General features: G+C 42.9%; 1 protein-coding gene and 2 pseudogenes across 2 annotated transcripts; all 3 read left to right on the forward strand.

Annotated features, from left to right (window-relative positions):
* Nucleotides 1-8,431: 8,431 nt before the first annotated feature.
* Galnt1 (polypeptide N-acetylgalactosaminyltransferase 1) lies at nucleotides 8,432-86,425 on the forward strand. 2 transcript variants are annotated; one of them, XM_052741670.1, is made up of 13 exons: nucleotides 8,432-8,549; nucleotides 36,967-37,021; nucleotides 42,590-42,831; nucleotides 45,184-45,358; nucleotides 56,796-56,962; nucleotides 62,085-62,292; nucleotides 65,345-65,515; nucleotides 67,383-67,500; nucleotides 69,563-69,743; nucleotides 71,190-71,329; nucleotides 79,759-79,857; nucleotides 80,547-80,681; nucleotides 84,446-86,425. In XM_052741670.1, exons 3-13 carry the CDS (start codon nucleotides 42,693-42,695, stop codon nucleotides 84,590-84,592), a joined length of 1,680 nt encoding a protein of 559 aa, XP_052597630.1. In that variant the 5' UTR covers nucleotides 8,432-8,549; nucleotides 36,967-37,021; nucleotides 42,590-42,692; the 3' UTR covers nucleotides 84,593-86,425. The 2 variants fall into 2 exon arrangements, with proteins under 2 accessions (XP_052597630.1, XP_052597628.1); XM_052741668.1 differs by lacking the exon at nucleotides 8,432-8,549 and adding an exon at nucleotides 9,070-9,143.
* LOC128112593 (heterogeneous nuclear ribonucleoprotein A3-like) lies at nucleotides 22,917-29,294 on the forward strand (annotated as a pseudogene).
* Nucleotides 86,426-105,772: 19,347 nt separating the features above from the next.
* Nucleotides 105,773-118,452, forward strand: LOC128113074 (60S ribosomal protein L11-like; annotated as a pseudogene).
* The last annotated feature ends 25,727 nt before the right edge of the window (nucleotides 118,453-144,179 follow it).

Genomic DNA, 144,179 nt, shown 5'->3' on the forward strand with positions numbered 1-144,179 from the left:
TGGCAGGCTCCTATAGGTGAATCACAGAAAAGACCTTTGGGATTTTAGAGCAAGCCTCTGCCATTGTCTTCAGACAACTATTCTCCTTTTGTGAGACAGCTCTTGGCCTGGTATGGGGCCTTTTCATGATGTAGGACTTAGGAGAAGGAAAGGAAAGAACACAACTCGGTGTGGACTTCTGGTCCTCCATCTTTATAGACTCAAGACACGACTGCTCTGTGGTATGGGAAGGCTTTACTGCCGAGATGAGAGGGAGAATAGTCAGAGGCATTTGGAAGAGTCCAGAGCAGAGCGAGAAAGAAGTAGACTGAGCATGGCCAGCAGACTGGACGTGACCAGGCCTATCTGCAAGAGAGGGGAGAATTGCAGGGACCAGAGAAGAGCAGAGCATCGTGAGCATAGCAAGAGCAGGAGCACAGTGAGAACAGCAGGGTTAACAGAAGGGTGAGAAGCTGTGGGGAGGAAAGGGCCAAGAGACTGGTGTGGGGCTTTGACATTGTGAGGAAGGTCATGAAATTTGCAGGCAAATGGATGGAACTAGAAAATACCATCCCGAGTGAGGTAACCCAGACCCAGAAAGAAAAACATGTTATGTACTCACTTGTAAGTGGATACTAGATGTAAAGCAAAGGATAACCAGACTACAACCCACAGCTCCAGAGAAGCTAGGTAACGAGCAGGACCCTAAGAGGGACGCACGGATCACTCTGGGAAGGAGAAATAGATGAGATCTCTACGAGTAAACTGGGGATGAGGGGTGAGCAATTGAGGGTAGGGGATGGGGATGAGAACATAAGGGAACGGGATGATTGAGCTGGAACAGGGACGGAGTGGGAGAGCAATGAAAGAGATACCATGATAGAGGGAGACATCATGGGGATAGAGAAACTTGGTGCTAGGGAAGTTCCCAGGAATCCCCAAGGATGACCCCAGCTTAGACTACTAGCCATAGTGGAGAGGATGCCTGAACTGGCTTATCCCAGTGTTCAGATTTGGTGAATACCCTAACTGTCATCATAGAGCCTTTCTCTAGTACCTGATGGAAGCAGATGCAGAGATCCACAGCCAAGCACCAGGCTGAACTCCAGGAGTCCAGTCGAAGAGAGAGAAGAGGGATTCTACGAGCAAGGGGGCATCAAGATCACGATGGGGAAACCTACAGAGACAACCAAACCAAGCAAGTGGGAACTCATGAAATTTAGACCAACAGTTGTGGAGCCTCCATGGGACTGGACTAGGCCCTCTGCATAAGTAAGACAGTTGTATAGCTTGGTCTGTTTAAGGGGCCCCCTGGCAGTAAGATCAGGTTCCATCCATCCCTGGTGCATGAGCTGGCTTTTTGGCGTCCATTACCTATATGGTGGGACACCTCACACAGCCTTGATGCAGGGGGAGGGGCTTGGACCTGCCTCAACTGAATGTGCCCAGCTTTGCTGACTCCCCATGGGAGGTCTTACCTTTTCAGAGGAGAGAATGGGGGTTGGGGTCGGGGAGGGAAGGATGGTGGCCTGGTGGTAGGGAAGAGAGGGGAATCTCTGGTTGGCATGCAAAATGAATAACAAATTTCTTTAGAAAAAAAGGAATTGTGAGTAGGGGCTGAGGGAGCCTGGAGGCTGCTAGCATGGACCTTAATATGCTGCTAGATACATGGTTATATGCTAATCAGAGAGCCTTATGTCCCTTTTGCAGGAGGTAAGGGAAACAAATCCTTTTGGTAGCTAGAACCAGCTTCACAAGTTTCTGAGGAATGTTGGCTTTCAGCTAACTGCCAGAAATCTTCCTGTAGACCAGTTTGAGCTCATTTCTGGATATTTTGGATTGCCTTTTAGAGTTTGGGGAATTGGAGTTTCCTTTGGACCTCACATAGTCTCTACCTCCTCAGGACTGAGACTGCAAGTGTGATCCAGTAATATCCAGGTGTGATCACTACACATGTTTTTGTGCAATATTGGGGATCAAAGTCAGGGTCTCTACACATGCAGCCACTCTACCAACTGAGGTACACCACCAGCCCCTAAAGCATCATTTTTTTTTTTTTTTTTTTGAGATAAGGTCTTTCTATGCAGCCCTGGATGGCCTGGACCTCATTATGTAGAATAGACTGCCTTCACATTCATAAAGACCCACCTGCCTATGCCCCCCAAGTGCTGAGATTAAAGGTATATGTCATCATGACCAGCATATTCTTTTTTTTTTCCCCCCAAGACAGGGGTTCTCTGTGTAGCTCTGGCTGTCCTGGAACTAGCTCTGTAGACCAGGCTGGTCTCAAACTCACAGAGACCCACCTGCCTCTGGCTCCCCAGTGCTGGGATTAAAGGCATGCACTGCCACCACCTGGGTCGATCCTCACTTTTAATAATGACAACCTGAAATACTATTGAAACACTAAATGATTTCAAGTTGTCAAGTAAGCCCGCATAAGAAATATGAACCATACAACGCCAACAGTTTGAGGCAGCATGTGGAGGGTGGTACAAGTGAGATCAATTCCTTACCTTTGATAAGTGGGCTTTGAGAGACGTCGGTGTACTGTAAAGTGGGTCATTGTTCCTGTGGTTCATAGTTCACTGCTCCCTTTCTGAAATATATATCACATCTAAGGGTTTGGTTGTGTGGTTTTTGCCCCCTGGCATGGCATGCACAGTGTCATCTCTACCTTCTGACTTTAGATTTGACCATGTGTATTACGTTGAACAATAGAATATGGAGGGGAAGGGACAGTGGCCAGACCTGAACAGAGGCTCATGAAAATATCCCACGTTCACTTCCCAGGGACCGTGGCTTTCTGTCATGGGAACACTGCTCTGAGCAATGGCCGTTCCTTTAGCCTAAGTCCCAAAGTGAGAAGGCACACAGCTAAGCCCATCCAAGTCTAGAATTTTAAAATTCTGTTTCCCACATGTCAACATTCTTATTAGTACAGCTTAATCTGAAAATGTCTGACCACAGGCATGCTCATTATTTCCCTTTGGAATTGTTGAAGTCAGAGGGAAAAAATTAAATTTATTTTGAATACAGACCATTGAAAGGATTCACTTAATGTGGTCTTGGGTGTTTATATCCAAAGCCCTTCTTCTCTTTGAATGAAGTTCTGAGATCCATTCAAGATTCCTTTTAACAAGGAAAAGGCTAAACCCTACAGAGCCAGCAATATATCTTCTGTAACAATGAGCTTATAAAACATACCAGAGGGCCAGGCACACCAGGTCTGACATGGAAATGTATTCACTGAAAAGAGAAAGGGAAACACAACCACAAACCTGCATGAAAATTCTAACAAGTCCTTGACTCCATCAATGCTCAACTATTCATAAACACCACAAGAGAACTGCAGAGTTTGGGATGAAACTTAGAACCCTGTCTTTTCCCCAAGAGCCAATGTGCCAACCTTTTTGTCTCCTTCTCCTTCTTCAGTGTGGTAAAGAGGCACTGTTGTTCTTTTGGTTAGGTGGGTACTACAAGCTGACTGGACTCTCCAGGTAAATGGTTCCTGTGCAAGGCCCTCAGTTAAATCCCAATATAGGACGGAGAGAGAGAAAAATCTTCCTGCTGGACTCACTTCAAGGTTCTTGACATTTTTTTGTGTGACTTTCCTTCTTCCTTGATGATGACTTTCTTTAAATCATATTGATGACTTGTCTGACTTGACACCACTTTTATTTTGTGTGTACGTGTGTGCATGTTGTGCATGTGGAGGTCAGAGGACAACTTGCAGGAGCTGATTCTTTCTACCTCATGGATCCCCAGGACTGAACTCACATGTCAGGTTGGTGGTGGTGAGAACTCAGTCCCCTGAGCAATGTCACCTGAAGTTTCAGTGTCTAGCATTCATTTTTGCCAGTGACCTTTTTCACCTTCATTGACCATGTGTCCAGATAAGATGTGCTAGCCTTATCAATACAAGCCCGGATTCCCCCGTGGAGTCTCTGGCTTTTTATTCTCACTCGCTGTGCCAATTTTCCCATTGCTTCAGGCCTGTGATCCCTAGTCAAATACCTTCCCTTCCTACTAGAATGATGGATGGGGCATGTTTCCTATAACAATAACGTGTGTGTGTGTGTGTGTGTGTGTGTGTGTGTGTGTGTATAAGAATATTGTACAAAATGAGCAGTGTATAGTTTATATTACCCAAATAAATTTAATTATTTTCTACATATAAAAGAATAGCCCAAAGCCCTGGATTTTACATATAAAATAAACAGAAGACTCAGAAAGGGAGAGAAGAAGGCAATTGACTGGGGATCTTGGGACTTAGGAACAACCAATTGCCTGAAAGTTTCTTCTTGCCTCATATATCCTGAATCAGTACAGGTGAAGCAGGCAGATTGCTTTTTAAAATCTAAGAAATGCCTGCTTTCTCCAGCCAGAGGGCCAGGAAAAGGGCAAGGTAGCTACACAGAAAATTTCTTTTGGACAGTAACTGCCTATTCCAGCCAAACACTGCAAGAAAAACAAAAGAAAACGTGGCCTCACGTCTACCCTAGTCAGCAAAGGCTGAACTGAGAGACCAGTCTCCTACACCTTTACTAGGCACCCTCCTGCTGGGGTGGTGTCAGAAGAGACTAACTGGGGAGCCAGGATTTTACATCCAAGGTCAGGACAGAGTAGACGGCACACAAACATGCCCCAACCATTTACAAGGGCATCGTTTCAATACGAAAGATCCTCTCCAAAGGTTACATGTTGTCTGCTTCCATTTACGTACACTCTTGGAATGACGGAATTATAGAGCTGGAGAACAGAGTAGGGGTTGACAGGGCTTGGAGATAATGGCGTGGGTGACAATAAAGGGCTAGCTCAAGGGAGACTTTTGTGGTGATTGAATAATTCTGTGTCTTATTCTGGGAGTAGTCACAGGAATCCATATTGGGTTGTGTGTGCATACACACACACACACACACACACACACACACACACACACACACACACACCCTGATCAGTCTGCTGGTTCTGCTATTATACAATAGCTATACCAGATGTAATGGAGCTAGGCAAGGCCAGAGCACAACCCCAGTTCTCAGCTTACAGGAGTTAGGGTTACCAGGCCTTTGACTGGTCAAGGCAAAAACAGTGAATTAAAACAACATCATCAAATGATAGTGCATGAATGTTTTGTACAATTTGATATACTTAGGGCATTTGGCATTTCCACTGAGTCTGATCATTTCCCCTTAGCTATACCTTTAGCCCTTCTGTTTTTCAGACTGGGTCTTGATAATTCACTAGGCTGGCCTTGAACTTGCCACCCTCCTACTTTAGCCTGGAGTAGCTGGGTTTGAAGGCCTGCAGCAACACGGCCAGCTTGCTGGTCCCTTCACTCACTACCTCTGGCATTCCTCCCCACCGATGGGTGCTTGACACTCACTTTTGTGTAACCGACACCTCCCTTTTCTTCTCCTCGCTCTGGTTAACTGCTCTTGGGCAGTTTACTATGCAACAGGGAACATCCTTCTAAGTTTTCTAGTTTATCTGCTAAAACGCTGGTAAAGGTACCTTAAGGGAAGGTGGTTTGCTGAGGGAGGGTGGATTTATTTTGGTCTACAGTTTGATAGCACATCTGTCCTGGTGGAGAAGGCATGATTGATTGCAGGAGGGTGAGGCAGCTGGTCACACTGCATCCATAAACAGAAAGCAGAGAGATGAAGGCTGATGCTCCACTCCTCTTTATTCAGCCCGGGACCTCAGCACATGGAATGCGGCTGCCCGCAGTCAAGGTAGAGTGTCTCATCTTAGACAGTCCTCCCTGGAAACACTCCCACAGACACACCCAGAGGGGTATCTGTCTTCTAGGTGGTTCTGAACCTGTCAAGATTAATCACCCCACTCCCACATTTCTCCCTTAAACAGGCACATTACAGGAACCATTTTCTAGTTTGTTTTGTTTTGTTTTTAAGCTAATTGCAAACAAATGACTAGGGCTTATTTACAATGGAGGAAATAAAAAAAATTCATTTAAAAATTCATCAAATTGAAAAACAAAAAACCTGACCTGTACTATCCAGACCCAAAATTGCTCCCGAGGCTCACACTGGTGTGACTGGGAGAGATCTGAGTTCTGGGCACAGTGTGAACGGGAAGTAACATCAAAGAAAAACATCAGAAAATAGATGTGGATTATTCCTCACTTTGGGTTCCCTCATCTGTTATTTCAAATAACCCTTACACCTACTCATTCTTGACAAATCTTGACCCTAGTTCCTTCCTGCCCTGAAACATACCCCTTGTCTACCCTGTTAGGATAAAGTCAAGACACATTTCTGAATGACTAGTGGTAGGCAGACACTGAGGTGCCGAGGGGGTAAATGTACTTGGTTAGACAAGATATGGAGGAGAGTGCATTTTATTACATCATACAATGCAAACAGTACTCAGTTTTCTATTTGATTTTAGGTACTTTCTTAATTGCAAATTATTTTCAAACGAGATACAAAAGGCATTGTTATTTTAGGCTTCTTAGAGGAACAGAAGTCTTTTTTTTTTTTTTTTTTGGTTTTTCGAGACAGGGTTTCTCTGTAGTTTTGCGCCTTTCCTGGAACTCACTTTGTAGACCAGGCTGGCCTCGAACTCACAGAGATCCTCCTGCCTCTGCCTCCCGAGTGCTGGGATTAAAGGCGTGCGCCACGACCGCTCGGCTAAGAAGAAGTCTTTAAAGCTTGTTTTATTGAAGCAATTTGACATACCAACATTTTTCCAAATGCACATTCAATTACTTTTGGTTCACCTACAGAGATTATCTTCCTCTGTTTTAGAAAATTTCTAATACTACAAAAAGATCTCCTGCACTGTTTGTTGTCAGTCCCCACATTCCTACCTCCAGCCTTAAGCAACTGCCAATCATTATGTGTGATTTTTATAGATATTTAAGTGGAATCATGGATGTGCTCTTTTGCATTAGTCTCTTCCACTTAGCTTATTACTATCATTCTGACACAGGGGCTCCTTTGGTCCACGTTGATCTCAAACTAGCCATGTAATCTGCCTGGTCTAAACGCTTGACCCTCCTGCTCTGTACACCCTAGTGCTGATGTTACAGAAATGAACCATTATGCCCAGTTTTGGCTTACTGTTTTTGAAGTAAGATTTTTTTTTTATGAGTACTTTGCTCCTTTGCATATATATTTTGTTGATCCCTTCAGAAATTCTTGGGACATCTGGATTGTTCTCTCTTTTGGCCATTATAAATAATGACATGAATATTTATGAACAAGTGAGAAGGACCTCTTTAATTTTCTGAGGGTAATACCTATTAGTGGGATTGTACGGTCCCGTGTTAACTTCCCAAGAACCCAGCACACAGTGAGTACAGTTTTACAGTTCCATAATACACGAAGGTTGTAATTTGCCCTCCTTCTCACCAACCATTCTTGTCTGGGTTAGTACTTTTTTAATTGCAGCTACTGTAGTGGGTGTGAAGAGCTTTCCTATTGTGGTTTTAATTTGCATTTCCCTAAGTGACTAATGATGCTGAACATTACTTGTAATCATCTAAATATTTTCTTTGATAAAATGTGTAGTCTTTCATCCACTTGTAAATGGATTATTAGCCTTCTTTATTGAGTTCGAGTTCTTTAACATAATCTGAATACAAATCCTCTATCAGATATATGGTTTGCAAATACTTTCTTCCAAGCTAAGTATATCTTTCTCTTTTTTTGGACATATTTTTCTTTTAAAGACCACATTTTATTCATAATATAGTTCCCTTGTGGACCATTAACAGGCTAATGATTGACTTGGTTTCAAACTATTACATTTGTACTTTTTAAAATGGCACCTCTTAGGCCATGCAGGCACTGTTGCCCAGCTGTAATCTCAGCACTTGAGAGGTGGACTTGCTTTCAAGTACAGTACTTGGAATATGTAGATTAAGTAAAAACAAGATAGTAAAACTGTAGATAATTTTAATGTCATTTCTGAGACTCCACACCAGGTTCCACTCCCAATCTATTGACAATATAGATTTAAAGGAGTAAAACGGGGCCATTAACATCTATGAGAGATCTTATCGCGTGGTTCCTGCTCGTGGTTGGCAAGCAGTAAGATGCAAGCCTCTCAATGAGCTATTGAGAAAAAGGCAAAGGCGGGTGGTTGGCTGCCTGCACCTGGATGATGACTGAGGCCCAGGGCTCTGTCTTGCACGGGGCAGGGAGGCCAAGCTCGGTTCTGAGAATGAGTAGTGAGGTCTGCTTCGCCAGGGAAAGGGGTGAAAGGCATCAGCAAGCAGCCCCTATTCTGCAGCGGCGGGGGCGGGGGTGGCGGCGGCAGTATTTTTTTTTTCTGGTCCCCCGAGGTCCGGCGGCCTCTTCCGGCGGCGGTGCAGGCCGGTGGCCTCCCCTCACCGCCCACCCTCGGTCGTGCATCCAGTCGCCGGCGCCGGGCTCGACCGAACCACTCATCCCGCCACAGGTGGCTCCGCATCAGGCGTGGCCTTGTGCGGCGCCCGGGGCCTGAACGCAGCGACGGCGCCTTCGATGTCTGCCGCCCGCGACCGGCTCCCCCAGGCTCTACTTGCCGCCGCCGCCGCCGCCGCCGTCTTTGTCCGGACACAGGTGGGCAAACCTCTCCTGCCCGAGGCCCCAAGCCTCGATACCCCCCCGATTCCGCGCCTCGGGGCGGGCGGGACAGGAAGCGACCGCCGCGGCGGCACGCCGGAACCAACCGCGGCCGGGGCCAGGGGCGCAGCCGGCGGCGGCCGAGGGGCGCCCGCCGCGGGGGAGGGGTCGGGCATCCGGTGAGCGCGGCCTCCCCCCTCCCCCCCCCCGCCGCCTCCCCCGCGCAGCCGCACCGGCCTGGGAGGACTGCGCCCGGGCGGCCTGGCGCGCGCGCCCCGCGCTGACGGAGACGCCGGGCGAGCGCCGGCCGCGGCTGCATGAGGCTCGTCGGGAACTAGCGCGCCGAGCCCGCGAGGCCCGGCGCCGAGGCTGGGGGTGGGGGGGGTGGGGTGGGGGGCGGGCGCGGCGGAGGCGGAGCTCGTGCCGGGCCCGCCCGCCCGCCCGCCCGCCCGCGGGGGAGCCGCCGGCAGAGGCCGAGGAGGCGGCGCGGCGGACGGCGGCCCGAGAGGAGCGCCCGCGCTGCGGCCCGCGGGAGCGCGCCGCCACCGCCCGCGCCGGCCTGAGGAGCGCCTGCCCGCCGCGCGGGCCGAGGTGAGTGCGCGGCGGGCCGGCCGGCTGGCGCGGGAGCGGGCCGAGGCGGAGGCCCCGGCGCGCCCGCCTCCTCGGCCCTTTTGTGGTCGCGCGGCCGGCCGGGGCGCCGGGGGGTCCGGCGGCGGGGGACTCCCGGGGCCGCCCGGCGCGCGGCGTCTCCCTCTGCCGGGCGGCCGCGCACCGCTGCGAGTTGGCGTCCTAGTTTGACATTGAGTTAGAAACCGTTTTTCTTCCGAAGACGGAAGTTTTGTTTTATTGACAGAGAGGTAGGGCTAAACATGGCTCCTGGCTTCGGCCGTGCGGGACTCGCTGCCGCGGTACCGGGCTGACCCAGGCCGGTCCGGGGCGACGGGGGAGGGCGCACAGGCCGGGGCCGAGGACTGTGCCTGGGAAGTAGCGGGCTTCGGGGCAGTGGGAATGAATGAACGCGAGGCCACTCACCCGCAGCACAATGCCGTGAGAGAGTGACCAGGAATCGGGATGACTTGCATCGTCACTGCCTCTTACTAGTCAGCCTTGCAGCGGGGACCCCCTCCGACCCCCACCACCACATTTATGACCTTGGCCTTATTTCAAAGCCACCGAAACCAAACTCGCTTGGCATTTCTGGTACGCTCGGGCAAGAGGCAGAGTAGTCTTTGTGATCTTGAATTGTTTCTGGAGGACAGATAATGTCACCTAAACCACACTTTGTGTTTAATAGTAAGTAGTACGTTTCTTTATGATCGTACCAAGAGCTCCAGAAAGCAGAAGGTCTTGCCCTAATTTTCATAGATGAAGATGAGGCCCCCAAAAGTTAGAAGTTAACTCAGTTAAAAGCTGCAGAGTTCAGAGTCAGACCTAGACTTTGTGCTAAGTGCTTTTTCCTTCGGATCTGTGTCTTCTTCGTGGTAGCCATTGACCACATGTGGTTACTTAAAAAGTTCAGCTCCTCTCTCAGTAGCCACATTTCAAGGATCCAAGAGCCAAGTGTGCAGCAATTGATAGTGCTAGTCTTGAGCATACGTCCATTTATTTTATCTGGTAGATATTTATTGAGCGCCGTCTGTTAAGTGTTGAGAATGCTGTAGTGAATAAAAGAGACAAAGTGTACTTGCCTTTATGGAACTTGCGTTTTGCAAGATAGTTTGAAGGTCTTTCCATGGTACCTCAGAGCCATGATAATTTCTTTCAAATGTGCTCCATGAACTAGAAATATCTTCGTTACCCGGGAATTCCCAAAGAATTATTTCAGACTCCCATCCACATCGACTGAATTAGTATGTTTTAACAGGACTCCAGGTTGTGTGTGGTTTGAAACCTGAGAAGCCTTTATTCAAAAGCCAATGATAACTGGGTTTAGAGAATGTTTCTTGGTTTGTTTGGTACCTGTTTTATTTTATTATTATTATTTTTTAAATGTATATGAGTATTTTGCCTGCACTTATGTCTATGCACCACGTAGGTGTCTGAAGAGGGGTTCAGATCCCTTGGAATTGGAGTTACAGATAATTGTGAGCTGCCGTGTGGGTGCTGGAAATCAAACCTGTGTTGTCTGGAAGAGCAGTCAGTGCTCTTCACCACCAAGTCCTCTCTCCAGCTCCATTTGTTTTTAGCAGCAGACTGTATAACTTCTGGGAGTGTTAATCATTTGTGCAAACATTTAAGTGACTTGCTCAGTGGAGTTTATAAACTTAATGAAAGCCGACATTGTCATAGCTTTCTCCCCTAGCCATGTGTTCCTCCTATAGACTTTATAGTCCATGATAAGTAGTAGAACTCAGTAGCTGTGCATTGAGTGAGTGAATGAGCCTCTTGAGTAGGTGAGACTGGTTGTCAATCAAGCACTGAGTGGCATCTGGTGAGATCATGAGGCAGAGTTATAATGAAAGTATTTATAGTGGTTTTTTTTTTTGTTTGTTTGTTTTCTGGGAATCCTGCTACCTGGATGGAGTTTTGCTCCTGGCATGACTTACTGACATTCCCGCCCTTCTCTGTTTTTGTTTTTGTGTTGAGACAGGGTCTCTCGCTCTGGCCTAGGCTGACCTCAGCTCACAGAAGTCTTCCAGCCTTACCCCTCCAAAGGAAGGGATTATAAACATGAGCCAACAACAAACCTGGTGAAGGAGTGTCTGTGTGGGTACACGCATTGCTACAAGTTCTCACTATGTAGCCCCCTTGTTGATACAATGTATCTCATTGACCTCCAACTTGGTGATACTCTTGCTTAGCCCACCAAGTGCAGGTTTTATAGAGGCATTAGGTCTATTTCTGTTTGGTAACATGAAGTTATATTAATAGATTCAAATTTTAATCATATGTTAGTGCCCATTGTGTGTGTGCGCTTTAAAGATTTATTTGTATTTATGTGTATGGGTGTTTTGCTAGTATGTATGTCTGCACCTAGTGCATGCAGTACCAGTAGAGAAGAAGGCATTGGATCCCGTGGGACTGGAGTTACTGTTTGGTGCTGGAAATTGAACCCACGTCCTCTGAAAGAGAAGCCAGTACTTCTAACTGCTTAGCCATCTCTCTAACCCCTCATAAGGAGTTTTGTTTTTTTTTTTAAACCTAAATTTGGATTTAGCTTTAATTTTCCATTAATATCCTCCTTTGCTCCAGAATCTAATCCAAGATACTGCATTGTATTTAAGCAGCATATCTCTTAGTCTTTGGTATGTGACATTTTCTGAAACCTGCCTTGTTTTTCATAAGTTTGGCCTGGAGGAATGCTGGCTTTTTCTTTTTTGCTGTGTTTTATTTTCTTGAAACAGGTTTGTTGCTTGGGCAGTTCCTATCTCTTGGACTCAAGTAATCCTCTTGCCTCAGTCCAGGAGTGCTGGGACTAGAGGCATGGAGTGCTGTGCCTGGACTTTTGTTGTTGTTTATGGATAACTTCACAGACTAGAGCGAATCATCCAGTCTTGGGAGTAGGCTCTCATTTTATGGAAAATAACACCACAGCAGAGGTAGTAACATTGTTTCTACACTTTGTGCTACACACACACTCCACATAGTTGGGTAAAATGGAGGAAAGGAAGGCAGTAGCTGTATGAAATAAGACTGAGAGTGGATTCTTACTGCATGCTTATTTATTCAGTTGACATTTATTGAGTGATTAATGGATGACAAACCCCAAAGTAGACTCAAGGTAACTAGAGAACAGGGCAGCATTAAACCATACAGATGAGTCTAGACTTAATGACCATAGCTTGCTTGCAGCTACTGCTGTAGAGGATGGTGGAGAGACTGGGTGGTATAAGGGATGAGTAGCAGGAGGGACTCACTGCTTTTGGTTTTCTAGGTTGGTAGGGAAGGCTTCTCTGAGTGGCGGTTGAATTGTCTTTGGCTTCTGGGGATCCTACTCAATTCCTCCCAGACTGACTTATCCATCTTTATTATTATCTGACAACATCCACATGTGCCTTTCTGCAAAGGCATCATGCTTATTTCTGACTTTGTACCTTTATTTATGATTTCCTTTCTTCCAAGATTACCGTCTTTCCATCCCTGCTTGTGAAAGTACTGCTGCTTGCTCAGAGATTGGCTCACATTACTTGCCCTTTAGGAAGTCATTCATTGTTCATTTATGTGTGAGTTCTACTTAAGTGTGTTTGAGGATAGGCAAAACATTTAATATTTGTGTCTGTGTATATTCTATGTCCAGGATGAAGGCTTGATAAAGGGCTAACTGAGCTCTGAAGTGTTCACATTAGAACAATGAGTGACTTTTTAATCGAACTTTTAAAGTTTAGTTTATTACTTTATGTGTATGGGTGTTTTGCCTGCATGTAAGTCTTTCCTCTGCTTGGGCACCTGGTGCTCACAGAGGCCAGAAGGCATGGATTCCCTGGGCCTGGAGTTACAAATGGTTGTGAGATACCATGTGAGATACTAGTGTTCTTAATTGAAAAGCCATCTCTCCAGCCCCCTAAATTAAACTTTTTTTTCCCATTTCTTTGTAAGACAGATTTTTCTCTTTGAAGCCTGGTTGTCCTGGAACCCAATCTGTAGACCAGGTTGACCTTGCACTCACAGAACTCTTCGTGCCTCTTCCTCCTGAGTACAAGGATTAAAGGCGTGTGCCACTACTCCCGTTAAATTGAACTTTTATTGTGTGAATCCTGTAGCTCCACATGTAGTTCTAAGGAACAGTTCAGGAAGATCCCTTGTATCCTTTATCCAATTATTCCCACTGGTGACATCTTGTAAACTATAGCCCAGGTAGTCCAGGCTGGTCTCTAGTAGTGAAGGATAGCCTTGAATTCCTGATCCTTCTGCCTCCACCTGTTTGGATTACAGGCATATATTATCATACCCAACTTGTCTTACTGTTTTTAATATGCTTGTCTTAGTCACTTTGAATATTTGAAGTGAGTTTTTTATAAACAGTATATAGTTAGATCATGTTTTAAAATCTGTTCAGCCAAGCTCCCTTTTCATTGATGTATTTAGACCATTTATATGTAATATAATTATTGCTATATTAGGGCATATACCTGCCACTTGACTTTTGCTTCCTGGTTTTTCTTTTACAGACTTGTGGATTACTTGAACATTTAAACTTTTTCTCACCTTGATCTCTACTGTTTTGGGGTATACTTCTTTACTTTTCTTTCTTTTGATTTTAAGAACTATTCAGGGGGAGAGTGGGATAGGATAGGAGCAAGGAGACTGAGTCTCACTCTAGCTCAGGCTGGCCTAGAAGTTGTTGTAAAGACCAAGCTGACCTTGACTATCCTCTTGCCTCTGTGTCCAGGGTGCTGGGATTATTGGTGAGCACCACCCTCCTTGGCTCAGAGCTTTTGTCATTGTTTTAAGGTAGGTCTGTGAACAATTCCTTTCCTTTTCTTTTGTATGAGAATATCGATTCCTTTTCAGCTTCTCTGGGTAGAGGTTTTTTATACTAATAACTTTTTCTTCTAGCTCTTGAAAAACACTTGCTTTCCTTCTGGGCCTTGATGGTTTCAGGTAAGAAATTTGCTCTCATTCAAGGCACTTTTCCTCTGTAGTTATGGCTTCCTTTCTTATTCTTAGAACTCTTTCTTTTGTTTTTATATTTTCTCATGCTTGTACCTTTTGGTATGGGTTTCTTTGGGTTTATCCTGTTTGGGGTTCACTTTGAATCCTGAATCTTTATGTTTTATCCAAAAGTTTTATGTCTATTGCCAACTTGAGGAACTTTTCACCATTTGAGTACATTTTTAGCCTAATTTTTCTGTTGCTCTCCCTTGTAAGGCTGCACCTTCAGCAGTAGCTCTTGGTTACAGTTCAAGAGTGTCTGCCATTTGCCAGTTGTTCTTCAGTCTTTGTGCTGTTCTGCTTGGATACTTTGTGCTACTTGGGCTTCCTGTGTATTTCCTCTGTCCCTGAAGGCGGCCACCTAGATTTTTGATATTTTTCAGCTTTTTAAATTTCCGTTTGGGTCTTCATCTGCTACTGATTTGCTTAGGGTTTGTTTGTTTGTTTTTAACTTGTTTAGAGAGTTCTTGTAATTGCTGAAGCATTTCTGTCAATGCTATTGTAAAATTGATAATTTTAGCACAATTGGTGTTCTTTCAGTTTGAACTCTACATCTCTTGGACTTGTGTGTGTGTGTGTGTGTGTGTGTGTGTGTGTGTGTGTGTGTGATGAAAACCTGGATATTTTCATGTTCTCTGATATTCTAGTTCTTTTTTAAGCTTTCTGTTTTCCCTGGAGTTTGGAGGGGTATCGCTTCAGCAGAGGAAATGAGATGAGGGGGCACATTGGTTGCTTGCTACCTTGTTATCACTAAGAGGAATCAGAAGGCCTGGCATGGTGGCACAGGCCTTTAATCCCAGCACTCAGAAGGGAATCAGGAGGACAGGCTCACCATTGGACCTCCCTTGAGTTGATCCTGTAGTTGGGTAGGTGAGGTGGTGTAGAAGGAATGGTACAGCTGATGTGGATGAAAGCTTTGCTCTATGGTTTGAGTGTGAAATGTCCCCCGTAGGTTCATATGCTTGAACTTTTGGTCCCTAGCTAGCGACACTTTGGGAAAGTTGTGGAACTTTTAGGAAGTGGAGTCTCAGTGGAGAGAGTGGATCACTGGGGGTGGGCCTTGAGGATTTATAGCCTAGTTCTACTTCCTGTTCATACTCTGCATCTTGAGTGTAGGGGCATTGTGACCAGCCAGCCTGCTGCTTCTCGACACCATCCCTGCCCTACCTATTGCCATGTGTTTTCCCCACACTAGACTGTATCCCTTTGGGACGATAAGACAAAGTAGACCCCTTCCCTCTTAAGTTGTTTTGTTAGGATATTTTATCACAGCTGCTTACCCTGAATTCTGGAGTGTTGCCCTGGTGACGAGGGCTTAGGGTCTGGTTACAGCATGTGAGAGTGTAGCTTTCTCACCTCAGTTCTTCTAGGTGTTTGGTGTAATTTCTTCTTAAAAACACTGTGTTGCTGAGATGTCTCCTTCCTAGTCCTCTAGATGACCCAGGCAGGCTTGATTCGGGCTTTGCTTATGACTGTTTGCATTTCCAGGTTGTTGGCATCATCTGCTTCAGATCTGGAGTATATGAGACCAAAACAAATCACTTCTTTGTGTTCCTGCTCATCTTGTACTGAAGCTCACAGCCTGCCTGCCACCTCTTTCTAATTCTTTAAAAGTGGTCTTCCCCAGCTTTCCTAGATGAACAAATAACAACATGTTTATGTGTAATATCCCCAATTTATCTATTTTACTGTCAGAAAAATATATCCCTGAAGAGTTAGTATTAAACATTCCCACTTCACATGGAGTAATTTTTTTAGTGTATATAAAATACGAATTGCAAGAACAAGAAAGCTGCCATATATAATTCCTATCTTAAACGTTGTTTAACTTGTTTATCTGTTTCTGAATGCTTACTTCAAGTCTTCTGATGAACTAGACACCAGGTTGTTGTCTAGGGACTGTATATTTTGACTACAATTGCCTGGTATTAGCTGCTTCTTTTCAAAACAAAATTTAATTGCTTTTAAAATTCTCTTTTGTGCATGTGTGTTTGCATACATGCCACAGTGCACATGTGGAGGTCTGAGGACACCTTTCAGGAGTTGGTTTCCTTCTATCATGTGGGTCCTTAGGATAATTGCATTGAACTTGGGCCATCAGGTTTGGAGGTAGATACCTTTACCTACTGTGCTCTCTTACTGGCCCACTTCTTTTTAAAACATTAAGCTGGTGATTAGGCATCCAGTTTAACTTTTCTACTGATTTTGTAGGAACATATGTAATATTTTTAAGGTATATAGAATAACAGTAATGAGAGTTGAGAAGACAGCTCTGACTTAAGGTGATCTGTTTTTTCTTTGATTTTTTTTTTAATTCTTTTCTTAGAAATTCCAAAATAATTAGCTTGGGGAGATGGGTCACAGTGTTAAGGAACTTGCCTACAATCTTGGTGTCCTGAGTTTGATCCCTAAGACTCCCATGGTGGAAAGAGAGACCTGACTACCACAGTTTGTCATCAGACCTTCACACATATACCATGGCAATACCCCTCCTTAAAGAAATACGTCAATAGAGTAACTTTTTAAAAATTACACAATAATTATGTTTTTATAAGAATCATTTGTAATCATTGTCATTTTTGACTTCTTGAGTACACAACTATTTTGGGGTCTGTAAAGTGCTGTAGGCATAGTGTATGGGTCGAGTCTGAAGTGTCCTACACACGCTCATGCTTGGACTGCTGGGCTCTCAGCATGTGCTATTTTGAAGGCTCTAGAGTGTCTCTTAAAGATCAGTAGAAGAGGGCCCTGGAACTCAGATCTGCTTCTGGAGCTGGTTGATCTCTCTGCTGCGTGTGCTCTCTGCTGACCCCGGTGTGCTTTATTGCCACCTTCCGAAACTATATCTGAAACAAACCTTTTCCCTTAAGTCGTTTCTGTCCTTGGGTCCAAACACTATCAGACACTGGATAAGACCTTTCTGGAGATCCGAGAAATGATTTGAAGACTATTCTTTAGGTTAGATGGCCCAGTTGCTAGATTTTTGTGTCTTTAGCAGTTACCATTTCTTTTCTGCTTTTGTTTTGTTTTTGTATTTCCCACTTTCATTTATAGAAAGGAATGGTTTGCACTGATTGGTAGAGCCATGTGCACACTTAAGTTACTAATTGTTTTTGGAATAATATAGTACACTTGATAATTTATTGTCCAAGTTGAGGAGTGGGCAAGCATTTCTGGGAATTGTTTGACTTTTGTTTTTTGTGTTTTTGAGACACTATGTAGCTTTAGCTGTCTTGGAACTTGCTATGTAGACCAGGCTAGCCTTGAACTCACAGAGATTTGCCTGCCTCTGGCTCACAGGTACCGGATTAAAGATGTTCGCCACTACACCTGGCAATTTTTGGGAATATTGAAGCTCTCACTTTGCAGTTCCTAGGAAATCATGAGTCGTCAGTAAATACTTCACTAGTGTTACCTATTCCTTTGTATAGCAGATGCCCTAAGAGGGTAGAAAGGCACCGCTCATAATAGTGAGGCCTGACTATTTTATAGATTAAAGTCCATATTCTGTTTGTATTTGAGGGGAAGAACTTTTAATTATTTTAAATGTTTTCATGCAAAGAGAATACAATTTGAAATTAGACTGTTATAGGGAGAGTAGTCATTTCTATTTAGATAGAAGCATAAGAAAACAAAAACAGAAAGGTGGTGGTGGCACACGACTTTAATCCCAGCACTAGGGAGGAAGAGACAGGTTGATCTCTGTGTGTTCAAGGCCAGCCTGGTCTACAGAGTGAGTTCCAGGACAGCCAGGGCTACACAGACCCTGTTTCAAGAATCCAAAACCAAAACTAACCAACCAAACAAAAAAAACCCAAAACACGCCTGAAACAGCATTGCCACTGGCAGTGAAGATGGTGGCAAGATGTTCTCTGATCTGGAACTTGGGAATGAGAAAGTGGAGGAAAGAGCAGACCAGTTGTAGACAGAGAATCTTTGAGCGGGGCTGGGAATTCTTTGAGGAATAAACTTGGGGACATCTCAGGGCATGAGATGTATAAACGCTGTTGGAAAGAAAAGAAAGAAGCTTTTGACTGAAAGTGCTTTCGAGTGAGAGCAGGGTTGCAGAACTGCAGCTTATCAGCTGCTCCTTACCTGTGCTGAACTGTGACTTCAGAAGGGAAAGGTTGAAGGGAATTGGTGCAACAGTCAGTCACAGATGGAGTGCAGGTTATTAATAATTGAAAATGTGGCTGTAAAACACTGCAGATAGTATTGGTTGTGTGCCAAGCGTTGTTTTAAGCGATCTACTTACATTAACTTGTCTGGTCTTTATAAGATGAAAAGATGTGGATAGGTTAAGCGGTGGGACTGATTTTCCTACTTTTCCTTCTCACTTTTTTTATTTAATGTGTTTGGATGTTTTGTCTGGATGTATGCCTGTGTACCATTTGCATGCCTGTTACCTGCTAAGGTCTGAAGACAGTATCACTCCCTGGAACTGGAGTTACAGGTTCTTTTTTTTTTTTTTTTTTTTTTTCTCGGTTTTTTGAGACAGGGTTTCTCTGTGTAGCTTTGCGCCTTTCCTGGAACTCACTTGGTAGCCCAGGCTGGCCTCGAACTCACAGAGATCCGCCTGGCTCTGCCTCCCGAGTGCTGGGATTAAAGGCGTGCGCCACCACCGCCCAGCCTGAGTTACAGGTTCTTATAAACCACCATGCTAGTGCTGGGAATTAAACCCGGGTCCTATAGAAGAACAGTCAGTGCTCTTAACTGCTAAACCAGATCTCTAGCCCCCTTGTCATCTTTTAACATGTCAGTCGTGCTCTGAGTTTATGGGTTTGACCATCAACCTAGATTGCCTTGCTAAGGTAGTCTGGGCAAGATAAAGAGGGACTTTGAAGGGAAGGCCAGGGAGAGGTTTCAGACAGGGACTTAAATGGTCCAGGCTGGCCATGTTCTTGCTATATACACATCTAACTTTGAACTCCTGGTCTTTCTGTTTCTACCTCCCAAGTGCTGGGATGATAGTTATATGCTGCTACACTGGGTTTGAGAAGGCCTTTGAAATACAAAGTAGAAGTGTACGGTTGTTGGAAAGCATGAAGGAATGCTCAAGAGATTGATGAGGACATTTAATGATATAGTTGGAATTCATCTTGAGTATACATGGAGATAAATATGTAATCATTATTTCAAAAGACCATAGAGAAGTGGTGAGGCCCCACATGACTTCAGGAACATTCAGGTGCACTTTTAGAGAAGGAATCCGGCGTTATCTATGCATGAAAGAATGTTTTGACGTTTGACCTCTGAAGGGATACCATCATTAACAACATGGGAAAAAATAAGAGCGTTATAACTGGAGCAATGAATGTGTTCGAGTTTTCTTTTTTTCCTTCAGTGCTGAGAATTGAACCCAGAGTGCTTTCTAGGCAAGCACTGTGTCATTGAATTATTACCCCATCCCTCAGGGAGTATCTTGAGACATGTCCAGTTGTGAGTGCTAGAGAGGGACTCCAGGCGTATCTAACTGCAGGTGCCATAGTTGAAGGACTGGACCTTGTTGGGAGAGGAGTTTTAAGTCTGGAGTTTCAAGTTAGAATCTTTAGCCTAGAGATGAAAATAGGGAGAGATTGAGAGGGCTAAGGCATAAATCTAAGGAAATACACATAGTTGGGGCCCACAAGAATGAAAAGATTGAACACATTTTTACTTTCTCCTGTGGGCCAAGTACTATGAATACAGAGTGAACAAAACATGTTTTCTCTCTTTGTGGGTCATATAATCCAATGAAGCACACAGAATTAGAAGCAAGTAATAGATAAATGGCATCTCAGTGGAGACCCAAAAGTCAAAAGATTTTAATGTAAAGAGTAGTAGTAAGTGGATTCTCAATAAGGGGAATAGTGTGTGCAGAGGCCATGTAGCAGGAGAGGGCGTGGTCTGTGTATGGAATGGGAAGATGAGTGTAGCTGAAGGGCCCTGGGCAAGAGAATGGGGTAAATGGGAAATGGTTATGGCCAGCTCTGCAGTGCCTTATGCTCAGAGTTGTTGACCGTCTGAATATAAAGAATGAGCTTGACTGTGCTTACTCAGAGTAGTAGAGGATTTGTTTTGCTAGAGAAGCCATAAGGAAAAAAAAAAACAACTAAGTCAAAATCTTGCTTTGTAGTACAGATGGGCCTTGAATTTGTGATCCTCCTGCCTCAACCTACAAGTTCAAGGATTACAGACTTGTACTACCATACCTGGCTCAGAAGTCATTTTTTGTTTTCCAAGTGTGATGCTCTAAGTTTTCAATATTTATAATTTAATCACAAATCTTGGGGTGAGAGGGAGGGAAGGTATAGTTCTGCACAGATTAGCAGTCTGAAAGTTGCCCCAAGAAAAGGACTTGGTGTGGTCAGTTGGTTAGTGTGAGGGAAAGTAATTTGTGGATCTAGGAAGGTAAAGGAATTTAACTGTATTCTTGAAAGTCATTATTCTGAAACTAATGGAAACCAGGTCTCTTTAGTTTTGTTGGTTTTTAAAATTGCCATTGTGTCTAGAACCATACATTTATGGAGTCACAGTATTTGAATGACAATGAAAAGGACTAGCTATATAATTTGTGAGTTTAGAATGACATGAAAAATGAGTCCCTTTATTTAAAAAAAAAACTATTAAAAACTTCAAGACAATAACAATAGATTGTTAAACCAAATGCAAAATTTATTCTAAGGTGGAGCCCTGTGTGACTGTATATTTTATGGGTCCATAAAGTCAGTCCCGAAAGGAAATTTTAGAATTCATTTAGTACCGGAACCTCCTTTTATAGAAGAGGATGTGTAGTATTATATACAATTAGATGTTGATAATTATTACTGTACAGTGGGACTTAAACATTAAAGCACACCTTTAGATGTTTGCCACCTTTAAGTCTGTAGGCATACTGAGAGTGTAATTACTTGCAGCTGTGTGTTGTGTGTGTACCTGAGTGTGAGTGTTTGCATGTATGTGAGTGCATATGTGTGCCTGAGAATATGGAGTTTTACATCTCTAGTGAGGCAGTGTCTCTCAGTTGAACCCAGAGCTCACTGTTAAGACTAGTCTAACCAGATAGTTTTCTGGGATCCCCTGTAATTACTATTACTTTCGTACGGTGAGCATAAAAATGACAAGTAGGTGAAAAAGGTAATTCTAAAGAAATTTATACTAAGATATTGTCCAGTTCTCTAAAAAATTTTTGATATTGTTTTTGTCATGGGGGTTAGGGGTATAGTTCAGTAGTAGAGAAAGACTTGGAGTCCAGTATCTAACGTCTAAATAAACAAACAATTTTCCCATAGTTACTGTCTGCCATGCTGATAAATGTGCTGGTTTGTTTCTTACTTCTTTGTAAGTTCTGAGAGGTCAGAACTTATTGGCCATGCATGTTTGGGGGCTGTCTGTTTAGTTCACTGGGATCCACAGAATGAAGAGAAGAAGAAGGTCTTTGTAACAGCGGTAGGAGTAAACAATTGTTAGCAAGTGAAAATGGGGTAAAGAAGATTGTAAGGTGAGCAGCTTCTGTCAGAGGTTCTGTACATGGAGATAGTGCACTATGTTGGAAATAAGAGCCAGCAGGAAAGGAATATGGTTCCCTTTTACCACTGTACTTACTGTGTGCAGTTGCCCGCCGGGATGCCAAATACCACTTTAAGGTTTGGGCTGTCGAATAAGAAGATTCTTCCTTTAAATACGGACCTGAGGAACTGAGACTCTTGATGGGCATACCTGTCACTTCCTGCTAACGTAGACACAGAACTGGAGTGTTCTTGGTTATACTGCTGTTTACTAGGTGGCTTTGAAAAAGTACAAAGTAGTTTACAGATGAAAACTACTTCGGTAGTCTGACAACCATTTATGGAATATAGGTAATGTGTAAGCTCAGTGTTAGACTCACTGGTGGTAGACAGATGAATAGATGAATAAGACAGTCTAACCTGTCAAATATTAGAGGTAAGAAAAGTTTGATTTTTTTTTTTGCCTTAGTCATTTGGCTGATAGTGATTAAGCACTTATTGCTTTAAGCCAGGCACTGTGGTCTGTACTGCAAATTCAAAAATGCCTTCCAAGAATTCAGTCAAATGAGTAAACTTGACATATACTACTGCATGTTGGCATTAATGAAATGAGGCTGAAACTGTAGGGTGAGTCCCAGCAGCACGTCAGCCACTCTAGCTGAATGAGTTAGGATAAGCAGAGGTTGTTGTTGTCGCCTTCTTTTTCTTCTGCGTCTACACTGAGCGTTTTCCTCAACTGCTCTCCACCATTTTTGTTTTCTTTTAGAAATTTTTTATGTGTATGGGTGTTTTGTCTACATGTATGTGTACCATATGCATGCCTAGTTCCCGCAGGGGCCAGAAGAAAGCATTGAATTCCCTGGAACTAGAGTTACAGATGGTTGTGAGCTACCAGGTGGGTGCTGGGAATCAAATCGAAGTTCTTAGGAAAAGTAACCAGTGCTTTTAATTGCTGAGCTCTCTCTAAATCCTGGAGTTCCCCCTCCCCCCTTTTTAAGGTTTAATTTAATAGATTTATGCTCTATTGCTATACAGAGAGAAAAAGAAGCCTGATTTTTAAAGAGTTAATAAGCACATCCTCATAAAAGGTATAATGAGAAAATTGGGCAAGTTACCTACCAAGATGAGGGTTACCCTTCAAAGGAACTGACTAATAGTGACCTAATTAAAATCTAATTACCTTTAGAAGTATGAACCGTATTTCTGTTCATTTAACCATTATTTCAATAAATATTAAATACTTTAATCCTATTATATATTTTATTATTATTTTAAATTTTCATTTACTTTAAAATTTTGAATAGGGAGCATCTTAACTTTTTGAGCAGTATCCCCAAGTATTCATATTTAGGTGTGCCCTGGTTTCTTTGAAGTGGATGGAGTCATGCAGTATTAACATCTCTGTGGGCCACCCTCCCTCCTATCTCACACCAAGAGGAAGTTACATGTAGTTCTTTCAACTTTATGTTTAATTAGAAAAATTAGTAGTATGTTCGAGGAAAGTGTTTTAATAGTAGCTGCTGTGTTTAGGATCATAGTCTCCACAGTATCAGTTGTGTATGTGTGTGTGTGCTCCTGAGAACTGAAACCAGAGGCTTACACATAGTATTCAATCTTTCTGCCATTGAAACTACAGCCTCACCACAAGTCCTTGAGATCCTTTTCTTGTTTGACCACTTGGTTTTGCTTTCTTCCTCTTGTTCTTACCCTTCTATAGTGTAATCCAATTTCACTGTGCTTATTGATTGGTGTTCTGCTTTTATCCAGTGTCAGCACTTTGAATGTGTTAATTTTTGTTTAGTTTACTGATGTGTGCTAAGTTGCTAGAAGTGTATTTGGCACATACTTGTTAAATGAACCAGTTTCCTGTGGCTTTAAGTAGTGTTTGTTGATAATTTCTTTTGGGGATACTTAGTGATCTAACTGTTCAGAGCTTATAGATGTTTTGGTTTTGGCAGTGTGGCAAATGTGAGATTTGAAAAAGAATTGGAAGAAGACATATGTTATAAAACATTAAAAAATATTGGGCTCGAGAGATGGCTCGGGTTAATAGCCCTGGTTGCCCTCCCAGAGGACCTGGGCTTTATTCCCAGCACCTACATGGCAGCTTACAACTTTGTGTAACTCTAATCTCAGGGGATCTGAAAGCCTTTGTTAGCCTTCTTGGACACACATGGTATGCTGCCATACATACATGCAGGCAAAATACTCATACACATAAAAATAAATAAATCCAAATTTATAACGATATTGGGGTGAGCATTTGAAATATTTTTTTAAAGGTCGTTGTTGAGCTGACAGGCAGAGACTTTTCTGAGTGTTTGGGAGGAAACCATGCCTCTGGACAAGTAAGCCTGGCAATCTACCTTGCTCCTCTGCTGATGTGCTGTAGGGCTAGAGAAACCTTTACAGAGAAACCCACGGAGGGCTGGACAGTCCAAGGATTGAGCAAGGTGAGAAGATGCAGGGACCTCGGTATAAAACTGGAATTCCTTTAAGGATCAGTGAATAAACTAGGGAGAGATAGCAAGCCTGTTCTAAGGTTCAGGGGTTAGCAGAGAAGGGTGGAGAAAGGAGTGTTCGTTCCTTTCTTGTTCCTGTGACAACATGACTGAAGGAACTTGAGGGAAGATTACTTGACTCACAGTTTCATCTGTTATAGTGGGGAAGGCATGGCAGTTATGGGAGAGGGATCATGTGACTTAGTTTTTTAATGATGGTTGACCAGAAAGCAGAGTACTTGGACAGGCACTAGAAGGATTCGATACAACTTTCAAGACCTGCCCTAGCATCTCACTTCTGCCAGCTAGGCCACAGACCCCAGGTTCCACACTCCTCTAAAGCTGGAGAGCAAGTGTTCAAACACAGGAGCTAGTGGAGGAGACTTAAACCATAACAGCTTGTTTGTCTTACCTAGTGTTCACTGGGAGCGTGAAATAGTTTTCCTCGAGAAATTATTGTTATAGGTCCACTCCAACTGGATTTGGAGTTAGAGGTCATAGAACTATGTATGTGAATGGTACAAAAAAATCCAAACCAAGAATTTAGTGAAAAGTGGTCTCAGGTTTTTAGAACTAATCAAGCCAAACTCCTTGATCATTCCCTTTTGCCTTTTATTTCCCCTCTTTCATTTCTTCTTTCCTAAGACTTCCCTTTTCCTCCTTTCCTGTTTCTTCAACAGTATCACATGTGCCTCAGTCTGGCCTTTAGCTCCTTTGTAGCCAAAGCTGACGTTGAACACTTGATCCTGTTGTGTTTACCTACGCTACTAGGATTACAGGCCTGTTCAAGCCAGACCCTTTCTTCAAGAATGTAGAAATATAGACTTAGGTATAGACTTAGAAAGTACAAACATTATCTCACAGTCTAAAAGTAAGAAAAAACTTGAAGTCAGTGATTTAGTCAGCAGAGCAATGAAAACTATAATCAAGTACTCCAAAGCTGTAGATATGCTGTGTCAGATATAGCACATAAAGTGCATTTTTAAAAATATGTTTGTTTATTTTTGTCTGAGACAGGGTTCTCTGTGTAGACCAGGCTGACTTCACATTCACAAAGACCCACCTGCCTCTGCCTCTGGGGTCCTGGGATTAAAGGTGTATGCTGCCATGACCCATAAATACATATTTTTAAAAAGACTTATTTATGTATATGTGTGGTGGTTTGAATAAGAATGGCCCCCATAGGTTCATATGTTTGAATGTTTGATTTCTAGTTAGTAGAACTGTTTTGGAAGGATTAGGAGGTGTGGTCTTGTTGGAGGAGGTGTGTCACTGGTGGAGCTTTCTCTGCTCTTCCTTCTTTCTCCTACTTGCAGATACAAATGTGAGCAGCTCTCAGCTAATGCACCAGCATCATGCCTGCTTGACTGCTGCTGTCTTCCCTGCCATGATTGTAGACTAGCCCTCTGAAACTGTGAATGAGCCCCTAGTTAAATGCTTCCTTTTATAAGTTGTCTTGGTCATTGTGCTGGCTAGTTTTATGTCAACTTAACACAAAGTATAGTCATTAGAGATGAGGGAACCTCAATCGAGAAAATGCCTCCATAACATCAGGCTGTTAAAATTAGTTAGATAAACTGCATTCAGTAAGTTGTAGGGAAATACTTATATTGGAAAAGATTTTAGGGTCCCATATTGAACTCAAATTGGTAGAGGCAAGTCCAGTCTCAAAATGGAGGGCCATGATCCAAGGGAACCAGAACAGTTGAAGAAGCTGTTTATTGTGGTCTGAGCTTTGGTTTATTGGTTCTCTTAAGCTATCACAGATGATAGCTTAAGAGGACATTTGGAGAAATGGGGCACACTTATAGACTGTGTGGTAATGAAAGATCCCCAAACAAAATGTTACAGGGGCTTTGGTTTTGTGATCTACTCTTGTGTTGAAAAGGTGGATGCTACAATGTATACTCAGTCACACAAGGTTGATGGGCGTGTGGTAGAACCAAAGAGAGCTGTTTCTAGAGAGGATTCTGTAAAGTCTGGTACCCATTTAACAGTATAGAAAATTTTTGTTGGTGGTATTTAAGAAGGTACAGAAGAATATAATCTGAGAGATTACTTTGAAAAGTATGACAAGATTGAAACCGTAGAAGTTATGGAAGTGGAAAAAAGAGAGGATTTGCCTTTGTAACTTTTGATGATCATGACACAGTTGATAAAATTGTTGTTCAGAAATACCACACTATTCATGGGCATAATTGTGAAGTGAAAAAGGCCCTTTCTAAACAAGAGATGCAGTCTGCTGGATCACAGAGAGGTCGTGGAGGTGGAGCTGGCAACTTTATGGGTTGTGGAGGAAACTTAGGAGGTGGTGGAGGTAATTTTGGTGGAAGAGGAGTCTATGGTGGTGGAGGTGGTTGCAGCGGAGGTAGTTGTGGAGGTGGTGATGGTGGATATAATGGGTTTGGAGGTGATGATGGCAGCTATGGTGGGGTTATAGTAGTAGGTGGACCAGAATATGGAAACCAAGGTGATTGAGGAGGATATGATGGTTACAATGAAGGAGGAAATTTTGGTGGAGCTAACTGTGGTGGTGGTGGGAACTATAATGACTTTGAAAATTATAGTGGACAACAGTAATCAAATTATGGGCCCATGAAAGGGGGGCAGTTTTGGTGGAAGAAGCTCAGGCGGTCCCTATGGTGTTGGCTATGGATCTGGTAGAAATGGTAGATATAGCAGCAGAAGGTTTTAAAAAAACAGCAAAAAGGGGGCTACGGTTCTTAGCAGGAGAGGGTGAGGAGTTGTCAGAAAGCTGTGGGTTTCTTTCAGACAGTTGTCCTAAATGCACTGGAGGAACTGTAAAAATCTGTCACAGAAGGAACGATGGTCCACGGTCAGGAAAGTTACTGCAGCTTAAACAGGAAATCCTTCTTGTTCAGGACCATCATAACCACAGTTTGCAAAAAGTGCAGCTATTGATTAATGCTATGTAGTGTCAATTAGATGTACATTCCTGAGGTCTTTTATCTGTTATAGCTTTTTCTTTTTTCTTTTCATTACATCAGATATATTGCCCTGTAAATTATGGTAGTGGTAATCAGGAATAAAAGATTAAGGAATTTTTAACTTAAAAAAAAGATTTTAGTAGGCAAGTTTGGTTTTACATTTTAAAAGTCTACTACTAATGTAATTATCCATACAAGCAGTTTAAATGTTTCCCTTGCTTTTGGTACCTAGATTGAGCTCAGTATACTATATTATACTAGGCAGTACTCTGCCACTCAGCTATGTCCCCCAGTACATGAGCAGTTTGCCTTTAAGATACAGAAAATTAATTTATTAAATCTTTTATGGTTGAAAAAAAAACTTATAAACTTAGGGTAGAAAGGAAATTTTTGGATCTGATGAAAGGTAATTTTCTTAGTTACTTTTCTACTGTTGTAACAAAGCACCAAGACCAAGGCAGCTTATAGAAGAAGGAGTTTATTGGGAGCTTACAGTTACGGAGGGTGAATCCATGACCATCATGGAGGGAGCATGGCAGAGGCAGAGAAAGCTAACTGGGAATGGCATGGGCTTTTGAAGTCTCAAAGCCTGCCCCCATGACACATCATCTTCAACAAGGCCACACCACCTCATCCTTGCCAAACAGTCCCACCAAGTTGGGACCAATTTTCAAATATATAAGTTCATGGGAGCCATTTTCATTCAAACCGCCATAGACATCTATAAAAAGGCCTACAGCAAGTATCATACTTGATAGCAAGCCATTCATAGTATTCTCTTAGATGTCAACAGCAGCTCACAGTCATCATTGTCCTTCATCTCTAGCATTGCATGACATCTCTTCTGAAGACCCTGCGCAATAGAAGCCACCAGGCTACAAGAATTAACCAAGTAATCATCCTTTAGCGTCAATATGGATACTTTCATGGAAAATTCACGAGTCTACAGAGAAGTTCTTTAGATTTATAATAGTTTACTAACTTGTTTTATATACGATTACTACAGAAACATCAGTTTTGTTACTCTAAATAGCAACTTATAATAAAAATGTTAATATCTCAGAATAGTTAAAAATCTTTCTAATTAAGTATTTAAAAGGGAATATTTATTTTTAGGATTGTGTTAAGTCAACTTTCCATGCTGTAATAAATACCTAAGATAAGTTGACTTTAAGAGAGCAAAGATTTAAGTTGGGTCTTGATTTCGGAGGTCTTAGTCCAGAGTTTGTTGTCCCTATGGATTGGGACATGTGGAAGCATAGGTGAGAACATGTGATACCCAAAGCCTCTTTACCTCATAACAGCTGGGAAGTACAAAGAGAAGTAGGAAGGGGCCTTCATCCTAATACCTTTTCAAAGGCATCCATCCCTCTCTGACCTACTGCCTCTAACTAGTCCCCTTCTTAAAAGGTTCCACCACTTCCTAAGAGCAAAACTGGCTTGGGATCAAGATTTGAAGTGTGGACCATTATGGGAATATTTAAGATCCAAATGATAGCAGGCAGGGTAAAATCTTTAGAAGAGTTATATAAGTGAACCAAAAGCCATCACAGCAGACCTAAAGACATTTTGGGGATAGAATCATGGGGGGCGGGAGGAGACTAATTTCTTGTGAAAATGCCAGTTAAACTGTCATTAATGTATAAATTTATTGTTATTTTTAAAAAATGATGTAGATTTTAGAAAATGATTTGTTAATCTTTGTAGAACTAACAGGTTAATTCAAAATCTAGTAGGAAACAAAAGGTCAAGAATTGTCAGGCTGTTTCAGAAGTAAGTGCTTATTTGTATGAGATTTTAAGACTTAGTGTAAGGCCTGGATATGTAGCTCAGTGACAATACTATTTTGATATATGTGAAGCTCTGGGTTTGGTTCTGGTCCCTAGTATTGCTAGAAAAACCAAAGGGGCGGTTTAAAACCTTTATAATCGGGTACTGCAGTATTGGCACAGGTAGATAGAAAGCTGAAGGAAATTAAAGTATAAGACAGAATGGACTATACATAGCATCTGGCATACGAAAGATTTAGTCTTATAGGTTATATATGGAAATGGAATGCTCTTTAAATAGTATTTATACTGTTTAGCTACATGAAAAAAGAATGGTTTCCTTTTTTTCTTTTTTGTTGAGGCAGGGTCTTCCTGTATAGTCCAGGTCGACCTTGGACTGATGATACAGGCATGTACTACCATGTCCTGTGTGTGTGTGTGTGTGTGTGTGTGCACATATATATGTGTGTGTGTATATATGTATTAAAATTCTATGTGCATAAAAGATTCAGTTGTCAAAGACAAAACTGAAGATTTCAGATTAAAATACTAGAATTTTTACCTTATTTTTCTTAATAATTTCTTATTTTAATTTAAATTTACATAATTTCCTTCTGTCTTAGTTGGGGTTTTTATTGCTGTGATAAGACACTATAACTAAAAGCAACTTGGGAGCAAAAGGCTTATTTCAACTTAACTTGTTTCAGTTTAACAACTCGTAGGTCATGTTCCATTACTGAGGGAAGTCTGGGCAGGAACCTGGGCAGGAACTGAAGCAAAGCCATGGAAGAAGGCTGCTTACTGGCTTGCTCCTCCTGACTTGCTCAGCCTGTTTTCTTACATAGTCAGGACCCCCTGCCTAAGGGTGATACATCAGGCCCACCCACTTCAATCATTAATCAAAAACATGTCCTACAGACTTGCCTACAGGCTATCTGGATCCTGGAGGTATTTTTTTCAATTGAAGCTCCTCTTTTCAGATGATCCTTACTTGTATCAGATTGGATCCCCCCCAAAATTCAACTAGGACACCCCTCTTCCCTTCACTCCAGCTCCTTCTATGTTCCCCTCTTATTTCTTCTCAAGTCAGTGGCTGCTCCTCTCTCTCTCTCTCTCTCTCTCTCTCTCTCTCTCACACACACACACACACACACACACACACACACGTGCTCGCTCTCTGTCGGTCTCTCTTCTCTCTCTCTATACACACACATATATTTACACAACATATATATATATATATATATAATATACACACATAACATGTTTATTATATACATGCACATACACAAATATATAAATATAACCTGCAGAGTCTCTCTTTAGTGTTGCTTGTATGTATGTGATTTCAGGGCTGACCACTTGATATTGTATAACCAATTGGTCCCTCATCGCTGTGGATGACTAATTCTGCCCTCCTCCCCACTTAGCAGTCAGTGTTGTCTTAGGAGTGGGGTCTCAAGAGAGTTTCTCCTTCCGTGTTAGCTGTCTGTTGGTGCTGTCATTGTTCAGATCCTATTTAGATAGCCATATTGTTGAAATATTGTTAGTGTAGCTTCCCTTTCATTCTAGGAGACACAGTCTTACACAGTGGCTCTCTGACTCTAAGAATATTTCTGCCCCTCTCTTCTGCCATACCCCCAAGTCATAGGTGCAGGAATTATATTGTAAATGTATTAACCCAGGGCTGGGCACCCATGATCAGTTATATTTCTCTGTTTTGGCAGGTTGTAGTTTCTGAAGTGGTCTCTGTCTGCTGCAATAAGGAGCTTTTGTTGATGAGGAGTGAGAGCTATACACTTAACCTGTGGGCATAGGATGAGTATTTAGAATGCAGTTAGGAATTATGCTAGTCTTGTAAAGTAACAGTATAAGGTTCTCTTCTAAGACCTATGACCTCACTAGCTACAGGCATGTTTCCAGGCATGGTTTCTCTCCCATTGAGCAGGCCTTAAGTCCAATTGGACAGCTGTTGGTTACAGCCTAGACATGAGAGCCACTCTGAGGTATCATTCAGGGCTGGTTATTGTGGTTCATAGGTGTCATAGGGTAGGACAGTTGATTGCTACCCCCTTTGGCATCTTACATAGCACCTTCTGATACCATGAGAGTGTAGGGAGCAAGCTTCAGTCGACTCCATTCTTTTTTATTTAGGGACCAGAAGTACAGTTGTGAAAAGAAAAGTTTTGTTTTTGTCTTTTGAGACAAGGTCCCTCTATGTAACTCTGGCTGTCCTGAAACTATATATGTCTGTTACCTCTAAATTTAGCTTGATCTGTGGAAAATCTGAGAATCTCTGTTTAAAATTTGAGACATAAATGTGTTTACTTTTAGTAAATATCCAAAACCTATAGAGAAGTCCAGTTAGCAAAAGATGAATTCACCTATCTCCCCAGATGTTAACAATTTTTTGTGGCAGTTGGCACTAGGTTTGACTGCATTTAGAGTTCGGCTTTCCTTTTCTCCAGAAAAGGTGCTTTAGACCGTGTAGAACATTGTTTCTTCTTTCTTCTTCTCCAGATAGGGTAGTGTGTTGCCAAGAACCTGCTCCTTTTCTCTTTCTTCAGCATGTATCTCTCTTCTCAAGAAAGTTCTTGTTGCTCTGTTCCATCCATTGTGTTCATGTCCCAGGCAACAGGGTCACTACAGGGGTCAGGGTCCCAGGACCTGCCCTCCAGTGCAGTCAGGCTCTTCTAAACACTCCCATAGTCCCAGTTAATGACTGCTGATTTTTGTCCTACCAGCCACCTTATCCTGCAAGGCAGGACAGGGGATAAAAGTGCCACTTTTAGTTACGTAGCAGTTTGATTCCAATGAAAGAATAGGCAAGTATTCACATAATGGACAGCTGCTAGTTTTTCAAAATTTAGATCAGTTATATAAACAAGTTCCAATATTTTGAAGCCTTCTTTCCCTCCCTGGAAATAGCCACTAATATGCATTTGGTATATCGTTCTATATTTATAATATACTTTTCGGCCCATAAGCAATGTGTGGCTCTAACTTGTTACTTATTTTATCTGCTGTATAGTATTTTGTTACACATGTCATTTAGTCATTTTCCTTTTTAAAGAAAATAGTTTTTTTTTTAAGTGTGTGTGTGTGTGTGTGTGTGTGTGTGTGTGTGTGTGTGTGTGTGTGTGTGTGTGTCTACCTTTGGAGACCAAAAGGAGGTCCAGATCCTCTGGAGCTGGAGTTGCAGGTGGTTGTGAGTTGGAACCAAACTCAAGTCTTCTGGAGGAGCAGCACGCACTCTTAACTGCTGAGCCATCTCCAGCCCCTCCGTTTTCCTCTTGGTGTACCTTCATTAAAGACAATACTGCAGCCCTGTCCTTAGACTCACGTGGACATTTCTTCAGATCGTGAACCCGGAGGCTGGATTATGAAGAGATGTGGCAGGGCTTTCTTTAGCTTCAGTAGGTAGTGCCAATCCCTTTTTTCATTGTTGTCGTTATTTCCTCCTCAGCTTTCTTCCTCATTCTTCTTCTTCCTCTGTTGGTGCTGGGGATTGAGCCCAGGGCCTTGGCCATCCTAGAAGAGTGCTTACCAGAGATGAGTTTTCCACTCCGGTTGCTTGCTTTGATTTGGAGAAGCTTTTAATGCGTTCTAATACTAAAGTCCATGTTTTGTAAAAATTTCTCCCAGTCTTTGACTAATCATTTAACTGCATATAATGTCTTTGGTTGAATTAAAAAGTAGTTTTTAAGTAGAAGGAAATATTCACCTTTTTGTGCCTCATAGTTCACATAGTACAGTTCCTTCTTTCAAAGATTGGCATTTCTGCAGTTTCTTCCTATTGGCTGCAGATAATTGTTCTTGTTTCATCGGGAGATCGTGACTGGTCGTGGGCAGATTAGCCTAGCATAACTTGCTCTTGAGTGTGTACACATCTACTGTACTTCTACTGACAGGACCTTGTGGAGTCTTTATGCTTTTGATTTATGTCTCATGAAGGTCTCATGCCACCTCATTAAATGTCACGCCTTACCTTTTAATGGCCACGTTTTGTCTTTTTATTATCTTAATCTTGATAACATTTGGTTTAATTTCTGCCATTTCATTTTATGCTTTCTATATTGGCAGGTTTTGTGTGATTTTTAAATCCCGTTTCTAATTTTTTTTTTTTTAATTCATGATCTTTTTCTTTCCTTTTCAACTTTGGGTTTTGTTTTATTTTGTTTCTTCTTTTCTTTTTAAGTTTGTAAAGCTATTTGTTGAACACTCTGGACCACTAACTGGACCACACTCCTCTTCTAAACCCACAGCATTGAGCCACATGGCAGAGCTGAGAGCAGTAAATGTTAACATAGGAACGAACCACTAAGAAAGTGTATAGAAATTGCTGCCTTTGTCCATGCATATGCTCCCTACCTCCAAACTTTGATGTTTAGCACTCTCTTTTTACTTGTTTTCAGCGTGATATTTGAATAAAAGCCCAACATTAATTAAATATCTTCCCTACATACAAACAGGGAGAAATTAAAATTTTATTTTCTTTATTTTCAGTTACTCTTCTTCCTTCTAGTAGTGTGTTTTCTCATATTTTCATTCTTGTAATAATTACTGAGCTTCTTCTTCTTTCTTGTTCCAAGAACTGCCAGATGCTGTAGTAATGGTATTCGAATACAGACCTTGCATTTATGCAGCTCGTATGAAAATAAGTTGAGTAAATATGTTGAATGATAGAAATAGGTAGTTGGTGCTACAGTGGAAAGGAGAGCATTAGAAAAGATATGCAGCTGGCCGGCTGTGGCACACGCCTTTAATCCCAGCACTTAGGAGGCAGAGCCAGGCCGATCTCTGTGAGTTGGAGGCCAGCCTGTTCTACAGAGCGAGATCCAGGACAGGCACTAAAACTACACAGAGAAACCCTGTCTCAAAAAAAAAAAAAAAAAAAAAGAAAGAAAGAAAGAAAGAAAAGAAAAGATATGCAGTAACCCTTGGGAGGAAACGCTGTTTGACAAGTGTTTCCTCTCTTGACACATTGAATGGCGTGTTAGACATTTTCAGGGTACAGGTGTGAAAAACACAGTTCCCATGCTTGAAAAGCTTGTATTCTAACCAGGACCCTGGGAAGATAAAGATATGGGAATAGTTAGCATATGGTGGCTAAAGTTGTACTACTGATGAGTTTTCCAAGGAGGTATGGTATATGATGTCAAATGCCCTGAGAATGTCTCCTCAGCAGAGACAGGGGAGTCGGGGGTGTGCAGTGAAGAAGACTAAAGACTGGAAACCATGAGAAGTCATTTTAAAATTTTACCCTGACTATTGTAAACATAATTAAAGATGGCTGAAACATCAACTACAGTGTGGCTGAAAAAAAGATTGGTGATGTTGGTAGGACATTACAGTAGTGATTTCATCAAGAAGCCATTTCACTGATCCGAAGCCACACCCGAGCATAAAGACCACTTGCACAGAAGAGAGTAGAGAAGTGAAAATGATAATTTGAGGGAAATATAAGGCATAATTGTGGAGTTTTGCTAAGATTGGTAGTTTGGCAAAAACAGAGGAAACCCTTTAAAACTTTGGGAATTCAGTGACTAGAAAACAGTCTTGGCTCCTGGTCTGGGGCAGTTCCTGCTGGGTTCTTTACTTTCCAGAAACTGCTCCGCAGAATGATAATGTTTGATAACTATTTTCTAGGGTCTCAGGGTTTTGGTTAGGGGAAACCTGACATACACTCTTTTCTAACGTTTAGGATGTTTGTGTTGAAGTGATGAAAGAGATAGAAGTAGTTAATGACTTACTCTAGCTAGGTCTTGCTTTTCAGATGCCTTAGAATGGAGCCAAGAATTCATGTTCGCCATGGATCTTTGAACTATGAGTTTCTAATTCTGTTTGCTACTGACAGACATTTGTGCATTTTCCTGCTTCTTTTTTAGCTCTGTTTATGCCAAATATACTTTTGCCTTTTTCCTATCATAAAACTATTTGGTATTCCTCCTTACCCAGTTTTTTTTTTCTTCTTTATAATCTGTATCTTCTCATACTTTTGAAGCTTTTTGCAAAGATGTAAAATCACTTTGTAAATTATGATGTGCTCCACTATCCTACCATGTATGAAGGTGAGATTTGTTAGGGCAGAATCTGTTAATCTATTTTGTGTTCCTACTACAGAATTCTAATCATAAATAAAAGCAATGCATTGTCTTAATTTTGGAGGCTAAGAAGTCTAGTATCAAAGGAGTCAGCATATGATGAGGCCTTTCTTGCTGTGTTATAACACGGTGGAGGGGTCATCACATGGTAAAAGCCAGTATGCAAGGCAGGCAGGTGAATCTCTGAGTTTGAGGCCAGCCTGGTCTGCATAGTGAATTCCAGGCCAGCCAAAGCTACATAGTGAGACCCTATCTCAAAAAACAAAAACAAGTCCATGTGTATTTCTGCTGAGGTCTCTCTCCTTTCTTTAAAGACACTAATCCCATCATGGGAGTCCCCACTCCTGTAGCCTCATTTATCCCTGTTTCTAACATACAGTCTTTGGGAGGAATGTATTCACACTATACCAGAGACTGAACTTTCCCACGTTTTATTTTTCTTTGTTAACATAGTGTCTTGTATAATTGACAGAGTTTAGCATACTGGGAATATATGATCTTTAGTTGATTAGCTGAAGCCATGCAACTACATAATAGGGTCTCACACAAAGGTGGACCAAATGTACAATGGTATATACCATAAAACCACGATTTATAGTAGGCTTTGCTACTAGGTTTATGTAAGTAACACTTTTATGCTCATACAGTAATGAAATTACCTCATGGCATACTTCTCAGAACACACCCTTGTTAAACATGGCTATAATGTCATTTCTAAGATGGGCATGTCACACTAGGTTCTAGTTTGTAGTTGTAGCTGGAGAGTTTTCTTTCTGGGTCCCGCCAAGCCCCGGCAGTCCGACAGCCCACTTATAAAATAAACACACAGACACTTATACAATTTGAACTGTTTGGCCTAATGGCTCAGGCTGCTAGCTATCTAGTTCTTACATCTTAAATTAATCCATTTCCATAAATCTATACCTTGCCACGTGGCTCATGGCTTACCAGCATCTTCACATACTGCATGTCATGGCGGCGGCTGGCAGTGTCTCCCTCCGCCTTCCTGTTCTCTCAGTTCTCCTCTCTGTTAGTCCTGCCTATACTTCCTGCCTGGCCACTGGCCAATCAGTGTTTTATTTATTGACCAATCAGAGCAACACATTTGACATACAGACCATCCCACAGCATGTAGTCATTATATTTATGTTGAAATTCTGCTGTTAGGTCCTCTGCTGTTTACACTTTCATTTTTTTTCTTCACAGGATACATTCCTATCTGAATCAATAATTGTACCTTGAAGGGTGTTGTTAGGGGATTTTTGATGTGGGAGCACAATACCTCATTACTGAGAGCTTTATCGTCTCACAGGGAGGTTCATACGTAGGAAGGAGGTTTCGAGGTTGCTCTAGCTTCTTGGTACCATCCAGGCCCTAATGCTTTCCACAGTTCCACATTGCCATCCTCTCCACAGTATAGTCTTTCCTTGTGGCTTCAAGATGGCTACAGGACTTTTCAAAGAGTGGCTAGAGGTAGAAAGGTATCATTTCTCCTTTATCATTTTTTTTTCCCCAAAGAGAGAACTTTTCCCAAATGCTTTCCCTACAGGTCTCATTGATCATGATTTAATTTTGTGCTTTGGCGAGATAAATACAGTGGCTGTGGTTGACATGATCCAGTCAGGAATAGGTGGCTTAGTGGAGGATTATCACTGGAATTCCATGAAAATGTTGGGTGTGAAATAAGGAGTAAACAGTATCCACTGCAGATGCTATCTAGCTGTCTTTGACCTTCTCATTTGAAAAATTGATGCCATCGTCGTCGTTTTCTAAGAGGAGAAAAGAGAATTTGTTCTGTTTCCCCTGAGTTTGCTGTTAGTTTGCTGTTAGTTGGCAGTACCACACTCGGTCTTGTAATAGACATTGACTGTGCTCCAGGTGCTCTACTTAGCTTTGGAGAAGTAATGGAGTCACCACTGACCCTTGCAGTCTGGTGGACAGGATGGTGGAGGGAAGGGAGAAGGAAAGAGTTACTCGAAATATACTGATTTTAGGAAATTTATTTTTCAACAGATGATGTGAGACATGTGGATTTGTGATATGAATTCATTTGAAAAGCCACTTTGGGGTAAGTTGACAAAATTGGGAATCAGTGACTTCGAGATTGTACTTCTCCATGGATTTAAAAACTTATCTATCCGTTGGATTTTATGCCTTATACACGTGTATTACAAGGTTTTGTTTTGTTGTGTTGTTTAGACAGAATTTTGCTCTGTAGCCCTGGCTAGCCTCAGACTCACAGAGAACTACTTGCTTCTGCTCCTGCCTCACCCTCAGGCTGGGGTGAGTGGTGTGTGTCACCATGCTCAGCTCTAGAAGGCTTTATACTGAGTTTGTATGTCAATAAAATCTGAGAGACAGAGCAGTAAGCTGTAGTCCCCGCACTACTTTATTAGTATGTTTATATTTATTTCTCATTAGCAAGTCAGTTTGAAGACTAAATGAAGACCAGGTTCAGAAAAGAAGTCTTTAGCTAGCACTAAACTTACCCATAATCTTCTCATGTGACTGGGAACTCATTTACAGTACCAGTGTTGTAGATGCTGGAGTAAAGTTTGTCTTGGAACTTCTCTTTGTAGTATTTCAGATGGTCATTTTCATTACATCCGTGTATATGTAAAAGAATACTGATGGTTTTATCTAAGAAAGCATTCTCTTTTTTTTGTCTTGTAAAAATAAAACCTATCATTTACACTCAGGAATAAAAACAAGATGCTGTGGGCACCTCCCCTGTTTACATTGTACTAGACATCTTAGCAAGGTCACTGAACTAAAAGTCAACAAATAAGAATCAAGTACATTTCTCAGTTGGGCATGGTGGTGTGTGCCTTTAACACCAGCATTTTGGAGGCAGAGAGGCAGGTACAGCTCTAAGTTCGAGGCCACCCTGATCCCCAGAACAGCCAAGACTACACAGAGAAAGCCTGTCTCAAAAAACAAAAAAAAGCCGGGCGGTGGTGGCGCACGCCTTTAATCCCAGCACTCGGGAGGCAGAGCCAGGTGGATCTCTGTGAGTTCGAGGCCAGCCTGGGCTACCAAGCGAGTTCCAGGAAAGGCGCAAAGCTGCACAGAGAAACCCTGTCTCGAAAAACGAAAAAAAAAAAAAAGAAGGAAAAGAAAAAAAGGAGAATCAAGCGCATTTCTATAAACTAATAACAAAATTACATCATTCAGGTAGAAGAAAATACTTCAAAATATCGAAAGGTGACTTGCAACAAAATTATGAGATTTATTGGACTCTGTTAATACAGAGGCCTAAAAACATTGAGAAATGGGACTTTTGTGGATTCAGAGTCATAAAGATAACAGTTCTCTGGTTACTCACAGAATTATTGTAATTTAAGTTAAATTGCAGTAGCTTTTGGAATAGAGTTTTAAAAGTCAATCTGAAAGTTTTAAGGAAAACCAATGAGAAACAGTAGCCAAAGCACTCCTGAAAAAATAAAGGGATGGGTATGGATGCATGCCTTTAATCTCTTTCTTCAGGAGACAGAGGCAGGTGAATCTCATTGAGTTTGAGGCCAGCCTAGTCTACTGTGGTGACCCACAGAGGCTTCCTATAGAATCTGAGCTTGCTTTACCCAGCAAGGCTGCATAATGGGATAATTTGGCCACAGGCGTGGGCACCAGGTATTTGGAAGTGTTTACACTTGGCTGTACGCTGTGCTTTGATCTTGCAAGGGGGAGGTCTTTTGCCTCTCCTCTTGTCATATTATAAAAAGCCCTTTTGAATAAAGCTCTAGGTGACTGGGTATTGACCCAGGGCTCCTCCGAAGCTATCCTGTGTCTCTGTCTTTCTTATCTTTCTATCTTTCTATCTAATATTTTCTCATTCGGGGAGAAATCACAAACAAGATGGGTGGTGGTAGAGCATGCCTTTAATCCCGGCACTCAAGAGACAGAGGCAGGTGGATCTCTGAGTTTGAGGCCAGCCTGGTCTACAAAGCAAGTTCCAGGACAGTTGGGGTTGTAATACAGAGAGAAGCCCCATCTTGAAAACCAAACCAAACCAAAAACACACAGTGAAAGGTGACCATCAAGATGGTTTAGTGGTTTAAAGCACTAGCTCCTAAGCCTGACAACGTGAGTTCAAGTCCCATCTCTTGTCCAGCTCCTCAAAGATAAACTTCACTTTATTTTCTGAACTTAGAACCCTTCCACATGGTAGGAAAGTCAAAATCTTTTAAGTTTGACATAAAGGCATTATTAATAATGATTTCCAGGTAGAGTGTTTCTGAAGACTTGGGAAATTTGAACCGTAAAAGATATTTACTAAAGGTAAGCAGTGAACTAGAAACAAAAATACATGTAGAGCTTATAACCGACACAACATTATATAAAGAATTTCACAGCAAGAAAAAGACGAAACAAACTACCTAATAGAGTATTGGGTCAGATTGCAGTAGGTCTGTGAGAAAAGAAACAGGATGACCACCAGTAATGGCAGAGATGGCAGAATGCCAAATACAAAGCTGAGGTCCTAGAAGTTGGGAGATGAGGCAGGAGGATCTGGAGTTGGAGGCTAGCCTGGATTAAATGGTGATACTCTATCTCAACAAAGAAACCAGATGTGCATCAGCAAAAGATAGTGACTACTCACCAAGACTGCCAAAAAGAAAAACTTCTGACAACAGTGTTGCTAATGGTAAATACACCAGATTGATGATGTCTAATCATAATGAAAGTATGTATCTCTTCTGACTGGGCACCCAGACTATATATTGGAGAGCTGGAATTCTCTGGAGTACTCAGCGAAGAAGAGTTTTCACATTTTTAAGTGGCTAAAAAAAAAAATGGTTTGTAATATAAAATTAAGTTTCAATGTCTGTAAATAAGTGGTTGAAATGTTGCTGCATTCATTTATGGCAGCTTTCTTCCCACAACACAGCTCAACCGAAATTTGCCATCTAGCCCTTTGCCAAAACTGTTTGCTAATCACTGCCCTACATAAATTCTCTCGTACCTGTGTTGGGATATAGTGCTCAAAATAACAGAAACCTTTGTTAAATTATGGCGTGTCTGTCCTGAATGACTAAAATGATATTTAGCCATTAATAGTGGAATATAATTGGGACAGTAGTTTATGGCAGTCTTAGAATTTTACTTTTCTGTGTTTGAAGAATTCTTTATATTTAGCATGTATCATTTTATAAATTTTAAAGAACTGTTAGAAGCCAAATCAGTCTATCACCTTTAGAAACTGATATACTAGTCACTTATACTCAACATTTCATGCCCCAAATAGACATATGAGCCAGTAAGCTCTGTTAAGAGTTTCAGCCAGTATTCCAAGTTATGTTTGTTCTCCTGACCTCTAAACTTGGGACAGTAACTCAGAGAAATACTTCAGTGATCACAACAGTGATTTTTAAATACTGAGTGGTGTTTCACTATATATACTATATATATATGTATGTATAGCTTGTATGCACATTCTTAGTTAGAAATCTAAAATGTTCTCAAATCTGGGACATTGAATGCAGATAAAACACTTAAAATGTTTTAGATTTTGGAACATTTCAGAATTTTGGATTGTGGAGCTCAACAAATTAAGTCTATGCAAATATTACAAAATCTGAAAAACTCCAAAATCTGGAGCAGGTCTTATCCCAGATATTTTGTATAAAGGATGCTCAAAGATACTAAAAAGAAATTTGCACACAGGTTGTTTTGTAGACATGTTCTCCTTTCTTCTTAGATGTCTGAGTGTGAAAAGCCTTGTTTTTAGATCTGAATGAAGTGACAGTAATGTATGTTTGGGAAGTGGTCATTAGACTTTAAAGAACGGGTCTGGGGACAGAGCTCACTGATAAAAGGCTTGTCTAGGGTACACTAGAATACATGAGATCCTGTGTTTGATTCCTAGCTCCACATAAACCTGTTATTGTGGTGCACACCTATAATCCTAGCACTGGTAGAGATAGGAGGAGCAGAAGTTTAAGGTCATCCTTGACTGCCTGGGAGTTTTAGGTCTTTTTGATCTAATGAGATCCTGTTTTTTGTTTGTTTTTAAATCCCCTCCATTAGCAGTCAGACTTTTTGCCAAGCAGTCTTCCGTGTGAAATGGCTCAAATATAATGCATGTGCCTAGCTTTTGTGGTGAGAGCCATTGTGTTCTGTAATCTTTTCATGTTTTCCCATAGTTATTAGTAACTACTTGCTGCATGTAACACACTCACCTGTCTCATTGAATAGGCATAATTTCGAGGCAGAAAAGGTCAGTAGTGCCCTTGTTTACTTTTACCTTTGCAGTCAGAGAATGCTGTTCCGATGAAAGAACATATGTTGGAGATCAAAGTCCCTGGTGATGTGAGCAGAAATAGTAATTCCTTATGCCTACCAGTATCATTTAGTACCTTTTCAGGTGATTTTTCTGGCTCTTGTCCAACAACCTTGTAAAGAACTACTCTAAGTAGTTCATAGATGATCTCACCTGTCCTGAATTGTTCAGATAATCCATCTTTGCTGACCACCCTATGTGAAGCTGGTACATTGCCTGTCAGCCTGCTTCTTCAGGGTATCTGCTTACATGACTTTCAGCATGGGGCACTTATACAAGGTGTTTCCTCTGTTTGCTTGATGGAATACATTTGGTCTGTTTCTCTCTTGATCAGCAGTGACACAGGCCTTTGAGCCTTTATGTTAGCTACTCAGTGACATGATTCTCAGGCTGCTCCAGAGCTCTTCAAGATAAACATTTTACTTGTTAGAAACAATTTTAATTAGAGTATCCCAAATGATTAATTGGAGTTGTGGATGAGTTCTTCCCATCACTTTCTAATGATGATTTAAGAGTGTTATGGAATGTAGAAGAGTGGGAAATAGAAACTAAAAAATTAGCAACATCAGAGCTAAGACTAGGCCTTAGATCTTAGAATTCCTTCTCTCCCCTGCGGGGTGTGCTGCCAATGTTTTCTGGGTGAGTATGGACTCGTTTCTACATAGGATCTGGTGGGGAAAGGACAGGGATTAGCGTGAAAAACTGCAGTACAGACTGTAGCGAGAACTGGCTAGTCAGACTGAGGTCACTGGTGGCTGAAGATCTTGTGCTAATTAATAGTTTGGCTTTTGCCTTAGAAGTCAGTAGAGCGGTTGAACAGAAAGGGAGTTAAGATCCAGGTTTTGATGAGACTGAAATAGTAGCTGTTTTATAGTAGCTGTTTTAAATTACATATCTAGTTACAGGAAAATAAACACAAATTTATACAATTATTGGCTATTTAGATTTCTCTCTCTCTCTTTTTTGGTTTATTTGTTTTTGTTTTTGTTTTTTTCAAGACAGAGTTTCTCTGTGTAGCTTTGGAGCCTGTCCTGGAACTCTGTAGACCAGGCTGGCCTCAAACTCAGAGATCTACCTGCCTCTGCCTCCCAAGTACTGGGATTAAAGGTGTGCGCCACCATCACCCCTCCCCACCCCCGCTAGATTTCTCTTTTATAAAGGCCTGTTTATATCCTTTGCTCATTTTTCTATTGGATATTGCTTTATAAGAGTTACTTATATAATAATGTAATTTCTTATTAATGAAATAAGTCCATATCTCTTAGTATTTATAATGTTAAATTAATCATATAGTCTGTTTCCTAGGTATTGAATTTAAGACAGTCTTTTTTTTTTCTTTTCTTTTTCTCTTTATAGGGTATGACCATGATTTCTGATGAAACCAGATTGAAATAATTTTCATGATATTTGTATATTTATATATATATATTTTAAAATTTTACATTTGACTTAAAGTGCCATGAGAAAATTTGCATATTGCAAGGTGGTTCTAGCCACCTCCTTGGTTTGGGTACTCTTGGACATGTTCCTGCTGCTTTACTTCAGCGAGTGCAACAAGTGTGATGAGAAGAAGGAGAGAGGACTTCCTGCTGGGGATGGTGAGTGGCCTTCTACACAGCTGTTTCCTTACGTCCATTGTCGTGTCTGTTGATGGGGTAGTCAAATTCTAGTCTGTGTTGTATGTTTACATTTAAGATTTATAGCTATATATTTAGATCTGTATACATTTAAATTTTATATTCTATAAAAATTTAAATTTTATATAGATTTAAATTTTAAGGTGAATCGTTAATTCCTAAGTTCCTGTGTTTTAATTATATTTCTAGCAATGTTGTGGTTAGTTCTTCTGACAGTTGAATGTTAAAGTGTCATGGAGTTGTTCAGTTTAGTTTTATTTAATACTAAATATTATTAATTTTCTACAAATTACATTACCAAATGACATAGGGAATCTCATAATAAAAATTGTACTAAAGATTGGTCTAATGCCATTATGCACAGTGGAACATTAAAGCTTTGTTATCAGGTATCTAGTCTCCTGCTTGGCTGTCTCATTTTCTAGGGCAGTGGTTCTCAACCTTCTTTAATAGAGTTTTCTTGTTGTGGTGACCCCCAGCCATAAAATTACTTTTGTTGCTGCTTCCTAACTGTGATTTTGCTACTGTTACGAATCATAGTATCTGTGTTTTCCGATGAGCTTAAATGACCCCTGTGAAAGGGTCATCTCCCCCCCTCCCCCACACACCCGCCTGTGTGCCCAAAAAAGGGTTGTGGCCCACAGGTTGAGAACCGCTGCTCTAGGAGAAGAAGTCTTTAAAGGTGCTTGAGACTGGGGAGTTCTTCTTGCTCAAATTATAGATATAGCTCCAATTAGCACTTTCAAGGATAAACTGTAGAATAGCCTACAGTGAAATCATTGCAGTATTATGGGAAGCAAAGAAAACATAAAGGACCTGGATAGGTAATGCTGATATTTTGGCAGGGAACATGGAAAATTCAGGTTTGGGATTTTTTTTGTTTGTTGGTTTTGGTTTTGGTTTTTTGAGACAGCTTTTTCTCTGCATAGTCCCGGCTGTCCTGGAACTCTATCTGTAGACCAGGCTGGCCTTAGACTCAGGTCCACCTGCTTCTGCCTCCCAAGTGCTGGGATTAAAGGTGTGCACCAACATGCATGGCTTGGCAGTTTTACTCTTTGTGGAAATGACATGTGGTTGTTCTTGCAGTACAAAATTTTTTTGACTATTTAATTTTTAATAAGGGGGAAGACCACCCCCCCAAAATTTGTGATCTAAAGTTATTTGTGTTAGTAACTGTGCCTGCTTAACCATAATTTTTGTAGGTGGATTTTCATAACCAGTTCTGCTTAGTTGCTAGAACAGGATGTTAGTAATAACTAGGTTAGCCCCATCAATCTACTTATAGATTCATGAAATACTTACGATTCTGCTGTTTTATAACATTGCTGAGTGACAAAACCCTGCCTTCCTAAATTGATAGAGCTGGACATCCTGCTCACTTTAATCAAAGGGCAAGTGTTAAATTCTTACTGGTAAGAAACCTGGTGTTCTTTTCCCAAACAGAGGCTGGCCTTTCCTTCACCCTGCTTTAGTGTATTGTCAGTTAGAGTGGGAGCTTATGGTGTTCTGTATGGAATGCAGAGGCTTAAAAGAAAAGAGAATAGAGAGTCTGGAGCGCATGAAAATTCACTTGGAGAATGTGTTTAGAGCTCTGATAGGTGCTCGACAAGAACAGAAAAAGAAAAGCTGGAGAGGTTGCTTAATGGTTAAGGGCACACTGGCTGCTCTTGCAGAGGACCTGGATTCAGTTCCTTGTACCCACATAGTGGCTCACAACTATCTGTAACTCCAGTTCCAGGGGATTGGATACATAATGTTCATGCAAATCACTCATGCACATAAAATAAAGTAATACATCTAAAAAGAATTTCTCCCTTTAAGAAACTTGTCACAGCTGAGCATGGTGTCTGAAGTCTTGGTATTTGTTAGGCTGAAAGAGGATCCTGTGCATGATGAGGATTTTGTCTCATCTGCAGGCAGTGCCATGCCTTCAAAGGATTTCAGACAAGGTGTTAAGTCATCTAACCAGATTGGGACTTTTGATGAGTAAGTGGTTGTGTGGCTAGAAGAGAGACAGGGATAGCAAGAACTTTTTGGAGTTTCTCTTGAAAGTTTGAAAGAGAGAAAAGTTGAAGCCGAACCTCTGAAAAGCCGTTGAACATTCTAATGAGTGGAATAAGGTTGAGTGGTCTGTGTCACGGTCTGTGTCACGTCCTCACAGTGGAAAACTGCACAGCCCCTTGGAGGTATGAATAGACTGGGAGGGCCCAGAAGAGGCTCTGATGTTGAGGGCACAGTTTCACTTAAATGTTGTTATACAAAAGCATGAGGTAATTGTTATGAAATTGGTATCAATTAAGGCTTTCTTCTTAGTTCTAGAGCTAGTGCAGAAGCCTCATGAAGGTCCTGGAGAAATGGGGAAACCAGTCGTCATTCCTAAAGAGGATCAAGAAAAGATGAAAGAGATGTTTAAAATCAATCAGTTCAATTTAATGGCAAGTGAGATGATTGCACTCAACAGATCTTTACCAGATGTGAGGTTAGAGGGGTAAGTACATAGTGTGGTCCTGATCACACTTGAATGGAAGATTTGTCTACATCCCCAAGAAATGCTTTGCCTTAGTGCTTGCTTTCTGTCAGTTACTGTTTAACTGTACTTGAAGTCTAAGTTAAATGCTGATAAAGTAACATTTCAAGATGTTACTGCTCTACTGACTCAGGAACTAGGAAAATGATTATTTCTCTCAACAGATTAGTAAGGGATTCTAAACATTTACAAAAATAGTCCTATGTTCAACCTTTTACAAAAAGATTTTAGGTGTATGTAACTTGAAGCAGTGAAGTGCATAGTCATACATGTATATCTTACTGAATTTTTATGTGTTAAGTACACAGCTGTGTAGCATCATCCAAACCAAGATATAACCCCTGAAAATTCCCTTTATTTTCCTTTCCAGTTACTTCTTCCACCTCCAGGGACAACTATTGTTTTGCCCCTTGTAAACATAGAAGATATACCTTCCCCATTATGGAAGGCAAGAGATTATCGACCTATGCTGCACAGCACTGTGCCTGTAGACAACAGCACCAAATTGCATGCATAAAAATTCTTTAAAAAGGAGCTGGAGAGATGTGGCTCAGGAGTTAAGAGCGTGTACTGTTCTTCAGAGGACCCAAATTTGACTCCAAGCAGCTCACAACCACTTACAATTTCAGAGCTTCAGGGGGATCTAACTCCCTCTTCTGGCCTCTTAGGGCACCTGCACTCACATGCACATTACACACACACACACACACACACACACACACATACCTTACAATTACAAAAATAAATCTTTTTTTTTTTTTTTTTTTTTTTTTTGGTTTTTCGAGACAGGGTTTCTCTGTAGTTTTGCGCCTTTCCTGGAACTCACTTTGTAGACCAGGCTGGCCTCGAACTCACAGAGATCCTCCTGCCTCTGCCTCCCGAGTGCTGGGATTAAAGGCGTGCGCCACCACCGCCCGGCCACAAAAATAAATCTTAAAGTAAAAATCTTTAAGAATGTTGATGTCATGTGCCTTTACAAATAGATATTATAAGCATGTTTAAAAATTTAGATCAAGGCCTTTAACACCTTTAATCCCAGCACTTGGGAGGTAGAGGCAGGCATATTTCTGGGTTCAAGGCCAGTCTGGTCTACACAGGGAGTTATGGGGATATATAGAAAGACTCCAAAATGGAAAATTTAAATCATTATCAGTTCCTACAAAAAATATAACTGATGCCAGAGAAAAGCAGAAACTGTAAAGTTGTATAATTATTAAATCAATAAATTATTTAAGACCTTTATACACAGACATACATAAACAAATAACAAACTTCCATTTACACACAGCCTTGCCACTTTATGTACATCTAAGGAAGAAACAAAGGCAGTCCTTTACTAGGAAAAGAAAGACCATACCAGTGTGCATCACAGAATCAGTGTGATCTCGGTGTGGAAATTAGATAAGGGTGTAATAAACAAGGAATGTTAGCCTAATCTCACTGATAGCATATATATGGATTTACAAATGAAAAGTTAATTGAATCTAGCAATATATAAATTTTATATGTTCAATTTTATACTGTTACCACAGTAACAGAAAAGATATATTGATACTGTTATTTCATTAAACACAGAGAAAATATTTGATAAAATTTGTTGCTGTCAAGATATGCCTTAGGAGCTTCAAAAGGAACTTCCTTAATCTGATCTGTAGGGTATCTAAACAGAGCAACAGGAAAACCCCTTAAAGCAAAGACCATGATGAATAATGTTTCTGAAAGCTCAGGACATGCATGGTGCCCATTGTCACTACTCTGTTTAGTGTTATACTGGAGGTCTTGGCCAGGCAAGACAATACAGAAGAATTTTAAGGATTTGAAAGATACTAAAAGATTTTATTTAAGCCAGGTGTGGTATATCCTCGGGAGACTGGGACAGGAGGATTGTGAGTTTGAGGAAAGCCTAGGGATATATAAGTCCTGTCAAAACCTTACTCTCAACCTCCCACCTCCAATGGATTATAGGTGGAACATTATAATCTATGTTTAGTAAGGTTGATGGTTTGTGGGTCAGTATTTCTTTTTGTTTTGTTTTAGTTTTTGGGGGCAGGGTTTCTCTGTGTAGCCCTGGCTGTCTTGGAACTTACTTTGTAGACCAGGCTGACCTTGAACTCAAATAGATCCACCTGTCTCTGCCTCCCAAGTGCTGGGACTAAAAGCATGTGCTACTATTCCTGGCCCAATATTTCTAAGGAAAAGATTTTAGTATATGTTAGTTATTTTTAGGCAAAAACTAGAAGATATTTTTAGAATATCCTTTTAGAATTATTAGAACATATCAAATGTGGGGGGGGGAACCAACTCTTTGAAGAAAATTCTAAAGTCCTATTGAGAGAAAATAAATGCCTAAATAAATGAAAGTACCCTGTGTTCATGATCAGTATTATAAAGATTTTGATTCTCTCATTTGTTAATTTAGTGTAGTTCTAGTTACAATCATAATCTTGTGTGTGTGTCCAGGTGGTGGTGGCACACGCCTTTAATCCCAGCACTGGGACGCAGAGCCAGGCGGCAACGAATGCCATTATGTGAGTTTCATGTAATTAGGACAAAAGAGAAACCTTTGTTTCCAGCATACAGAATAGTCGGGAATCTATGTCTTACAAATATAAATACAAAGACAGAGCCATGAATTATTAGATAGAATTCTCTTTAAACTGGGGAAAGATTTCTTAGACAGATCATAAGATGCACACACTAAAAAGGGGAAGGGGAGTTGATAGATAAGATAGGGATCAAACCCAGGACTTGTTCATGCTAAGCCAAGTGCTCTGCTATTGATCTGCACAGTCAACCGTCTTAAAGACTTTTCTGTTCATTAAATAAGAGAGTGGAAGAAAAATAAATTAAATCAAGTTATTGCTAAGGTTATTTGTGACATTCGTAACTCGTAAAGTGCTCAAATCCAGAACTATAGTTCCTATATATCAATAAGAAAAATAACCCAGTAGAAAAATGAGAGATTTGAGCCAGGCAGTGTAGTTGAAAGTTTTCCTGTGTCCCGCCTGACCCATGGTCAGGACAAATCTCTCTCACCTGCCAGTCCCACAGCCGCTCAGACCCGAATAAACACACACAGGCTAATATTATTTTTAAACTATAGCCATGGCAGGCTTCTTGCTAGCTAGCTCTTATATCGTAAATTAACCCATTTCTATAAATCTGTGCTTTCTCACGTGGCTTGTGGCTTACCAGTATCTTTACATCTTGCTTCTCCTGGCAGCGGCTAGCAGTGTCTCCTCTGCCTCTCCTTTCTCTTCCTGTCTTTGGATTTCCCACCTGCCTCTAAGCTGCCTTACCATAGGCCAAATGGCTTTATTTATCAACCAATCAGAGCAACATATATTCACAGCATACAGAAAGACCTTCCCCCATTACTTCCCCATTTCTGTCTAAACAAATGGAAGGTTTTAACTAAAACCTAGTAAAATTATATTTATCAGGCAAGAATTACAGTTACAATATCTTGTCTATTTGTATTTTGTAAAATTAAAGAAAAATATTCTATATTTGTGAGTTTAAAGTTTCATATCTAATTTATCTTTTATCATAACCAAGGAAAATTATAATTGTAACTATCTAGTCTTCAACTACATCAAAGACCTGAGAAGGATACAATATTACCCAAGTAAACAGGAAGAGCATTATAAGCAACTTCCAAAAACCTAGAATGACAGAGACAGCTGTCAGCCTGGACAGTCATCCAAAGTTCCTCTGGAACGTTGGGGCATCCATCTTCAGCCATACAGGCCTAGAGTCTCTCAGTCACTTTTCTCTGTGTCCTTTAGAATGTCTGGCAGTTTCTTCTGTGAAGCAGGAACCTGAAGGACCATTTTGCCTTGCAAGTTCAGTGGTCACTTTTCTATGGGTCCTGCATGTCCAGTTGATACAACATTTTGTCAAGCAGTCCAGGCAAGAACAGTTTCTTGCCCAAATGGCTATTTTTGCCAAGAAGAAGATAAACAAATGTACCATTTTTTATCATAACTTGTATTACCATCCTAAAAATATCCTTTTAGACCTTAAAACATTTTCTTAGATAAACAAGTTTTTATGTCTCTCAACCTTTATAACCTTTACATCTCTTATGTGAGTTTCTTTACTGAATTTGGTAACAAGGAAAACTGTAACTATCTTGTCTTCAACACCATTAGCGACCTGAGAAGGATATAAAATTACCTGAGTAAACAGGAAGTGCAGAGCAAGCATCTTCCAAAACTATAGAAATGACAGAAACAGCTGGCTGCCTGGACAGTCACCCAAGGTTCCTGTGCAATATTGGAGTATCCATCTTTGGCCTACAGGCCTAGAATATCTAACAGACTTCTGTGAAGCAGGAATTTTGAAGGACCATCCTACCTTGTCTTGGCAAAGTTAAGAGTTCACTTTTTTGTGTGTTGTACTTGTCCAGTTTAGACAGCATATTGTCAGTAGTGGAGGCAAAGGCAATTCCTTTCCCAGTGGCTAACTTGCCACAATAAAAGCAAACTCCATATGGAGGTTCTTTTATGCCTGTCACCATTTTTTGAAGTAGATTGGTGTTGCCAGGAGCAGATGTGTCTTACTGTCATGAAAAGCCATATGTTATTAAAACATTTTAAATGCCATATTCTGTAAGTCTCTGAAGTATTTGAGGACCACCTGTATATCTAAAATATATCTGTTTAACCTTGAAAACATAAATAACATGACCACAAGTTTGATTATTATAGGTGACTACTAACCTGTATTACTTAATTATCTTAAATAGTTTGTAATAATAGCTATCAAGGACTAGTACTTTTCATTACATTTTTTAATGAGTTGCATAGGTACAATGCCTGAAACAAGAGTAGAAACGTATATACAGTATGTATAACAAAAATGACCTCAATTTTGTATCAATATACAAAAATCCATACCAATGTAAAATATTTGAGACTAGTAGTTGCTTTTCTAGTATGTAAGTAGAGTCAGTAGTCTATTCTTTTATCCTGTCATTTCTATATCCTCCCTTTTTCTTTTCAGAATGAGATCCCTGAATCTAATCTTCTTTGTTTAGTTTTTTTCCTGACGATTACCAATAACAACTTGTAACTAACCCCCCAAATGATGAAGAACATTCATAACTCACTGAATGACCAAAAACCACCTACTCCATCTCTTGGGAATGTGGACATCATGTTCTCTAGAGTGCTTCCTGCTGTCTGTGGCCAACAGCATCTTAGGGGACCCTGAGAAAATTGAGATAATGGTCAGGTCCTGGGAAAACTAGCCATAGCATTTGTTGTCCAGTCTCTGCACAATGGGAAAGTGCAAAGCCTATCTGAAGCCCTGGCTGGAGTAGTCTGTGAGGCTGGACCATCTCAGCCAGAAGCCATGCAGCTGTTCTGGATACAGAACTCTGAGCAAACTGCAACAGAGGCACTCTGAGAGGCTGGATCACCTGGGCCACCCATTTTCATTGGTGTCTGGTCCCTTTGCTCTGAAACACACAAACTTTCAAAGGTACCATACATATCTGTATTAATACAAGTATGGAATATGTAGTCTGTACAAGTCAGCTAAAGATGATTTTTTATTGTTTTATGCTTGAGCAGGTAAAATATATGTTACTTCTCTTGTGTTTTTTGTTGTTATTGTTCTTGTTATCTTGTTTTATTTCTTTATTTTTGTAGCCTGTATTTTCAGGGGGTCTCCCCGATCAAATCTGATCTCTGTCAACAACCTTGAATGAATCCACAACCTTTAATTTTTTATAGAAACAAAAGCATAGCCTCTTCCTCAAAGCAATACATTTTCTGACTTCCATTTTAAAGTTAAGGCATTCCTAAAGTATCCAGTCCTTTAATTCAGTAGTCCCTTCCACAATCTAATGTCTCCATTCTCTGTTCATTAGTATTAAAAAAAATTCAAAATTCAAAATTAACACAATACTTTATAGGAGCTAGACTTCTGCATATTTTCCATCTTGACGTGGCTTATCCCTTTTATTTTATTCTCTCTTTAAAGACTAACCTATTATACTTTTTTCTCTGACTGTCTATACCCATCCCCCCCCCCCCCCTTTCTTTTGTTTTTTTGAGACAAGGTTTCTCTGTGTAGCTTTAGAGCCTCCCCTGGAACTCGCTCTGTAAACCAAGCTGGCCTCGAACTCACAGAGATGAGCTTGCCTCTGCCTTCTGAGGGCTAGGATTAAAGGCATGCACCACCACCTCTTGGCCCATTTTCTTCTCTTAAGCCTACACATGTATTTTAAATACACTGTAACCTGGTTAGGTTTGGTTTTTGTGTTTTGTCTTTTCTTCTGAATCTGTCTTTACTGAGCATCTGCAGCATTCTCTGATCATGTGAGACAAGTCTTAAGCTGTTATGTCAGCTGCCTGCAGCTCAGCTTAGTGCATGGTACTGTTGAGAGGAATGCTCCAGCTGGCAGGCAGGAGCCGGCAGCCATGCCTCTGTATGCCACCTAGCACCAGCCTGCTTGAGAGATTGCAGGACTAGGAAGGTATAGCCGGCTCCTCGTCCAGAACTCTTTTTTGCTTCCTCAGGCCCTGTGTTTGGATATTTTGAGCCCCCATGTTGGGCCATTTGTAGATGGACTTTTCTTTTGGGCTCCCAGCTCCCCAAAAATGACCTGAAGACTTATCATTAATTATGAAAGCTTAGGCCTTAGCTTAGGCTTGTTTCTAACTATCTCTTATAACTTAAATTAACCCATATTTTTAATCTATGTTCTTCCATGTGCTCATTACCTCATCTCCATTATGTCCATCCTGGTTATTCCACGTCTGGCTGACGACTCTGCCTTTCTTTTTCCCAGAGTTCTCTCTGTCCAGAAGTCCCACCTATACCTTCTGCCTGGCTATTGACCATTTAGCTTTTTATTAAACCAATCACAGTCACACATCTTTACAGAATGTAAAGGAACATCCACAACAGGTACATGCTAAAATCAACATTTATATCCTTCATGGCCCAGCAGTTTCAAACCTGGCTATGTTAGAAATGTGTGTATGTATGCAACAGGAGACAAAGACAAAATGTTTATAGCATTAAGTCTGTATTGGTTCCAAAATTTAAAATGTCTGCACTTCTATTAGTAGAGTAGAAGGTCTGGCATGGTGGTGCTTTCCTTTCTTCACAGCACTTGAGAAGCAGAGGCAGAAGGATTTTTGTTCATTCAAGGCCAGTCTGTTCTACATACTGAGTTCCAGGCCAGTCAGGCTACACAGTGAGAATAGAATAGTATACTTTGTAGTAGTAGAAATGAGCAAAAGCTACATGTCATTCCAAGGATGAATCTTGCCAACGTAATAAATATCAAAATAATCTCATATGTATAGAATATTGTTTGTGAGGAAGTCAAAACTGACCAAGTAAAACTCTCAGAACCACCGCAGTTTTTCCTTTAAGGACAAATGAGGTGGTAATAGCAATAGGGTAGTTTGTAAGGATGTGGCAGTGTTTTCTTCTCACTTAGTGATAGTTACATGGACGTTTGCTCTATACTAGCTCGTTCAGCTCACATTTTGGGGGTTGTTTTGTTTTGTTTTTCAGTTCTGGGAATTGAGCCCAACACATTGGTTTTGTGTGCTCTGTATTTGCTGTATTTTGTGATACAATCACTTTGGGAGTGAGTGGGAGGTGAAGCATTCTATAGCAGCAGTGCATCTGTGGTCCGGCAGCTCTAGTGAGGTGAGGGAATGGAGGGCAGGATAGGATGGAGTGATATGTGTGTGTTGATGGAAATGGCCCAGTTAAGAGGGAGATTTTTAACAAGGGGTGTTAAAAGCAAAGGCTTTGGGCATCAATAGGTGAGAAGATTTATAGACAAGAACAGATCATTCAGGCCCTCTAGAGGAAAAGCATAATTTTGTAGTCTTGATACTTACAGGACGGTGTATATTTGTGTTGGTGGCATTATGAAAGTTCACTTCTGGTAGCTTTTATTTCTTTTGTGAAATTGGAAACAAAGTTATAAATGAGGAGGGCAAGAGTGGTTTTAGAAATCTGAGATGTGAGAGAGTTTGAAGTTGTCAGGAAAGTGTAATGCTGCTAGAGTGTGGGAGAGCCCACATGAGGATTATAGTCAATTTAAAATGAGACCATCCAGCCTGGTTGGGTTTTTGTGAGCCACATAGAACAGCCCAAGCACAGATGCATGACGAAGACAAAGTTGGATTGAGCTAAGTTTTCATTAAATTTGACTTACTCTAGCTGTTTAATATTTTTTTTCATTTTGGTCCTTCCTTTCCTGTTTTGCTAATGGGCACAGTTTGAACAGATACAAATTTCAGCTTGCAGTTACTGCGTTGGAGCAGTACATTTTGTTTTTATTCATTCGGTGTAGCTTCTGGCATGCTATAATGGTCAAGGTGTGGATTTACTTTTACTTATTTACATGCTTCTTCATACCCATGTAATATAGTTTTGATCTGAGCATTCATATTTTACTTGAGTGTTGGGCATTTCTCAGATAGAGCTGCTTCAGCATTAACTCCAGTTTGATCTCCTGGACCAACTTGTGTATAATACCTTGATAGTGACATAGTCTCAGTCTGGCTCTGCTATTTACTAGCTTGTGATTCTCAGACTCTCTGTAGCCCAGAATCCTTATCTGTAAAACAAGGAAGTTAACAAGGGTGATTGTGAGGATTTATCCAGTGCTGTGATATTTCCCAGCACCTAGGATCCAGAGGGCCCTTCTGATCCAAGAGTGAGCTCTATCTCCACTGGGGATTCTTGAGAGAAACTGACTTCTAAGAAGATTTACAGTGAAATGAATGCCAAGTCAGAAATACAGACTAGCATTAATTCATCTTACGCTGGAGCTGAGCAGCATCTGCTTTTGTGAGCAGCTCCCTAAATGGGAAGATAGTGTCCCTAGCCTGTGACTTGCTCACCACACTTTTAAATCCTAACCCCCCTTGTTTCTAGAGTATAACTTAACTGGTCTGGATCATCCTGTGTCTGCCTGCAAATTTTACTGTCTTATGAACTGCCAAGATCATTTTTTCCTGAAAGACACTGAAAGAAAGAATGGCCTTGGCCCAATGTTAAGAATGGTTAAATAGAAGTAGAATCAGTGAATAATTTTTATAATGTGTGATCTTAAGAAAGGAGCCCTAAAACAAACCCCAAGTTAGTCAGAGGCCAAATTCATGCTATGTAGTTCACTCTTGATGTTTAAGAAGTAATAATGCTACCGTTTATTGAGTGCTAGTGTAGCAGTCTGTGTAAACATATACTTAAATAGTTGTCAGAATCAGACCTTGACTAAATGGCCTGTCTGTCTCAAGTGTATTTAGGAAGTGACCCAATGAAGTTGGATTCCTGGTCTCCAGGGCTGTGCTGTTGCTGCTTGTAAGGCTAATCTCAGTTGATCCTACCCTGAGTCCATACAGAAGAGACTTGTAACAGTACCAAGTTACAGGTACTTGTAACTAGATAGCCAGGCTTCTTATGAAGTGTTCATTATTATTGGTAAAAGCTAGTAATCGACCAAATTTAGTAGGTTATAAACAATGCATGAAAAGCACGGTTCATTTAAAGAGACATGGAGAAGAGTGTTGGAGTATATGTGATATAATACTACACTGTTTGGAGAAGAGGGTTGGAGTGTGTGTGATGATATAACACTACACTGTTTGGAGAAGAGTGTTGGAGTGTCTGTGATAATATAACACTACACTGGAGAAGAGGGTTGGAGTGTGTGTGATGATATAACACTGCATTGTTTGGAGAAGAGGGTTGGAGTGTGTGTGATGTAACACTACACTGTTTGGCACATGGATAACGAGGGGCAGATTTTGTTGTAAATGTAGGGTTTGATATGCGGTTATACCACTTACTAGCTGTCCGTTTGACAAGCTTCTTCTTTTCTCTAATCGTAGTTTCTTCATCTGAAAAACTTTCTAATTTCAGGATCCTAATTAAAAGTTAATTAGCAAGACCTTTGCAGACCAGTGACCTGAGAGTTAGGCTAGCATTGAACTTCAGCCATCAAAAAGAAAAGAACCCTTGAGAAACTTGGTCTCTTGCTTGTCTAAGGGACAACGCAGGACTGGAAGGGAGCTATTTTCCTCTTTCTTTCACTGTTCCTCCTCTTTACTGCCACAGCTTTCAGGCAGTTTACATAAGCAGCACAGAAGTGGCCACAGCAAATAGACAAGAGAAAGCCCATCTCTGTCTGACCAGAGGCCCTCTGGTCCCCAGAGCATGGGTAAACTCACCACTGCTTTCCTTCTCTGCTCCCCACCACTGCACATAGTGATGTGGATTCCGAAGTGGATGGGAAAATACATTACTATATGTGTTCATAGGATAGGTAGTATGCAGCAATAAAAATAATCTTGGAAGCTGGCTCAGCAGCTGAGAGACCTGGCTGCTCTTCTACAGGACCTGGCTTGGATTCCCAGCACCCACATGGCTGTTCACAAACCATCAGTAACATCAGTTCCAGGGGATCCAATGCCCTCTTTGGGCCTGTGTGAGTACTAGGGGCACACATGGCACACAGGTACAAACACAGGCAAAACACCCATATACATAAAATAAAACTAAAGCCAATTGGTTCTTGAAGTACAGTTTGAGATTACTAATATAGCCTGTGGGAGCCCACAAAGGTTTCTAGTTAGATCTGAGCTTGCTTTACACAGCAGGGCTGCATTAGGGGACGGCTGGACCATGTGCATGGTCGCCAGGTGTCTGGAATGGTCTGCACTTGGCTGTGCTGGGGAGTGCTCCACCCCTTGGCATTCCTTTAAAAAGCCCTTTAGTAGTGAAAGAAGTGGGTTTGGACCCAGGCCCTCCCGAGGCTATCCTGTATTTTCTAACTGTCTCTTTCTCTCTATATATACCTCTATCTACAAACTCTTCATTTCTCCGTGCTCAAGAGTACGCTGGGGGAATAAGAGGGAGCTGGTCTCCCTCAGTAGCCTCCATTAAACTGAATTAACCCAGCCAGGTTTGGTGCACGCCTTTAAATCTCAGTACTTGGGAGGCAAAGGCAGGTGGAGCTCTTTGAGTTTCAGAGAAGCTTGGTCTGCATATCAGGTTCCAGGCCAGCCAGGGCTATATCATGAGTCCCAGTCTCAAAAAAAATAATAAAATAAAACCAAAAACATAACTAATAGATAAATAAATTAATTAAATGAATCAACCTCCAAGCCTGATCAGGGGAGCTTATTTTAAGAATATAGGCAATATCTTTAAAACAATTTTTATTTTTAAATCTATTACTTTATATCAGTGTTACGTATTATACATGCAATATCAGTCAAAACTTAAATTGAAAACCACTAAGAGTCTCACCATTAGCACAAACATCTTATTGTTCTGTCAACTTTTCTAGTACAGATTCATTTACTGTAGTGTCTGTCAGTCACCTTTATAAAGGCATTTGCTTTGTCTCTAGGTGTAAAACAAAAGTGTATCCAGATAACCTTCCTACAACAAGCGTGGTGATTGTTTTCCACAATGAGGCGTGGAGCACACTTCTTCGAACAGTCCATAGTGTCATTAATCGCTCACCAAGACACATGATAGAAGAGATTGTTCTTGTAGATGATGCCAGTGAAAGAGGTAAATCTTACATCTTGATGCCAGTGGTATCGACCTTTGATCACTAACAGTTTGCAAACTGTAATTTTAACTAATAATTGTACGTAAACTTCCAATTTATCTAACAATTCTTGGCATGTAAACTCATTCACATAGTGAAAGGTATACCATTGTAAAACTTATAAGTATTACTTTAGTGTTTAATTGTGCTGCATCTTAATCTTATCAGAAAAAGAAATAATGCTTTAAAAGGTGAAGTTGATGTAGAATAGGAAGAAACCACACAATTTTATTAGAATTTTCTCTGTGAAAAGCTGCAGTTCTGATCATGAATGGAGAAGTTTAGTTCTGAATGGCAGGAAGAACTTTTGCAGCAAAATGAGGTCCAGACTGGAGTTCTCTGAATTCTTCCATCTGTAGTTAGGTGCATAAAGTGATTAGGCACAATTAAAGTGTGGTATGTAATCTGACTATTTTCACAAGTCTCTGCCATGCCTCTTGCTCAGATACCCTTCTGAGGTTATCAGGATTTTTCACAGATTTAGAATATCCTAATCTGTTTCATGAAACACTCAGGAAAAGGTACACTATATAAAGGTAATTTGGACCACCACTGTTTATTCTGAACCCTTCTTGGAGATTTCACACTCAGAATGCTATAGAAAAGACAGCACTTGCTAAAATCAGAAATCCAGTATTTCCCAAGTGCTTTATTTTTTCCCACAGCCATCTATGCCACAGTACTCACTAGTGTCATGTGCTGCACCAGTGTTTCTCTGTTCACACGGGGAAAATTTGGAGAGAACTACAGGAAATAGATTCTTATTTTTCTTCATTCCTTTCTTTTTTTAAAATATTTTTAATTATATGTCTGTGTATTGACTTGTGCACATGAGTACAGGTGTCCATGTAGCATCAGAGCTGGAGTTACAGGTAGTTCTCAGTCTCCCAGTGCGTATTTTAGAAACTGAACTGGGATCCTTTGGAAGAGCAGCAATTGCTCTTAAGCCCTGAACCATCTCTCGAGCCCCTCATCCCTTTCTTAATGAACTTTAAGCTTCATAGCCCATCATTTTCACCTCTTTGAATGCAATCAGCTTTTTTGCATGTTCTTTTATTGCATTTGCTGAGATGATTACAGTCAAATATTACACCCTCTCCTAGCTGTGCCCATACTATGTATATTTAGAAGTATTTTTTTTTTTTTTGGTTTTTTCGAGACAGGGTTTCTCTGTGTAGCTTTGCGCCTTTCCTGGAACTCGCTTTGGAGACCAGGCTGGCCTCGAACTCACAGAGATTCGCCTGGCTCTGCCTCCTGAGTGCTGGGATTAAAGGCGTGCGCCACCACTGCCCAGCTGTTATTTTTAATCCTATCATGTACTAGGTATTGGGAATAGTTTGTGTTAATAATTTAGCTTACTAATTTGCCAGCTTATACAAGTGGAAGTGACAGATAAGGTAGTTTTCAGATGCCCTTATTTACCTCTCTAATCTGTCAGATAAACAATTTGTATGTCCCTAAACACACCTGAGAACACAGCACTCACCAGAGTTTCAAGATGTAGCAAGTGTGACCTCTTCATTAAATAGATAAACCCCTTCATTAGGGCTGCTGCTCACCATGATCTGACTCAAAGCTTACTTGGCCTGGCCATACTGGTATTTTTTTGTTGTTTGTTTTTTATAGTGTTCTAACTACTATTTCTCAGATATTGCTAGGAACAGCATAATTTTTCCGTTTTGGGGTTGTTTTTGTTTGTTTTAACATGTAGATTTGTTTTAAGTCTGCTTGGTATATGATGCATATTGATTTTGCAAGTTTTAGTGAACTGGGATAGAAATGTCCATGTATTCATTCTGCCTATATAATACACCTATAAGGTAAAGTGAGGTATTTGATAGACTGTATCTGTATGAACAAGTCAGATGGAAACGAAAACTTTCTGTATACTTCTGGAGTGAAAAACCACACTCCTTAGTGGCTCAGTAGGACTGTGTTGCTAAATGAAGAGGGGAAGGAGCCAGCAAAGTGCTGTGTAGGAGGTTATCTGTAGACTAACAATGTAACTAACATCCTATTTGTTTAGCTCAGAGCCCAAAAGCACACAAGTTACATTTCCCCAAAGTTGCCTGTGTACGAGCAAGGAATTCATATCCAGTAAAGTGACAATGTGACATTGTGGCTATTTTTTTCAATTTATTGTGTGTATGGTTGTGTGTGTGTGTGTGTGTGTGTGTGTGTGTGTGTGTGTGTGTGTGAGAGAGAGAGAGAGAGAGAGAGAGAGAGACAGACAGACAGACAGACAGACAGACAGACATTGCCTACAGGCTAAGGTATACAGGTAGATGTCAGAGGACAACCTTTTGGAGTCTGTTCTCTCCTTCCATCGCATGGGTCCCAGGAATCAAACTCAGGTTATCAGACAAGTAATTTTACCCAACTGAGCCACCTCATCAGCCTTATTGTAACTTAATTTTTGCCTCGTTGTAAGGAATGGAAATGTTGTGTTTCCAGTTGAATCTTAGAGCATTCACTAAACAGTAAGAGCTACAGCACTCTAAATTTTGTGAGTGCTTAGAATATTGCCAGTGGGAACACAAAATGTAAAGTAAATCTGTCCTTCCTCAAAAACCTTTGAAGTCAGAAATCAACAAAGTACTGTAAGATATCAGTGCATGTACAAATGTACAAGACAAATTTCAGCAGTACCAGCAAGTGACAGAATCTCTGACAGCCTCATGCTGTGTTTCAGAATGATGCTTAGGGATCTATATAGGATAGCAGTCAGCAGGATATTTAAGAAGGGGTTTCTAATCATCACTTACCTTCCCAGGACTTGATTCTTAGAAAGTTATGTATGAACTGAAAACACAAATTTCCTAGTGTCCATTGTATAAAAGTCACAAAGATGTCAGAAATGCCAAAGAAATTTGTTACAGTACTACAGAATCATACATTAATAACTTTTTGTTACCAATAAAAAGGGAGGTGGGTATTGATCCCAGCACTCAGGAGGCAGAGACAGGCAGATCTCTGTGAGTTCGAGGCCAGTCTGGTCTACAGAGCGAGTTCCAGGACAGCCAGGGCTACACAGAGAAACCCTGTCTTGGGGAAAACCCCAAAACACAAACTTTTGTTGTTGTTGCTGATAGACAAGACAGTATTAATAGTTTTCAGGAATGTAGGACTTGGGGATTAGATGACTTTGGTTTTTAAATATTTTAAATTATTTTGGAAAAACCTGTTGGGAGATATTGTTTATCATGCAATCCACTTTGATCAATTTTAAGATATTAGAGCATATGTCATACTTCACCACAGATGATTCTGTTCAGTCCTAGACATGTAGACTAAATGCTAATCTATATTTGTGTAGAATAAGTGCTCCACGCTCCTGTGTTCACTCTAGAGGCCCTTCTGTTATGTTCTGTTTGCTTGTTGGGTTGGTGTTTTTGAGACAGGGTCTTGCTGCAAAGCCTAGGCCAGTCTGACCTCAAACTTGAGATCCTTGTTCCTCTGCTCCATCTCCCTAGTACTGGGATTACAGGTATCCCCACTATGCCTGGCCAATATTCTTAAAGTGCTCTGTCCAGCGTAAAATGATGGACTTGAAGTTAGGCAAATCTGGGCCAAAACAAAATGTCACATTGATAAATTCACGTAATATTCTGAGAGCTTAGATATTCATTTCTAAAGTATGTGTAACAACACAACCTTACAGGTCATTGTGAGGATAAACACATTTAACATTATTCGGAATTGTCACAAACCCACTCACTGCTAGTATGAAAATGTTTCTCAGATTGCATTGTTCAAACCTTTATACTTAGAATCTGCTTATATTCTTCTCACCTTATGACTTAATTCATGAACTCATAGTGCTATTTTGAAATACAGTTTTTAGCACAAATATTTGGAAATAAGTTAACAGAAAAAGAGATTGGTAATCTGATATAGCTCTGTCTTTTTGGAGGGTTTGGGATTTCCGAGGACTTTCCTAGTGTCTCTTTCTGATCTAACAAGCAGAATCACTGTGCTCCCATTTGTCCTCCCAATCCATCTTATGGAAGCATGTGGGTTCTTTCTTTCAGTATTTAAGTAACCTCTTAACCTTTCACCATGATTTCTGAGAATTGCTGAAGTTTTAGAGGAAAGAGATAGTCATAGCAATTCTGTAACTCAGTATTCCCTTCCCTAGATAGATTATACACATCTTTACCTAGAAAGACATGATCCTATCCCTGTCAAATAGTGTGTACTTCACACTTGTCTGGCAAGGATCCTTCTTTACCTTTCACTTCCTGTCTAGCATTTCACTTATGAGTTTTTCACTTTCTGCTTCCTACTGAGTGTATAGTCAGAGACTATGTGATCAGTAAGACACTTTGTTTCTGCCTTGGAAGAAATCTCACAATCTTTAAAACTATAATAGCTGTAACATACTGTTTCTTCTCTCTGTTATGATCTACATTTAATATTCTTTTGTTATTTGTTTGTTTTGATTTTTGAGACAAGGTTTCTCTGTGTAGCTCTGGCTGTCCTAGAATTCTTTCGGTAGGCCAGGATGGCCTTGAACTTAGATCTGCCTACCTCTGTCGCTCTAGTGCTGGGATTAAAGGCATGCACCATCACTACCTGGCCCAAATTTAATATTCTTAAGTTGCTTTTTCTGTTTTGTGTGTGTTGTTGTTTTGTTTTTTGAGACAGGATCTCAAAACTCCCTGTGTAGCCAACACTGGCCTCAGACTCAAAATGCTTCTGCCATCCAGAGTTAAGATTACAGGTGTGTGCTGTCACACCTGGCTGGGCTACTTTGCTTCTATTGCAGATTCTTCAGCGAGATTAGAAAGAAAATTGTGACGCCTGATAAATGCATGATGACATGCCTGTCCTGGGCAATACTTGAGCCATAGATACTGTCTTTGTGTTCTTGTGGCAAGACAGAGGCAGCTAGTTCATACTGCCATGAAATTAGAAGGCTTCCTTCAGGGAATGGCATGAATGGGGCAAGGAGCCTTACTCGGAGTGCTCTGTCAGTATGTATATGTTGAAGGAATGCTGCAAAATCAAAATTGCTTTAAATTTGGGTAATGCTAGTGCATGCCCTTTTCATTTCATTCTTTTGTTTTGTTATATTTTCAGACTTTTTGAAAAGACCTCTAGAGAGTTATGTGAAAAAACTCAAGGTGCCAGTTCATGTGATCCGAATGGAACAACGCTCTGGGCTTATCAGAGCTAGATTAAAAGGAGCTGCTGTGTCCAAAGGCCAAGTGATCACCTTCTTAGATGCACACTGTGAGTGTACGGCAGGGTGGCTGGAGCCTCTCCTAGCCAGGATCAAACATGACAGGTAACTTGCTGCAATTTGTGAATTTGTTCTTAGTATTTTTATCTTAAACTGTGGGGAACATTGCAAAATTCTGTTTTTAAATAAATACAAAAGTACCATTCTCTCAAGTTGGCTTTAAGATGCCTTCAAGAGTGCTCCAAACAAAATACAAACAAGACCACATTCTTAAAGCCTGGTGGTTAACAAATTTGCAGACTATCCTAATGGGGATGAATTAAACAGCATGTTGTAGAATAATTACTCTGTACTCTAGGTTGACCAAATAGGTCCAGAACAGGTAGACAGTGAACTCATGGAAAGTTTGCTTGTTCCTGCTTTCAAAGACTGCCATCAGGGCAGGATCTCATCTTTGCTAACATCTTCATAGGGACTGTAGCCCTCCTCCTATAGTACAAGGCTGAAGAGAGGCACATTGTATCCTGAGGAACTTAGTTGTGTATGGAATAGTCTTGTGATCCTATTGATACAGAACAAGCATTGCTGCAGTGCGTCTGTGTTTTCTTCTTTCATGTCACACACTGTTCAAAGAATTGGCTGACTTTCTCTTGGTTCTAAAGTATCAGGAAAGAAGTAACTGTAGTCTGCTTGACCTGTACTAGTTTAGTTCTGCTTGCCCTGGCAATTTGACCTTCAAGCTGTCCACATCAACTTTAAGGCTTAGATTGTATAGAGTAGACGTTGACTAGCCCAGTGGAGAATGGAAGAGTAAGGTCACGTCGCTTATTCTCTTTGTTAGCAAATGGTGGCACTACAGCCTGTCTGTTCTCAGACACATAAAACAAACCGGCATTGGACCAAAGGACACCTTAGTTTAAGAAAGATCATTGCCCTGGAGAATCAAAAGAATAGAATATCTCTCTAAATACTTTTCTATAAGTAAAAGGGGACTAATTTAGGAGATATTTGCATAAAGATAACCCATAAACTTTAGAAACGTGATCCTGAACCCATACAGAGAAGGTAGTGTGTGGTGTCTAGGAGAGAATTGACTAAAACAGCAACCAAAATAACTTAGAGTTTGGACTGTGTTTATATATATATAATTATATATCCTGAATAATGTCCAACTGATTAACGTTAATGTGTTGGACAAAACCAAATTTTTTAACATTCACTGTTGAGTTGACACAAAAAGTAAAAAAAGAAAGAGTAAATCACAAAGTGAGCAAAAATGCTGTCCATTCACTGAAGCCAGCTGGTGTTTGTGGTGTCTGTGCTGAATTCTGGGGCACCATTTATCCGCTGATAAATGTACAAGTTGAGAGTGACAGGAGCAAAGCCTGGCCTACTCATGGTGAGCCTTGCTGTTAAGGTAGAGCTGGGATGCTGAAACCTAGACCCGGTGAGAATGAACTGGATCATGCATAGCAGTGGAATCCTTAGTGTGTAAGAGGGGGAGAGTGCTCCCACCAAGATGTTTAAGGAGAATATAGAAAAGTAGGAAAGTGAACTGTTTTATGAGGCTAGAATAATTTTAATAAAAAAAAAAAAACAGTGAAGACCTATGATTTAAATTTTTTAAAATTGTGTGTGTGTGTGTGTGTGTGTGTGTGTGTGTGTGTGTGAGTGTGTGTGTGTGTGTGTGTGTGTGTGTGTGTGTGTGTGTGTGTGTAAGATCAGAGGACAACTTTGCCAGGGTTAGTTTTCTCCTTCTACAGTGTGAGTCCCTGTAATCAAACTCAGGTTGTTAGACTTAGAGGTGGGCACCTTTAGCTACTGAGCCAACTTGCTGGACCCAGAAGGAAAAAAAAAAGTATGAGAAAAAAGCCATGATGCTCATGTAGAGGTCCAGGGACAACTTTTAGAAGTTGGTTTTCTCCTTCTGCAATGTAGAGCATAGGTAGGAATTGAACTCAGGTGATTAAGTTCCTTTACCCTCTGAACCATCTCACCAGCCCATGGGAAAGATTTCTTTCTTTTTCTTTTCTTTTTGTTTTTTGAGACAGGGTTTCTTTGTGTAGCCTTGGCTGCCCTGGAACTTCCTCTATTACACCGGACTGGCCTTGAACTCACAGAGATCCTTCTGCCTATGTCTCCTAAGTGCTGGTATTAAGGCATGCGCCACCATTGCCTGGTTGGGAAAGACTTCTTAAGACACCAATAGAATTGATATGATATCACATCCTATAAACTATATCTACCAAAGGCTGTATTTGGGATATTTGTCATTTGGGTGTTTTTAGGTTTTGTGTGTGTGTGTGTGTGTGTGTGTGTGTGTGTGTGTGTGTGTGTGTATCTGTGTTTTTGTTTTAAGTCAACTGGAAAGTTCCTAAATATATGATCACACAGTCTATATGAAAAAAATACAAGCCTGAAAAAAAAAAATTCTCTTCTAGTAACTAAAAAGTTAAAATTTCATCTGGTTGTGGTGATACACATCGTTAGTCCCAGCACTGGGGAGGCAGAGGCAGAAGGATCTCTGAGTTCGAGGCCAGCCTAGTCTACATAGTGAGTTCCTGGACAGCCAGGACTACACAGAGAGACCTTGTCTCAAAAAACAAAACCCAAACAAACAAACAAACAAAATTGTGTGTGTGTGTGTAAATTCAGAAAGTCCTGAGCTGTTATTTATTTAATATGATTGAGTTAATAAAAATAAAAGAAATCAGCTTCAGCGTTGATAGCATTATGGTGAAACTACAGGGAGGAATCTGTCCATAGCTATATAACACGACTAGAAGACAGTGGTGAAGCTGGCTGTAAGTCAGTCGTGAGTGCTGGACGTTTGCCTGAAAGCAGGAGGGTATGTACGTGAATACTCGCAGTTTCTCACTAGCAAAAACTGGAAGAAGAGAAATGTCCGAGTTGTGTATAAAGAAAAATTTAGACTAAAAATGATGAAATGTGTGACCACTAATATAATATTTTCCATGTGGCGAGTAGGAAAAAGTATGTGTAAAAGAAGAAATGCAGGACAAGGTTCTCCGCCACCAAATGACTATGACACTGGTTTGGTACAGGTTGTAGCAGGAAAACTTTACAATTGTTTTGTTGTGTAGTCGTTATAGTCAGGAACATTTGAAAGGTTTTAAATCTACTTTTATGATATCAGGAGAACAGTGGTGTGTCCTATCATTGATGTGATCAGCGATGATACTTTCGAGTACATGGCGGGCTCTGACATGACCTATGGTGGATTCAACTGGAAGCTCAATTTTCGTTGGTATCCTGTTCCCCAGAGAGAAATGGACAGAAGAAAAGGTGACCGGACTCTCCCTGTCAGGTAATTAGGCAGACGTTCCTTCGTAGTGTGTTGCAGAGAGTTGTGACATTTCATCAGTTGGGTTAAAGGAGTACTTTGAGAGACACATAGCAGTTGTATACCTTGTATGAAGTTAGGAACCATATTTCACATATATCTATTTTTTAAAAGAGGGCTTATTTTCCCCTCCAATTAATCAAGTTGGATTTTTTTCATTCTGTAAATTCTAGTATACAAGAGAAATGATGTCATACCTATGTTCTTTGTTTCCTATATGAAAACATGATAGATTTCTAAGTTCAGTCTGTGCTTAAATCAAACTACTCCTCAGTTGATTGTGTCATTATGTTACAGTACTATCTCAAAATGGTGTCTTGCACTGTAATGTTTTTACTAATATGTACCATCTGGATGATAGTTACTGAATGTGAGGTTAGAAAAGCTTGTTTCACACATTTTTAAAATAACTAGAATTAACAGGATATAAAGGGATTTACATTAATGTGTCTTTGTTTTTCTTTTTTACTATACTTGATCACGTGTGACTTTTTTCAGGAAGGCATAAAAATCACGTTGGTAAGAACATGAAACTGAGACTTTGAGCTACCTAGATCATTTATTTATTCCTATTATTTATCCTAGTATTTGTCCCAGTTGTATCCACCTGCAGCTTCTGTAGCAGTTGAACTCCATATTCTCCTATTTTAAGTTCTCTGGTCTGTTCTCCCGTGAATTCAAATCCAGTTCTGGAGAAGTTGAAGAGATTTTTATTTTTTCACCCAAACCGGCCTGAGATACTACCAGTTCAAAGAAGCTCTTAGTTCAGTTCAAAGAGGCTCTTAGTTCAGTTCAGTGTTAAATCAAGGACTCTTAGACGTTTGAAAACTTTGGAAATTACTAGAGAAGCCTGCCTGGAAGACCACGTGTCAGTGCCTTCTGAACTTAGGAACCTCTGGCATCCTTGGGTCCAAGGTCTTAATTATCTTCTCCCAGTAGAATCAGGTTTTTCCTCTTTATACTCACCCTTCTTGGAAACCAGGGGTTAACTGAAACCACTGGTACCCATTCATTTAAATCCATCTTCATTATCATTTCTCTGTTTAATTCTGCCTCCACCCCACCCTGTGCTCACCTGGACTTGTCTTTTGCAGAAAATATACCACAGGTGGTGAGAATGGTGGTCCCTTTAGAAGTACTATGTTGGTGTTACTCTGTACTGCATCACCTCCATTAAGATTTCTGTAGACCCAAGAAAGGCTCTCTGTTTTCATCCTTTCTTAATCTGCCATTTTTGCAGTATTTACCACCCTTCAGAACTTGGCTTTTTAACCCTAACCTGAGTCTAGTTGAATAAAATCATCAACTACTAATTTTTTTTTTGATTTTTCGAGACAGGGTTTCTCTGTGTAGTTTTGCGCCTTTCCTGGAACTCACTTTGTAGACTAGGCTGGCCTCGAACTCACAGAGATCCTCCTGCCTCTGCCTCCCAAGTGCTGGGATTAAAGGTGTGCGCCACCACCGCCTGGCCATCAACTACTTTTATAGTTGGTAGGACTTTGGAATCAAGTACCTGGTCAGGTAGAGAAGGTTATGAGAAATGCATTCAATTTAAGGAGTCTGAGATAGAAAGTTGGTCAGTACCAAGGATTAGGAAAAGGTGCTAAGGACAGGAAGTATGCTTAGGATTTTTTAAACAGAGCATGAGCAGGGCACAGATTATGTCTGCCACAGCAAACCCTGAGGGTATAAACATTCTGGAGAGGGTAAGAATAAGTGTTTTTCTGTAGTTATAAACAGCTCTAGAACTATAGTACTTTTAAAAAACGAACACTGATTATAAATTTTTAATTATTAAAATTAATAGCATAGTATTGTGATTGAATTTCAGAACACCTACAATGGCTGGAGGCCTTTTTTCAATAGACAGAGATTACTTTCAGGAAATTGGAACATATGATGCTGGAATGGATATTTGGGGAGGAGAAAACCTAGAAATTTCCTTTAGGGTAAGTTCCCTTTGACAAAAAAATAAAATCTTTTACTTAATCACAAATATGTGTTCATTATTTTTGTTGTCTGTATAAGAAATAAAATTTAGTGAGTTTAATTGGACTCCAGAACCTTCAGTCTATAAAAAGTTTGATGACACTACAGAAGATTTGTTAAAAATATTTCAGCAAGTAATCTAGTTATCTTTAATAGTCTAGCTGTTAAACCTATGTGTAATTCTTCAGTTCTCAATTTCTGTTGTTTTAAGGAAGTATTTCAAGCTTCAACAGCTAAATAGAAACAATTTGTAATTTAAACAGGCTGCTTTGGTACCTAACTGTAAAACACAGTTTCACATTATGTTACTTACTTCTTCTCTAATTGAAACTGTTCTCTTACTAAACCTGGTTACCTGATCAGTTTTATGGTTTTCAGCAAAAGGTGACAACAGTTAGGGAGATGTCTCCATCGGTAAAGTGATTGCCACATACGCACAGAGATCTGAGTTTGATTCCTAGCTCCCCCCTAGAGAAAGCTGGGCATGGATCTACTGAGATGGCCCAGTGCGTAGAGACCCTGCCTGCAGTCTGAGCCAGTCCCCATGGCCAACATGGGAGAAGTAGAGAACTGATGCACACAAATTGTCCTCTGACGTACATATACCAAGTCAATGGAATGCTTTTTTTTTAAAAATTTTTTTAAGGCTGGGCATGACAGTGCATACTGCAGTCCTGGTGCTGGGGACGCCAAGACAGTAGAATCCGTAGCTGTATCAGTGAGCTCTGGTTTCAGTGAAAGACGCTGTCTCAAAAAAATAAGATGAAGAGTGATTTAGATAGATACCTGATGTTAACCGCTGACCACTACACACAGTGCATGAATACACACCACAAAAAGGAAGAAAAAGACAAGACAGTTCTGAAATTACTCTTCAGTTAATTCAATCTAGTTGACCTTTTGTTGTGTATTTACTCAATCAGCTTGTTAGGTCGTATGCTGCTAAACAGCTTCCAACACATAGCATATTAGTAGAGACAAATAGTATGCCCCAAGTGGAGGCAGGAAGCTCCTTTGCTCCCAGAGACAACGCTCTTTGCTGACTTGTAGACCTGGGAAATCCTATCTGGCTCCGACTCTGACACGGTATAACCCTGGGAAAACCTCAAGGTGGACACTCTAACTATTTAACAAAGCCACAGTGTGAGTTCCAGTTGCAAATATGAGATTTTCCCTTACGGTACAAAACTATATTTTGAAACAATTGCATTGAATTAAGAATATAAACCTATATTTGATTTTCCTTTTGTTCCATGTGTTTTATTGCTTGAACAAATCAGTCAGAACATGCTGACTCTGTCTTATTGAAAAATTATGGTAGATGTCTGTTCTGTGTGATGTATTAGTACTGGAGAGACAGAAATAAAAACGAATTTGGCTGAATCATAGGTGTGTGTGGTGAGTGTTAAATCATAAGCCACATCAAACATGTTAAATATACAAAACAAAATAATACTGAGCATTTCCTGAAATAGTGTGTCTTGTTGACGAGGGCTGATTGTCGTTCAGCAGTTTGAATTTATGAGAATTGCTGCTGTCTGTCTCTTTTCTATGTATAGCTTACAACCTGTCTATTTTGTATTTTCATCAAAAATTTTAAAAACTCTTGATCCTGGGGAAGTATTGGCTGTACATTAGAGCAGGATCTCTGAGTCCTGAACTTTGTTGTTTGTTTTTGAGACAGGAACTCACTATGTAGTAGATCAGGCTAGCCTTAACTCATGGAGGTCCATTGCCTCTACCTCCTGAATGCTGGGATTAAAGGCATAGGTCACCATAGCCAGGCTTGTGTTCTGAATTTTAAGCTATATGTCCAATGCAGTCTACTTTGCTCTTTCGTTCAGATTTGGTAGTTTTTAGACATTTTGGAAAAAATTTACCAGTTAGTACAGATTTTCCACTCAAGGTTATAAATAAAAGCCAAACTCTGCCTGTTCAATTGAAAAGAAAAATACCACACAATTACTACAGCAACCTTTGGTAGGTAGTTACAGTTACTAAGCTTCATCCTGCTGTTTTTAGATTTGGCAATGTGGAGGAACTTTGGAAATTGTGACTTGTTCCCATGTTGGTCACGTGTTTCGGAAAGCTACACCGTACACATTTCCAGGAGGGACAGGGCAGATCATCAACAAAAATAACAGACGGCTTGCAGAAGTATGGATGGATGAATTCAAGAACTTCTTCTATATAATTTCTCCAGGTTAGTGTACCTTTCTTTTTGTATATATATAATTTTTTTTTTTTTTTAAATTTGAGGCAGATGGTGCTTGTGCCATAGCCCATGTGTGAAGGCCAAATACAGCTTGTAGGTGTTGATTCTTTTCCCACCATAGGGTCCCAGGGATTGAACTCAGGTCTTCAGGGTGTGGCAACAAGAATCTTTATTCACTGAGCCATCTCACTGGCCCAAGATTGCATCTTTCTTATCCCTGGTTCTAAGAAGAAGTAAAGAGGGTTGGAAGTAAAGATTTGATAAGGTTATTGTGAGGAGTGGTAAAAATCATAGTATAGAAAATGTTTGGTAGTATGCCTGAGATATTATTAGCAGTAATACTAAATATCTTGGTCAATTTTGCTGACTCAGAGTTGTACAGGGGTGTGTGTGTGGTGGTGGTAGCGGGGGCAACTCGGTTTTCTTTTTTCCTAACTGCAGCATTTGACATTTATTCCTGTGAGATTTCATCTTGTTAAATTTCAGCCATTTTCCTAGCTAACAAAGCACTCTCTCTGGACATTTGGCTTTTTTTATCCATAAAAATGCTAGTATTTATTTATGGATTTATACATGTATATAGGAACAGGGTCTCATGTATCCCAGGCTAGTCTCAATCTCACTATGTAGCTGAGAATGTCCTTGAACTTCTGATCACTCTGCCTCCATCTCCCAAGTTCTGTGATTAGGGGCCTACATAACCATATATGTTTTATATGATGCTGGGGGACGAAACCCAGAGTTTCATGTATGCTACATAAGCACTCATAACTGAGCCACATACCCTGTCCCATAAAACAGTAGCACCTCAGAAGCAGACTATGAGCATTCTATATAAGCAGGCCTTTGGTCCTGCTGGAGAGGGTGTTTGTGAAACCCTCTTGTGTCACAAAGCCAATGCAGAGGCTATAGCATTCCTCAAGAGACTTCTCTCCAAGAATTTTGCTCTGCTAATTGGGCTTTCGTGTGTCTGTTTCTCCCCAGCTATAAGCCTGTCTGAAATTATAACTAATCTGATTGTTCAGTTACAGTACTTCAAAACTCAAGTGGGTATGAACACAGTTCAGTGAATTATGTGAGAGAAAGCTGATTGGAAATAGTTGTACTATTTAATATTTGCACCAAATAGATATTAATTTTTTAACCTTAATATACATTAAAGTTTTCTGATCTCTATGTAACTTACTGTTGTTTAACATTGTATGTATTACATTTTCACATGAATTTGTTTCCTTTGAAAAAAATCAAAACACACATTAATGCCTTGTCCTTGTTTGCTACTTTGGGAGGTGGGTCCATATCATATCACCTCTAGTGTGTCATGCATGACCTAATAATCCCTAATAATCAGCTGCTTTGTGAGAATGAGCATATAAGTAGATGTGTGTTACTAAATAGAACTCTAATAAATCAGTCAATTATTTCTTTCCACAGGTGTTACAAAGGTAGATTATGGAGATATATCATCAAGACTTGGTCTGAGACATAAACTACAATGCAAACCTTTCTCTTGGTACCTAGAAAATATTTACCCTGATTCTCAAATTCCACGTCACTATTTCTCATTGGGAGAGGTAAAAACAATGTGTGTGTGTGTGTGTGTGTAAAATATATATTCTTATAGTTATTATGTCTTTAAGAAGTTAAAACTTCTAACCTCTAAGGTTCTTAGAGTATAAAGATGCTTGGGGCTGGAGAGATTGCTTAGCTCACTTGTTGCTCTTGCAGAAGACTGGGGTTTGGGTCACAGTACCCACGTGACAACTCAGAACCATCTGTATGTAACTTCAGTTAGACGGGATCCAATGCCCTCTTCTAGTCCCTGAGAGTACCAGCCATAGATATGGTACACATACATACATGCAGGTAAAACACAACACATACACATAATTTAAAATAAATAGATCTTTAAAAAAATGATTTTACCAAGAAGACACTTGTTACAACGTAGCAGTGTCTTCAGTGAACTTATTTTAATGAGCTAAGCCATTACTTGAAACCTGTACTTCTAAAGCTAATATCCTTGTATTAGTCCAAATCAAAGCCTAAGAAATTTCAGAGTGAAGATACCTTGCTTGACAAGGAGTGTTGAAACACTGTTCTGTACATAAGTTGGGGGTACATGTTTATTTTCCTTTGGGAATTTTATGTTTTCACACTTTAGACAGGGAAGTCCAGGAAAACGCTGAAAAGCATATTTGTTTCTGGTGATTCTATTAAGTTGTTTCTCTTAGAATTCAGCATTATTTTTCTTGAAATAATTGGCTTTTTAATGCTTATAAATAAGACAAATTTGCAAATTAGTTGTACTTTTTTTCTCAGTGCTTGCCTATACTAAGGATCTAGTATGAAGAAGATCTTGCCTTCTGCTGTAATGACTGACAGTAGACCATTTCTTGTACCCTAGTTATGGAATGCCAATTAGCTATCAGTTCTGACTCCTAGCCAGACTTCCGTTCTGTGAATTCAGATCAGAGCTGGGCATGTGACACACGCCTTTAATCTGAGCACTGGGAGGCAGAGGCAGGGGGATCTCTGTGAGTTTGAGCTACATAATAGAAACACCCTGTCTCCTCTCACCTTTATTCCACCCTAAAAAACCCAGATTGGTCTTTTTTAGATTAGACAGCTGGTCTTTTTACATCATTGTTGTTTAAAAGTTCAGCCTCTCAGTGAGAGTTCTGGAGCCTGAGGTACTCCCTCTCTAGGAAGAGAACCAGCCATCTTCATGTAGCTTTAGTAACTCCTTTTCCTCAAAGCAGCCATTTCTTTTTATTCAAATGTACTCTCATCTAGGGACTTCTTCTTAGTGGTCGTCCTGTCTTTGTTTCCATGGTCACCCTAGAGATTCTTGTGTGCGACACTGAATTAGTACTTGTAATTTGACTACCCCCTGCCCCGAATTGTAAAGCAAAAGCATTGGACTGCTCCTTCATTAGAGTAGAAGGCCCTCTCCTATTAAACCAGAAACATTTGAAGTATCTTTTCCTAGTAATCTTCTAACTCCCCATGGTCCTATTTGTTAGCTCAAGGCAGTAATTTTCAGCAGCCTAGTATAGATTTAGCATCAGTTTAGCTGCTCGTAATAATAATCTAGGAATAAATGTATGAAAGTATGTAAAAGGAATTTGTTTTTACTGGACTGTGACGTAAAAGATGTTTTTTATTGTCAATTATGAGTTTGAAATTGCTGTCTTCACGATTCTGCTTTGATAGCATTATGCTTATAGGACTTACCATCAGATGTTTTCTGGTTATTGCCCTTCTTCATTGCCTACCTTTCTGTCTTTCCCAGGGGACACCGGCCTTCTACCTTGTCACAGTGCAGTCAGTCATTCCTTCCCTTCTTCCTCCTTCTAAAACTTCTTTGATGGAATTTGGCTCAGTTTTCTTAGGCATTCTTGGAAGTTACAATACCTTACATGGCATAGGCCCGCTTGCTAACCTTGTTGGGAATCTCTAGTCATTGGGTTTACAGAAAGGTTTCAGAGAACAAGGGGAAGGTTATTTAAGGAGCGTAGGCAGATTGACTGTCTCTGCCAGGGACAGGACACTTCTGCCTCTAGGGTAGATCTAACCTGGTTCCTTGCCTGTGTTTCCTTGCTACCTTGGGTCTCTTTTATACTGTGGTGCTTGGGCTGAGCAGTTGTCCCACAGACCAGGTGGCTCACAACTGGGCATAATTATTCTCTGGCCCCTGGGGTGTGCACTTAGGAGCAGTCTGGGTATTCTTTATCCTCACCTGTTGTTCCAGCTAGTCTTTGATTGTTTGAGCTTTACTGAAGCATTTTCCTCAGTTGGTAAAATTTAACTTGTTTTTCTTCCTTCCTCCTTTTTACTTGTTAGTGTAGATACTTTACCTTTCCCCTCTTTCCTCTGTCTTAGTTAGGGTTTCTGTTGCTGTGAAGAGACACCATGACCATGGCAGCTCTTTTAAAGGAAAAACACTTAATTGTGGTGGCAGCTTACAGTTCAGAGGTTTAGTCCATTATTGTTATAGTGGGAAGCGAGACAGCGTGCAAGCAGACATGGTACTGGAGACGGAGCTGAGAGTTCTTAGCATCTTGACTCAGGCAACAGGAAGTGGTCTGAGACACGGGGCGGTATCTTGACCATATATGAGACCTCAAAGCCCATCCCTGAAGTGGCACACTTCTCCAACAAGGCCACACCTCCTAACAGTGCCACTCCCTTGGGGGCCATTTTCTTTTTTCTTTTTTCTTTTCTTTTTTTTTTTTTAGATTTATTTGTTTATTACATATACAGTGTTCTGCCTGCATGTGTCCCTTCAGGCCAGAAGAGGGCACCAGATCTCATTACAGATGGTTGTAAGCCACCATGTGGTTGCTGGGAATTGAACTCAGGACCTCTAGAAGAACAGCCAGTGCTCTTAACCACTGAGCCATCTCTCCAGCCCCGCCATTTTCTTTCAAACCATCACATCCTCCCAAAAAGTTCAGTTTCCATAGGGTTGATATACCCAGAGATAAGTCTATGCTGCCTGTCTTGCCTTTCTCCCCCTGTTCCCCCACGGCAGCAGTGGGTCTTCTAGTCCCTAATCACAAATGTAACTGACAGCCAAGGAGAGGGGGAGCCCAGCTGCTCCGTGAGCACATTGTCAGGAAGCCACAGCCACAGGCTCCTGACACCTAGGAACACAACCCCAGCTCTGTGGGAGACTGGGATTTCTTCTCTGGTTTTTTATTTATTCAACAACTATTTGAGTGCCTGCTAATGGAACATGGCATAAAACAAAGTGAAAATTCTACTCGTGTTGATCTTATAGTCTATTTGGGAAAAAATAATGGAAAATATGCAGTGTGTCAGATAACAGTGCAAGAGCAGCTGAGCTGAGGACGACGGTGAGCGTGGAGATCATCGTGTTTGACTAGGTGGTGAAGAAGGCACCTAAGTGAACTAACTGAGCCGTGCACATCGCACACATCGCTGATCAACGGTTCAGAGCAAGGGGAGGAGGAGTCCAGCGGTTCCTAAGAAATAGCAGGGAGGTCACTTGTCTAGAAAAAACAAGTAGATGGCTAATAAAAGATAAGGACAAAACCATAATGAGGGTGAGCTGGGGAGATGACTTAATGGGGAAAGCGTTTGCCACACAAACATGAACTGAGTTCGAATCCCCAGAACCCGTGTAAAACTGAAGAACAAGTGTGTTTCTGTGGTGAGATGGGAGGCCGAGACAGGAGAATCCCTGAAAATTCCTGGGTCAGTTAGCCTGGTTCACGCAGTGACAAATAGCAAAGAGAAAAGAAAGACTATTTCAAAGTGAATACTGACACCCCAGGTTGTCACCATGGTAGGTGTGAACCCTCACTCCTGCATACACACATGTATATACATCATTGTACACACACACACAAACGATAGAGAGGATCAAATGACAGAGGACCCAGCCATAGGCAGCTGGCACAGTATGGAAATCATAGACATTATTAATCCTTAGTACTTACGAGGGCAGAGCAGGACTGCATGTTTGAGGCTAGCCTGATCTCCATAGTGAGTTCCAGCGCTACATAATGAGACCTTATTTCAAAAATCAAAACAAAACAGTAAAGTAGAAGGAGAACCAGGAGAATGATGTTTCAGACTCAAGTCAAAGTTTTGTCTCAAAAAGGAAGTATTTATGTTGAGGACTGTGGAGAGAACACGTAACGTGAGTATGGACGATTAGGGAGATTTTGTTAGTACCTTCTGCCTCAGTATTCGAGAGTGTCCATGCAGAGTATTAGGGACTCCGGTGGCTTCAGGAGAATAGAAGTGCAGATCCTGAACGTGTGCCAGTCTTGCAAGGGAAGGCATTGGGCTGTACAGTCATGCAGAGAAGTAGATGGTGGCTAGAGGAGAATATGGGGAAGGGGAGGGTGTTTCTTTTTATGAAAATAAAATGGTGTGCTGAGTTTTTCACAATCAATTTTCGGGGTCTGAGGCCTTGATCATGCCAGGATTCCTCAAAGCTTTATTAAGAATGTTTGAGTTCCCTTGAAACCATACTATACTCAGTTACAAGGAAATTTGTGTAAGAGTGGGGTTGATGATGTTCATGATTTATAAAATCAAGAATGATGCTAACAGAAGAAAAGTTTTGGACAGAGTTTGGTTCAGTGATTACAAATCCTTGCAGGGAGACTGGGCTTGATTCCTAGCACCCACATGGTGGCTTATAACCATCTGTGACTCCAGTCCCAAGGGATATGGTGCCCTCTTCTGACTTGCATGGGTAGCTCACAGACATACATGTGAGCAACCACTCATACACTTAAGACAAACCTTTAAAAATGAAAGGACAGCTTGGAGAGGCTCTGGTCTTGTACTGCTCAGGGCCCTCCTTAACTGGCTTCCTAAGTCCAGTCAGAAGGAATTGTCTACCAACCTATAAACTTCAGCAAGACAGGTAGAAATGTGGAGTCTTGCTATACACTTGTCTAAGTACTGTTTATAATGTGGTATCAGTAACTGTATTTATGACATGCACCACTACCTGTGGGCACTACTCTCTGTGTCCCCTGAAGAGGTCCTTTGTAGTACACCAGGCTTCTTCAGAACCTCACTGAAGTGCCCTTCTTAGGAAGCCAGAAGAACGAGCAGCACAGTCTTCATTGCCTAAGGGTTGGTGGTCATGACTAGATTCAGACTTAGATTCCAGTAATCAGTAGCTATTTATTAAATGTGTTTGCTACTTTAAAAAGAAAGAAGCCTGTGCTAATGAGAATGACCTAAAAGAGAAAATTTGACCAAGCCATCTTCCCTGACTTAGGATAATTTCTGCCCCCCCAAAAAAACAGCAAGTAGACAGGCAAGGATGTAGGAGAGTCAGGACCTGTGTGCACTGTTGGTAGGACTATAAAATGATACATGTTCTCTGGAAAATAATTGGGAGTTCCTCAGAAAGTTAACATTACATTACTGGGGTCTGACTCATGCTCGTGACCAGCACTGCAAAAAGTAAACTACAGCTATTGTGTGATGCAGCACCTGACCTTCGGGTGTAGAGGATCTTAGAGAGATTCATGCTCACGGCAGCACTGTTGACCCAACCTAAGGGACAAAGGTAACTCAGATGTCTCAGACAGATGAATGGTAAGCAGAAAGTTGCATGTCCATACAGTGGGAAATTATTCAGCCTTCAAAAGGGTAGACATCCTGACATATATACATTACCTCAAATGAACTTTGAAGACATTTTACTTACGTGACGTAGACTGGTGGCAAAAATAATGTATAATTTCACTTCTGTGAAGTACCTATAAACAGAAAGTAGTGGCTACCACAGACTGATGGAGGTAGAAAAGGTTGTTCAGTGGCTGAAGGGGTTCAGGTTTGTAAACTGGAAAGGTTCTGGAGATGAAACATAGCAGTGTAAATGGACTTAACACTTCTGAACTGTCTATTTGAAACTGGCTATGGTAAATTTTATGATATATGAAAGAGAGAAAGACCCAGTGTAGGCGTCGTGCATTTAAATGGATAGGAGATGGGATCCAGCACAGACGGAGGGTTTTAATGTAAAGGATGGGACAAAGGCAGTTCATCCCTTGGGACAGAATAGAAAGGAGAGGTGGGGTCAAGTACCGCTCAGATGAGAGTGGTAGTCTGTGTGGATGCTTGAGAAGTCCTCTTACATAATGACTTCAGGTGGATACAGATTATCCTAGAGTAAGGCGGCGGCTGCTGGTGATAGAGACTTGGGGAAAGAGGACAAACAGAAACCCAGGCACTGGGTGAGTTCAGAGGTCACAGAAGGGAGCTGATGCTGGTGAGTGAGTAAAACGATGATTCCCCCTCCCCTTTCCTGCACATTCTCCTCTTTCAGTGAGTAAAATCTAGGTTGAGTCACACGCCTTTGAGGGATTTACAGCAGCCACTCCTTCAGGGAATGAAAGGTTGTTTCTTTGAACTGACCCAATTTTGGACAATGCCTAAGCATTGTTAGCTGGGCTCAAGTTTGGGTAAATTAAAAGGTGATGATACTTGTCCACCCATGGTAGATAGTTGCCAAGGCAAGTTGGCCCCTTACCTTCTTATTGCCTGCTGGCTTCCCAAGTGACATAGACTTATCATTATCATCTTCTTGCCATTGCCTCAGAAACAGTTTGTGGTCCTTTTGTACCAGGTCACATCTAGGGAAAGTGTCATTTCTGGGGCAAGGTTATTATGATGTCTGTTAACTAAGTCTGCCTTCCAGAGCTTGTACTATAGGATTTGGAACAAAAATAAATGTTTCCTTATAATAGCTATTAGTTGTTAATCCATTGAGTATTGTAAGCAACCCCAGAGAGCTAGATCCCTGACCTTCTGGGGCTAGCTAGTGTTACGTCAGAGCAGACGCTGATTCAGGAAGTTCTAAAGGTTCTGACATTGACTTAGCATCTTATTTATGATAAGCAGCAGTCTGAGTGCCTTACACATAGTCAGATAGTCCTTTTCTGTTGACTCAGTTAAACAACTTTTGTGAGTGGGTTAATGGTTAATGGAAAAGTGAAATTTGCACCACCCCATGGCTGGTTCCACAGAAGCCAGCTTCCAAAGCTCTTTTGGCCAGAAAAAATGTCTATCTTCAGTCTCCTGAGAAGTCATCAGAGAGATTGACAAAAGGGACATCTTGTGTCCTTGAGAAGTTATAAGTTTTTACTTTAAGTTATTGCTGAAAATAGAATTATTTTGAACTAAATATAAATCCTAAAGGAACAATGAAAGAATGAAAGAAATGAGAACAAATAAGAAAAGTTTTCATTTAAAATTAGGAAACCCTTGATGTATAAGTACTGTGTTTGCATCATTCCCACCCCTCTCTCCCCAGGTTCTCCTGTGTCCCCCAAATTCCCTCTCAAATTATAAACCTCTTCCTCTTTAATTATTGTTACATGCATACATGCACATGTACACACACACCCTGCTTGAGTCAAGTGTTGCTCTCATGTCCATGTGTTTAGGACTGATGGTTTGGGATTGGATAACCTGTCGGGCTTGTCCCTGGAGACACTGATTCTCCCTCTCTTCACAGCCATTCATTGCCTGTAGCTCTTCCTGTAGAGGTGGGGCCTTGGGAGGTTGTCCCATCCTTATTGGCATGTCATCTGGTGGTGTTAGTGTGTGGGTCAGACTTAGGTGACCATGTTGTTGAGATTGCATTGGTGCAGCTTCCCTGTCGTTCATAGAAGACACTGTCTTGAAGCAGAAATCCTGGTCCTCTGGCTCTTACAGCCTTTCTGCTCCTTCTGTGATGTCCCCTGAGCCTTTGTTGTAGGGGTGTGTTCTCTTAACTGAGACTGAGCATCCCAGTCTGTTCTCGGTATTTTGTCCAGTTGTGGCTTTCTGTGATGGTTTCCATCTGCTTCAAAAAGAAGCTTCTTTAATGAGGGCCAAGAGATACCCAGATAAGTACTTAGAATGCAGTTAGAAATTATGCTGGTTTCGGAAAATGACAGTCACGGCTTCTCCTTTAGGGTCCGTGACTTCACTAGGTCTTTACTGTACCAAGCGTGAATTCCCTCCTGTTGAGTGGGGCCTGAGTCCACCTAGACAGCTGTTGATTATACCCAAGATATAATTGCCACTAAAGAAATAATAAAGATGTTGGGCGTGGTGGTGCACATCTCTTTTTTTCCTCTTTCTTTCTTTTTTTTTTTTTTGAGATAAGGTTTCTCTGCAGTAGCCCTAGCTGGCTGTCCTAGAACTCACTTTGTAGACTAGGCTGGCCTCTAACTCATAGAGATCTGTCTGCCTCTGTCTCCCAAGTTCTGGGTTGAAAGGCATGCCACCATTTAAAGGCATGCACAACTTTAATCCCAGCATGCAGGAGGCAGAGGCAGGCAGATCTCTGTGAGCTTGAGGCCAGCCTGCTAGGGCAGTCACACAGAGAAACCCTGTCTTGAAAAACCAACAACAAAAGGAAATAATAAAGGAATGACTTCTAGTGTATCTGTATGTACCTCTCCTTTAGTTAAGCTCCTGCATCCTAACTCCTGATGTCTTCATTGTCCCACAGATACGAAATGTGGAAACAAATCAATGTCTAGATAACATGGCTAGAAAAGAGAATGAAAAAGTTGGAATTTTCAATTGTCATGGTATGGGAGGTAATCAGGTGAGTATCTTTACTAAACTTTTAAAACAGCTTTTAATTTGGTTTACTTTGCTCTTTTAATCCTGTAACATTATTCAGGAAACATTTTTATATCTTTAAAGAAAAATAATAAAGAGTATTAGGTGAAGGGTGTTTTCAATCTAATGATTGATATTTTATTTTTTTAGATAGGTCTCACTGTGTAACCTTGGCTAGCTTAAAACATATAGACTAGAATGGCCTTGAGCTCAGAGATCTGCCTGCCTCTTCTAATGATTTTTTAATAAAAGATTTTCAAAAGGTCCCTGTCACAACTGAATTAACACTGCTGAGCACAAAATGTATTATGTCCTTTTTAGAAAAAAAAAAAAAAAAGACTGCCTTTAGTAATACACTCAGCCTACAGAGAACTGTGGTGGTTTCACTTTCCTCTGTGTAAAACGGGTGTAGGTTTTCTCAGTCTTCATTCTCCATACTTTAACAATTTGCAAGAATCGTGTGTCTTGAAATAGTTGTAGGCAATTTCAGAGGAGCCTAGGGAAAACTTACTGAGTTTTGGTATTTATATGCTCATTCTCTGTGTCTGTTGAAGCTGATTCCTGGTGTCTTCATTGTCTCGTGGTTACAAAATGTACAAACGTTGGCATCTGAAATGCTGACTAATTTCTTTTTGTTGTTAAAGCTTACATAGGTTCATGCTTGCTTTTCAGGTTTTCTCTTATACTGCCAACAAGGAAATTAGAACAGATGACCTTTGTTTGGACGTTTCTAAACTTAATGGACCAGTTACCATGCTCAAATGCCACCATCTAAAAGGCAACCAGCTCTGGGAGTACGACCCAGTGGTGAGTTACCTAGCTGCCTATAGCTAGAGAAGCTACAGCCTGTCACTGGCACAGTGACATTTTCTAGCTAATGTGGTTAACAGTAACTGAGAGACTTACTACAGCATTAGATGTGCTCCCAGCGTTCTCTTGGTTTCTGGATGTGTGTCACTGCCGCTGTGGGTGTGACTGTCCCTTGCCTCGAAGAGGGACTCTATTTCCTTACAGCAAGTGCCAGTGGCATAGCCTTTGTGACAACCCACAGATTTGTAAATGAAAAAGCTCCTTATTTTTAGTTTGTTGGAATATAACAGTATATTAATTGGGCAGTACTGAATGTACTTAAGTAGCTTCATTGAGTAGATGACAATTTTCTTACACAGGTCTCTAGGCATGTACTTTCTGGTATAGATTAGGAGTACTCTGATAGCTAAGACAACTGTAATCTCAGCTTTGAAAGAAAGGAACATGGGCTGCTTTATGATTAGGTATGTTACTCTTGGTTCAGGAAATACATTTTTCCTAGAACACTGTTGTCAAACTGTGCTTATTTCTTGTGAACCCACAGCTATAAGAAAGGCAGGGAAAGCAAAGGCTTGGTTTTCTTGTCTTTACAGTGTGCGATGATCAAGACACAGAGATTGGGAATGGTGTTGGCTAGTCCATCTACAGCCTACCTCAGTGGGTATTTGAAAATAAATGTTCAGTTAGAAATGTAGGAGACTAGAGATGGTTTCAAGTATTTAGATAGTACTGACGGTACATGTGAAGTTTTAAAACTTTGAATCACTTTGCAGTGTTGTTTCCCAGAGATTAAACTAACTATGTCCTGGGCTGGTTTCACATAGACTCCAGGATAAAGCTAACTGTTGAGGTATTTACTAGGGAGCATTTCTGAATTAATAACTGTGAAAAGGAAAGGGGAGGGCAAGCTACCTTGCTAGCCCAGTAGCCTGAGTGAACTCCAGAGGGAGCTCTGGAGGGCGAGAGCAGCCTATCTATCAAAACATAACAACTAAGAAAGAGAATAGAACATTGGTGTCAGCAACCCACAGTAGAAGCCTCCGGTCAGATCCTAGATTGCAAAGGAATCCTCGAAATAAAATCCAGGACACTGCTTCATGGGTAGAAATTCATTGCTCCTGGTCACACAAAGGGTGGATGCTATAAGTTAGATCTCAGACCCGAGATTCTTTTTTTTTTTTTGGTTTTTTGAGACAGGGTTTCTCTGTGTAGCTTTGCGCCTTTCCTGGAACTCACTTGGTAGCCCAGGCTGGCCTCGAACTCACAGAAATCCGCCTGGCTCTGCCTCCCGAGTGCTGGGATTAAAGGCGTGCGCCACCACCGCCCGGCAAGACCCGAGATTCTTAATTCTTAATCCAAGATATTTTGTTGAGTAGCCTATTTTTTATTAAATGTGCATGTTCATGCCTGTTTAAATCTTGTTTATATCATGTACTCTGTAAAGTTTATAGCACGAGAGTGGGCTCCTTCCCCTTTACTGTGTGTGCTGTCTCTTCTGAAATCCAGTGGAGATTGAGAGCCATTCCATTTAGAGATTGGAGGAAGCCCTTGCAGTGAGCAGTGAAAGCTGTCCCCCTCCCTTCACGGTTACAGTGTGTCACTTGCTTGCCCAGTGCCTGAGCCATGTTCTCTCTGGAGACCTGTCAGTATTCCCTAGGTCCTCTGCTGAGTCCTGTGATGACAAAGTGCAGCTCTGCATCTTCTGTCAGCTGCCAGAGCCTGTCTAGAGCAAGGTTCTTCACCAATGTTTAGGTCTCCTGTGGGGCTTCCCTCCTGGGATAGCAGTTCAGTCTGGAGGTTGAGCACTTGAGTACTCAGCATTGAGCATTGGAGGACTAGAAAACCGAATATGGGGGCACATGCCTACAATCACAGCACTCAGAGGTCATGGAGGTAGAGTAGGAGTTCATTTGAGGCCAGCCTGGGCTACATAGCAAGGCCTTGTCTCAAAAAAAAGAAAGGAAAAAAGAAAAAGAAATGTGTATTTTTAGAAATTGGGATGGAGCCAGGTAGTAGTGGCTCACTCCTTTAATCCCCAGCACTTGGAAGGCAGAGGCAGTCGGATCTCTGAGTTTGAGACCAGCCTGGTCTATAGAGGGAGTTCCAGAATAGCCAGGGCTACACAGAGAAAACCTGTCTTGAAAAAACCAAAAAAAGAAAAAAGAAATTAGGGTGGAAAAACCAACTGCCCAGTCACAGTTTTTGTTGTGCTTGGTTTCTTCTGCTTTTAGTAGTATTGACCATGAGCCTGAGGCAGGGTGCCACCTTTGTAGGGGATGTGGAAGGTTAGATAAGTCCTTAATTCTGCACTGGATTTGCCTCAACGGAAACTGGAGGCTGAAGTGGCATGCATGTGGAGCCTGGGCTCTGGCTGCTGGACTGTGCCACACTGCAGAGCCTGTCCTCCACCAGCAGGGCATGCAGCACCTGCATGAGGAAAGCCAGCGCCATCCCAGCCCACAGCTGCACTCACTCTCCATCTGTGTGAGTTCAAATCAGGATGATGGAGCATCCACAATATACAGTTATTTGCCAGGTCTCACTTGGACACAGCACAGAGTACTATAGAACTAGAAGTAAAAGTAGACGGATGCAATCATTTGTTTCTGTTAGATTTCAAATTACAGAACTGTTACAAGAGGTATCGTGAAAATGAGATGTTTCAGATGCTGGAGCGTTGGCTCAGTGGTTAAGAGCACTGGCTGCTCTAACGGAAGACTCAAGTTCAATTCCCAACACCCACATGGTGGTTCACACCTGTCTATAAGTCCAGTTCTAGAGGACCCAATTCCCTCTTCTGACCTCCAAAGGCATGAGGCACACACATGATATACAGACATGCACACAGGCAAAACACCCATACACATGAAGTAAAATAAAAATTAGTTTTGTTTTTTGAGACAAGGTTTCTCTGTGTAGCCCAGGTTGTTGTGCTGGAACTCATTCTGTAGACCAGGCTGGCCTCAAACTCACAGAGATCTACCTGCTTCTGCCTCCCAAGTGCTGGAATTAAAGGCGTGCATCACCACCGCCTGACAAAATACAAAATTTTTATGGGAGATCTTGCAGAGAAAAGAATCACATTAAAGTCAAGACATGAGTACAGAATCTGATAAATGTGTGTTCGTTAACATTGTAGCTACATGACCTGTACCCCACACCAGTACATTAGCAATTGTTGGTCTGGAACACATTCTCAGATTCATTGTGGACCATTGTGACTGTGAATTTACTCTTATTTGTCCCACCTTTTAGAAGTTACCCTAAAAATCAGCATGAAAGTATCTAATCTACAACATAAGCATCTAGATAGACAGCTGTATCCCTCCCTGATTATCTAGAGCCTCCTTTGCATGTGAGGAGCCACATAATTTAACTCTGCTGTTACTGCCTTACAGAACCTTCTCAAAATATGTATTGTGTTGTGATATTTATCTCCAAAGTGAAAGAAACCCAGTTGTCCAGGCTGTGAACCCAGTCCTCTTGAGGTTTCTGTGCTCTTGTATACCACAACACCTCCTTCCACCACAAGGATAACTTCTGGATTTGATATCTAGGCTTACGGTTGATTGTACTGTGTGTGGTGGCAGTGGCAGGCTGCACAACTTTAATTCCAGCACTGGGAGGCAGAGGCAGGTGGATCTCTGCGAGTTCAAAGCCAGCCTGGTTGACATAGTACAATGCTATCTTCAATGGGAGGTGGGGTGTTACATTTTCTTCCACTTTCTAGTTAAGGTGTGTGTTTCCCCTGCTACTTTCAGAAACTAACCCTGCAGCATGTGAACAGTAATCAGTGCCTGGATAAAGCCACAGAAGAGGACAGCCAGGTGCCCAGCATTAGAGACTGCACTGGAAGCCGGTCCCAGCAGTGGCTTCTTCGAAATGTCACCCTTCCAGAAATATTCTGAGACCAAATTAAAACAACAACAAAAAAAAGAAAAAAAGAAAAAAAGGAAAGAAAAAAATAAGGATTGACTGGGCTACCTCAGCATACATTTCTGCCACATTCTTAAGTAGCAAAAAAGGAAAAGTGTTTTCCTCTTCTGTGGGATGTAAGGTTTATCAGCCATTAAAACTCAGACTCCTCTAGCTTTTCACTTGCTGTGAACCAGCCTTCCTGTCCCAGGACATGAGACTGCAAAGGAGTAGGACTGCGCACACTGATGTTTACAAGACTGGAAGGGTCTTCATCGAGAACAGTGGCCAATAGCCTTCAGATCCCAGGACAGGCGCAGCACGTGCTCTCTGGATAGATGCGCCTTCCACAGCTTTCCTGCACGTCAGCCTTTCTGCTGGATGTGCCTCGTGAAGAAGAGCTCTCCTAATTAGAACCAGTAGCTGGAATATTAAATATTGATAGAAAAAGTAAGTGGAAAAGAACTGGAACCAGGTTCAGAATCATGAAAACATTTTTACAACAATAAAAATTATATCAAAACAGGGTTTAAAGGAAATTAAAACAGAATTATGAGAAGTACAATTTGTTATAGTATCAGATTTCTATATAGATTTTATACCTCAGTGGGGAAAAATTGATTCCAGTGACATTCATTTTGTTTTCATCTGTGATAATCATGGATGCTTTTATTTTCCTTGGGGTGCTGAAAATGAGATTGGGGGGAGGGTGGAGCTCTGAACATACTTTTGATTTCTTTTTACAATATTTTTATTTGGTTTGTGGGCTGTTGGAATTGTAAATTTTAATTGCCTTCTTTAAAAAAAAATGGAGATTTAACATGCCTGGTCCCAATTGAAAAGTTAGAGCTATCTCAGTTGCTCTTGGGTCAACTGGCTCTCAGACTCCCCTTCTTACCCTGTCCCCCACCTCCACACACAGTTTCTTACTACATTTTCAACTTTTTAACTTGATTCAACAGATTATGCTTAGTACCTGAGACTCCTGCTCCTGTCCTCCAGGTTGTTTTCACAGCAATAACTCCCAGTTCCCTGTGAGTCACTTGACACAAGGCTACAGAGAGAGGTGGTTTGTTTGAGTATTTGGAGATCATGTATCTGATGGGCTTTTTTGAAAACCCTTTCACTCCACACATAGCTCTGCTTCACTGTCAGGTGCACATTTAGATTAGGCTTGAGTTGTGATGTTGATTTGCTGCTTTTTAAAAAAAATAAAAATTGAGTGAAAATACTTAATTGGCATTTTTTAATGAGTTAGCCAAAGAAGTGCAGCCATGAGTCCACATTACAGTCCTGCATTTCATCTCTATCTCCATTTTGTTAACTGATTTTCTTTACTCTGGTTTTTAGTGACAGAATCACGTATTAAAAGTTGATGTTAATTAAAGTTTACTTTTTGATCTCACAGAAATCTCATTGTGACATTTTTCCATAGCAACCCACTGGCCAAAATGCATATAATCTGCTTCCTATTTGTCAGGTTATATTTAATGATAATCTTTGCTTTGATTATCAAAGACTCGATGCAGGAAGTGCTATTTCTTATGCTTAAGAATGTTCCTGGAAGTCAAATCACCAGTGACATTTGCCCAGTTTCTCATCGTTCATCTAATCAGCATCAAACATGGATGCTTTGGGTAAAGCTGTTCTCCAGGATGAAGAGACCTTCCCTCCCCCAGGAAATTTGAAATGAAGCTGGTGTTGGCTGGAATAGTTTTTCTCCTCTGTGAGCTGTGTTAATTCTATCTCCAGTGGGCCCAATGTTTGAAAAGTCAGATGTCTAATAAATTATTTTCATGCTCAGAATTACAGATTTTTGTACCCTAGCATAGCATGGTCTTTTTCTTTATTGTAAAAGTTTAACAGCATTGTGACCTAAAATTTTGTCTCACTTTCTAAGTGGGGTGTGAGTGACTTAACTCATGGGTACTTTTAGAACCTGATAGATAATCTCATTGCCTTTATTTTTCTAATTAAAAAATTCCTAAATACTTTGAAAATATAAAGCATTCCTGAGTAGTTGTGCCTTACATGGTGTTACTTGAAGGTAAAATGGACCCTTTCCTCACAGATGAGCAGATGCTCATCTCTGCTGGAATCTGACTGAGAAGAAAAGGAATGAAGAGAAATTGAAGGACGAGAGTGGGCTTATTTGGGCCAGTGAAGTATTCAGAAGTATGACAAATAAGATCTATTTTGTTTTGTTTAAACAGGGCCTCACTCTATAGCCCAGACTAGCCTCAGACTCACAGCAATCCTCCTGCTTCAACCTCCATCCAAGTATTGGAATTAAAGGCATTAACCACCAAACCTGGCCAAGATTATTTGAATCTCACATCAGTCACAGTCTGTTTCTTGGTCCTAATTGGTATCTTGACAAACACTGTTTTGTTCACTGTCCTGCCAATCCAGGATGTCATGCAGGCCATGTCTTCTCTGTCCTTGTTCTCTGGAAGGACCTGGTGCTTCCCTCTTCTTCCAAGAAGTACACCAAAGTGAGTTGAACTCCAGGGCCAACACATTCTTTAAACAAGAAAGACATTTAGAAGGCAGTGTTTCTAGAGTGCTGGCTAGAGCAGGTGTATGGAAGAAAAGTACCTTACTCATTTTGGACATTAAATCCACTTGCAAGTCTTCTATTCTCTTTTTTTTTTTGAGAATTAAAGAGCATTTTGCTCAGTATATTTATAAGAATTGTTCATTCAGAGTATGGGGCTGATATGTAAAGCTTTAACAGTATGTGTGTACATTAAGGTAGTTCTAAATTTCAGATATGCACTTACAATTAACATTAAAGAGGTCAGATGTCGGGAGAAATGGCTTAACAGTTAAGAGCACTGACTGCTCTCCCAGAGGACCCAGGTTCAATCCCTAGCACCCACATGGCAGCTCACAACTATATGTAATTCCAAGATCTGACATCCTCACACACATACATGCTGGAAAAACAGTGATGCACATAAAATAAAAATAATATATAATTATATATGTGAGGTCAGATGTCTAAGAAAGTTATGTACCTCTACCTTGAAAACTACAGAAACATGCTGAGAAAAACTAGAGAGTAGCACAGTGAATGGACCTTACTCATTTAAAGGTTTCATAATGCTAAGATGCCAGTTTCCCACAAATTCATTTGTAGATTGATAGAGTAAAAGTTAATACGGCTTTTTTGTAGGAATCAGTGTTATGCGTGCAAGTGTGTGTGTGTGTGTTTGTGGAAATGCAGTAAATACAGAATTGCAAAATATTGTTAAGGGGAAAAATAAAATTGGAGGCCTTCTAGTTTCCATCAAGATTTGCTCGAAAATTTTTGTGTACAAGTGTGGTAGTGCAGTAGGATAAACAGATAGATGATAGAAACATCACATGTAGGATGAGTTTTTAACAAAAACTGCAAGCAGTTAATTCAGGAAGTAAGACTTTTCCTGTTTGAACTGAAGTGGTGTTTTGTTTGGTTTTCATTGGTTTTGTTTTGCTTTTTTGTTTGTTTGAGACAGAGTTTCTTTGTGTAGTCCTGGCTGTCCTGGAACTAGCTCTGTAGGCCAGGCCTGCCTCGAATTCACAGAGATCCACCTGCTTCTGCCTCCCAGGTTCTGGGATTAAAGGTGTGTGCCCAGCTTATTTGTTTCGGGGCAGGATCTTACTATGTATCCCTGGCTGGCCTGGAACTCACACAGGGGTTCTTAAGGGTTTCAGTAAAAGATGTACTACTGTTCCTGGAGTGAGGATTTGTGTTGTGTTGTTCTTAAGCTGCTAGCCCGGAGGGAATGCAGGATACTGCTCTTGTCCCTTAATGAAGGCAGACTCTCACAGGCCCTGACCTCTTCCATCCCCAAACCCTTCTAGCTGACTTTCTTGTTGCCTCTAGACTCCCTGGGATCTGTAATTAGTTTCTTTGCTGTTACGAATCTTCATTTCTTCATTGTGTCTTGCTTGACACACACATCAATCTAACTTTCCACCATTCAGGACTCTCAGCAATGACTTGGCAGATTCAGCGCAGACCCTATTAACATATCTCAAGTGACTTTTTTTCAGAAGTTGACAGGTGAATCCTAAAATTGTTAGGGAAAATCATAGGATCAGTGCACTAAAAGGATAAAGATAACTGAACAGGACAGTCCAGAAAGCCTCCTGTAGTGTAATCAGTTGATTTTCAAAAGTACCAAGACAATTTAATGGAATCCTGTTTTTATGATTTCTAGTTTGTAGACAACTAAGCAAGAAGTAATTCTATATCATATCATTTAAAAAAAAAAAAAAAACGCCGGGCGGTGGTGGCGCACGCCTTTAATCCCAGCACTCGGGAGGCAGAGGCAGGTGGATCTCTGTGAGTTTGAGGCCAGCCTGGACTACCAAGTGAGTTCCAGGAAAGGCGCAAAGCTACACAGAGAAACCCTGTCTCGAAAAACCAAAAAAAAAAAAAACAATGTAAGATCTAAATCTGTGGAAATCTTTTGAGACAGGACCCGCGGAAGCTAAGGCTGGCCATGACATTGCTCTGTGGTAGCGGATGGTGGCCTTAAACATTGATCCTCCTGCCTCCACTTCTATGTGCTAGGATTGCAGATGTGCATCATCATGCCAGGCTTATGCAGTTCTGGGGGTTGAATTCAGAGCTTGATGCATGGAAGGCCAAAACTCTACCAACCGAGCCCTATAAAATTCCTAAAAGGAAACAATTAGGCAATTGTTTCTTTGATATAAAACTAAAGCACTAGCAAAAGTTGCGGGGTTTTTTTTTTGGTTTGGTTTGGTTTTGGTGAAAAGATAAATTGAACTCTATAAAAACTTTAAAGTTGTGCTTCTAAGAACACCGTCAGGAACATATATATAGCTTGGAAGTAGAGTCCTAGTGTATATGAGGCCCTGGAGTCAGTCAGTGCCCAGCATCACAGGGGGAGGGGCAAAGGACACACTTCCACAGAATGGGACGAAACATAAGTTAATGTGCATCTCAAATACAAGAAAATCTAGAACGCAAGGAGATTGACCATTGCTTTTGGATGGGTAAAAATTTTAAATAGGCTTTTCCCAAAGACAATATGGCATGTCAAGTGATTGTGTGAGAAAGTACTCCAGGCTGGTGAAATGGTGCAGGAGTGAAGAACACTAAATACTCTTCAGAGGAGCCAGGTTTGATTCCCAGCACCCACGTAGTGGCTTAAAACCACCATAACTCCAATTCCAGGGAATCCACAGACATACATGTAGGCAAAATACCCTAACATATAAAATAATTTAAAAAATATTTTTAAAGGTACTTTACATCATTAGTAGCTAGTGTTAAAAATACAGTATCATAGGTTTAGAAAGTAGGAGCTGGAGAGATGGGTCAGTGGTTAAGAGTACTTGCTGCCCTTTGAGAAGACTTCATGGCAGCACACAACTGTCAGTAACTGGTTCCAGTGCCCTCTTCTGGCCTCTCTGAGTAATGCATGCTCACCCAACTATAGACAAGACTTACTACATAATGGAAAAGATGTTAATAAATGCAGAAGTGTGCATAAACTGAAAATACAACAGTAAAGTCTAATGTGATTTCTGTAGGCCTCAAAAAGTTCCTATAGATACAGGGACTGGCTTAGCAGAGCACTTGCTATTCATCCAGAGGACCGAACTTTAGCTGCCAGCACCCATGTCAGGCAGCCCACAACTTCAATAACTCCAGTTCCAAGGCTCCAGTGCCACCTTCTGGCCTTTCTGGGCACCTACACATATGGGACATCTACACACATATAAGTAAAAATGTTTTAAAAATATTTCTTACACGATTGTTCTACAATTTATGTGGAAAGGAAAGAGAATAGCTAAGCTTTTTAAATGAGGTGGGGGCTAGAGAGTTGAGTCAACTGTTGTGAGCACTCTTCAAGAAGACCCAGGTTCAGTTCCCAACAAGGTATCTTACAACTGTCTGTAACTCCAGTTCCAAGGAATCTTGACACCCTTTGCTGGGTACTGTAGGCACCAGGCATGCATATGTTGCACAGACATACATGCAAGCAAAACATTCATAAAGATAAAATATGAGAATTCTACCTCATTGTGAGATTTATCATAGACCTAGTGGGGGAAAGGACAGTGTCTTCAAGGACCTTTATCCTACATCATAAGCATACGTTAAAGTTCTAAATGTAAGACCTAAAATTGTAAATGGCGTTCAGGAATGCATGGGGAACACACTGGGTGACTTTGGAATTGGTAATGATTGTTAAGATAGGACAGCAACAATGTGGACAGCAAGCTAGCTAGAGCCAGGAGATTTCTTCAGTTGTGGAATTGCATGGAAAGTGGTAGACGATCTGTTGGCACAGAGACCGAGATCCCTGTGAGTTCGAAACCAGTTGGTCTACACAGTGATTTCCAGGGCTACATAGTGAAACCCTGTCTTTAAAAAGTCAACATTTGCATTTTTAAGGTTTATTTTTAGTTATGTGGAGAGGGGTGTGTGTGTGTGTGTGTGTGTGTGTGTGTGTGTGTGCGCGCGCGCGCGCGCGCGCGCGCGCGTGAGCATGTGGGTATGTGCAGATGAATGCAGAAGACTAAGGCATCAGATCATGTGGAGCTGGGGTGCAGATGGCTGTGAGCTGCCTGGTGTGGATGCTGGGGACCAAACTTGGGTCTCTGGACGAAACAGCAAGTGTTCCTAACCACTGAGCCATCTCTCCAACACAAACACATTTTAACATGGTTGAACTATGAATCGTGTTTATCAGCTAGCTGCTTCCATTTATTTCCATCAGCAATCATACTAGTTTTATGCAAGTTTAAAATGTTGCTCGCGGGGGCGGGGGCGGGGGGGGGTTGGGGGGGGGGACGGGGGTACCTAAAACTAGCTTAACTAAAAAAAAAAAAAGCTTTAAACCTGTGTTAACAAGGATATGTTGGAACCTCAGTAAGCCCACAGCTAAGATGAACAATAGCCTTCTCCAGCAGGTGAAAGTTCCATTATCCATGGTGTCAAGGGGGTAGAGGGAAAGGCTGGCTGCAGAAGGTAGAACTCTTCCCCACCCCCACCCTGTTCTGATGCTGGGATCCACTCTCCTGCAGGTGACCTTCAGCCCGATCTCTTGCCTCACTGGCATCAATAACTTGCCAGTTTTGAGCTGAGAAAATAGCTTGATCGAGAAAGTGCTTCCCATGTAAGAACAAGGGCCTGAGTTTGATCCCCAGAAATCATGTTTTAAAAAATGGAAAATACCAGATGTGGTGACATGCATTTGTAACCCCAGCACTGAGGAGCCGAAGACATATCCCTTGAACTCATGGCCAATAGCAGTGAGCGCCAGGCCAACGAGAGACTGTCTCAAAAATCAAGGCGATGGTACCTAAAGGATGAGAGCTCAGGTTGCCTTGTGGCCTCCACATGAAAGACGGGTGTGGGGGGAAGAGAGAAGAGAGTGAACTTTCCCCTTCTGTCCTCAGCTGTTGAGTCCCAGCACTGTATTATGCTTCCTGGGGGAGGGGGTTGCAGGGATGGAAAGGGACACAGTCTCTTCATAACTGATATTGTTCATGTGTGAGAGAAGTCAGTTTGGCTTGCGGAGACAGGACAGGACTTGAAGTCAAGTAGCCATGGGTGCAGTGAACATTTGATAAAACAGCCCCAACGAGTCATGGGGAAAGCATGTACTTAACGTGCCTTTTCAGAACTATTCCATGTTGGTTTTCCTTGAGATCATAGCCGGCATTATATTTAAGCACAACCACTAGAGACCTCACTATTTGAATCAAGAACAAAGCAAGGATGCCTGTGATCTCCATTATGGCATGACCGTTTAGGAAGTGCAGCCTGCAGGACACGAAACAGAACGGAGAGGCAAAAATATCCAACCAACGGTTGTTCCTGCTGTTTATGGGTGGCTGTCATTTATTAGCTGAATGAATACTGTCTCCTAGAATGCTGAACTCCTTGTCCCCATAGAGCTGCTGGGGGTTGAGCGGGAAGAGACCAGGTAAGAAACAAAGGGCTCAATAGTTAAGAGCACTTGATGCTCTTCCAGAAGACGTGGGTTCAGTTCCCGGCACTCACATGAGGGCTCACAACTGTCTAACTCCAGTTCCAGGGATCCAGTGCCCTCTTCTGGCCTCTGTGGGCACAGCATGCATGTGGTATACAGACTTGCATTCAGGTATAACCCCTATACATATACATATAAGTAAAAGAAAAATTTTTTTTTAATAAATCAGCAACAGACTGAGCCATGAAGACACTAAACAAGGGGAGGGGCCATTTTGGAGCAGGGGACAGCCCACCTGAAGAGGAAGATTTGGCCAAAGGACAATCTATGGGTGAGCAGTGTTCCAAATGGGGAGCAGTTGGGGTAAAGGCCCTGGCTCCCAGATACCATGAGCATGCTAGGAACCTAGCAAGGTTGTTTGGGCAACCATGGTAAGGAGTCAGGGAGGATCTGAGGAATCCAAGAATCAGGCAGGAGCCAGACTGTGTAAAGTTAACAGCAGTGGTGAGAACTCATACTTGAATCTGAGTGCCCTGGGGAGGGAGGATGCTTGTGGAGTAAGAAGCAGATGAACTGAGGCTTCACTGCTGTCGGCCACTCTGGCCGCTGTGTGGAGGATCTCCTGTTAGGATGAGCAGTGACAGCGTGAACGTCGGAAGAGAGAGGGCTGGGGACGGGACGGGAACACGCAGTTGCAGAGTTTGAAGATAAAGCAGCACTCTCGAGACTAAGAATGTCGCTTAGTGGTAGAGCATACACATGCACCTGTACCTGGGCTCAGTTACCACTGAGCGCAGATGTGAGAAAGGCAGATGAGACCAGGACAGTGCTACAGCTCTTGACCTGGCGGATGGGTACCAATGACTTTAGCGTCCTGTAGTGATGGGTGCAGGAGAGCTGCACTTAAACCATGAAATAGCTTTCACCTGTTTCAGCCTCCAGCTCAAGGGAAACCCAAAATAGTAATCAGTACGTAAGTGATTGCCCCAGAACGTTTTAGACATGGAGCACCCACCCATATCTGATTTGAGCAGTGACATTTGGGGATTTTGAGATGATAAGATGTAGATCAGATCTGGGACTTGGGGCTTTAATGGTGTGAGACTTAGGGGGGATCTTGGACTGGGAAACTTGCATGAGAAATGCCAGTGAATCTTATGGAGAGTCAAGGGTGTACCATGGCAGGTGGAATAATGAATGACATCCCCATGGCCGTGCTCTGGTCCCTGGAACCAATGGACTGGAGTTGCAGGTTGAAGTAGGGGTCATAGTGCACGGATTGAGAAGGGAGACGTTATCTCAGATCGGGCATTCCGGTGTAATCCTGTGTCCTGAACTGTGGAAGAAGGAGGCAATACCATGTGACTCAAGTGGCCACCGTGGCTTTGAAGATGAAAGGGGGAAACCAGCCAAAGTGCACAAGGAGCCCTAAGAGCCAGGAGAAGGTGAGAGGACAAATTACCCTCCACAACCTCTAGGACGGAACACAGTCCTGTGGATCCCTTGATAGAGCTCAGTGAAACTCACTGTAGATTTATGATCTTCACAAGTGGAAGATAATCAACCTGTCTTTTCTTTAAAAAAAAATTATTTTCGTGTGTGTGTGTGTGTGTGTGTGTGTGTGTGTGTGTTCAGGTGCCCACGGGCAGGCAGAAGTTATTGGGCCCCTGGCACTTGAGTTACGGGCTGTTGTGAGCCGCCTGGCATGAGTAGCGCTGGGAACCAAACCCAAGTCCTCTGGAAGAGCAGGAAGGGCTCTTCACTGCTGAGCTGTCTCTCTCCTTTTAATGCTGCCGCTCTGCGGTATTTGTTACAGCAGCAATATGAAGCTCATACGGTGAGAGACAGCACTGATTGGCTTTTAGATATTGATGAGCATTGTCTCCCTGGAATAAACCCTGTCAAAAGCAGGTGTAGAATTCTTCTGTGGTGTGGGCTGGGATTACCAACATTTTGTTAAGTATCTCAGCACTGCCTTGGGTTTCTCTCGTTTGCTCACGTTCTGTTTTTGTCATTCAGATCGATGTTTTTATTTTAGATTGTCCTTGATGCTTTTCTGTGGCTCACACGGGATCTTGGTCTGTGGTTTATTGTTCTATGGTTTTGTGGTTAACGTTGACTTCATAAAATAAGAACTGTTTCCTCCTTTTCTATTTTCAGATTGAACAGAAATAATTTAGAACTCTTCAGACATTTTATAGAAGTCTGAACCAGGAACTCTCTATCTCTCTTCCTCTGCCCCCACAGGATCTCCCTCTGGAACTTTTTTTTTTTTAAACAGTATTTTTAAACAACAGATTCGGTTTCCCTAAGAAATTACAGGGAAATTAAAATTTTCTATTTCACGCTCAATGTGTTGGTAGTTGTACTTTCTGAAGTCCACTTCACCTAAGTTGCTGAGGTTTTGTCTCTTGGGCTGTATCATGTTCCCTTGCAGTCATTTTTATTTCTACAGAGCATGTAATGGTCTCTGCTTCACTCCTGATATTGTGGGGTTTGTTAGCTTGCTAGAAGTGTGTCCGTATTATTGATCTCTTCATTGAATCTCCTTTGGTTTCAGCGATTTTCTTCTGCTTTTCAGTTCTATGGGTTGCTGTTTTTTGTTGGTGGTATTTCATTTGTTTGATTTTTGGTGGCTTACTCTGCCCTGGTTCCCCAGGGTGGGAGCTGACATTGTTGCTCTGAGATGGCCCTTCACTCTCGCAAAACTCTTGCTGCTGCGGATCCCTTCGGGGCCTTGCTTTTCTCTCCTATTTTGTTGTGTAGTTTTCATTCCTGTTGGCTTCATTGCCATGCTGTTGCCTTTTCAGTTCCCCTGACATTTATTTCCTCTGGTCCATGCATTATTTAGAAAGGTGTCACCCGGTTTCAGGTAGTTGGGGATTTTCCCACTTTTTTTCTGTATTGATTTCTATTTTGAACACATTGTGGTTACAGAGCAAATCTATGTGATTTTAATCCTTTAAATTTGTTGAGGTTTGTTTGATCTGTATTGGCTAATGTTCCATGGCCTTTCAGAAAGAATTTGCATTGTGCTGTACTGTAGAAATGTCAGCAGAGTCTGCTGGATGATGTTGAATTCTTTTGTCCTTGTCAGTTTTCAGTCTTGTTCTTTGACTTGTCACGGGAAGGATGTCAAGTTCCTGGGTGTATATGTGGATGTCTGTTTCTATGTCCAAGTCTGTCAGTTTTGCTTCTTGCACTCTGCAGTTCTGTTGTTTGGTGCATTAATATATCAGCTGTATATGAACATGGGCTATGTGCATCACATTAGCCCCAGTGACTTTTCTCTTTCATCATGGTCCCGCTCGTCTCTGGAAATTTTCTTTGCTCTGAAGTCTTTGTATTTACACAGTTTCTCACACTGTAGCCTGCTGTGGAATGTTCTGTATGGCAAATGTGTTGCTAATTAGTCAATAAATAAAACACTGATTGGCCATTGGCTAGGCAGGAAGTGTAGGCGGGACAAGGAGGAGAATAAAGCTGGGAAGTGGAAGGCTGAGTCAGAGAGACCCTGCCTGCCACCATGATGACAAACAGCATGTGAAGATGCCGGTAAGCCACGAGCCACGTGGCAAGGTATAGATTAATGGAAATGGATTAATTTAAGCTGTAAGAACAGTTAGCAAGAAGCCTGCCACGGCCATACAGTTTGTAACCAATATAAATCTCTGTGTTTACTTGGTCGGATCTGAGCGGCTGTGGGACTGGCAGGTGAGAGAGATTTTCCCTGACTGTGGGCCAGGCATAAAACTCAAGCTACAAATGGTGTTCAACGTGGTGGCAAGAGTTTCCACCTAAAAACTGAGAAAAAAGATTCTAAAACGGAGCTAAAAACAGCTTCCTAATTGTCTCTCAAATGAGCATCAGCTGCCAGTTTGAGCTACTTGTGGGTTCGTAGCTGAGTGCTAGACCGGCCGTGTATGGCGGGAATGAGGCCTCTGCAAGTGGCACATTAAGCTGCATGGTGGATTTAGCCTTTGCTAGTACAAAACAAAAAAAAAAGAGGTTTCTGGGCTACACGCTGCTTGGATAAAAGCATAGACCCACGATAGCTCCCAAAGTGGTGGTAAATGTTGGGAAGCTGAGGTGGGCAGAGCCAGCAGCCACAGCTGCTGCAGTTTAAAGCAATAGATTCACAATAAGACAGATTCAGATGTAATAGTTTACAATGTGTGTAAAATATACGTAGGCTTGAAAGAGACAAAAAAGGTGATATATACAGTTATAGAAACAAATACATAGTTTTAAAAAATAAAGTCTTTAAAGAGACAGTAAAATTAATATAAAAAATAAGCCACATAAAGATGAATATTACACAGAGAATCTGGATTGTGCTGTCTTTGGGATTTTTAACTGCAGAAAAATATTTGATTGCAAAGGAAGCTGAGTTAAACCAAAATGTATATTTTAAAGATACCTTGACTTCAAAATTTGGATATAAGGATATGTTGCTTTGGAAAAGAGTCTCTGCTTTTGTTTCCACAGAAAGCCAGAGGCTATGGATTTGTTCAAGATTAAGATACATCAGGTTTGACCAGCCAAGACCCCCTGAAAGTTCTCCGATGACACCATGGCCCAGATGATCCAACATCCAGAACGGTTTGAAGGCAACTGGCTCAGACGATACAGCCTCATGAACTATTCCATAATCCTAAAATTTTCTTTGTTTCCCCATAAGATACAGCGCCCCCCTCCAGCAGGAAGTAGTAAGAGAAGCTACGCCCAAATTCCCAAATTATATGTAATTTTACTTTGTTAAGGTTAAAACCTTCCTTTTTGGAAAAAAAAAAAAAAGGGAAGTGCTGTGGGATGTTCTGTATGGCAAATGTGTTGCTCTGATTGGTCAATAAATAAAACACTGATTGGCCATTGGCTAGGCAGGAAGTGTAGGCGGGACAAGGAGGAGAATAAAGCTGGGAAGTGGAAAGCTGAGTCAGAGAGACACTGCCAGCCGCCACGATGACAAACAGCATGTGAAGATGCCGGTAAGCCACGAGCCACGTGGCAAGGTATAGATTAATGGAAATGGATTAATTTAAGCTGTAAGAACAGTTAGCAAGAAGCCTGCCACGGCCATACAGTTTGTAACCAATATAAATCTCTGTGTTTACTTGGTCGGATCTGAGCGGCTGTGGGACTGGCAGGTGAGAGAGATTTTCCCTGACTGTGGGCCAGGCATAAAACTCAAGCTACAGTAGCCCAGGCTGGTCTGGAAGTTACTGTGCAGTACAAACTGGGCTTGAACTTAAGAAAATCCTCCTGTCTCAGGCTCCCAAATACTGGGATTACAGTCATGTGCCAACATACTTAGCTCCCTGACCACACACAGCTGTTCCTGAAGTCTGATTATTTGTTAATACAGTCATGCCTTTGGTTCAGTTAATGTCTGCATGGTATATCATTTCTCATCCTTTTACTCTCAACCTTTATGCAGCCTATAAAGAAGCGAATTTCTTCTATCATATAGTTGGGATAATTTGGAATTCAATAGGCCAGTCTTTGTCTTTTCACTGTTGTGTTTAGGTCCTTGACAGTGAATTTGATTATCAATGCTGGTTCAGACCTGGCACTGTGGTTTTGTTTTGTGGTTTCCTCGGCTTTATTATTATTACTATTATTATTATTATTATTGTTATTATTTATACAGTGTTCTGCCTGCATGTATGCCTGCAGTCCAGAAGAGGGCACCAGATCTCATTATAGATGGTTGTGAGCCACCATGTGGTTGCTGGGAATTGAACTCAGGACCTCTGGAAGAACAGCCAATGCTCTTAACCTCTGAGCCATCTCTGTAGCCCAAAATAATTCTTTTTTGTTGTTGTTTTGTTTTGTTTTTTTTTCGAGACAGGGTTTCTCTGTGTAGTTTTGGTGCCTGTCCTGAAACCCACACTATAGAGCAGGCTGGCCTCGAACTCACAAAGATCCACCTGCCTCTGCCTCTCAAGTGCTGGGATTAAAGGCATGTGCCACCATCGCCCTTCCTTGACTTTTAATGTCTCTTTCTTATCTTCTGGTTCTAGACTTCCATTTGTGATAACATTGGACAGTCATCTTTTATTTTAAAAAGATTGATTTGTGTGTGTGTGTGTGTGTGTGTGTGTGTGTGTGTGTGTGTGTGTGTGTATGCACCTGTGCATGCATGTGCACACATACACACATGTGCGTGTGAGTGTAGGGGTACACAAATACCGGAAGAGGGCATCAGATTCCCTGAAGTGGGAGTTACCGCCCAGTGTGGTGCTGGTAACCAGATCTGGATCCTCTACAAGAGCAGCACATGTTCTGACCCACTGAGCAGTCTCTCCAACCCTGGAGTTTTTATTAACTTAACAATGTTTTTAATTTAATTCTTTGTATAGTCACATAAGTGTGTACAATGAATTGTTCTCTCAATTTTATGACATTTCATTACTGCAAAAAGAAACTCCATCCCTTTGGTTCTCACACCCTGATCTGTGTTTTCCTCTTCTGTTCTAGGAAGCCACTAAATTAACTTCTCCTTCAGTAGAGCTGCTGCTCTGGATAGTTCATTTCAGTGTGATGTTGCAGTGTGCTATTTCCTATGACGGGCTTCTTAAAAATACATACATACATTGTATTATATTCATATATATATGTATATATATATATATATAATTTTATGTGTATGGGTGTGATTCTGCACACCATTTGAATGCCCCACAGAGGCCAGAAGAGGGCATTGGAACCCCTGGGACTGTGAGTCACGGTGTAGGTGCTGGGGATCAAGCCTGGACTCTGGGAGCAGCCAGTTCTGACCAACTGCTGAGCCCTCTCTCCAGCCTTCATTTTCACTTCCTAGAAAAGTCTTAACTTTTAACAAAGTATGGGTTGTTTTGTGGTTGTGCACTTGGTGTTATAGTTCAGAAACCATTGCCAAAACCAAAGTTACTTCTGCACTTTCTTGGGAGGGTTTTATGGTTTTGGTTTTTCAATTCAGATCTTTGGCTATTTTTCAGTTTTCTTTTGTAATGGGATTTGACTATGTTGCCTTGGTTGGCTTTAAACTCCTGGGCTCAAGCAACCTCACTCATCTCTGCCTACAGCTGGGACTAGAGAGGCAGATGCCCCTGTACCTGGCTTTGAGTTACTTATATATATGAAATCAGGTGTGGGGGCAGGGGGATGTCAACGTTCGTTCTTGCATTGTTTTCTTTGTGTGCCGGTAACTTGTTATAGCCGTTCTTGTAGGGTAGTTATGTGAGCAACAAACGCCCTTAGTTTTCCTTCAGTCCGAGCAAACTTTTATCCACCCCACATTCCTAGGGCATATCTTCACGGGACACAGAATTCTGAATTGACAGTTCTTTCTTTCAGCTCTTGAAAAATGTTGGGCCATTTCCTCTGGCCTCTGACTTCATATGAGAAGTTCGTTATCCTTTGAATCATTTTCCTTTATAGACAAGATGTCATTTTTCTTTGGCCAATAAGAATTTTTTTTTTCTTTGCATGTTTTTCAAATGTTTTATTTTGGTGTGACTTGATGGGAATTTTTTTGGTTTCTGTTTTTGTTGTTTTTATTTTTGTTTGTTTGTTTTGTTTTGTTTTTATGAACTTATCTGGAGTGAGATTCACTCAGCTCCTAAACTCTATAGGATTTTCTATTTTGCCAAATTGGAGGTATTTTCAGCCATTTTTTTTCCTTTGAACAGTTTTCAACCCATAAGTCCCCTGACGGAAGTGTTGCTCTTCTGTTGCAGTTAAAGCTCCTTTGTGGTTCCTCTACCTTGTTTGGGTCTTTTCTGTTGCTCTGTGTTCCACCTCACTAGTGCTGCTGAGCCATCCAGTGAGCTTTTGATCCCCCACCCCCACCCCCACCCCCACCCCCGTCGCTTCCAGTTCAGACATCCCCTTCCTCCCACCCCAAAGCTCTCACTTCTTCCATGTGCTTTCTGTTACTTGCTAATCCCTTCATTTATTTGTTCATTTGTTAAGGATGTTCATAATTGCTTACTGAAGTGATTTTATGAGTGATGTTCTTAAATCATGTCAGATAATTTCCGGGTGTGGGCTGTGTAGGGACTGGTCTTTGCCACTCTAATGTGATGTGACCAGCCTCCTCAAGCTCCTATTGCCATGCCTTCCTCTCCATGATGGACTGTGCCCCTGGACTGTGAGGCAATAAACCCCCTCTCCCTTAAGGTGCTTTTGGCAGGGTGTCTTAGCACAGTAACAGGAGAAGTTACTAGTCCAGGGTTGTGTAGAGACTGAATCTTAGTTATGCTTGCTGTTTAACGTGAGTCCCTCACTCTGTACCAGTGGATCTCAGCCTCCACAGACACCCCAGAGGAGGACCTGTATCCCTGCTGAGTCCAAATCAAAGTGGAGATAGCTATGTGGCTTTCTCTTTCCTCCCTGGATAAGGATGGGAGTGTGGCCTCTTCTACCTGTGTGAGGGAGGGAGAAAAGCCTAGGCTCCCCATCTGACTTTACAGATGGGTAAAACAGGGTCATGCCCCCCACACACACACACTGTGATATTTCACCTGCCTTTTGTTTGTTTAAGCTGCCTGTCCCTCGGTCCCTTTACTAAACTTGTCTTGGAGATGTTGCTATACTCACTGGTGTCTCAGGCTTGCAGACTTCTTCAGCACCCAGTCCCCATGCACAGGGCAAAATCAACAGAACAGAAAAGCCCAGAGGATTCACCAGCACATCGTTCCTTGTGTTCCCAGGCCCTCCCCACCTTGTGTTTGTTTTAGTAGAAGATCTGAGGGCAGCAGGACGGGTAGGAAGGAGTGTACCTGTTCCATCTTGCTGGAGGCCTATCTCCCTGGCACTGAATGTTTGTAAATATGGTAATGTTCTCAAGGTTGGGACCCATCCGAGAGTGGCCGTGAGATGTTATACAGAGCCTCCTTTAAGAACCCAGGGCACAGCCGGGCGGTGGTGGCGCACGCCTTTAATCCCAGCACTCGGGAGGCAGAGCCAGGCGGATCTCTGTGAGTTCGAGGCCAGCCTGGGCTACCAAGTGAGTTCCAGGAAAGGCGCAAAGCTACACAGAGAAACCCTGTCTCAAAAAACCAAAAAAAAAAAAAGAACCCAGGCACATCATATGTTTGTGCTTAGGGCCTTCGCCTTTACCATCTTTTCTGTTTCTATGGCCAATGGAACAGGTTAACATGGCACAAACATACTATACCATAGTTCTGTGGGTTAGAAGTCTGACATGGACTAAAAGTACAGTGTTAGCCATCAGGTGTTTGGGGAACAGGACACCATCCCTTGGCTTTTCCTGTTTCTAGAGGTCGCCTGTGCCCTTATCTGTTCCTCTGTCTTCAGAGCTAGCAATGACCAGTAGGTCAGGGCCCACATTTTATTATCTGACCTGGTTTCCTCCTCCTCTTTGACCTACTTCGTCCACTTGGAGGTCCTGTCTGGTGATTAGAATGGACTCCTTGGATAAAGAGGTGGCAGGGATTCTCATATCTCACGTTTGCATCTGGGTCTGGCTCCTCAGCTTTCAGAACACATCTGCCTCTCATCAGCCCTAGAGAAGGAGGATGTGCCCAGCTCCAGGGCTTAACAGGCTGTATAGCTATACACCCTGGACCCGCCTCTTCAGTGGCTGGGCCAGCAGTGGCTCCACTGTCACTGCTGAGACCTCTTTCCTGTTGTTACAAGCTCAGCCTGCTCTTCTAATGGCTACCAAAACCAGGCAAGAAAACAGCATCAAGATGCCTTTAAGGCTGTGGTTCTCAACCTTCCTAATGCTGCAATCCTTTAATATAGTTCCTCATGTTGGCATGACCCCCAACCATAAAATTATTTTCATTGCTGCTTTATAACTGTAATTTCGCTACTGTTATGAATTGCAGTGTAAATATCTGTGTTTTTTGACGGTCTTAGGAGACCCTTATGAGACACCCCACCCCCCAGGTCGAGAACCACTGTTTTCATGTCTGGGGAGATGGCTTGCTGAGTTCAGACCTCTATGGTTTACATAAAAGCCGGGTGCCATAATGCAAGTGTACAACCTCAGCACAGGAGAAAGGCAGACTCCAGGATCTCAATGGTCAGCCAACTCAGGCAAAATGGCAAAGCCCAGGTTCAAAGATAGACCACATTCCAAAGAATAAGGTGAAGAGTGATGGAGGTGGACACCTGATATGGGCTTCTGGCCTCCACTCTGGCACACACAGGTGACTTCGAATGCACGCACGCACGCACGCACGCACGCACGCACGCATGCACTCACTTACTCACTCAGCAGCCGCAGCAGCACAGACAGTGTCTCCCCTCTGGGTCTCCCCAGCCTGCTTAGACAGCCAGGGTGTATGCGACAATGCCAGTAGACCTTCCTGCAGATGAAGGTCTGTGGTTTCACCAAGCACGGCATTGACTCTTTTGTACCTACAAGTCCCAACAGTCCTTTGGCTGGCCACCAGGTGGAGTACTCTTCATCTGGCCTGAGTGGAAAAGGCTGCCGGGAAGTCCATCACAGATGCTTAAAATAGTCACCGCTGGGAACCAGAGCAAGCACTCTGGTCATTGTGAGAGTCTCGGGGTGTCTGCGGAGTGTTCAAAATGGTCCTCGAGCTGAGCAAGGGTTCCAATGGCTATTTACCAGCAATTCTTTTGCTCAAGGCAGCGGGACAGCAGGAGAGAGTCCCAACAGCTCTCATTTAGGAGGTCAAATTGCCTTTTTGCTTATTTACAAGAAAATACACATCGAAAGGTGTCCTTAAAATAACCTACTGTTAACACTAATGGTGATTTTAACATGTTTGAGTGCTTTTAGGAATGCTTAATGCCCACCCTACACCCCAGGACAAGGGGGCCAGTAGGGCTCACTCAGATCTCAGCAGAAATAAAAGCAAACAGGATTCAGGAAGCCCACTGTCTCAGCTGCAGAGGAGGAGGACCCTGAAGACACTTGAGCCCAAGCACAATTCACCAGGCAAAGCTTTGGGACATCCTGTCCTCTGAGTCTCAGGCTGGGGTGGGCTGATCTGAGGGTCCTGCCGTGATACATCATGTCTCTCCTGAGTCCCAGGTCCTGGAAAGTCTTGATGGCTAGTCTCTGGCATGATGTGTCCCTTCACAGGAGGGCGTCCAGGGGAGGTAGCAAAGGCACTTCCTCAATTTACCCTCCTGAATCTTTGTGTCTGCCTTAGGAGCCCCAGTGCTTTTATTTATTTATTTATTTATTTATTTATTTTAATTTTTGAGATTTTAATAGAATGACATCATTTCCCCTTCTCTTTCCTCCAAGCCCTTATATGTAATCTCTTTGTTCTCTTTTAAATTTATGACCTCTTCCTCTTTGATTATTGTTACATGCGTGTCTTAGTTGGGGTTCTGTTGCTGTGAAGAGACACCATGACCATGGCAACTCTTATAAAGGAAAACATTTAATTGGGGTGGCTGGCTTACAGTTTCAGAGGTTTTGTCCATTATCATCATGGTGAGACATGGTGGCATGTAGGCAGACATGGTGCTGGAGAAGGAGCTGAGAGTTCTACATCTCGATCCGCAGGCAACAGGAAGTGAACTGTGTCACTGGGTGTATCCTGAGCACAGGAGACCTCAAAGCCCATCCCCACAGTGACACACTTCCTCCAACAAGGCCACACCAATTCCAACAAAGCCACACCTCCTAATAGTGCCACTCCCTATGGGGGCCATTTTCTTTCAAACCACCACAGTGTGTGTGTGTGTGTGTGTATGTGTGTGTATTCCTAAATGTAACCTGCTCAGTCTTTATAATGTTACTTGTGTGTGTGTGTGTGTTTCAGGGCTGACGTTTGGTATTGGACAACCAGTTGGTGTGCTCTACCCTGGAGAAGGCCGTTCCTCCTGCTCTTGGCGTTCCTCAGTTGCCTGTAGCTCTTTGTGTGGGGCTGAGGCCTCGTGAGCGTTCCTCCATCCATGTTAGCGTGTCTGCTGGTGTCAGCCTTGTTTAGGTCATGTTTAGGCAGCCACATTGGTGAGACTTCATGGATGTAGCTGCTGACATTTCTAGGAGACCCAATCTCACGGCCCCTGATCCTCTGGCTCTTAAATCTTTCTGTCCCCATCCCCCACACACACACAATGATCGCTGAGCCTTAGGTGCAGTGGTTGTGTTAGGGATGTATTCACTGGAACTGGGCTCCAAAAGTGCATTTTGATCATTTGTGGTTTTCTGTAATGGCCTCTGTCTGTTGCAGAGAGATGTTTCCTCTCTCTCTCTCTCTCTCTCTCTCTCTCTCTCTCTCTCTCTCTCTCTCTCTGTACTACATTTATCTGTGGGTATAAGGACAAATATTTACCATGCTATGCTGGTTTAGTGGTGATGGTAGGTTCTCCTCCAAGATCCATGACTTCACTAGCCCTGGGTACTGAGCTAGGTTTTCAGTGCCAGGCTTGATTTCTTTCTTGCTGAGTGGGTCTTTGTTTTTTTTTTTTTTTTTTTTTTTTTTTTGAGACAGGGTCTCAATATGTAGCTCTGGCTGTCTTGGAACTATGTAGCCCAGGCTGACCTCAAACTCACAGAGATCCACCTGATTCTGCCTCCCAAGTGCTGGGATTAAAGGCGTGCACCACCACATTTGTCTTGTCCAACTAGAGAGCTGTCGGTTACCACTATTATTAGATCAGGATTGATCTAGACAGCATGAATATAAAAGAAGGTGTTAGGATTCTGCCGCCCCTCCAGCTGCATGGCCACAGATGCGCAATTCAGCAGCTAATCAAGGGGTCTTGCATCTTTTGTCATCAGTGTGCGCTGGTGATTTACGTGTGTACAGCGTGGTCACGCAATCAGCACACGTGTGGCGTAGCTCTGTAAGCCCACCTGTGCATGTTCACAGGAGTCCTTAAAAGGCGGGACACAGACTCCTTCCCCCTCCTCTGTTCTGCTCTCTCCTCCCTCACTGTCTCTCTCTCTCTGTTCTCTACACGTGCTCCTTCCCTAGGCCTGGTTCTTCTGTCCCCCACTCCTCCTAATAAAGCTCTGATACTGGGTTTTGTTGTGCCTTATGACCTTTCCGAACGGTAACCAGCGCCGCTTATCATTTTCTAAAAACAACATTGGTGCCCTGACCCAGTATCAGAGATTTATTAGGGGGAGGCGGGGACAAAAGAACCAGGCCCGGGGAAGAAGCACATGCAGAGAGCAGAGAGAGAAAGAGAAAGATAGTGGGGGAGGAGAGAGCAGAGAGAGGGGAGGAGTCTGTGTCTGGCATTTTAAGGATTCCCGTGAACATGCGCAGGTGGGCTTACGGAGCTACACCAGGCATGTGAAGATTTCGTGACCACACCACCAGCACTGATGACGTAAGATGCAAGACCGCATGCTCAGCTGCTGAACTGTGCATGTGTGGCCATGCAGCTGGAGTGGCGGCAGAATCCTAACAGAAGGACCGATCTTTTTCAGAAGCAAAACTATTCTTTAATCAGAACAGTTGAGGGGCTGCAGCCTCTCTGAGGGAGTGGAGAATGTGCCCTGTGGTACAGGGGGTGGTCTGATAAGACTTAAAAGGGAACTTTTGGGATGGAAGATCCCATCTGCAGGTCTTCGCCCAAAGTCTCAAAGTGGTACATACCTAGGGAGGTTGGTACATTCATGTTCTTGCTCATCTTATCAGAAGCACCTGGATCCTAGGAACCCACCGGTGTTATCAGTTAAGTCAACTCTCCTGGCCAGAGTTTCTCAGCCCACCTGAGACTTTTACATCATTAAACATCGCTAACTGGTCAATCACCAGGGGGAAGCCCCAGTTTTAAGGGTACACATGGTAGCTAGCTGTTTGAGTTGAAAGCACACAGCCCAGGTCAACTTTCACATTGTAGATGTTGAGAAAGGAGTGTTGTCTTGGTAGGGGGAAACAGGCTTCAGCTCCTCCTTCAGGTTCTTTGTCTGTGCCAAAAACTAAATTGACATAAAACACGCTAACAAAAATTCCTGGCATGTTATTAGATACCTAAGTATGAGCATCCCAAAAAGGAGATTCAGAAGAGGATCCAAATGACCAACCCAGGCTTCCTGAGAACAGGATGGGATATGTGATCCTGCAGAGGGTATTAGTTAGATTATGGGAAAGAGGAGGAAGTGGAAGGGATTGGGGAACAAAGGTTGCTTTGTTATGTAGATAGGTCCTGGCCCTCTCCCGACATGCTTTCCTAAACTAGCTGTCCTTCATGCAAGGGGAAGTCTTTTGAGGAAAGAACAGTTTTTCAGAGCTCCTCCGTATCTGCAGTTCTCAGAATAACCCACTCAAAATACACCAGAGCACTGTATTTTAAGGTGGCACATTCTGGTCTCTTATGGTTATATTTTGAGGCTGTGTGTCCCCAGCCTCAACAGCTCTGCTATTCTGCTTCCCCCAGTTGGGCCACTCAGAGTCACCAAGAATAGAATCTCTGTGGGAATCTGGGAGATGGTATCTGGGAGGTGCCCTGTGGGTCCTGGGGATTTGACCTTTCATTAACCCAGGATAATTTTCCCTAAACACTCTCAGGCTGTTCAGGCTTTTCACAGTGTGAGCCACAGGCTTGTTAGACGTCTCACTCTCAGGGACCCGCCCCAGACAGAGGGTGTCAGAAAGCCTGGGGATCCTGAAGTTCTACTATTAAAGTAGCACTGTGAGTTGTGAGGCTGGAAACAGAATACTACTCAGCATTTCACTTTGCATTTCATGAAAGACAAGCCCAAAGGATGCTTCAGTCAATGGAAAGGGAAATCAAATGCCATGCCTTTTTGCACCAGCAATATTGATTGAAATGGATTTCCAAATGGCCCCCTGTAGCCAGAGGTTTCTCCAGTCCCACCAGGCCCCATGGTCCTGCAGCTGCTTATAAAATAATCATTCAGAGGCTTAATATTAATTATCAAACTGTATGGCCTATGGCAGGCCTCTTGCTAGCTAGCTCTTATAACTTAACCCGTTTCTATTAATCTGTAAGTTGCCACATAGCCGTGGCATTCCCAGTCCCCTGGCATCTTGCTGCTCCTTCTACAGGGGGCTGGAGTCCCTCCCCCTCTTCTTTCCTGTCTGTATATCTGCTTAGATTTCCCACCTGCTTCTAAGCTGCCTTGCCATAGGCCAGTGCAGCTTTATTTATCAACCAATCAGAGCAACACATATTCACAGCATACAGAAAGACATCCCACAGCAGCCCCCAACTATCTTTTCCACATGGAGCAGAACCACCTCTCTAGCAAAGGTCACATCCAAAGCTAAGAGCTTTTTCTGTTGCTACCCTGAAACTAGATGACTCCCCAGGATAAATAACTTGGGGTTTTGCTCTTGAGGCTGGGTAGACAGACCAGGAAGGTTGAGGGAAGATGATGAGAAAGAGCCCCTCACCCTGGATTCTTCCAAGACTCCCTCCAGCTGAGATCCTCAAGGCTCTTCTTCTTTCCCGGCCACTCCCCGCAGCTCTCTGGAAATCCCACCAAGAGCCCTATTTACAGGGAATGGGGCAAGTACTCAACTCCTTGCCCACCCCTAGGGGCTTCTGGCTTATATTATCAGATTATAACTCCATCCATGGGCTCTCCAGAGTCACACTATAATAATATCACTTATCCAGACCAAAGGAAACCAACAAACAAACATACAAACCAAGTTTCTTAGCAACCTTTTGCAACGTAAACAGAATCACCAAAATGTCTTCTATGGCTAATACTGGACGTGTGACTCTCCCCTCTGAGTGCCTCTCTTTCTCCTAACCCTCATACTTAAAGTCTATATTAAACTATCTTTAATAAAATTTCCAACTCTGTTTCCAAAGGGCGAGGCTACGAATCTACATTTAACCTGAGTTGAGGTTCCCTAAAAGATTCAGGGAACAGCCTCAGGATGCCGAGTGTAACAGCATGGAGCTGCGTCATCTTAGCACTGATGACTAAATTCTCCACCTGTTGTATTCCCATCCAGGTTTTTTTTTTTTTAAACAAGTAATGTTGTTAAACTGAGCATGTCCAGAAATGTGCCCACTTTCACAGGTGATGCTGAGGCTTGCCCATGTGAATGTTTCCCCAATCTTAAAAGATGGGGAGGAGAGGAAACATCCAGGCTTTTCCTGTTCTCAGAGTTGCTTGGAGGATTATCTCCAGTGTACTCGGGTGCTACAAGGAGACCCCACCCTCTTTTCCTCCCTCTATGATGTCTTGCTTATGTATATCAACTTTGCACCCTGCGGGTGAGCAAGTGTTCACCAAAGCAGAGGCTTCATTGAGTTACAGTTTTATTTAGGCACACACTTCTTCTCCATTATTTCTTCTGCACCATGCCTATAATCTAGACATTCAGGAATCTGAGGAAGAAGGATCACTATGACTTCCAGGCTAGCCTGGGCTACATAGTGAGTTCCAGGCCAACCTGGGCCAGAGTGGAAACTTGGCTCAAAATGCCACAGGGAATGACCCTAGGACTGTGTGTACATCAGCTGCACTAACTGGACATAGTGGGTTAAAATAGATAAATAGATAGTTACAAAAGGAAAACATGAAGTTGGGAAGTTGGGAGCAGGGTGACAGGTGGATTTGACAGGGATACACTGTATACACGCATGGAATTTTTAAGGAGTAAATTTTAAAGACTGAACACACGAAAATAAATGAATTCCCAGCCGAAAAGATCCAATAAGAGTTGGTTACTAGAGAGTCCCAGCCCCATCACCCTTCCTCAGGAACAGAAGAAGTCCTGACAGCAGCTTGGGTCCCATGGCTTTGTTGTAACACACCTGGGAATGCCTGAGAACCACGAGGAGTAAACAGTTCTTATTGGAGACTAAAATAATTTTGTTCCCAAAAGAAGTGGGTTTGTCAGAGAATAAGTAAGTTTTAATTATTGATAATATTACAAGTCTTCAGAGAAAAACCAACCAGCTAGATTTGCCTGTAAGGTGAGATTTTTTTTCACTATTGTTCTGTGTGTGTGTGTGTGTGTGTGTGTGTGTGTGTGTGTGTGTGTGTGTGTGTGTGTGTGTGTGTACACATGCTCACAACCACCTGTAACTCCAGCTCCAGGGGAACTGGATGCCTTTGGCCTCCTGGGTCAGCTTCATTTCTCTGTCAAATAATTTATCCTTGTAAAACAGTAGAACATGGAGTTGAACACTTGCCCAAATCAACACAGTGTCTGGAACACAGTAAATGCTCAATAAACATATCAGAAGAGCTGTAGAACTCATTTCATTGTGCCTCCTCTTACGGAGATTGGATTCCCTGTTCTGGAAAGAGGTTTAGCCACAGCAGCTGACCTAGGCATCAGCAAATCTTCGGCCTTTGACCATCAAGTGGAAAACTGGCAAGTGACAGAACACAGCTCCATCAGCTCATTATCTGTTAGTGTGCCCGGGGCATCATGAAGGAAAAGTGAGGATATGCAGCATGATGATCGAGGTCCTCTATCCTCTCCACAAGGGACCAGAAGGGAGATTGTAGGCAGCTGGGCACAGCTAGCAACTCTAGAAAGGGGAATGGGCTCACAGGTGGACAGATGACAGCCTGTCTGGATCACAGTACAACCTTAGACTCTTTCCCCTGGGAAGTTTTGCTGTAAGAATGCAAAGGACCTGGGGCTGGAACGATGGCTCAGTGGTTAATCACGCTGGCTGCTCTTTCAGAGGGCCATGGCTTGATTCCCAGCACCCGCGTGGCAGCTCACAATTTTCTATAACTCCAGTCCCAGGGGACCAATGCCCTCTTCTGACATCTGGAGCCACTTCATGCATTCGAACACAGATATACATGAGGCAAAGCACCCATGTGCTGTGGGATAGTGCTCTTGTACACTGTGAAGATTTGTCACTCCTCTTGGTTTAATAAAACACGGATTGGCCAGTAGCCAGGCAGGAAGTATAGGCGGGGTAACCAGACTAGGAGAAGGCTGGGAAGAAGAAAGGCAGAGACAAGACACTAGCCTGATGCCCAAGGAGCAACATGCCAGCAGACTGGTAACGCCATAGCCACGTGGCAATATATAGATTAATAGTAATGGGTTAATTTAAGATGAAAGAGATAGCTATCAAGAAGCCTGAGCCATAGGCCATACAGTTTGTAATTGATATAAGCCTCTGTGTTTATTTGGGACCAAGCAGCTGCAGGACACAGGAAAACTTCCAGCTACACCCATATGTATAATACCTTGAAAAAATTTTTTTAAGAATGCCAAAGATCAGCCTTTCATCAAGAGAAAGCCCCTCCAATTTACCTGGCTGTTACATCAGTCTGAAGTAACTGAATCCTGCTCTGGCATTTTTTTAGGGGCAATACTTCCTGTGCTTCTCTGGGCTTCTCACCTGGGAGGGGTGTGCTTCAGCCCAGGGGTCACCAAGATAGATCGGTTTCTGCCCGCCCCATGCACAAGCCCTCACAGGAGCAGACAGGTGCACTAGCCACAGGAATGATAGTCAGAGTATGGGCTGGGTGGGGCTGTAGGTGGGGCCGAGCAAGCCGATGAGTGCAGCACAACCCTGCAAACTCCATCGGTTAAGCAATCTGCCCTGAGACCTGCTGCACACACAGAGAGCTCAAACAGGAAGAAAAGACAGGCACGAGGAAACAAACAACAAAAGTCATCCAGGAGGTCCCCAGCTTCCATGAACTCTTAAAAGATGGTGACAGATGGCTATCTAGTGATACTGATCCAGAAACTGGGTTTATTCAAGATGAAAGCTTCGATGCAAGATGAGGGAGTCAGACTTCTGTGAGCAGAGCGCCCTCTGGAGGAAATACCCATGGATGCAACCCGTCTGCCTTTAGACCACAGCCTCCTTAAAATGGGTTGCAATTCCATGTCCTGTAACTGAATGTGTGTTGTGGGGGTAAGGGGAGCAGGAAATTTGGCAACACTAAATGGTTTCTGAATAGGTAACAACCTAAAATTAATTCAAGGAACTGGAGAGATTTCTCAGTGGTTAATTGTACTGCATGCTCTTGTAAAGGAACTGGCTTCTATTTCCAGCACCCACATGGTGGCTCACAAGTCCCAGGGAATCCAACACCTCCTTCTGGCCTCGGTAGGCACCAGGCATACACACATGGTTCACAGACAGACACAGAGACAACACCCCCCCACACACACACACCCTAATTCTAAATCAAATGCATACTGACTCCGAGGTGTTGGTTGTGGAACTTGACCGCTGACTTGGTTCTGAGAACACAGCCCATGCGCTTTGCCCTGTAGCCATGGAGCACCCAACGATTGACGTCTGAAACCTCGACTAGCATTATATGCTATTGTATGTTAAAGATTGAAATGCTTAACCATAGAAAACAGACTCTTTTAACATTTTCCTACTCCCATTCCTTAGTGTATAAGTAATAAGTTAGTGAATCTTTTGGATTTATTGTTTTAGAATGTTTGGTTTTATTTGCTTACTTGCTTTATTTATTTATTTTTCAAAACAGGGTCTTACTATGTAGTTCTGGCTGTTCTGGACCTCACTATGTAGACCAGGCTGGCCTTGAACTCACAGAGATCTGCCTGACTCTGCCTCCTGGGTGTGGGGTTAAAGGTGTATGCCACTACGCCCAGCTGCAGGATGTTTGGTTTTAAAAAGTGCTGTTTGAGAAACAGAGAGTTTGAGTTGCTGACTTGCATTTAATAAAAATGTTATTATCAATGGGATGGAGAGATGGTTCAGTGATTCAAAGCCCATATTGTTCATGCAGAGGACAGAGTTTGGTTCCTAGAACCCATGAAACTCCAGCTCCAGGGGATCTGACACTCTCTTTTGACATCTGTAGGCACCTGCACACACACACACACACACACACACACACACACACACACACACACATAAATAAAATAAGTATTTTTAAAAATCATTAGGGATGGGGGGGGTGACTCAGTGGTTAAGAACACTTGCTACTCATGCAGAGGACCCAGGTTCAGTTCCGAACAGGCACATGGTGGCTCAGAATCATTTGTAACTCTAGCCCCAGGGGATCCGTGTCTGGTCTGAGTGCACAAGGCATGCACATGGTACACAGACAAACACATAAAGCAAATTGAATTAAGAATAAGTGCTCTGCCTGGCAGTGGTGGTGCATGCCTTTAATCCCAGCATTCAGGAGGCAGGGGCAGGAGGATCTCTGTGAGTTCAAAGACAGCCTGGTCTATGTAGCAAGCTCCTGGACAGTCAGAGCTACATAGAGAGACCCTGTTTAATAAATAAATAAACAAACAAACAAACAAATTAATTAATAAAGAATAAGTGCTCTAATGTTTAAAAACATCCAGTAGAATTTAAATTTTTTCCTGAGTGGAAAGGCATCACCGTGGAAAAGTTTAAGTAGCCCTAGTCTAGAGCAAGGACCGCCTTCCCAGGGAGATTCGCCTGAGACGAGTGTGAAGAGACTTGCTTGGGCTAAGCTAAGCTTTAAGAACTGTGGTCCTGGGGAGAGACACACACAGGCTTGCCTGCCTGCCCAGCCTGTGGGTCTCTCCGGGAAATCGAAGACCTCACTGGGAACACAGGGATCTTTCTCAAGAGGAGCCACTAGGGGGAGCCAGGATCCCATTGAATCCCTCTACAATGCAGGCTTGGCCACCGCAGGCTGCCCAGGCGTGGACCGCAGCACGTGTATTCATCGTAGGCCATGTCCTCCAAGGCCACAGTGTGAGCAGATTCAGGCGTGCGAGAGTGAGGATGATAGAGGAGCTGCCTGAGGTGGGGGGCCCCACTCATAACATCCCCTCAGTCAGGACTTTAAAGCAGACACGCCCTGCTCCAATCCCCTGAGTCAGTAGCCCAGAGCCAGTCACAAGCTGGCTAAGTCCCGGCTAAGAGCCCTGGAAATAGCCATGCTCCATCCTATTCTGGACTGGCTCGGTGGTGAGCCCAGTCCATTTCCTCCCTCTGCCCTGATCCTGTGTCTGGATTGCCAAAAGGGTACTGGACAGCCTGCTCACTGCAGCCTCAAGGGTCCCAAGGTGGAACTTCCTGATCCCCAATATACAAGGACCCCAGTGGGTGTGTGTGTGTGTGTGTGTGTGTGTGTGTGTGTGTCAGAATCTTCAGCCCCACCTCTCTCTCCATCTGCAGGCTGGCTGAGACCTGTTTGGGGATTCTCCTGTTTACCCATTCTCCTCACCCACTACAATCTCAATCTGTCTCTCTGTGTATGTCTGTCTGTATGTGTCTGTATCTATCTGTGTCTGTTTATATCCCTCTCTCTCTCCCTCCCTCCCTCCCTCCCTCCCTCCCTCCCTCCCTCCCTCCCTCTCTCTCACAAACAACAGTAGGTGGGTTCACACACCTAGTCTGAGGAAAGCTGGGCCCCCGCACGGTGGTGAACATGAAACTGTGCTGTCTTTACAAGGTTGCTGACCAGGTGACTGAGACCAAGTTCCCTCGCAGGTGAACGGGATTCTGACATGTGCCCCACCCAGGCTAGCTCTAATGTCACCCGACACAGAGCCTGGTTTTCCTTAAACGCTTCTGCATGCTTGTTTGTGACTCTGTCATGCAGCTGTTGAGCTCAGCCTGTGTGGCTGACAGCAGCACATTGTGATGTGAGGAGTTGGGAGCACCCCGATAGGTGCTGTCCTCGTGTCTTCACAGTGGGGAGAAAAAAAAAAAAACATTGTAAAGAGACAGTTGCAAAGAGTAAGGAGTCATAAATCAGTTACTGTGTAACAAGGGCCAGGAAAGGAAAACCTCACACTGGGGAGCTGCAGACTGAGGATGGGCAGGTGAGGTGACCAGCCGGGCTTCCCTGAGGAAGGGAGACCTCAGCTGCCTGGGAAGACTAGAAGAATGCTCTCAGTAGAGGAGGCACAGCTCCTGTGGGGCCCGCACTGCTCCCCTGCCTCTCCTGCGCTCAGGCCAAACCGTCTGCCAGCATTTTCTTGGGCTGCTCTCCTTCACCTCTCAGGACCCGGCTAACGGAATTGGTGTTCCCAGCTCCGTGCTTAGCCTGCGGCTGTAGCTGGCACAGGACACCCTCTGTCACTGGGAGCAGGAAGTGGACTCCTGAGGTAACCCCCTTGGCCTCCATAGAGAGGGGAGTGCTACTGAGGGCAGACAGGCCCTAGAAAAGAACTCCAGGATGAGTGAAAGTGTAGCAGTTAGTGAGTTTATTGATTAAACAGGACAAGATACGCTTGAAGAGAGTCAAGGACAAGTTTGGAGTATTCTCCTATCTTTTTGGTTACTGTGATATAAAACCTGCGGCTAAAGGCAACTTGGGAGGAACGGGTTCATCTGAGGGAAGTCGGGGCAGGAACTTGAGGCGGGAACCATGAGGAACACTGTTTACTGGCTCACACTCTGGCTTGCTTGGGTAGCTTTCTTTTTTTCTTTTTTTAATTTAAATTTACTTTTACTTCATGTGGATGGATGTTTTGCCTCCACGTGTGTCTGTGAGCTATCTGCCTGCAAGGCTAGAAAAGGCCAACGGGTCTCCCGAGACTGGAGTCACAGACAGTTGCGAGCCTGCATGTAGATACTGGAAATTGAACTCTAGCTCTCCAGGAAAGCAGCCAGTGCCCTTAACCACTGCATTATCTTTTGCAGCCCAGATAGTTTTCTTACACAGCCCAGAGATGGTACCATCTATAATGGGTTGGGCCTTCCCATGTCAATCATCAATCAAGACAATCTCTTACAGACTTGGTCACAGACCAGTCTGATGGAGGCAATTCTTTGAGTTTCCTTCTTCCCAGGTAACTCTAGGCTATGTTGAGTTGCCAATAAGAAACTAGCAAGGACAAAGAGGACTCATCAAAGTGCCTCATCAGGAGCTATATGTGGGATGCCGGAGCTTGAAGCTGCTTAATCCATGGGCAACTCTAGGCATCAAGGAAAGTATGTACTGGTAGACTTATTTTTCCTGGCCATAGAGTTCAGTCCTTGAAGGGTAGACCTTTCTTTTTTAATTATCATCATCATCATCATCATCATCATCATCATCATCATCACATATTGTGTGTATATGTGCATGCATGTGATATGTGGTGGCCGAAATGCATGCCATGGCACAGGTGTAGAGGTCAGAGGACGACTGCATGGAACTGGAGCTCTCCTTCTATCTTGATGTGGCTTCTGGGGATCAGATTCAGGGTGACAGGTTTGTGCAGCCTGAGGCATCTTGCTGGTCCATGACAACTTTAACTTTTTTTCATTGCATGTATATCTGTGTGAACGCAGGTGCACATGTATGTACTATGGAGCACATTGGAGGTCAGAGGACACCTTTCCAGAGAGGTTTTATCTTTCCACCATGGTTTCTGGGGACTGAATCTAGGTTGTCTGGTTTGTGCCAGCAAGGCCCCTTTTCCTGTTGAACCATTTCACTGGCCCTTGAAAGGAAGACGTTTTAGGTGTGTTATGCAGATGGAGAAGGGAGCGTCTGTGGGGAGAAAGCATTCATCTAAAAGGTGGTGGGGAGAGGGTGCCGGGGGGACTGGAGCCACAGCTCATGAGCCATTTTAGTAATCCTGTTCGTGATGTGTCATAGAGCAGTTCCACTACAAGTGCTCTGGTTAATTGTGCTCAAATTCCTGCGTGGTGGTAAGCTGAGAAGACAGAAATCAGAAGAGGGAGTGGAGCTGAAGAGTGGAGTTTCCATTCTCAGCTCCCTGATTCCCAACGGGCCCGTCTGTTCTTCCGGCTCCTGTTCCGGGTGACATGGAGTAAACACCCGCTATCTTGTCAGACCCCACACAGCAAGGTGGGGAAGCCCTGAGGACTCAGAGAGAAGCAGGAAATTAGGAAAGAAGGCTGTAAATAGTTCATCACCAGTTCTCTTGTTTTTCCTATGCGTGTATTTATGATGTGTATGAGACAGAGAGAGAGAGAGAGAGAGAGAGCACTGTCCCCACCGTGTGTGCGTGCAGGTCAGATGACAACCTTTGTCTCAGTCTTCACTTTCCATCTCGTGTGAGAGCCTTGTTCTTCTCTACTGTGCACACCAGGCTAGCTGGGTGGCAAGCTTGAGAATTCTCCTGTGTCCGCTTGCCATCTTGACCTAGTGACACTGAGACTACAGAGGTATGCACTACGGTGTCTGGCTTTCCATACGGTCTGGGCATCCGAACAAGCGCCCACAAAGCCATCTCCCAGCCCTGACTTTACCATTTTTGTTGCGTGGGATTCTCCTGCTTGGGCTCAAGGCACCAAGTATCCGTCATTTTTCTCATCGCTGTGACAAGTGCCTGGTAGAAATGACTTCAGGGAGGGAAGGTTTTCAGGCTGTGCTGAGGGCTCCAGTGCAGTGATGGAGCCGTGGAGGCAGGAGCATGCGCCAGAACTCTTGCCATGGTGGCTGCCTGGAAAGGCATCTCTGGCCAGAACCAAAGGCCTGCCCTAGTCACTAACAGTTTCTTTTTGGTTACCGCGCTATAAAACCCTGCGGCTAAAGGCAACTTCAGAGGAAAGGGTTCATCTGAGGGAGGTTGGGGCAGGAACTCAAGGCAGGAACCCAGAGGTAGGAACCACTGTCCAGGCCTCTCTTCCTGAAGGCTCCTGTGGTAATTCGAATGAGAAATGTCCCCCATAGTTGGTCCTCAGTTACAGGTGCTATTTGGAGAGGTTCAGGTGGTACAGCTCTCCTGGAGAAAGGATGTCACTAGGGGTGGGTCTTGGGAGTAAAATGCCTCACCTACTTCAAGTTTCCTCTCTGCTTCATGCTTATTGTAAAGGATGTGAGCTCTCAACTTTCAGCTCCAGCTGCTGGCTGTGTCCCTGCCTTTGTGGATTCCAATGCTCTGGAACTGTAGGCCCAAATAAACTTTTTCCCCATAAGTTGCTTTGGTCATCGTGTCTTATCACAGTAATGGAAAAAATGACCAATATGGTTCCACAGCTTCTCTGAACAGTGCCACCCACTGGGGACCAAATATACCATCTTCTTGGGAACATTTCAAACCATAATGCACCCCAAACTTGCATGTGTATGCAGGGTGAATACCTTCTTTGAGGCAGTAAACATGTCATCAGTCAGTCTCATAGAGACTGTCCATAATCTTCTGGGTAGTGAGTAGATGGCCAGGCCTGGTGACAGCCAAGAGGTAGTGAGTCCTGCGGCTAGAGAGATGGCTCAGGGACCAACATCACTGGCTGCTCTTCCAGAAGACCCGAGTTTGGTTCCCAGCACCTCCATGGATGTTCACAACTGTCCGTAACTCTAGTTCCAGGGGATCCAATGCTCTTTTCTGGCTTTCTTGGGCACTGCATGCATGTGGTACACAGACATGCATGTGGTACACAGACATGCATGTGGTACACAGACATGCATGTGGTACACAGACACATGTGTGGTACACAGACATGCACATAGGCAAAACACCCACACATAGAAAATAAAAGAAAATCCCCAAAAAAGAGTTAATGAACACTAACTATAATAGGAGCCTCATTGGGGGAGAACACCTCTCCAGGGCGTTAAGACCATGTCATGCTTTGCCCATTGAGGAGACAGCTCTGCCTCAGTATCTGTGTGAGGGAGAGTGGAGACAGACTGAGGCAGTCAAGATGCTGGAACAGCTCACAGCCCAGACACCTGTGTTTCCCAAAGCTAGATACACTGTCAGGTCCTTTGGCATCAGGAGAAATGGACAGATTGCTGTTTGCCACACAGTCCACGGAGCCAAGGCAGACGAAATCTGGAGAAAGGCCTGAAGGTGCGGGAGCATAGGTGGGGGAGTATGAACTATGGAAAAATAACTTCTCGGATATTGGAAACTTTGGTTTTGGGATTCAAGAACACATTGATCTGGCCATTAAACTGTGACCCCCAAAATTGGAACCTACAGCCTGGACTTCTGTGAGGTGTTGGGTAGGCAAGGTTTCAGCATCACAGACAAGAAGCACAGGACAAGCTTCACCGGGGCCAAACGCAGGATCAGAAAAGAGGAGGCCATGCACTGAAGTATGCTGGGATTGTCCTTCCTGGCAAATACATTTTATCCAAAAGGCCATAATAACGTTATCTCAGCACTGGAAAAAAAAGGTAACAGAATCCTTAACATTGAACATTTCAAAGTGTTTGGTAACTTTTTCCAGCAGGTGGCATGGGTGCACCAGGAAACAACCTCTGAGATGTGCAGCAGCCATTAGGTCTTTAGAAGCGACTTTCCTTTACTGTGGCTCCATATTGTCTCTACTAGACCCTTTGGGATTATTCAGGGAGCTTGGAGAGGTGTGGAAATGTGGAGTGCTAGGAAACAGCAAATGTCTGCGTAGGTAGGACTGCTCCTTCTTATGGATAGCTGTTACAGGCAAAAATAATGATACCATTCAGGAGAATTTCTAATGGAAGTGATGAGAAAGTGGCACACACCTTTAATCCTAGCACTTGGAGGCTGAGGTAGGTAGATCTCTGGATCTACATGAGTTTGAGGCCAGCCTGGTCTACATAGTGAGTTCCAGGCCAGGCAGGGCTGCACAGGGAAAAATTCTCAAACAAAACAAACAAATAACAATAAAAACAAGCAGAAGGAGGAAGAAGAGGACCAACCAGAGGAGGGCAGGAAGCACAGGGGTGACAGAGGAGGGCGGGGAGCACAGGGGTGACAGAGGAGGGCGGGGAGCACAGGGGTGACAGAGGAGGGTGGGGAGCACAGGGGTGACAGAGGAGGGTGGTGATGGAAATGAATGAGAGATGCCGTGATGAAGCCCACTAGGTATGCTAACTGTATTAGCAAGGGTTCTAGAGGAACAGAGCTTATAGAATGAACCTCTCCCCATGCCATGTATTATTGTAGATATGTTGTGAATGTGTTGGTTTGATTGATAAATAAAATGCTGATTGGCCAGTTGCCAGGCAAAAAGTATACGTGGGACAAACAAAAAAGACAATTCTGGGAACAGGAAGGCTGAGTCAGGAGTCACCAGCCAGACACAGAGGAAACAAAATGTAAAAGTGCTGGTAAGCCACAAGCCATGTGGCAACTTATATATTAATAAAAATGGGTTAATTTAAGATATAAAAACAGGTAACAAAAAGCCTGCCACGGCCATACAGTTTATAAGTAATATGTCTCTATGCATTTTACTTAGGTCCAAGTGGCCGGGCACAGGGCCACAGGAGCTAAACAAAACCAAAAAAAATTTTAGCTATAATATGTGTGTGTGTGTGTGTGTGTGTGTGTGTGTGTGTGTGTGTGTGTGTGTGTAGACAGACAGCTAGATAGACAGACAGATAGATAGATAGATAGATAGATAGATAGATAGATAGATAGATAGATAGGTAGGTAGGTGGGGAGAGGATTTAGTAGAGTAGCTTACAGGCTGTGGTCCAGCTAATTCAACAGTGGCTGCCTATGCACTGAAAGTCCAAGAATCCTGTAGCTGTTCAATCTATGAGGCTGGATATCTCAGCTGGTCTTCAGTATGTGGGCCCTGGCCCCCCACTGTGAGTGGCAGCCGCCTTGCTTGCCGACCTTGACCAGATGTCCTCCCTATTCAGATTCCCTGCCGGTTTCCTTCTCACCTAACGTTCTACTGGAGGTTCTTTGTTCCTGTATCCTGCATTTGGTGTAAACAGCTTAGATGCAAGAATGTAGAACACTGGGTAGCAAACTTCTGCCCTCCGGGGATCCGCCATTGTGCTGTAAGTCTGTATTTAAGGTTTCCTCCCTCTTTCAATAAACGGCATTCGGCTGGCACTCGGCATTCAGCCGTGGCGAATGACTCGCTGTCTCTTGTCCCTTATTTTTTAATCCACAGCCCCTCGCTCGGACATGGTGAACGGGTGGTGATAGCGCGGGCGTTATCCCTACAAATGGAGGTTCCTACCGAGATCCGAGAAAGAAGGGACGAGCTGATGGACACCCGAAAGGTAAGGCTGGCCAGCAATTTAAAGAAAAAAGAAAAGATAAGGGTGAATTGAAATGGGTGCAGCTAGCTCACAGTCAGTTGATTGGACTGTTGAAGCAGGAAGGCACCGAAGTTAAGATAGGGCAAGACAGCTGAAGATTTTAAATAAAAAAGGAAATCTTCCCAAAAGAGAAGAGGGAAGGAAAGGAAATTTCCCGTTAGAAAAGGGAGAAAAATTTTTAATCAAGAAAAAAGGATTTTCCCGGTAAAAAGGGGAAAAAATTTTTGAAACTAGGCCTAAAGATTGGGGCCCTGTAGAGGAAGGATAAAGGAAAGAAAGAAGCCTCTTCCCAGTGGTAATGGAGGAAGAAAAGGCTTTTTCCAATTGTAGAATTTTCAGGATAGCTGAAACTCTGAGCTCTTTCTGCAGTGCAGCATCTGAATTACAAAGAATCGGCAGGTAGGCCTCATTGCTGCTGGCTGAACAGCAAGGGAGCCCAGAGGTTAAAAGTTTGGCTGTCTGTTTGCTTATTTTGGTTCAAATGTTTTTTAATTTTCCCTCAGAATGGGAATAATTCAATATTTAGGATCCCTTCATGGGGAATGTTTTTCTGTTTTTCCCTTATGGTGGGAATAACTCATTAGGTAGTCCCTTCATGGACTAGGAAGTTTATGAGAGTTTGTGTGTGCGGGGTGTAGTCCCTTCATGGGAGTAGGAAGTTTAAACGTGAGTTTGTGTGTGCGGGGTGCGCACCCAGTGGCGGCAGCAATGGACAAAGGCATGCAAGAGATAGCGCTGGTGGGAGTTGGAGCTGCGATGGAGCGTGGCCCAGGCACGGGCACTAGAGCCTGAGCACTGGGCAAAGCCAAAGCTAAGCCGCAGCCTCAGCTCGCTCCAAGTGAGCAGAGGCCCGGGAAGGGACTAGCGCTAAAGGTTTAAACAGGAATGCGTGTGTGTGTGTGTGTGTGTGTGTGTGTGGCGCGCATGTCCAACATGGCTGTGGTCAAAGACGTGCTGCCCGGAACAGCGGGTGGACAGGTACACGCAGGCGGGAGGCATAGCCACGAGGCTGATGAGGGGAACAGACTCGCGGGCAGACAAGCAAGCAGAGGCCAGGAGAGGGACTAGCCCTAAAAGTTTAAATGGGCCTAACTTCTGGTAAAAAATGGTTTCAGTCAAGACATAGAATGCTAAGTCAATGCTGTTTGAATAAAGGATGTTTTGTTCTTTTGATTGTCTTAATAAATGTTTGGATGAATGTTTGATTCTCATGGTAGATAAACTAAAGGAACAAGATTCATAATTTTGAACTATATATTAGGTGTGCTCTTGTCTGTTGATCATTACTGAAAATTTGGTTCTGCAATTTAAGTTGCTTTCTAGAAATTCTTGGTTTAATTCTCTAGAAATATAACACCTGAAATGGATTGGGTTGTTAGCTTATTAAATAATGTTGCTAAGATAAACCCATAAATAATAATCTCTTACTGATAAAGAGGTCACAAAATTATTTTTCTAGTAAATAAAATACAGGTAAATTGTTTGGTCCACATTGTTAATAATTGGCTATTTGTGCTAATGTGTTATTTGAAATCTATATTTAAAAAAAAAAAAGATACTCTTTTTAAGATTTTATAAAAATACTCCAGAGTATTGCCTAAAGTTACCTCTTCAAATCCTATAGAGATTGTATTTAATGCTTTTATAATTGGCATATGTAAAAAGGACCATAGAAATAGAAGCTGGTGATAGAATTGCTCAATTATTATTGCTTTCATATTTTAAAGGCAAAATGGCGCCTATATGTAGAACTGGAGGTTTTGAAAGTACAGGAGAAAAGATGTTTTGACAAACAGTTATCAATGATAAGCAGCCTAAAATTAAAAACAAAATTATATGGGATTGAGATCGAAAGATAATTGGATTCTGGTGCTGGATATATCTATAATTTCACAAGAATCCTGAGATCCCAATTGGCCCCTTAAGAATTCCATCTCTAACCTACAAGGTATCGGCACAGCTCAGACGCCATTGCGGAGCAGGCTACTCTTAAATTGGAAGGATGAGAAAGGTCATGCAGGAACTTTTCAACCCTTTGTGCTACCTGACATTCCAGTAAATTTGTGGGGACGAGATGTGTTAGATGGTATGGGAGCAGTGCTTACTACACAGCCTGTACAACAGATACTAAAAAGTCAGGGCTACTGCCCAGGCAGAGGCTTAGGAAAAATTAGAGGTCCTGGGGGGATACAAGAGGATTAGGGTCTTTTCCATAGGGGTCACTGCACAGCAGCCTTCGATTATACAACCAATAAAAATCACTTGGAAAAGTGATGACCCTGTATGGGTGGAACAGTGGCCCCTTACTAAAGAAAAATTGGAGGCTGCGAATACATTAGTTAAGGAACAGTTAGATGCTGGACATATCATTCCTTCCACTTCACCTTGGAACTCACCTAGATTTGTTATTAAAAAGAAGTCAGGAAAATGGAGGCTATTACAGGATCTTAGCACTGTAAATAAAACCATGCTTCTCATGGGAGCAACACAGCCTGGCTTGCCTGTCCCTGTGGCAATTCCTAAACATTGACATTTAATTGTGGTTGACTTCAGGGATTGTTTCTAAAATGTTTTGGCAAACAGGTCCTATTCTATGGGTACATTCCTCAGCTTCTCCAGCAAAAACCATTACTCCTTATCCACAGGCTGTTGCTCAGATTATATTTAAGGGAATCAAGATCAGTGTTCAAACTTTTGGTAAGGAGCCAGATATTGTGGTGACCCCATACACCCAGTCTCAAATAGCATGGTTGCAAGCTAATGATAATGATTGGACCATATTGACATGCTCCATGCAGGGTCGGTTTGATACTTACTACCCCTCCAATGATGTGTGTAAATTTTTTAAATTGCATCCTGTTATATTTCCCAAGATAGTACAGGTGACTCCTATTCCTCAGGCCCGTGTAGTATTTACTGATGGCACTTCACGTGGTTTTGCTGTGGTGGTTTCTGGTAACATAGTAAAGAGAATGAAAGTCCAGGGCACTTCTGCCCAGATGGCAGAGGTACAGGCACTGTTACTTGCTTTACAGATGTTTTCTGATGAGAGTGTAAATATTTATACTGATAGCCAATATGTGGCACATGCAGTTATGCCTTTGGAGACAGCAGCCTACATACCATCCATTTCTCCCATTCATGAATATTTATTGCAAGTGCAAGGACTTATATGGCCCCGCTCACATAACTTTTATGTGGGCCATATTAGAGCTCACACCCAATTGCCTGGACCTCTAAGTGAAGGTAATCAGAGGGCTGATGCCATTACTCGTATGGCTGTCACATTAGTTTGTTCTGCCTTTGATAAGGCTACTCAGTTGCATCAACGTTATCATCTTAATGCTGGATCTCTTCGTCATCATACAGGCATAACCCGGGAACAAGCCATCCAGATAGTTAAATCATGTCCTATTTGTGCTGAATTTTTACCTGTTCCTCATTTGGGAGTTAATCCCCGAGGACTTTTACCTAATCATGTGTGGCAGATGGACGTCACACATGTGCCTTCCTTTGGAAAACTACAATATGTCCATGTGTCTATTGATACATATTCCTCTCTAATTTTTGCTTCTGCTCATTCAGGGGAAAAGGTTAAGGATGTTAAGAATCATTGCCTTCATGCTTTTGCTTACATGGGAGTGCCACAATGCATAAAGACTCATAATGGTCCCGCCTACAGCAGTACGGGATTTTCAAAATTCTGCCAAGACTTTTCTATTGTTAATAAGACTGGTATTCCTTATTATCCTCAAGGACAGGCTATAGTAGAACGCTGCCATCGTACCTTAAAAACATATATTTCTAAAGTAAAAAGGGGGGAGCTAGGGGCTCATCTCTCCTCTCCATATTCTATTCTTTCCCTTGTTTTATATATTTTAAATTTTTTATCGGTGGATTCTGCTGGAGTATCCGCCGCAGATAAGCACTGGAGGGCTCCTGTTGCAAATCATCCTCTGGTACGATGGAAGGATCTTTCTACTGGCACTTGGAGGGGACCCGATCCGGTGTTGGTGTGGGCCCGGGGATCTGTTTGTGTCTTTCCGCAGGACAATGAAGTTCCTCTTTGGGTCCCTGAGCGCTGTGTGCGCCCTGTGGCTGCTGCTGAATCCCGACATGGCAGAGACCTATTGGGCCTTCGTAAAAAACTCTCCCCTTCTGATGCCAATGGGGATTGAGAGCCCAATATGCCCAGCCTTGGCAAGCATTAACGTAAGGCTAGGAACTGTAGCCATGTGGCTGGATTTTTCAGAAGGTAATGTATGGTAACTTTTTTCAAAAATGTTGAGAATGTGTCACACCTTGGAGATTAAGGATAACTCTGAAGGTCACTGACCTCTATTTGTTAACAGCAACATGCCAGCTAAGCCTTTTCACATTTTGCAACCCTCTTCAAGCTGGTGTAGTACCTACTTTTCAGGAATGGCTCTGTGCAACATTTATTGGCCTCCTGATATTCATCTAGCCTTTTTGAAGATACTTTAAATTTGTGAGCCTGAATGTAGCCATTAATGAAACCATTAGTTCTGCTCCTTGTTTGCTGTTTTTGTTTTTGTTTTCTTTATGGTTCTTAGTTGTTCTTTTGCAGACCTGCCAGCCTAAGTAGTGCTGGGATCAAGAAAAATGGGCCTCGGTGGTTCGTGTTCCTGGAGCTGCGTCCATGCCAGTGGACCATGGCTGTTAGACACAGATGATGCTCACACGCTCCAGAAGAGAATCTGACATCGCTGTTGCCGTTGTTGCTGTTGTAGCAGTGGTGGCCACTGCTGCTATTGCTTCTGGGATGGCTATTTCATAATTGGGTTCTACAGCTAGCACAATGGAGACCCTGGCAGCAAAAGTATCTACCACAGTTAGTTAATCTTTTATTTTATTGGGCACTATAAATTTAATTCTACATTTATACATTTAAATTGGCTTTGAAAGTTGTAAAAATTATTTAAAACTCAAATTCCATTTGCTTATGGGATACCAACTTACAAGGACTCCAATTTGCAGTAAGGCTTGTTAAGGAAGGGAATGTATCAGTTGCCTTTAGCCTCCTGGCTATGGGTGGGTTAGGACTTCTGTTGGTCTTTTCTGTGTCGCACAGATTGCAAGCCCAGTGCCACTTTGAGATCTTTGGCAGCAGTCACTCTACAGCTCACGTGGTTGAGTCTGTATGATAATGAGTATTCAGAGACGGGTAATGCTTGGGGGGCGGTCATCAACCTAAGACAGAGCACTTGTGTGGCCTGGGCAGGTGTCTCTATGACGGGTAAGGTGACCTGCTGACGTCCCACGCAACCTAAGTCAGAAGCTCATTTTTTAGTAAAAAGGGGGGACCTGTGGGCCCTGGCCCCCCACTGTGAGTGGCAGCCGCCTTGCTTGCCGACCTTGACCAGATGTCCTCCCTATTCAGATTCCCTGCCGGTTTCCTTCTCACCTAACGTTCTACTGGAGGTTCTTTGTTCCTGTATCCTGCATTTGGTGTAAACAGCTTAGATGCAAGAATGTAGAACATTGGGTAGCAAACTTCTGCCCTCCGGGGATCCGCCATTGTGCTGTAAGTCTGTATTTAAGGTTTCCTCCCTCTTTCAATAAACGGCATTCGGCTGGCACTCGGCATTCAGCCGTGGCGAATGACTCGCTGTCTCTTGTCCCTTATTTTTTAATCCACAGCCCCTCGCTCGGACATGGTGAACGGGTGGTGATAGCGCGGGCGTTATCCCTACACAGTATATGTGGGAATCAGAATCCCAAAGAAGTAGGCTCTACTGCCAGTGAAGGGATGGACTTGCCAGCAAGCGTGAGAGCAGCAGACAGAGAGACAGCTTCCCTATTCCATGTCCTTTATACAGGCTGCCAGCAGAGGGTGTGGTCCAGATTGAAGGTGGAGCTTCTCACCTCCCAAGATCTGGATTAAATGTTTCTCTTCCCACCTGAAAGTTCAGGATTAGAAGTGGGTCTTCCCATTTCAAATGATTTAATAAAGAAAAAAATCCCTCACAGGTCTGCCCAGTCATTTGGGTTTTAGTTAATTCCAGATGTAGTCAAGTTGACAACCAAGAATAGCCACCATGCTAACTTAAAATGTTAATGAAAATAAAAGGCTATTAAAAAGTCAGGAACAAACGCTGCAATCCTAGAGTATTAACAACTGTACCAGGAGAAAATGTTAACAGCATATTAGGGGCTGGAGAGATGGCTCAGTAGTTAAGATCGATGGCTGCTCTTGCAGAGGATGTTTGATTCCCAGCACCCCCATGGCAACACTCAACTGGTAGAGTTTTTATACCCCATGATGGGTTTCTCCACCGACACAGCAAGCCAGATCAAGCCAAATTAAAAAGACCAGGTTTAATGAACCAAGCACTCTCGGGTGACCTTTCCAGCGCCCCCAGAGGTGAGGCAGGGGAGGGAAGGAGGAGAAATCGCGTGGCAGGGCTAGGGACCCAGGCTTAAATACCCTGTAGGCATGGTCTTGAGCTCTGGGGAAGGAGCCTGGACTTTTGTCAGTCTGTCTGAGAGGGGTGGGGTTTGGAATGGAGAGGAGTGGGACAGAAGTGGAGCTCTCAACTGAACAACAGCCATCACTAATTCCAGTCCCAAGGAAACTAATGCCCTCTTTTGGCTTCCTTGGGTACAGACATGTGTGCAGGCAAAACACCTATATACAGGATTAAAACCGAGGGGCCAGAGATGGACACCCACTCCGAGCAGTTTGCTCTTGCGGTGCTGGGTGGTCTGGCAGGCAAATGTATGGTGGGAGGTTCTAGTCCTATGGAAATAGATGCATCTGAAGAGCTGAAGGCCGTGAAGAACAGACTGATTTGGGAGGCCTGCTTGTCACCTGGCAACATGCTGTCATCAGGTCCTAGGCTGCTGCCAAGGACCATGTCTGGGTATGACCGACCACATCGGTAGTTGTGTAGATGTCTTCAGCCCCGGTTACCACCAAGAGTTGTGAGGAGTCCTGGTGTCAGGGCTGCCAGGTGTGGCCAAGTAGGTGCCCAAGGGCTACACCACAGCAGGGATTCTCCCTTTCTAATGGCCCGGGCTGTTGCCCAGGGCCATGGAGTTGGCTGGGCTTGATTTGCAGTCAGGGGCCATGTGTGGCTCTATGGCTGTATCAGAGCCTTTGTTGATGTCCATGGTGCCTGTCATCATCAGGATCATATGGATGCCTGTGATCTGGACCTCCACATTGGGCCATGTTGGGGCCTGAGGGCCACCCTGCAGCTGGGGTGATGTCGACTTGAGTGGCCTGCTCTGCCACTGATGGCCATGGTGACATCTGGGCCTGAGCTGCTGCTGAGGGCCATTTCTGGGTTCAAGGTCTTGCTGCAGCTGGAGTCTTTGATGATGTCCATGGCTCATGTTGTCACAGGGGATCATAGGAACCATGCATGTTGAAATCTAAGGGCCATGCTAAGCCAGCCCCACCCCTCACTGTCCCTGGGATGACTGACCCTGACCCTTGTTGGCCATTGCAGCAGGAGAGCTGGCTCCCACACTCAGGAGAGATGGCCCCACCCCATACAAAGGGCATGGAAGAGCTGGCCCCTATGAAATGGGCCTAGGAGAGCAGGCTCCACACCTCACCTGAGGGGCGTGATTCCAGTGGCCCAGACTGACCAACTCAGCTACCAGCCCATATCAGCCTTCAATTGGCCCACCCTAACATCTACCACATCTGTGACTTGCTGGAGTTCGTGAAGGGTCTGGTCCTGGGGAATGATAACCTCAGGATCTCCATGACTTGGAGCAACAGCAGGCTATCAAAGAAGATTTTGGGTGAAGGTCCAGTGATGATGGTGTGCCAGAGGCCTAGAGCCCAATGATTCATTATAATGAACATTCTGTGTGTAAGGTTGATTGGACGAAGGAGTCCATTGTGTGACACACCAAAGCTCCCAAAGCCACTAGGATGAAGGAAGAGGTGTTGGAAAGATGGAGGAATGGGTGGGGTGGGCTGTGTGTGTGTGTGTGTGTGTGTGTGTGTGTGTGTGTGTGTGTGCATGTTTTGTTTTTAATTTTTTGGGGAGATGCTACAGGGATGAGGGAAAGATATGAAGGGACTGGGAGCTGAATAAAAATAAAGAATAAATAGATTATTTATTTATTACCAATAAAGAATAAACACACACACAAAAACAAACAAACAAAAAACCCTATATATGTAGCCAGAGCTTTATCTGGTCCTGCCCGGCCCCCGCGGTTGGTACAATCTCTCCCACCCATGTTCTGCAGTCTCTTGGTCGCAAGTAAATACACAGAGGCTTATATTAATTAAAAACTGTATGACCAGTGAGGCTTTTTGCTAGCTAGCTCTTATAACTTAACCCATTTCTATTAATCTATATGTTGCCATGTGGCCGTGGCATTACTGGTCTGCTGGCATCTTGTTGCTCCTTGAGCAGCGGGGGGGTGGGGGTGGTGGTGGTGGTGGTGGTGGTGGTGGTGGCGTATCTCCCATCCCACCTTTCTCTTTCCTGTATCTCTGCTTGGATTTCCCACCTGCCTCTGAGCTGCCTTGCCATAGAACAAAGTATCTTATTTATTAGCCAAACAGAGCAACACATATTCACAGCATACAGAAAGACATCCCACAGCATATATACATAAAAAACTATTTCTTTTAAAAGGTGTATAAGAGGGCTGGAGAAACGGCTCAGTTGGCAAAGTGCCCTCCACATAAGCATGAGGACCCATGTTCAGATCCCTGAACCTACATCAAAAAGCCAGGCATGGCAGCATGAACCTATACCCACAGGGCTGGGGTGAGGAGGCAGGCAGATCCTGCAGCTCATTGGCCAGCCAGCCTAACCAGATTGATAAATTCAGGTTCAATAAGAGGCCTTGTCTCAGTAAAAAGATGGATAGTGATTGAGGAAGACAGTTGACATTGACCTCCGGCCTCTGCACAGATGTGTGCACCCACATACATACATGTACACACCCACACTAACAATCACATATACCATACACACAAGCACATTAGAAGCTGAGTGTGCCGAGTGGCTAATAGCTATAACTGCAGAACTTGGGAGGTAGAGGCTGGAGGACCACAAGTTTGAAGCAAGCTGGGACTACATAACAGAATACTGCCTTAAAGATTGAGAGGGGTACTGGGAGGGTGGCTTGGAAGGGAAATGCTTGCGACACAGGCTTGAGGACCTGGGTTCGATCCCCAGCACCCAGGTAGAAACTGCCATGGTGGTAGAAGTTGGCAACTTGGGGAGGTGGAGACAGGCAGAGCCCATGGGCTCAGTGGCCAGCGCAGCCAAATCAGGCATTTCCAGGTTCAGCCAAAGACGCCGTCTTAAAAAATAAGGTGGAGAGTGGTTGAGGAAGAGCTGGCGTCAACTTCCTGCCTCATACAGATACAAACACACACAAAGTTAGGAATTTTTAAAAAGAGCAGAGCTATTACTCCAATGAAATTAAAAACAGAAAAATGTTTAAAATTAGTAGAAACACCAGATTAATAAAAATTGATGTACCTCTGGGTAGACTGATAAATTTTAAAGGGACAAATTGCCAAATCAGGGACCAAAAAAAAAAAAAAAAAAAAAGGAATTCAACAACAGACTGTACAGATGGTAAGACAATAATACAATACCCATGTAAATGAATGTGACTAGATCCTCAAAAGCTACAAACCAGCAAAGCTCACCTATATTAAAGTCATGGCTCAGATAGTCCCATGATTATTTTAAGCATTGGACTTGTGATCTAAACCCACATTTTAGAAATCCTCAAACCCTGATACATTCACCATGTTTCAGTCTAACAAGGTTATTGTGGGATAGCTCACACTCTATGCTATTCACAGCTCTCCAGTGAACATACTTCATAGTTTTTCATGTATTCAGAGTTGTACAACTGTCTCTATGATGAATTTTAGAATGTTTCATTATTCCCAAAAAGATACTTGGTACCCAGTATTGGTCCTTTCCCATTTCCCTTCAAATTCCATCCTATGTGGCCAACACATTCTTTATCTTTGGACTTGATTATTTAAGGCATTTTACATGGGTTAGGGTTTTTATTGCTGTAAAGAGACACCATGACCATGGCAACTCTTATAAAGGAAAACATTTAGTTGAAATGGTGGCTTACAGTTTCAGAGTAGTACATTTTCATCACAGTGGGGAACATGGTGATATGCAGGCAGACATGGTGCTGGAGAAGTAGCTGAGTGTCCTACATTTTGCAGGCAACAAGAGATGGTCTGAGACACTGGGCAGTATCTTGAGCATATATGAGACCTCAAAGCCCACCTCTACAGTGAAAACACTTCCTCCAGCAAGGCCATACCTACTCCAACAAGAGCCACACTTCCTAATAGTGAGACTCCCTGTGAGCTTATGGGGGCTGTTTTCTTTAAAACAACCACAACATGAATGGAATCACAATGTGTGTGGAGTTTGTATCCTTTCTTCACTAATCATGGCACGTTCAATCTTCCTCCGTGTTGTCATGTGCATCAGGATGTTCTTTATCTCCTACTGTCAAACAGCATTCTGTTTTACATCTACATTGCATGTTAAAGTTTGGTAATATCTTTAATATTAAAATATTACTAAGTTAATATTCTGTGATTCTAGAAAAGGGAAAACAATAAGAATAAACAACAGCTTGGGATTGGGGAGTTAAAGAGGCCTACAGGGTGAGGGGGGAGGCCCGTTGCAGAGATGGCTCAGTGGTTAGGAGCACTGACTGCTCGTACAGAGAACCTGAGTTCAATTCCCAGCACCCATATGGTGGCATACAACCACCTATAACTCTAGATCCAAGAGAATGAATGGCTTCTTCTGACCTCCAAAGGCACCAGGTACACATGCAGTGCACATACATGCATGCAGGCGAAACACTCATACATATAAAATAAAATGAATAAGTCTTTGGGGAAAAAAAAAAAAGAAGAAAGTCTACAAAGAGACTTGACTTGGAGAGTCAAGCCATGACAAACTTCTGAGATTCCCTGCAGCTGAGTGGACTGTCTGCAAAGCTAAGGTGAAGCCTACGCAGTGGAGACCACAGGATGTCGGAGGAAAGCTACAGGCATTGAGTAGAGCCAGCCCAAGACAGAGTCCATGTGTGCCACATGCAGAGGGGCCTTGCCAAGCCCACTGCGGCTCAAATGATGCTGCCCTACACCCTGGATGCCAGATATGGAGCTGTAATACAATGTTTTCCCTACTGGGTTTTGGTCGTGCTTTGGTCCAGTCTTTCCTTGCTGTTGTGTCTCTGTGTGTTGGAAATGTGTGACTTGCCTTAGTATTGTGCAGGGGATCACAGTTAAGAATTGGCCTTCAGTCTCAGGAGAGTGGAGATTCTGAGCAGTGTTGGAACTGTTGAAAGTCTGAGGAATCTTAAGTTGAACTAAAGCATTTTGCATTATGAGACTGTCGTGAGCCTTTGGTGTCTGGCAATGCTATGGCTGGAATCTCAGAGGCTCCTGTTGCCAACACATATTCCCCAGCAGGTGGTGGTTTTAGGAGGCAGTGGAATCTGCAGGAGTTGGGGCCAGGCTATCAGAAGTAGGTCACCGAGACAGCTCTTCAAGGGTATTAGCCCAGCCCCTAGTTCTGATTACTGTCTGCTGTGGATCTGTCAGCCTGGGAGAGGACTCCACCACCTCCCCTGCTGTGTAGGACAGAGCCATCTGAAACTGGTCTATAGTGGCTTTCCCCTCCCTGAGAGAGTATGGTCTTCCATCCCACAGTCACAGGCTCCGTTCGCTTTTCCAGTCATTGATTTCTACCAACAAGGTTTGTGATTTTTAGTACTTAAGTCTTATATTTCTTTAGTTAAACTTATTCCCATGTCTTGTTGTTGGGGAGCTAAGAAAACAGCACCCCAATATCTGGCGCTTTGCCACGGTGAGTACTGTGCTTCAGCAGCAAGCTCTTCCTGACATCCCCACCTTCCTGCCTCTTCCTTCTATCTCCCCTAAGCGCAGAGAGGCACTTCCTCTGTCGTTTCCTCATATGCCTGAAGATAGAGCCTCCAAAAGTGAACACAGCTGTCACAAGTCTTCTCCTCGGAATCTCATCACTCAGGAATGATGAACTGCACAGTGGATGTAGTTTGAGCCACATCTACGCAGACTTTACCACACCCCACTACCACCTGTCCTTCCGACAGCCATGAGCCTTCCTCTGTGTAAGCTACCCCCATGGCACCTACATCCTGCCTCATTCTCCCACATAAAGAGGCTATGTAACTTCTTGGTCTCAGTGGACTTTGGGAAAACTAATTTTTCCCTCACACGGTCCCTCTTGCAGATAATTAACTTGTGCATTTTCTCCTCTTAAACTATCTACTATGATTTTACTTCTGTCTTAGTTCCTTTTCCATTGCTCTATGACCAAGGCAGCTTATAACAGGAAGCGTGTAATGGGGCTCGCTTACAGTTTCAGAGGATGAGTCCATTATCATCACAGTGCGAGCACAGCAGTAGGCAGGCATGGTGTTGGAGCAGGAGCTGAGAGCTTACATCTTATTGCCAAGTTAGAAGGAGAGAGACTGTTCTTGGCATGGGCTTTTGAAACCTCAAAGCCCACCCCAGTGACACACCTCCTCCAATAAGGCCACGCCTCCTCCAACAAAACCACACCTTCTAATCCTTTCGAATAGTTTCCCCAACTACTGACCAAGTGTTCAAGTCTATGAGCCTATGTGGGCCATTCTCATTCAAACCAACGCATTCCGTTTCCTGGCCCCTACAGGCTTGTAGTCATACTGTAAGCGAAAAAAGTCCAACTTCAAAAGTCCCTGGAGTTCTTCACAGTCTCAACACTGTTTAAAAGTCCAAAGTCTCTTCTGAGACTTAATGCAATCTCTTAACTGTAATCCCCTGTAAAATAAAAAAGCAAGTTACATACTTCCAGCATCGAATGGCACAGGATACACATTATCATTCCACAAGGTAGGAAAGGGGGCATAATGAGGACATACTGGGCCAAAGCAAGAACAAAACCGAACAGGGCAGATTCCAAGCCCTGCACTCTGTCTGAGGTCAAAGGGTGAAGGGCTTATATGGCCCTGTCCCTTCAGCTTTGCTGACTACAAAACCCTTTCTTCTCTTGGGCCTGTCCACCCGCTGCATGCAGCTCTTCTCAGCAGACATCCCATGGCTCTGGCATCTCCAACATCTTGGGGTCTTCAAGGCAATCCAGGCTTCACTTTCACAGCTGCACACATGGCCACTCCAGGACTCCATGAAGGGACTTCCCTGCCACGCACATGGCTTTCCTCAACTGCAGAGGAAAATCCCACAGTCCCTTTATTCCTACATCCCTCTGGACTCTAACTCCAGAGCCACATGGCCAAAGTGCCAAGCTCTGCCTGCTTGGGATGGAAACTGGCCCCATCCTTGAATTGTATCTGCATAAGTGTTCTTTTGTTGTTGCTCTTTCAGGATAGGTAATTCCCCAGGCCTGCTCTTCACAGTTGTAGGAATAACAGGGTGGGTGTCACCCCAGGCACCCCCCTTCCTTCCATTTCTCCTTGTCTCCTTCAGCACAAACCAACACTACAACATTAAATTTCATGGTGCTCTTTTTGTATTTCTTTTTCCCTCCTTTGTTTTTTAAATTGTAGACCTGCACAAGAGTTATAATAACCATGAGACACAGTCAATACTTGGCTTTCTTGAAATCTCCTCTGCCAATGAAGTTAGTCCAAAACACTTCAATTTAGCCTCCAGTAGATTCTTAGGACAAAGGCAAAAAACAGCCACATTCTTTGCCAAAATATCACCAGAATGTTCTGTAGGCCAGTTGCTAATATTATTCCCCTCTGAAACCTGTTGATCTGGGCATCCATTGTCCACATTGCTCTCAGCACTAGTGCACCTGTTAGGATGGCCCCTACTAGGATTAATCTCTGCTTACAGCGTTCAACCACTTTCCTAATCTAAAGTCCCAAAGTCTGCATTCTTCCAATAAGCAGCATGGTCAGGTCTGTCTGTACCCCAGTCCCTGGCACTACAACTTCATAGAATCAATTATTGAGCTTCCAAAGAACTTTCTCTTTCTTACAATAGAACTGCAATTGTTTTCTTACTTTTACGTTTGAATTGTTGATTGCTGGCATATAGGGGCACAATTGATTTTTACATATTGATCTTGTATTGTAACCTTGTTGCACTCACTTTAAGTTTTTATAATGTTCAGTGAGTTCTTGAGTATTTTCTCATTTGCTCTACTTTTATTAGCATGGGTTAATTGTATGCGTTTCATTATGACATTTTCACATAAAAATATAACATAATTTGATCATATCACCAGAGTTCTTGATTATTTTTTCCTGCACATATGTGCATATGGGCATATTTATGTGAATGTGTGCATGTGTATACATGTGTATATATAAAAGCCAGAGGTCAGCATTGGGTGTGTTCCTTCATTATGCTCTACCTTATTATTTTGTGAGACAGGGTCTTTAACTGAACCTGGAATTCACAAATTTGTCTAGACTGGCCAGCCTATGAGCTCTGGGGGACTAGCTTTCTCCACCACCCCATCACTGAGGTTCAAGATGAATACCATCATGTCTGGCTTCTCTTGGTCACTGTTCTATTGCTGTGAAGAGACACTATGACTAAGGCAACTCTTATTAACAAAAGCATTTAATTGGGGCTTGCTTACAGTTTCAGAGGTTTAGTCCATTGTCATCATGGTGGGGAGCATGACAGATGTAGGCAGGTGCTGTAGCTGAGAGCTTTGCATCCTGATCCCAGGCAGAGAGGCAGGGTCTGGGCGTGGCATGGATTTTTGAAACATCAAAGGCCACCCTCAGTGACATACCTCCTCCAACAAGGCCACACCTCCTAATCCTTCTAATCCTTCTAAACAGTTCTGCTCCCTGGTGACTAAGCATTCAAATATATGAGCTTATGGGGGCCATTCTTATTTGAACCACCACATGGGTGCCAGGAATCAAAGTTCAGGTCCTCATGCTTGTGTGGCAGAATCTTTGTTCACAGAATCATCTTTCCAGACCAATGAGTGTTTTCTACATTCCTAATCATGTCAACCTCCCACAGATTTGAGGAATGGTCATCAGGCAGTACATGTGTTTTAATGTGGGGAACTCAGTAGCAGCGACTTGCTGCAGGCATCCTTGCTAGGTGCTGCCTCTTCTCATCCTCCAGAGGGTTCTGTCCTCAGCAGTCAGCCCTCTGCCATCACTACTAGCTAGGCCTTCAAGAGATGAGCTTAGTGGAAGCTGCCCTTGTCTCCATCCATTCATTGTCTTCCCTGAGTACCAACCTAAGTCTAGTGCTGGGTCCTAATCCAGCCCCTCCCTCCAGACAGAAAGCAATTCCAGGCCTGAGCTGCATCCACCCTCCATAGCATGTCCTAAAACAGAGAAAGATGAATGGACCCTGAAGATTTTATCATTCTTTGTCTCTTCCTTCCAAGTCAGGATCTCTGCCAGGAACTATGGGTACAGTAACTTTCACACCTAACTCTGAACAACTCCAAACAGAGGTTTAAAAAAAGAGCCACACAGAGCAAGCAAGATGGCAGAACTTTCTCGTTCTCGGTAAAGGGGGAGAGCCAGCGTCTGTAAGTTGTCCTCTGACCACCACAGCTCCACCCCCCTCCCCGCCCCCGCCACATACAAATAAATACAATGTTTTAAAGAAACCATGTCAATGCTAACTGGATATTAAAGTTTCTAATATTTGGGAAACGCTACAGTATGATTACATACTGCTTTGTTACATCTCTGTTGCTGCAGCAAATCTCTGAGATTACTAGCTCATGAAGAGAAAAGGTGGAGGATGGCTCACAGCTTTGAAGGATGGCTCACGCATGCTCCGCTGGCCCTTTGCTCTTGGTTCTGCGGTGAGGCGATACACACCACAAGGAAGGAGTGCATGACAAGCAAGCTGCTCACCCCACTCCAGGAACAAAAACAAAGTGGAAGAGTGTAGATGTAACCAACCGTCTTAAAACCTTACCCTTAACTGTCACTATGGTCCTACCTCTCCGAAAAGAGCTACTTCCTGTGTGTCTGTCTTTATAAAGACTTTCTGTTCTGCCTTCTCATTGGTTGTAAACCCAACCACATGACCGCCTCGTCACTGCCTGTCTGTACAGACCTCCAGGTCTTCTATGGTTGGTATTGAGATTAAAGGCGTGTGTCTCCAATGCTGGATGTATCCTTGAACACACAGAGATCTACCTAGCTCTGCCTACCAAGTGCTGGGATTAAAGGTGTGCACCACCACTGCCCAGCTTTCGCTATGGCTTGCTAATAGCTCTGACCCCCAGGCAACTTTATTTATTAACATACAAATAAAATCACATTTCAGTACAAATAAAATATCACCATAGAAGAGAACGGAACTGGGGCTCAGTCATCCCTCCAAGGACACATGCTCCCAAAGGTCTGAAATCTCCCATAAGCCTCTTGTCTTAACAATGACCCCATCCCCAGCCAACAATGCCAAGCTGGGACCAAGGCTTTAACACGCAGTCCTTTGGGGGAACATTTTAATCCAAACTAGAGCACCCATGGAACAGATTCCAAAGTCTCAACCCATCATGCTTGTTGGGCCCTTCACTCCATCTGTGTGGTTGACCTGTGCTCAGTGGCTTTGCTCATCTGCTCACCTGGTCTCCTTTGAAGCAGTCTAGTGATTCTTTTGAGTGTTCTGTGGGTTCTCAAGACTTTGAAATGCAGTGCTTCCTTAATCCAGGGCATGGACTTGGGTATTTCCCATCCCCTCCAGGGGCAGGCTTAGTTCTTAGTGGATGAAAGACTTTGCAGCGTCAGCCTCGGAGGCTGTGGATGGCCTACTCAGTGAGGTCAGGGAACCTGAGTCTCCTGCTGGTGAGACTGCCTGAGGAAGTTTGTGTTCCTCTGCTGTGTGGCCAGGCAAGTAACATCCCAAGGCAGAGAAGCCTCCAGGAGCTCCTCAGCCCAAATACTGCCTGGTGGGTGCTAATTGCAAGCACAGGGCCCTCATGCCAGCTCTGCCCCACAGGAGCCGGAAACCTCCCTCAGATCTGCTCCTACCCCAGGTAAATCACACCAGCTGCACTCCAGTAACACAGGGCTTTTCGGAGACTGAAAAAATAACAACATTGTTATGAGCAGAGGCTGCCGGGAGGCGGGCGGGTAGCATTTTGGAGATGCATCACTTTCAGTGGGTTCTATGACACATTTGCATTTAAATAGCCTCTTGATCTCTTTTTCTGAACTTCACAATAGCACTGCCTTCAAAGTGCTGACTAGCTGGGTGGCACTGCTCAGTTCTTACTTTGGCTCGGCGCTGATCCGCTAGTGTCTTAGTCTGGCCATCCTGGTTCAGGTGACATTTGCAAATGCAAGGCTTAAATTAGCTTTTTTGTTCTTTCTGGTTAAGACTCACGCAGCTTCTGGGCCTGCTGCCTGTCCTGTCCTACCTCTGAGCATCTCTCCATGGGAACAGGCCTCTGTCTTGCGGGATTGCTCTCTAGGCCAGGGTTGCCAGTAGGTCAGAGTCTGTCCTGGACCTAGCCAGGGGTCACCGGGGTTGGTTCATGCTCCCCTCAAGCTACTTCCTCAAGAGTAAATGATGTGAGTCCATGAGTAAGCAAGTTATATTCAGATGAAGGTTCAAAACTCACTATTGCCGTTATTTTCACCATACACACCCATGAGGTCACTCACACTAATGTGTCTCTGACGTAAAGACTATACGATGGTATTCAGGGAGCTTATGCTGCTGGTTTCAAACAAGTTACAGTGGTAGAATTTACATAATAGTGGGAAGTAAAACCCTCAGGGTAGTGAGTAACTGCCGATGCAATAAGTCAGATGGGGACAAATTAATAAGTCCAGGTTTAATCTGAGCAAAACATCCCCGGGTGGTCCCAAGGGAAGAGGGGAAGTCTATGGGCTGGACCTTAAATACCCTCCAGGGGTGGAGCCCCTACTTGGCGGGCTTTCTTTGGGCGGGGTCTGGAGAGAGCAACTCCGAGGAGCTGCTGCTTGGCACACAGAGAGCAGGGTTTGGAATGGGACCCTGAGCTGGAGATCCCCGAGACTCCACCTTTACAGGTGTCAATAAGAGTTAAGAGATAACAGAGTCTTTTATGAGTGAGCATGCGGTGAAGTCAACCTGTCTTGCCCAGTTGGTGTCCTTGGAACTGGTTCAGGGGCTGGTGTATCTGGAGGGCCCCCCTTCAGGTTAGCCTTGGCACGAGGAGAGGGGTGGACCTGTAAATACGGACTTGAAGATGGGTGGGGTCAAAGAGAGTTTCTAGAGACTGGTATTAGTTGCCACCAGGCCAGATTCCTTGACACAGTAGCAGAACTCTTTCCCCAGGAACATGCAGGTGTCTGTAAAACAAATGGAACAGATTTACATCTTGGTGTCATAGCAAATAGCCTCTATGCAGTCCTAAAAGCTGGGACAAGTAAAATCCACAGAAATTTAAGAACTTCTGAAAACTGTAGTCTTGAGGGGGAAGAGCTGTTAAACTGGTAAGGCCACCAGGACCCTCGTCATCAAATGCCATCAGACCCGAGAAAGATAAATAAACAGAATGAGACAGCTTTCCAGCTACCTAGGGCAGCTATCCCAGGTCTCTCATGGTTGTTGGGGACAGAAGTCCCAAAAGCAATATCAGTCTTGGGCTGCCAAACCCAGAAGATCTGACAGACTTTCCTGTGGGGTAGGAATTTGGGGAGAGTGTCCTACCTTATCTTGGCAAAGTGGGGCAATGGACTCCCCAGGGTCCTGTTGTCACAGTCTGGGTAGGGTCTTGGCAGTGGTTTAAAGAGCAAAGCAGTTTCTTGCTATATGGCTGGCTTTGCACATTTAAAGCAAGCTTCCAGGTGGAAGTTCTTCTGTGACCTTGGAGGAGGTACAGGATGCTGCCAGGAGCTGGCATGTCTCTGTCATGAGAAGCTTTTTTATTAAGATGCCATATTCTCAGGTCTCTGAAGCATTTGAGAATCAGGGTATAATTATCTGTTAGGTATATTTGAATTAGACAAATGTTATTTAGTCTTAACTTTGAAAACATATATAAGTTAAATCTGGACATACAGTTTACTCGATTAGTTACAGCTTACCAATGTCAGTAAAAGCAAGAAGACTAGAAAGAATATCCTAAGACATAATCATAGCACTGTAAACAACTTAGTGTTTTTGAAATCAATAATAAGGAAATACTCTTACACTATAAAATCTGGCTGTAAGCAAGATACATCCCTGTGCATGAATATATGGAGGTACAGATTTAATACTCCAGCAAACCAGCATTGTTTTAAACCTTATCTTCGTAAACCTTGTTTTTAGGACAGGACAGGAATTATCATACAGAAATCTATCCTAATCCAAAATAATTTAGAGACCTGATGTCTCCTGGTGGACCCATTTCCACGTGGTCACCTTGATTTAAGATGGCAGTGAAATCATGTGACCTGCCTCTTTTCTATCTCTAGTACAAAATGGAGACTGCCCATGTGTTTCCAGAGCAGTTCCAATTTGGAGTCACCAGTTTTTTGTTTTTTGTTTTTTTGGTTTTTAGAGACAGAGTTTCTCTGTGTAGCTTTGCGCCTTTCCTGGAACTCACTTGGTAGCCAAGGCTGGCCTCAAACTCACAGAGATCCGCCTGGCTCTGCCTCCCGAGTGCTGGGATTAAAGGTGTGCGCCACCACCGCCCGGCTGGAGTCACCAGTTTTAAGTTAACTTTTGTTACAGATTTTTTAACCATACCCAATTTCTTAGCTGTTTTTCTTTAGTAAGGTAGAACAGCATTAAATAACTTTTTCTGTTTTCACATCAGATTCTGCAAAGCCCAGGGGCAAATCCTGAGCAAAGCAACTAAGTTGTTACCAAGACACACGGAACACGCACCCTCAGGTATCCAAGACCAATCAGAAACAAGCATACTGTGGCCACATTCCCATCCATACACACGAAATAGTTTTTAACAAGAGAGATGAACAAAACTTTTCCCGGGAAACTGGAGCCCGTAGGAAAAGGCCCTGCGAGGGAACTGAAAAACAGAGTACCAGCCAGCTACCTGAGATCGGAGAGAGCTGGAACAGCAAGAGCAGGATTTGGAAAAAGAATTTTTAGGAGAGAGGAAGGTGTAGCAGAGTTTATTGAAAGAGAACGGCAGACCGATGGGAGCAGCTGGCGAAGGCGGATGGAGACAGAGAAACAGAGAGAGAGCATTTGATTGTCAGCAGGCAGGAGCAAGGAGCAGGGGCAGAGACGCAGAGAAACAGCGAACAGGGTAGAGGGCAGGAATCTAATGCTCATAAACCTGCACGAGGGAGCTAATTTGGATAAATTTCTTACCGGACTTAAGACCCGGAAGCATCCATTCACAAGCCTTATACTTGAGGCTGGAGGCTACAAAAACCGCGTCTGATTCTATGAGCCTGTGGCCAGGAAGGGTGTGTGGAATTGTCTCCTGTGAGGAACACCTTCCAGACAGGAGAATTCCAAGGAGCAGGGAGTGTCCCTGCTCCAAAATGGGCCGGTACTACCTGGCATTCCAACGACCTTGGCAGGTGCACTCTGGAAGTCTATGGCCCAGAGGGTCAGAGGCTCGGAAGAGATCCTGGATCCCTTATAGGCATTTTGGTTTGGAAATAGGTGGCTTACTGAGAAAGCTGGTCGGGTACACCAGGATGATGTGATGGATGGGAGGTGAGGGGCCGGTGGGGAAGGGGAGAGAGTGTGGCTTCCCACAGCCACACAACATGGTCTCGGGAAGACTCAACTCACGCTGGCCAACACACCAGAATCTGAGCAAAACATTCCCGGGTGGTCCCAAGAGAAGCGGAGAAACCACGAAGGGAAACTGCGAGGGGAAGTCTGTGGGCCAGGCCTGAAATACCCTCCAGGGGTGCAGCCCCTGCTTGGTGGGCTTTCTTTGGGCGGGGTCTGGAGGGGGCCGCTCCAGGGAGCTGCTGCGTGGAGGGTGCGCTGAGGGCGGGATTTGAAATGGGACCCTGAGCTGGAGATTCCTTTTTTAATTAAAAAAGCTGGTTATTCACTGTTTACCACCATATACACAGCATTAATAACAGGCAAAACAGAGTAACCACTAGTCCTTCACAAAGAAACCTAGCACATCTTCATTTTCCCCACAGCTTTCTGTACCCCCCTTCCTGTCCCCCAACAGTCCCATGTGTAGAATATCTGTCAGCTCCAGATGGAACAGAATAAGGGACAAAAGACTGTTTCGTCTACCTTTCTAGGTTCCTTGGCTGGTCTGTTTTCTGTGGTTACAACAAAATACTTGAGTCTGGATGCCTATAAAGAAAAGAGGTTTACTTAACTCACAGTTCTGTAGGTCTAAGGTCATGGCACCAGCATCTCTACAGAGTGAGATTTCTTTTTGTTTGTTTGTTTCTGGTTTTTTGGAGACAAGCTTTCTCTGTGTGATTTCACTTGGTGGCATATGTGTATACACACAACTCTTCACACAAAATAAGTAAATGTAATCTCTCTCTCTCTCTCTCTCTCTCTCTCTCTCTCTCTCTCTCTCTCTCTCTCTGTGTGTGTGTGTGTGTGTGTGTGTGTGTGTGTGTGTGTAAAATTCAGAAAAGGGCTGATGAGTGAAGCTTATAAAACATCCTTTGCTGTAGAGAAGAACAGCTTCTGGGCTTCTAGAGGGCAATGCAGACAAATTATGGGGAGATCCTTGACCAGTGTAAGGATTATGTTCTTATTATGTCACCAGCCTGCAACCGTGTCCCAGCCTAAAAAGCGGGTGTGCCCTTCCATGGGTCTCTCTCCCTTTCCGTACTCCCCTCCATTCCCTCTGTGCTCCACACGGTCTCTCTCTCTCTCTCTCTCTCTCTCTCTCTCTCTCTCTCTCTCTCTCTCTCTCCCTCCCTCTCTCTCCTAACAAAGCTCTAAAAGGTAACCATGGCTCGTGATGCCACTGCAGCATCCAACGCTCTCTTCCATCGGCATGGCAGCCACAAGCGCCACTGCTTAACCAACATCCAGGCGGCGGCCAGCCACAAGCGCCGCCACTTAACCAACAACCAGTATTGTCTTACTATGCAGATAACAATCTCTCCGGTTATAAAAATTGTCCTCTAGAAGCATTCTAATTTTTTTTTAATGAAATTTTCTTTACCAAAAGGGATTTTCATATTTCACTGTAGGAGGTTAAGGAGAGAATAAAGAGCCTTTTCTGCACTGGCTAGTTTTAAATTGATTTTACCTCAAAATAATCAATATGCTAAAGTGACATATTTGGAGTTGACATGTTTCAACTCCTTCTAATAGTGTGGGATAAGCTCCTCCTCCAAGGGGACTGCTCCACACTCGAGGCAGACTACTAGTCCCAAAGGACTTCACAAAGCTTCAGTCAGCACCCTCCAAAGGGCCAAGCAAGAGCCGCTGAATGAAGACTCCCCTATTGCTTTGCATCTTCTCTCTCTCTGGCTCTGAGAAAACACCTCAAGGGACCTTGCTATAGTTTAGTTGTCAGAAGTTTCCTGAAGACCTGGACGTTAAAGGTTCAATCCCCAGCGTGGTGCTATTGGGGAGTGGTGGGGTTTTAAGAAAGTGGAGTCTCATGGCATGTTTTCAGGTTGTTGGAGGTGCCCTTAAAGGGGAGTGTGGGACATCCTGGCGGTGACATAAATGGTCTGCTTCTCAGTGTGCTCCCACAGTGTTGAGCCACCCTCATCAGAGGCTCAGTATGAGGGTCTCCTTGATTTTGGACTAGAGGTTGTAGTCGAATTTCTAAGTGGTCTTATTAAATAAAAAACACGGAGCCAAATATAGGGGTGAAAGCCTTAGAGAGATCAGGGAACTATAAGAGTCACTAACCACCTTACCTCACCAGCTCTGTAGCTTCCAAAAATGCGAGCTACTTCCTGTCTAACCTGCGCCTTTATTGCCTTGCTTTTCTGCCTTCTCATTGGCTCTTAGCCCAGCTACCTCACTTCCTTGTTACTGCCTGTCTGTACAGACCTCCAGGTCTCTATGGTTGGTACTGGGATTAAAGGCGTGTGTCACCACGCTTGGCTTCTCTGTTCCTTAGTGTGACCTTGAACACACAGAGTCCCTGCTTGCCAAGTGATCAGATTAAGAGCGTGTGCTCCCATTTTTGTGTTAATGGCTTGCTATTTCCTCTGATCTCCAGGCAAACTTTATTTATTAACATACAAATAAAATATCACCACATTTCAGCACAAATAAAATACCACCACAAGAGGTTTCAAACCCATAAACCAAAACAACCCCCTCATAGGTTGATTTCATTATAGTGTACCCCATGCTCTCTTTCAGCCCTTTACCCACCTCCCCTGAGACAGCTTGGTGACCTCAGGCTCAGCAGAGCTTCCCATCCTGAGGACATCCTGAGGTTTTTACTTTGTATCTCGGTAATCAGGGGAGTCTCTCCCTGATACCTGCCTCTATTCCCTCCCTCCCTGCTGATCCTCACCTCGCAAAGCTCTTGTGACATTTCTCCATCCCTCTGAAGCCTTGCCATGTCTCTACTGTCTGCCACAATGATTGTCAACTCCTCCTCTGGCTCTCAGGGCCCCATCACTACACCTGACAGGCCATTTACTTCTCAGAATGAGCTTCCTAGATAGAGAGGGGAGAACATCTTTGCTCATGTTAGCTAGTTATAAAAAAAAAAGAAAGAAAGAAAGGGAAGGAGGGAGGGAGGGAGGAAGGAAGGAAGATGAGCCCTCTCTGAGTCTGCAAAGGTAAAACACCCTTTCTGTCCAAAACACAGTCATCAAAATGGACCAGATGCCGAGCACCACATCTCCTCCACTCCATGGTCTCCCATTCTTCTTGTGTCCCATGGACCCTACTTGTCCTGCTGGGTCCTGCTG

Source organism: Peromyscus californicus, unplaced genomic scaffold, assembly GCF_007827085.1.
Source record: "Peromyscus californicus insignis strain IS unplaced genomic scaffold, ASM782708v3 Scaffold_17__1_contigs__length_78620276, whole genome shotgun sequence".
In the NCBI taxonomy this organism is placed as follows: Eukaryota; Metazoa; Chordata; class Mammalia; order Rodentia; family Cricetidae; genus Peromyscus; species Peromyscus californicus.

Coding starts and splice junctions, on each gene's coding strand:
- Galnt1 (XM_052741670.1), top strand. CDS start 42,693: ATGAGAAAATTTGCATATTGCAAGGTGGTTCTAGCCACCTCCTTGGTT. Junction 56,963..62,084: donor AGATGATGCCAGTGAAAGAG/GTAAATCTTACA, acceptor TTATATTTTCAG/ACTTTTTGAAAAGACCTCTA. Junction 62,293..65,344: donor GCCAGGATCAAACATGACAG/GTAACTTGCTGC, acceptor TTATGATATCAG/GAGAACAGTGGTGTGTCCTA.